General features: G+C 38.2%; 7 protein-coding genes across 14 annotated transcripts; 6 read left to right on the top strand and 1 right to left on the bottom strand.

Moving 5' to 3' along the window:
* The first annotated feature begins 7,107 nt into the window (after positions 1-7,107).
* zgc:171927 (uncharacterized protein LOC100124616 homolog) lies at positions 7,108-9,005 on the top strand. The gene is made up of 6 exons (XM_057350977.1): positions 7,108-7,121; positions 7,263-7,335; positions 8,085-8,180; positions 8,363-8,458; positions 8,547-8,678; positions 8,787-9,005. The coding sequence occupies exons 1-6, from the start codon at positions 7,108-7,110 to the stop codon at positions 9,003-9,005; spliced, it is 630 nt and encodes a 209-aa protein (XP_057206960.1).
* A 1,183-nt stretch (positions 9,006-10,188) lies between these two features.
* On the bottom strand, positions 10,189-11,557 carry LOC130564676 (gap junction delta-2 protein). Its single transcript, XM_057350974.1, has one exon. The coding sequence runs from the start codon at positions 11,527-11,529 to the stop codon at positions 10,549-10,551; it is 981 nt and encodes a 326-aa protein (XP_057206957.1). The 5' UTR covers positions 11,530-11,557; the 3' UTR covers positions 10,189-10,548.
* A 2,471-nt stretch (positions 11,558-14,028) lies between these two features.
* On the top strand, positions 14,029-31,537 carry vezf1b (vascular endothelial zinc finger 1b). Its single transcript, XM_057350973.1, has 5 exons — positions 14,029-14,191; positions 25,793-26,538; positions 26,695-26,764; positions 26,875-27,040; positions 27,146-31,537. The coding sequence occupies exons 1-5, from the start codon at positions 14,159-14,161 to the stop codon at positions 27,502-27,504; spliced, it is 1,374 nt and encodes a 457-aa protein (XP_057206956.1). The 5' UTR covers positions 14,029-14,158; the 3' UTR covers positions 27,505-31,537.
* Positions 31,538-32,264: 727 nt separating this feature from the next.
* cuedc1b (CUE domain containing 1b) lies at positions 32,265-55,577 on the top strand. Of its 5 annotated transcripts, XR_008964313.1 has the most exons (12): positions 32,265-32,492; positions 48,169-48,792; positions 50,299-50,426; positions 50,697-50,823; positions 51,139-51,355; positions 51,632-51,700; positions 52,102-52,191; positions 52,283-52,376; positions 52,624-52,682; positions 52,998-53,067; positions 53,206-54,950; positions 55,006-55,577. XR_008964313.1 is itself a non-coding variant. In XM_057351426.1 (11 exons), coding segments are annotated over exons 2-11 (1,146 nt in total). In that variant the 5' UTR covers positions 32,265-32,492; positions 48,169-48,501; the 3' UTR covers positions 53,207-55,577. The 5 variants fall into 5 exon arrangements, 4 of the variants coding, with proteins under 4 accessions (XP_057207409.1, XP_057207412.1, XP_057207410.1 ...); XM_057351426.1 differs by having other exon boundaries at positions 53,206-55,577; XM_057351429.1 differs by lacking the exon at positions 32,265-32,492 and adding an exon at positions 37,869-38,304 and having other exon boundaries at positions 53,206-55,577.
* Positions 55,578-61,072: 5,495 nt separating this feature from the next.
* Positions 61,073-74,379, top strand: wsb1 (WD repeat and SOCS box containing 1). Its single transcript, XM_057351074.1, has 9 exons — positions 61,073-61,436; positions 62,512-62,680; positions 65,120-65,391; positions 66,769-66,900; positions 68,555-68,655; positions 71,212-71,384; positions 71,468-71,581; positions 72,473-72,580; positions 72,747-74,379. The coding sequence occupies exons 1-9, from the start codon at positions 61,397-61,399 to the stop codon at positions 72,907-72,909; spliced, it is 1,272 nt and encodes a 423-aa protein (XP_057207057.1). The 5' UTR covers positions 61,073-61,396; the 3' UTR covers positions 72,910-74,379.
* A 4,127-nt stretch (positions 74,380-78,506) lies between these two features.
* ksr1b (kinase suppressor of ras 1b) lies at positions 78,507-111,565 on the top strand. 4 transcript variants are annotated; one of them, XM_057351483.1, is made up of 20 exons: positions 78,507-78,927; positions 88,524-88,664; positions 96,546-96,693; positions 96,793-97,222; positions 99,184-99,341; positions 99,436-99,505; positions 99,593-99,676; positions 99,758-99,819; positions 99,907-100,019; positions 100,167-100,335; positions 100,623-100,664; positions 101,633-101,675; positions 102,026-102,086; positions 102,419-102,828; positions 102,983-103,073; positions 103,242-103,375; positions 103,480-103,611; positions 103,777-103,918; positions 109,697-109,830; positions 110,570-111,565. In XM_057351483.1, exons 1-20 carry the CDS (start codon positions 78,712-78,714, stop codon positions 110,706-110,708), a joined length of 2,919 nt encoding a protein of 972 aa, XP_057207466.1. In that variant the 5' UTR covers positions 78,507-78,711; the 3' UTR covers positions 110,709-111,565. The 4 variants fall into 4 exon arrangements, with proteins under 4 accessions (XP_057207466.1, XP_057207467.1, XP_057207470.1 ...); XM_057351484.1 differs by lacking the exon at positions 100,623-100,664; XM_057351487.1 differs by lacking the exons at positions 78,507-78,927; positions 88,524-88,664 and adding an exon at positions 89,467-89,636.
* Positions 111,566-112,610: 1,045 nt separating this feature from the next.
* LOC130565034 (galectin-9-like) lies at positions 112,611-122,929 on the top strand. The gene is made up of 10 exons (XM_057351561.1): positions 112,611-112,746; positions 115,343-115,431; positions 117,904-118,111; positions 118,196-118,315; positions 119,272-119,301; positions 119,922-119,948; positions 120,381-120,410; positions 121,071-121,159; positions 121,478-121,634; positions 121,766-122,929. The coding sequence occupies exons 1-10, from the start codon at positions 112,714-112,716 to the stop codon at positions 121,910-121,912; spliced, it is 930 nt and encodes a 309-aa protein (XP_057207544.1). The 5' UTR covers positions 112,611-112,713; the 3' UTR covers positions 121,913-122,929.
* The last annotated feature ends 4,568 nt before the right edge of the window (positions 122,930-127,497 follow it).

Below are 127,497 nucleotides of genomic sequence, written 5' to 3'. Positions count from 1 at the left end.
GGTGTCATAATACGATATCACTCCCGATGGGAAAACAATCTGGAAAAAAGGCTTGGTATTGAAGTCAGTAGCATGTCAGGAGCAGGAGGCAGAATCAAAGCTGTGAAGAAATAAATTGCTTGGATCGGTCCATTCGTCAATTTTCACATAAAAACCATCTCAAGTATTGTTAAATGTATAAAATTATTGTATAAACAAATTAGTTTAAAAGTAATTTATTATTAGTAAATTAGTAAAAAGTATAAGACCATAATAAAAATCTGTCTTAGTTTCATCCCTTACAGAAAAGACACGAAATTCACATGTGCAAAAAACACACGTGATCACATGTGAAATGTGTGTTTTTGGAACATTTTGGTGTGAATTCCCACGTGAAACCCATGGGATAACATATGCGACATGTCTCCACATGTGATCACATGTTCTTCACGTCACCACATGTTTTTACATGTTATCCCATGGGTTTCACGTGGGAATTCACACCGAAATGTTCCAAAAACACACATTTTACATGTGATCACACGTGTTTTTTTGCACGTTAAACACATGTTGTATACATGTGATCACATGCAAAAAACATGTGAAATTCATGTGTCTTTTCTGTAAGGGATGTCTTATACAAAACTTTCGTATAAAAAGTAATTAACTAATAGGGACCACAGCACTACGCACTACGATCTTTTAAAGGTCCAGCGTATGAAATTTAGTGACATCTAGCTGTGAGGTTGCAAATTGCAACTGCTCACTCCACCCCTCCCTTTCGAAGCACTACGGTGGCTGACACAGAACTAAGATGTTGTCATGTTTTCGCTTCTTTCCCAAAGGAGATAACATTTACGAAACGCTCTGTAGAGCAGTTTGTCCGTTTAGGGCTATTGCTGTGTATGAAGATAGAACATAACGCTTCATTATGTAAGGTCTTCATACACCTCTGAAGACATAGTTATGTAAGGGATATAGGGGTGTCCTTGACTAAGGATTTGCATAGTCAAATCAGAATTGTTACGTCTTGCCAATAGTCGATTGATAGTGTGTGTGTGTGTGTGTGTGTGTGTTCATGTTTGTATATCCCGGTGGGGACCTAAACCTGAATACACACCAACACATGGGGACTCGTGTCACCGTGGGGACCAAAATTGAGGTCCCCATGGGCAAAAAAGCTAATAAATTGTACAGAACAATATTTTTTACAAATCTAAAAATGCAAAAAGTGTTCTATGATCTTTAGGTTTAGGGATAGGGTTAGGGATAGGGGATAGAATATACAGTTTGTACAGTATAAAAACATTACGCCTATGGACTGTCCCCACGGGGATAGTCAACCAAAGCCTGCGTGTGTGTGTGTGTGTGTGTGTGTGTGTGTGTGTGTGTGTGTGTGTGTGTGTGTGTGTGTGTGCGTGTGCGACACCAGGTGGTTAACGAGGGTACAGCGCAAAGTGCAGCGCAACATTGATGCACCAAATAACAATCAAACATTAATTTACAGAATTAGTTTAGAACAGAATATACCTTTATAATAAAAATAAAAAAATGAGCCAGATTCAAGTCACAATGTGCAAAATAAATGTGTTTAGGCAAAATGACTGAAATGCAGGGGAAAATATTCAAAACAAAAGCCACAAATAGTAAAATTAATGGACATTTACCTTAAACATCACGTAACAATGCTGTGCCACTTACTAGACCAGATCTCGCCTCAAAACTAAGAAGACGCGGAGAGACGCGATCCTGCGCTGGGTCATAGCCAGACCTCACGCTCACATGCGCCAGGGGTTTCGGTACCCAACCCTAAAAATGTCCCATTTCTTTACGTCATAAATAATATTTTTGGCGGTGCAGTAATAATGATCCCCATTGCATAACACCTCTGCGAAGATTCTACTGTGACATTGGTATTTGAATCAGGCTCCTCCTATCGAATCTTCGACTATTCGGGGTCACCCTTAAAGGGATAATGTACAGGCAGCCGGTTGTTATCGCAGAAATAAGCAGAAAGCCCCTTCAGTGTGAGACTGAAGGGGCTTTCTGCTTATTTCTGCGATAACAACCGGCTGCTTGTACATTATCCCGCTTATTACACAGCTACTTGCCACATGAAAAAAAAAACTGGACAAGAAATTTGAATTTTAAATACAGTATTTTATTAGCTCATTTTTACCGAAGGCAGACCTTCCGCGAGGAAAAGCCATTTACTTTCGGTTTTAAGTTCATAAACGACGTTCAAATGTCACGAACAGGCAATTTGGTTTAACCATTTGTAAATATAATGTAAAAAAAACTGTCAAAATGATTTGCTGCATCCGGTTTACCGTCTGTTATTAGTTTTGAGAGGTTGTTATCTGGGAATAACGAACCTGCAAATGTCGCCACTGGCCAATCAGAATCAAGCATTCCAACGAGCCGTGTAATAAGTATATTATGTTACATTTCTGTCAATAGATCCTCCAAAAAAATTACATATTGGCCTTCAATATGAAGGTAATCCCAGGGTGATACCTCAAGAATCTGGTTGAGAAAAATGCCAAATGCCATTTATATAAATTCTATGCTAATAGTTTGTTCTTTGAAGATGACAGTTATTATTTATTTTGAATTTTGAAAATTGCCATAGTTACATCTGTGTGCTTACATAGTTTACATCCATAGTTTCAAAGTTTACTATTATTCTAAAATGTGGGAAAAATATTCATAAGGAATAAGTAAGTGACCCTAAACTTTTGAACAACAGTACATATAATCCAGTCCACTTTTTTGTGTAAATTAAACTCGGATGGGACATTGAAGAAAAGACATTAGCATCCTTTGTATAATAAAAGAAACATGAGTAAAACACAAGAATTCCCAGGAATGATTGTGAACCACTTGGAGGACTGCATCTAAAGATAAAGCATGTTTATTCTTAATTGTGTGACCACATTTTAAGACTGACAAGTTATTTTACTAAGGTCTGAAAATTCCCAGACAGGCCTAATTAATAACAAGGCAAAATATAGTGTTTGTCAGAATAAATGCAAACAAGTCTCATTCATTAACATTTTTACAGCATTTATTAATCTTGGTTAATGTAATGTAGCCTTATATACACTTTACTAATTCTCTCCAAGGGCAATTAAGTCAAATATAGGTAAAATATATCAAAATAAAGGTCTTTATAATCTACAAAAAAAATCAATACCGGGTATGTTATGTATTTCAGTATTATAAGAAATACCAAGGAAGAGACGGGACTACATATTAATCAGGGCTTGCCATCATTATTTCATCTTGTAACGCTGAACACCCTTCTACGGCAGTTGCGTAACAACCACGTAACACCGGAGAGTGAAGGGATAACAAAAAGGTCAATTCACGTTTCGTAAATACACAACAGGGTATAAAATCAATTCGCAAGAATGCAATAGTCAATATTTTAATATATAAACTGTTTTATAATATAAAACTGTAGCTCTGGTATGTATAATGCTGCACTGAGACTTTTTTCTCACTCCAGACCATTTCATCATCATATCTTGTGAAGTCTGGTTGATGAGACCTGGGGGAAATTCTATTAATGAGTTCAATTTTTGTTTTGTCACATGTAAAACCCCTTGAAAATTAACCCCTCGAAAATTAACTCCTCTTGCTTAATGAACACTGTTGCTAATAAAACCTTGGGGATTTGTTTTAAGGATCCTACATCACACGTGTTTATTAGCATCCGTGGATCTAAAGCAAAACACATGAATCACAACAGGTATAATTTTCCCGTAGGAGCAAGATTTTTGCACTTTTGGTTTAGTGAATTACTACTGTAATAAATGTAGGGAGTTTTACACTTAGTTACTTAATGCATTTATAAAAGGACCAAAAACTATTCTTTAACTATTCTTACTGTTTTAAACTATGCGATTTTGACTTTGAAATTCTTGAAGTAGACAAGAAACAATGTCAGACTTTTTCTGCATCCCAATTTGCATAATATCCATGTTATCCATATAATATCCATCCTATTTGAAATTATAATTAGCATGTCCCAACTCATAGTATGTTGAAATTAGTTTTCTCAAAGTACCTAGATGGTCTACTATTGAAGATCGGATGTGATGCTACACTGTATTAATAAAATTAAATAAGTGATGCCTCACTGAATTAATAAATAAAAGGCTTGGAAAAAAGGGAGTCGACTCACACAAACGAGTCGTGCCCTAGTCCGATTCACGAACCGCCCCAGATTTACGTCACTACATATTATAGTCCCCGCCTACATTTTGCTAGGTCTGCCAGCGAAAACTTCACTCTTCTCCCCCAAACAATGACCACGTTTACATGGACAACAATAATCCGATATTAACACGATTAAGACAATACTCTGTTTAAGAATGGACCATGTAAACAGAGCTTTTTGATTAGCTTAATCCGTCTAAACTCATAATCATAGTAAACACAAATCGAATTAAGACGGGTGGAGTACTCCTATTTTAGTCGCATTATCGAAGTGCGGTATAGACATGTACACACCTAAATCGCACTATTACCGGCGAGTAGGAACTTTCGCGGCACTTTGCGACAGGTTACACACACGCACGGCAGTGGACAGCCGTTTCGTTTTACGGCAAACAACATGGCTTCAAGCAAGAAAGCACATTTTTGGTCCGAATGGGAAACAAGAAAGATGCCAACAATTCTAGAAAATAAATGAAACACCAAAAACTGTATGTGGTACCATGGCGAAGACGAACTGTTTGTTGATGCATGAAATTATGGAGGGAATGTCGAACGGCATCGCTTAGGGACGTAATGACGTATGCCATTAATCGAACGATGTAGTGTAACATGTAAAACGGGAACATGAAAGGTATATTCTTAAAGCAACTCATGTAAACACCTTAATCGTAATATTAGCTTACTCAGAATAAGGCAAATAATTTGATTACTGACGTCCATGTAAACGTAGTCGCTGTAGCTCGTGAGCCTCATTCGCGGTAGACCAATCACAGCAGACTAGACCATCTGACCAATCAAAATCATTTGAGTGTCAGTCAAGAAATAAGGTAAGAAAAACTGCCTATAACAAAATAATAGTGTTTTTACATCTTCTATGTACGTAAACTTGTTGTTGGACACTACATAAACCAAAATAGGACCTTAAAAATCAAGGAATATTTACTCTTTAAGGCAGAAGTATATGGTAGGCCTATATGTCGAAACAGGTCTGCTTACATCCGCTTGTCGAAGTAGTGTTAACGGCATTATGAACTAACAGCCATTTCTCTTGATTTTTACGGTAATCTGCTAACCCTGAACGTTGTTTTTTATTTTTGCCATTTTGTTTTATTTTAGTAGGAAAATGTCAGTGAGAAGAAAAAAAAGAAGCCTGTAGCCTATGTATTCGGAGTAAGTTGTTTTGTAGTAACACTACATATATCTATGAACAACTTGATTACAGGCATTAGATGCTACATATACTGTTTGCTTAAATACGTACATATACTTATCTCTGTCAGATTTCTGTTCGATTAAAAATATCCGTGACAGATCTTACATTTCAATTCATGTTTTCTTGTCTCATTGTACTGTAATCCAAAACGTGTATCCATAACTTGCAGGGCTTTCCAGTCTAATTTGTGTGTATCAGATCTGAGAAAAATCAGTTGTAGTATTCAATGGTCAAGATTGATAAACACAGTTCTATACAATAAAATCTCCAGGGAAGGATCCCCCACTTACATCATAAAGGTGCCATGATAACACTGACCCTACTGGGACTAAAGACCAAAGTGAAACAATTATGTCTTGAAACATTGGTCAAGATTCAAGGGACAGATTAATTAAAATGATTGGCTTGAATTAAGAGAACAATTAAATTAGATGTTTCAAAAGAAAGAAAGGCAACTGTGACAGCGGACAGACTTTCAAATGTTGTGATGCAGTTCTTTCCATGAGGTGATGATCTCATGTGATTTGTAGGAGAAAAACTGTATTAGAAGAAAAACAGTACGTTAACTCATTTTCTATTTCAGCAGTCCTCCTGGGTCTAGGCTATTACAGTCCAGGGAACACACTAATTGCTTCTCTTGGTCTCCGTAGCCCAGACAATGTTGTGGATTTTTTTCGTAGACAATTTGTTGTAAGCATTTAAAATATCAAAATATTTACTGATAACAATAACAACACTGAATAACATCAGCTCTTACAACATCTGCCTGCATCAAATTTAACCCAGATTTCAAATGTTTCAATACCAAATTTTAAAGTATGTGATAGTCGCTATTGCATATTGTTTATTTTCCCCACATTTTATATATATTACTTTGGATAAAAGACAAGTGCCTGCTAAACACATTTCATATGATGTACTTTAATAATACTCATAGGTCATACATTTTTCTAAGTATGATTTTTAATAACTAAATCTTCTACGGTATGTTTTAAATAGAGACTAATAAAGCCGCAGAATCCTGATGCGCAGATTAAAGACCTTTTTTAAACTGAATTAAATTTTGGACTGCTATGAGACGTGAGTGGAATCTACCTTGTTCTTCAGCGACCTCTAGTGATAGTTGTTGGCTATTACAAGGTAGGTTTATGACAACAAACAAACACTATGTTCTGTGGTTTCTTTTAATAATATGAATTACTTGTGCTGGTAATGTTTAGGATTATATTCATTTAGGTTTACAGGCTTATACACATTGCTTTAGATCAAAAGGGTTATTCTCATTGGTTTACGGGCCCATTCCCATCACATTATGTTGTCCTCGTTGATCATATTTTGAAGGAACATTTTTTTTATCACTGAGAGGATTTCAAGAAAACAAAATTCTCATTTGGTTATTTTACTTATAATATGCTACAATAACACTGTCTGACCGTTTGCTAGTTATTTATGCAATCATGTCTCTAAAACTTTCTTTACCGTTGAACACCTGTCGCTACTGATGAAAGGCTGCTTAAGAAACAGGTATTGGCCACTTTGTAACCTGATCAGGGGCTTGAATAAATGATGGAGTTGGGTTCACTATTGGCACGGTTGTTGCTGTTTGCATTTCAAAAGAAACAACCCATCTGGACACAGATAATCTGTCTGAAAAAACTACTGCACTGCATCCTGCCATCAACACGCCGAGGATGAACCCTGAGTAGTAAGTTGTTATGCTTTTAAAGACTTTACTTTATTGTGGTGTTTTCTTGTTATTTACAAAAATACTACATTGCTAGCGGTAAAAAGACATATAGTCATCAGGCATCTAAATTAATAATACATCACTTTTTTGTATTTGCAGTGACTATCTGTTCAAATTGCTGTTGATCGGGGACTCCGGAGTGGGGAAGTCATGTTTACTCTTGCGATTTGCTGTAAGCCAAATATTTTTCTCTCTTTATGTCATTGAGGCCTACTACCGCTGCTAGCATACAAGTCTCATCATGAAACCTGTTATGAGTAGCTTTTGTTAGGAGGGAAAACCTTTATATATATATGGCACCAGTCAAATGTTGGGACACGATTCTGTATATAAAATTCTCATTTTAAAAAAGGAATAGTTCACCTAAAAACTATCTTTAAAATTATATTTACTCATCCTCATGCCATCCCACATTGTCTCAAACAATTTAAAATGCCGTCATGTTATCAGACTCAAAATGTTAAAGCCCCAAAAACTCATCCATCCATCATTAAAGCAATCCACACGGTTGTTTAAAAGAAAACTATTACTATTTTAAGCTTATTTGGTGATATTAAAACCAAAACAAACACATCCGTTAAATATGTGGATAACTTAAAATCTAATTGGTTCTTGCATGTCTAGTTGTCATATGATAAATCATGCCTGAATTTTAATACAAAATGATTTGCGTCATGTACATCTGGAATCAGTAAATTAGATATTTTCTTTAATAAATGCTAAACAAATATTAAAATCTGTAAACTGTTTAGACAAATTGTGACTATGATTTTTAGGCTGAACATTTTTTGCTTCAAATGAATTTCTTGAATTTACACACATAGTTGGAAAGTAACAAGAGGAAGGGAAATAAACACAAATTGTTTTTCAATACATTGTTTTACTTTGATATTTCCGTTGATGACATAATTATTTCCACAGGATGACACCTATACAGAGAGCTACATCAGCACTATTGGAGTGGATTTCAAAATCAGAACTATTGAAATGGAAGGGAAGACTGTCAAGCTACAAATTGTGAGTAAAAGTTAGATATTTAACCTTGTATTCTGAGAAGACGACTTGTTTATTTTTAGATCAGAGCATGTGAAACAATGACCGTATTGAACATTTCAAAAGTTATGCAAAATGACCACCAGGACAATTAGTGATAAGTGGTATGCTTTAACATTTTTCTATGTGGTTTTCCTGTCCTCAAGTGGGATACAGCAGGACAGGAGCGATTTCGCACCATAACATCCAGTTATTATCGGGGAGCCCATGGGATTATAATTGTCTATGATGTCACCGACCAGGTAAGGCCAATATTTTATAAGTGTTTGTTTATTTTTTTATGCGATGGTTGTTTATGTTTTGTTTAATCAGGAACTTTACCTTATACAGGATTCTTTCAACAACGTGAAGCAATGGTTAGAAGAAATTGATCGCTATGCCTGTGAAAGCGTCTCCAAGTTGCTTGTAGGGAACAAGAGTGACCTTGTTTCAAAAAAAGTAGTGGGCTTTACCACGGCAAAGGTAAATCCCTCAGCTTGTTTACAGATGGTACCGTTTGTTTTACAGGGTTTGCAGATCAAAGGCATTATAATTTTTTATATAATATGTATTTAATTGAACTGGTTTTAGGAATTTGCTGAGTCACTCAAAAGCCCATTCCTGGAGACCAGTGCCAAGAACGCAAACAACGTAGAGAAGGCATTTTTAACGATGGCCTATGAAATCCAGAAGAGGCTCGGGACAGACAGCGTTCACAATGAAACTGTTAAAATGGGGTCCAAAATAAACAGTGCCCCCTTGTGGCCTGGAGGAGAGAAATCAGCTGAGGAGGTCAGCTCTTGCTGTTAGTGCTGAATATATTTTTAGTTCAGGGTTTTTTCATTTCTGTTTATAATTTTTTTGTGTATGCTTTTCTTTTTCATCAAAGTAAATTGAAAGTAAACCATGACTTCTTGTTTCCATGTGTTGAATGTGTTCATTTGACATTATGAACTAATTAAAATCAGATATACTACAATTAAATACATTGCCATTGTAAGAAATGAATTTGAACATTCTGATATTTTATTATTATGAGCTTACACTTGTTTATTGTTTACAAAAAATCCAGACTAAAATTACTGATACTACTATTTTCAATACCACTAGAACTTCATATATTTCATTTACAATTTCTCAGAATTAAAAACGTGCATCATAATCTTAGAGGAAACTTTAGATTATACAGGTTCTGCAGAGCCCTTTTGCAAAGAAAACTGAAACAACTGTGCCATCTTAATATGCAATGCAGAAAATATTCATTCAGTGTTAAAAGGATAGATAAACCATTGGCCTGCCATTCATTCATTTATTCATTCATTTTACCAGTGTTGGGTAAATTACTCTCAAAAAGTAATTAATTACTAGTTACTAATTACATATTCAATAGTGTAATTAGATTACTGTACAAATTACTCTCTCCAAAAAGTATTTAGTTACTTATTACTAATTACTTTCTATATCCTATATCAACCTTGATTAGTTAAGTGATTCAAGGATAGGCATGAAATGGCTCTTTTAATTAATTTAAATAAATAATATTAAACTGCATAAAGTAGTATTATTAAATGACCAAAGTATTACAAATGTGAGAATTATACATTAAAGCAGGGATTTTAAAGTTAGACTTTGAATTTTGATGTCAATTCCACTATTGCACACACATATATTACACAAAGTATTTAGTTTAATCACATCAAAAGTAACTGTAATTAAATTACAGGAAAAAAAGAGTAATCCCTTACTTTACTTTTTCAAGGGGAAAGTAATTACATTACAGTAACTAATTACTTAGTAACTAGTTACACTCAACACTGTATTTTACCCTCTTTTAATCTACAATGTGGCTCGGTTATTTTGAAAATAAAAAGGAAAACATTAACATAATGTCAATAGATCAAGTAGACACAAAATTAAGCATATACAGTATGATACAGTACATTTATATTATATATATATTGTATAATCTTACGTAATAATTATGACACTGAATCGATATAATATTTATTTTCATGGTAAATGCAAATTGCTTAAAATGATTATTAATCAAAGCTCACAATTATCATATTTTGGTTAAAAAAGCAGTAAACACAAAACAGAACTGCACTACCAACAAAACAACTATGATCAACTGACAAGAGATTAAATGTAGAATGAACTCATAATAAGAAAATAAAAAGAACATTATTACACATTACAGCCAGGACTTCTTGCCACTACATCTAGCCATGTTAGACAGTTTCAGCCGTATGTGCTCACGTTCCTCTGGGTTTCTCTTTGGCAAGCACTCCAAAGTTGAGTCAGTCTCAAAAGCAATGGCAGGAGCGTGCGAAAGCAAAGCTGTCCCTGTCTTCTAAGATGAGGCTGTCGCAGGGGTCTGCAGAAACAGTCTGCCTCGGATTGAATGTCTGAGCTTCAGCAGCAAAGGATTGTGCTGAGGGTACGGTTCCCTCTCCGTCCTGCAGCACAGAAAGCAGGCGACGCAAAGCATGCGGAACACGTAGATCCAGCCGAGGTAGTGGAGCTCCACAATGTTTAGGAGGAAACAACCCAGACCGATGCTAAACATAAAATTAAGGAAGATGGTCTTTTCAGTGGCCCGGGACACAAAACAGTCAGTCTCAGTCGGACAGGGGTATGTTTTGCAACGGAACAAATGAGGCACCTCAAATCCAAACAGGTAATACTGACCGACCAGAAAGGTGATCTCTAAAACAGAACGAATCAGCACGTGAACGATGTAGATGAGAAGAACTTGGCTGGAGAGCGTGGTTGGGTCTTTGCCAACCTCACCAAAATCTTCCTGCAGCAGGCTTTGCTCCACACTCCCCTCATCCGGGACATCCCAGTCTTCTCCCTGAGGCCTGTATGCTGACTCAGGATTGCTCCTTACTGAGCACTGGGCGTCTGCCTGCACCTTCTCCGTTTCCAACTTCTCATCTTTGGTGATCTTGTGCAAGACATATACAACGTAGAAGATGGATGGTGTTGAGACGAGCACAATTTGGAAGGCACAGAAACGCAGGTGGGAGACGGGAGCGAACGTGTCGTAGCAGACGTTGTTGCAGCCCGGCTGCAGCGTATTGCAGGTGAACTTGGATTGTTCGTCGCTGTACACGGCATCCCCAACCAGCGTCACTAACAGTATGCGAAAGATCAAGAGCACCGTCAGCCAAATCTTACCGATGACCGTCGAGTGATTCTGAACCTCTGTTAGAAAGCGGCCTAGAATAGACCAGTCCCCCATTTTTGAATCTGCAGAAGACAGTGGAAGAATAGCAAGATATTCTAACATGTTACCATCTAAAATATAATAAATATGGAAACTTTTCATTCATCATTGTGAAAATGTTATTTCGTGATATTTTGTGTTGTTATGTTTTAAAGTAAAATATCTCGCAAGTCATTTCTAAATTCCTTGCATGAAAACAGAAAACAAATAAGAAAAAAAACGCTTACCTCTGGTTGATTTGTGTCTTGATAATATTCACTATGCATTTTGCATTGCTACATATGGAGAAAAAAACTGTTTGTCACAGGGAATGGTCTTCACCGAGTGAGCTGGAGAGCAATGGGCTGACCACAGGCATACATCCAAACACCTCATTGTACTGTATTCGGACACAGAGTCCCAATGTACAATGTCACAAAGATTTAAAACACAATGGGATGCAACTTCTCTGAATGTCCCTGAATGGTCAAACAAAATGTTCAAAAGAACCTGCTGGAATGGGAAAACAATTACCCCATGCCTGCTGTAAAAGTGTGTGAAAGCCAATGAAATTATTCCCTGCGAAACAAATTGTTGAACTCGTATGCCTCAGCGACAATGTGAAAATAAATAACATCAAAGTAATGACAAATTAAATTAGACTCTCGTATTTTATAACAGCGAGGTAAATCTGTATCCCTGGTGATATATTGGAGTACAGCCCTTTTATAAACACTTTTATGTACACCAAATGGTACCCATCTAATCTAAAAAAACCAAAACTAATTGAGTCTTTGAAGGTAATATTACTGTAACTTGAACAGACCATGAACAAACATTTTTCAGGGTATTAGGGTCACATGCAAACAGGCTTTCTATTGCGATCAATATTCCTTTGTAGATCATTTATCAGTATGAGAAAAACTGCCTCACTGCTTTGATGTACAAAACAAAGAGTGAAGATCAGCTTTGTTCATTTGTCACGGTCAGAAAATCAGGGCTTTCAAATAAAACTTTTGGAATAGGTGAGGTTAGGAATATACGACTTAATGTATTAATAAATATATAATATATAAATACATACGACCTAGTATATAAATATAAAGTATCAGCCTAACTAAACTTACAATAGCTGCACTGTAAAACTTTGTAGTTTTGCAGCAGGTTTGCCAGTAACTTACTTACTGTATATGTAATGACTGAAACACATTGACTTTTGAGATTCAAATGAGCAAGAAGAGACTGGCATTAGCACAGCAACACTGCAAAAAATAATGTTCTTCCTAAGCATTTTTGTCTTGTTTTTTAGTAATAATATTTGAAACTTCTTAAATTACGACACATTTAACAAGAAAAGTGACCGAAGATATTTAGTCTTGTTTCATGAAAGAAAATATAAGAAATAGGTTTATGTTTTGATAAGTTCATGTTTAAAACGCAGTTGTAAATAAAATCTACAGTAAGTTAGGCAAACCTGCTGCAAAACTACAGCAAAGTTTTACAGTGTAACAATAGCTTACAATTGCTGTATGACAATTAGGGTAATATCTGCAAATGGAAAAACACAATCAAATATCCCTAGATATAACAATAAATAATAAAACAATTAAAAATCCATAAACAAACAGAAACTAACAGTGTTCTCACCTTAAATCAATTATTAACATTGTCCATATAAAATCTACTATGTAGATTGCAATAAAATGCAATGAAGATTGTAAAACATATCAGGCATATCTATAACCGTAAAGTAACTGTTATTGCTGTATGATAGACAGTGTTGGGTAAGTTACTCTGAAAAAGTAATTACTAGTTACTAATTACATATTCAATAGTGTAATTAGATTACTGAACAAATTACTCTCTCCAAAAAGTATTTAATTACTTATTACTAATTACTTTCTATATCCTACATCAACCTTGATTAGAAATGATTCAAGGATAGACATGAAACGACTAATTTAATTCATTCATTTAAATAAATAATAAATAACTCTTATTAACTGACCAAAGTTTAGAATGTGAGAAGGATACATTAAAGCATACATTTTAAAATTAGACTTATAATTTTGATGTCATTTCCACTATTGAATATATTACACAGTACTTAGTTCAATTACATCAGAAGTAACTGTAATTAAATTACAGAAAAAATAAGAGTAATCCCTTACTTTACTTTTTCAATGGAAAGTAATTAAATTACAGTAACTAATTACTTAGTAACTAGTTACACCCAACACTGATGATAGAGGAGGCAAATATATGCAAAGCGAAACACACAACAAACAAACTAGACAGATTGATATTGATATTGATAAAACGATAATTAAACAAACAAAATATAAAAACAAACAAACGAACACGAACAAATGCTTTTAATAGTTAGTTATTAATAATATTTTATAATTATTACATTGCACCTGAATATATAGCTATTTGTTTACTCTAATATTTATCTAATTATTTATAAATCAGGGTATCAGTTTCACTTTTTGTGTTAAAAGTCGTTTAAATGTATATATTGTGTGTAAATTAAAATAAACAAGAAGTACAATGTGTTTGTTTGTTTGTGTGTGATGTACTCCGATGAAGAGCGCTGGCAGAATCTCAGCAGCAGCAGCAGCAGCAGCAGCGGTGTATCATATGAAATGGTTTGGCCCTCGGGGTTACAGGAAGTTGTAGCAGCTGCCATGTTTAGCTGCTTTGTTGTAGATTTCTTGTAGGTTTCCTGCAGATTTTTTTAAGTGTTGCAATGGAGACGAGCTGGAGTTCATTTTTATTTCAGGTAAGACCAGCGCTTGAAATAAATCGCGAACGCGCGGGAAAACAGCGAGTCGGTCGGACTTTTAAAGCGTGCGCGAGTCGCGGGGATTTGAGGTTTGATAGTGAATTTTTAAGGCAGTAAAAACAATGGTAGCTAAGCTAGCTCGCATTAGCCGCTAATGCTGCATCTCCCAGACTTCCAGCTGTGAACTGTGAGGGAGACGTACGAGGGATTTCTTTCCCTCTTTTTCACATCCTTCCCATGCTGGCTCTTTTTATTTTATTCGCTTGTTTGGCTTAAGTTGAACACTTTTACTAAGCGTCCTTTAGCTCGGTCTTGTGTACTCATTGATTTTGTTGTGGTACAATTAGGTTGTTTTGGCCAGACTGAGCGTCTGCGTGGAAAATAATAAAGTGTTTAGACGCAATTGCGAGCATAGTTTATATGCAGTGTTTTTGCTTTCTTTCTCTATGTTGATTTGGGTGTTATTAACGCAGTTCCCTTGGCTAGTTTTATTGGAGTGAATGTGGGGATAATGGCTGTTTCTCAAAACCTAGTAAACTGCCTTCCTGGGCAGCACACCGTTGTGTCATAATGATCAAAGTTGAACGTTTACATGATGCTAAAAAATAGTCAAGATTGGGTTTGAACGGCTGAATCCTCATGTGAAAACACTAACATAGCTAAAAAGTCGAGCCTGGCGCAGTGTGCAATAGTACTCGTGAGTTAGTTTAAATTTGAGACACCTCTTAAACCTGGGATTATTTTTTCCTCCAGCTACAAAAAATTGAACTAGGTTGCATAGTGAGACTATGTTCAGGCTGGTGACATCTCAGATTTTATTCATGTCATGTTCAGTCATACAGTAAGTTTAGTGCCAATGTGCATGGGAACACACACTGATGCATGGGACTTTTGGCTTGTTTATTGTAAAATGAGAATGCATTGGTTTGGGACGAAACTGACAATAGGAATTCTACTTTTTCACTTTGAAATGCACATTATGCCGTCATCAAAAGTGTCTGGTGTATTCTGTTACTGTTACAGCTCTGATTTCTGGGACTATAAGGTAGTGATGAAGCTTTTTCTCTCTTTTGTCTTTCCCCATTGGGAGAGAAAACATCTGAAGAGCTCTAGGCTTTGCTCCAAATAAGTTTGCATTTACTTTTAAAATAGAAAGAGAGGAGCAGACAATATCAAGAAACGTTATTGGGAATGATCTGTAAACACAGAACGGGTTGTTTCTGATGATCTGTAAACACAGAACAGGTTGTGTCTGTTCATACGTGTAAATTGCAAATGTGTTGTTACATAGGGTTTTAACATCAGTTTAAGTTTGTTTACCACACTTTTCTTGTTTGGAAAACAATAATACAAAGCCTTGCATGCTTTGGTTACAATCCTTATTTGAATAGTGTACATAGTTGAGTTTAAACTCACTTATTGCTCCGAATATTCTCTGTAACAAACAGGGTTCACTGACATTTAGGAGATAAACAGCGCCAAGTTTCATTCTTAGAAGCCTGTTTCAAGTTATCTTTTCCCCAAATGTCTTATATACCCATAAGAAAAGCTTAACACCTTCATAAACTTTGATCAACTTTATACCAGAGACATCAGTGGTTTGGTTTATAGACCCAGATTTGGATTATAGACCTATTAAAGCTGGTGTAAAAAAGTGCTTAATTTGTTCTGCTTGATTCCACCCATGTGATGAGGCATCTAATGAGACGACGGTCTAGCGCGTCCCTCCTCATTGTTCTGCAGGCGTCTGAGGTTAGGTTATTCATGAGCAAAGCATTGTCCGGCTCCCAACAGGCATCTCCTAATCCGTCTGCAGCAAACGAGAAACTGATTCACTGGCCTCTCTTTGGTGAAAAGGAGTTCGGCCTGCTGTTGTTTCCTTGACAGGTTACATGATATGTTGGTTTTGTTTTATTTTGTTGTTGTTTTTGGGTTAGATTATTTTAGGGATGCACAGATGAATCGGCCACCGATATTAATCGGCCAATATTGGATTAATTTAACACCATCGGCATTAGGGCTGTCACGATTATTAAATAATCGTCTCATCACGATTATTAAATAATCGTCTCATCGCGATTGTTTGACCTCATCGCGATGGTTTCGGATCATCGCAATTATTGCACATCTCTATAGAAGACACTAGGGGGAGCTGTAGTGCATCTGCATATTGCATATTTTATTGTTTATATTGTAACTAAAGCGTGGTAATACTTGGTAATATGGTCGTTTCAAAGCTAAATAAAAAATGTATGAGAATTAAAAGTCAAAGCTCTAAAACAGACAATTAATCGTCATAATCGCAATGATTTATTAGACAATTAATCGTCAGCCAAATTTCATAATCGTGACAGCCCTAATCGGCATATCAGCAATAGCATGAAAAAGGCAGATACTGATGGTTTATTAAATAACTGCATGGAGGCAATGAGATGCATCATGTCTGAATAATCCAACATTTTTCTCTGGGCAAAATAACTAAATAGCAACAGCACAGACTTTAAGTTTATTAAAGAAATTTCAATTTTAAGTCAAATATGAGTTAATAAAAGTTGTTAATAAAAGAAATATTGGATAGCAAAAATCACCTTTGAAGATTGTCATGTTGATTTGTTGTAATTTTAATCTTGATTTGTGCCCAGGGCCGGCCCAAGCCTTTACGGGGCCCTAAGCAGAATTTTATTTGGGATGTCATAAAAACAAAAACACATAAACCTTGCATTATGTAATTACATCTTTTGCTTATAATAAGTAAATCAGATATGGGAAAAGTATACACAACTGAACTCATTAGCCTTCTCCCAAAATGTTGTGAATGTCTCCATAATTAATACACCTGGTGAGTTGATTCAGGTGTGTCATACAGGGCTCTAGACTCACTTTTTGCACTGGTGCGCCTAACTTTTTTTCTTAGGTGCACCAGCACAAAAGTTAGGTGCACCCAAATTTTCGACCGCATCACATTTAACGCCGCAGTTTTACCAGTTCACTTTTTTTTTAATGGCTGTCCATAAAGGCAAAATTGACTTGACATTGTAAATTATTAACTAACAATCTGGTCAACATAAAGTTCTTTATTTGAAGCACAATTCTACAAGAAAGGTAACTTACTGAAAAAGTGTTGGTGCATAAAGTGCTTCACTGAACTGAAACTTACTTAAAACATCTCAAGATAAATGGACCAGGGCTTGACATAACCAGGGAGGTTGATGGCTCCGTGTCAGAGCATTGCTTATGATTTTCGGACGGATCAGGCCTTAACTTAACATTATTCACAAAACAGTTGTCAATCGTTCTTTTCATCTTCTCTCATCATCCGCGGCTACATACACTCTGTTAAACTGATGGGCCTATTAGGCTCCTCACCTCTCTGTCTGACTGCAGCACACGCATTTTCACACGTACACACCGGTTGCGCTAGACATTTTTATTGTCTGCCATTTTGACTGACAGGCTCGTAAAAAATTCGTCATAATCTATTATTGCCCGTCACTATGGTGCAAGGTGGCGTTAGGTGGTAATTAGTATGTTCGTGATGTCATCACGCTGTACTTGCGTCTCGGAACTTGTTGTATTTTAATACAACTGAATGCCCAATAAAGCCGTTGTTGTTTATATTCATCTATATATTTAATGTTTTAATGTTTATGTACATATGTGATTCGATCTGGGAAAATCCAACACATGGTGCAAATTTATATATTACAGTTTTTGATACCATATTCAAGCCCTTTCCAAATCAGTTTTTATTTTGCTCATACCTTGTGTATGTAATAAGTATGATATGGGCCTATTGTGTGTCTGTTGTTGAATCACAGTGAGACTTTCAGAGTCGCAAAGACGTTTTTTTCTCCCTCGAACGGCTGATTTTTCTTAGTTGCACCATTGAGAAATAAGGTCGCATGTGGTCGCACTCTAGAGCCCTGTCATATTAGAAGCAACTGACAATAGTCTCTCCCAAACGTGGGAGCGAGGGGAGGGTCGGCCAAGGAAATAATTTTTTTGTGCCATGAAAAGTGAGATATTTGTCATTCAAATGTAGTGAAGTACAGTAAAAAGTAAACAGAAAAAGTAATACTTAAGTACAAATACTCAAAAAGTGTACTTAAGTACAGTTCTCAAGTAAATGTACTTCGTTACCCACATCTGAACTAAATAAACCACCAAATCAAGGTATTTAGCCTGTTATGTACTTTGCAAAGTGCAAATTTTAAAATTGCGCACGTCGCGCAGCACGGAGAGACACGTGTGACTTTTAAACTGCGCATCTCGCGTTGAACGAAGAGACGCATCCACGGAGAACCACATCTGACTTTAAAACTGCGCAGCTCATGCTGCACGAGAGACACATCTAAAACAGTAATTTTAAAAGGGAAGAAGACGCGCTTGATTTATAACTGCGCAGCTCGCAAGTGACGTCACAGATCAACTAATCGATAATATTGATTAGTTGTTGCAGCCCTAATTACAAGTGTATTGTCAACATTTGATAATTTCATTACTTCGAATTTTAGCTGAACTGTCCCTTTAAATTTTATACACACACCATACAGGGACAAATCATACAAAGGTAGTATCATTTATTGTTCAATTCAATGCATTTAACTATTTGCAAAGATTTTTATTTTAAAAATAATTTTTATTTCAACCACAACCTGTAAACACCCTTTTAAAGCCCTTGAGGATTTTTATTTAGTGTATTTACTTGATAACCATTAAATTGATTTAGAGTATGCACACAATTATTCTTAACCTTATCCCAAATAAAATGCTGAATTGACAGATAATTAAATGACATATTTTTCATCTAAATCAGCATTTTGTCGTTTGCATCAGTGAATACTGTCGGATGTTCAACATCTCTATCGTTAAACACTAAACACTTGTCAAATATTGAATGTTTAGTCACTTACAGTATGTTGTAGGGCTGGGCGATATGGCAAAAAACTCCATAGTTTTTTTCTATATTGATCGATAACGACAAACTCACTTCATTACATCTCTAATCTGTACAGGGCAGCGCTGGTTTGTTTCATATGCACCAGCTCATGTTAGCAAATATGTTAAGGATGGATATAAAAACATTTGTGCTTGAGTTTCAAAGTAACTCGCTTGCAATTGCGCCTCAAGTTTGTTTTGTTTAACCGGCGATTGCGGAAAAAAAATAAGACACTTGATAAACCGCGTGATGACAACTCGAGGTTAGTTTCACCTTTGTTTCCGCTTCCAGTAATGTTTTCTTCCTCATGTTGAGTTTTCTTTGCCAAGTGCAGTATGAAATGGACTTTGTACTTTGACGCGCATGATAAAAGCTGCATGCTGACTGACTGTTGTTGCGTTTATTTCTGCGTTCTGTTAGACTGTAAGATTAATCCATATCGAGTCAAAATGCCAATAGCTTATCATCGTTTTTGAAATACATTCTATCGCGATTCGATATGATATCGTTTATCGGCACAGCCCTAATATGTTGTGTGTTGCACAGCACTCTTTCAACTTTAAAGCTGATTCTGAAGCGTCTTGCTGAACTACAGCTGAAGACGTGACAATAGCTCCGTCTTCTTTGATTTGACTGGTCACTGCTCAGCTCTGTAACCAGTAGGCTTGTTGCGATAGTCGGTGTTACCGCCGTTTTTAAGTTTTATAGCAATAAAGCACTTAATTCAGTTAGTGACTGACAACAATAACGCACCAGAACGCGTCTTCTCAATTTAGCGTTAGCGGAATGAGTGTCGCAATAAAGATCAGCAGCAGGTGTCAGATTTCATTTATGGATTTCAGATTTCACGTGAGGCGAGTTAAAGGACAAAACGATGGCGGAAGATTTGGTTTTGAAGCGAAATGCAAAAGCGCCTACAGTGCATCTGGAAAATATTCACAGCGCTTCACTTTTTCCACATTTTGTTGTTACAGCCTTATTCCAAAATGGATTAAATTAATTATTTTCCTCAAAATTCTACAAACAATACCCCATAATGACAACGTGAAAGAAGTTTGTTTGAAATCTTTGCAAATTTATTAAAAAACGAAAAAAGCACTTGTACATAATTATTCACAGCCTTTTCTCAATACTTTGTTGAAGCACCTTTGGCACCAATTACAGCCTCAAGTCTTTTTGAGTATGATGCTACAAGCTTGTCACACCTATTTTTGGGCAGTTTCTCCCATTCTTCTTTGCAGGACCTCTCAAGCTCCATCAGGTTGGATGGGGAGCGTCGGTGCACAGCCATTTTCAGATCTCTCCAGAGATGTTCAATCGGGTTCAAGTCTGGGCTCTGGCTGGGCCACTCAAGGACATTAGGGCTGCAACTAACGATTATTTTAATTGTCGACTAATCTAACGATAATTTTTTCGAATAGTTGACTAATCTAACGATTATTATTTTTTATTAATCTAATAAATATTTTTTAGATTACCTTATTAATCATTTGGCAAATTTTGCAAATAAACAATAAGTTCTAGTATTTTCTTACATTATAAAGCAAATCATACTTTTTACTCCACTACATCTTATAAATAAATATTGTTGTTTTAACTTTTTAATCCGTGTTTACATTAAAATCACTATCTTCTTTTAATTAAGTAGTTTTAATTTTAAAAGTAAAAAAGACAGATTTTTTATGTACTTAACCTCCTAAGACCCGAGCTTTGGTTTGGCTTGCATTTTAGATTTCTTCTAGCTATTTGGGGTTAGGAGGAACCAATAAATATAATAACCAAATATTATATTTGAACATGAAGCACTTTTTGAAAAAAATTATGTCCACACATGTGGACAATCGGTCTGTATCCACAGAAAACAGTCAAGACACCATTGTGTAATAAAGTACAAATCTATTTTATTAACAGCCTGAGTACACTGGGGGAAGTGTGGGAAGGCTGTAGGTACACTGGGGGAAGTGTGGGCTGTGTGTGGGTACAATGGGAAAAGGGTGGGAATGCTGTGGGCACACTGTGGGAATGCTGTGGGTACACTGTGGGAATGCTGAGGGTACACTGGAGGAAGTATGGGAATGCTGTGGGTACACTGGGGGAAGTGTGGGAATGCTATGGGTACACTAGGGGAAGTGTGGGCATGATGTAGGTACACTGAGGGAAGTGTGGGCTAGGTGTGGGTACACTGGGGGAAGTGTAGGCTGTGTGTGGGAATGCTGTGGGTACACTGTGGGAATGCTGAGGGTACACTGGAGGAAGTGTGGGAATGCTGTGGGTACACTGGGGGAAGTGTGGGAATGCTATGGGTACACTAGGGGAAGTGTGGGCATGATGTAGGTACACTGAGGGAAGTGTGGGTACACTGGTGGAAGTGTGGGCACACTGGGGGAAGTGTGGGCACGCTGTGGGTACACTGGGGTAAGTGAGAGCATGCTGTAGGTACACTGAGGGAAGTGTGGGCTAGGTGTGGGTACACTGGGGGAAGTGTAGGCTGTGTGTGGGAATGCTGTGGGTACACTGGGGGAAGTGTGGGAATGCTGTGGGTACACTGGGGGAAGTGTGGGAATGCTATGGGTACACTAGGGGAAGTGTGGGCATGCTGTAGGTACACTGGGGGAAGTGTATTTGTGCATTTTGTTGATAAAAGCACCTTATTTAAAGTGAAGTTTTTTATATTTGTTCGTTTCTTATTTGATGGTTGCACAATGTGTGCAGTGGTTATTCGTTTTGTTGATAAAGGCACTTTATTTAATGTGAACGTTTTTTAAATGGTTTCTTAACAGTTTTTTTTGCATGGTATGTGTGCAGTGATTTTTCTTTTTTCAATAAATGTGTGTGTAATATAAGCGAGTGTCGTACTGTTTTGTGTATTTTTATTAAGAAAAATAATGAACCCATCATGAATTCAAGCAAATGCCGCTGAATTGCCGCTTATTTAAGTGAAAGTAAATCGAGATGTGTGCACGACCGCATTTTCGGCCGCCCCGAAATCCCCGACATGTGAGACCGGTGCTACCGGTGTTTTTATATGTCGATTAACCGGTGGGAAAAGTCACCGCAACATCCCTAGTAACCAGTAATTCCCTCCTCCTTTTATTTGATTTGCCATCTCACTTATTTTGATATTTCAATGTTGCGTTTACTCAGTAATTTCACAAATTTGAACACACATACAGAAAAAATACAGAAAAAAATGGTACGGCCCTGCGTGAGAAAATGGATGTGTGTCTGTGTCGTGAATAAATCACAAAAAAAACCTGTCATTTCATATGCTCTTGGGGGCCCCCTAGTGGCGGCGAGGCCCTAAGCAGTGCCTTAGCTCGCTTATAGGGAGGGCCGGCTCTGCTTGTGCCTCTCTTAAAATGTTAAATGGATCCAATTCACGTTCAGTAAAATTATTTTAATGCAGAAAAACGAACTAGTATTGTAAAGTACTATGCAATGGACCAATATAGGACTCGGACGATAGTTGTTTGTTAAAATCGGTATCGGCCAAAAAAATCATATCGGTGCATCCCTAGATTATTGGTATTTTTCCCCATTTAGCAGTGAGAATGCCTGTAATAGGCTGGAGATTTAACTTTGCATCTGTCATTTTAACCTATCACGGTCAAAGTTTTGTCTGTGATAAAGGTTTGTACGAAAAAAAAATTGTGCAGTGATAAAAGATTTAATTTTCCACATGCATTACATGCACAATATGGATTTGCCTATATATTTCAAAAGTAGGTTGACAATAGGATCACATTTTAAATGAATGCTTGGGTTTGCTTTAGGTTTTGTATTGTTTGTAGTCACGCTTGTCTGGTGCAAATCAACATTTTGAAGCGTCTACAGTGTTCTTTCTGTTAGTTTCTGTGTCCCATATTGGTTGGAGTGACCTCGGCTTTCATTGTGAATTTGTATCAAAGTCATCAAGGCACCGTGAAAAATCCTGGTCTGCCGCTATGCTTTGAATCTTTATCTGGTTTGGCAATCTCACATTCGTCCAGAAATGATAATATCAACAGCCATGTTAACCCATCAAATGTGTGCTCAAATCAACTATGATAATTTGCATAAACCAGCTGTGTTCAGTTTAATTGCCATTGAAAACAGCACAGGTCTAAACCACACTCATAGCTGTTGCTCACAAACTTTTTGGGTGTATAGGTCCAGATGTATGTATATTTGAATATGGCATAGCGGTTCTTCAGCCGTGTTGGAGACTGGTTCACCCCGCAGGTCTCTCGTTACTGTAGGGGCACAATTCTTGTTTTGGTGAATGCCCACCCCCAGCTCACCAACTGGATGCCATGACCAATGGGATAATGCGGCCAGCTGCAAAACGGAGCCTAATAATCGTGTAATCTTTCAGCTGCTCTTGTTTTAGGCCCTGCACTTGGAGTTGCAACACCCACCGATGCCCCCAACCCACCTGAATGAACTGAACGCCCTTCACTGAACGAACGAGTCAATTGAGTCAAAATGAGACTGAATGAAGTGCTACATGTCGTTCATGGTCTAATATTCTCTGTGTTACAACAATGCATATCCAGTAGTTACTCAACTTTTCTGAAAAATAAAGGTAATGACCTGGTTTAATTTAATTCCAAGGTAAAGTAAATTATGTTGAAACAGTTAAATATTTGTATGGAACATTTAATTACACCAATTAAATGAGTTAATCCAGATAGATTTTAGTAGACTAATATAATGTAGATTTCGTCGACTAAAAATAGACTAAAACTATGATAAATTGGGATACTAAAACTAAATTGCATTTTAGTCAAAAGACTATGACTAAAACTAAATCAAAATTTGCTGTCAAGATCGACACTGATCTTAATTCTAATTTCAGTTAAGCCTTAAAATGTTAAAATTCTTTATTAAGTTGTATGTGCAACAAAATAAGTTACTGAAATTGTTAATATTTTGAAAATAAATGTTATTTGAATTTCAGTTTCATTTTTGAATTTTGTTCAAAATATCGAGATATGTACCGAATCGTGAGCTGAGTGTATCGTTACACCCCTAGTAAACATACACACAAACGTACAGTAAACATTCTGTAAACAAACATTATTAGATGTTGGCATATTTTGGACTGCAGTATTGTATATCAAGTATTGCGTTATTATGAAACACTAATTCTTGTAGTCTAGCAAGCCAGATAACATTTTGTTTTGGCTGAAGCAGGCATTCATAGCAGTCATGTAGATAAAATATGACCGTAATCTAATTGCATTCCTTTCTTTTATAATGATACTCTGTTGTAGTTTACCCCATGTTTTTGTTTCCGTCCCTATAACACAATTTCATGTCTACTTGGCACCCTTGTCTTGCAGTGTCCAATAACATGCCGAGTTCTGTGCAGTGTTTACATTCTGCCTAACATTTTATTTTAGTTTTGATAGTTTGGAAAAGCATGAGGTTAAGTAAACAATGACATATTTGTTTTTATGTGAGATGAACCTGTTGTATTGACCATGTTATTGTGGTATATAACATGTGTAAGTTCAGGTTGTCCTGGGCATGGGCATCTTAAATTCTGTTAGGCTAGTCACATGAAGATCAAGCTCGTATCGTTTTACGTGCAGCGTATTTACGTTTGTAGGCTAGAGGAAGCTGCCAGTATCTTTTGCAAAAGGCACTGGCATATTTAATATGATATACTGCTGCAATGACATCTTGCCCTCGTGTAATCTATTTTGACACACAGGGACTAGGATTGTCAAGAATTTTCTTTAAAATAACACGTTTGCTCTTTTATCTTTCTTTCTTTTTTAGTTATTTTAAAGCATTGGTTACTTTGAGGTAACATGGCTAAAATCTGAATAATTTTTTCCAACTCTTTCACTTTGTAGCTTTCTCGCTCTCTTTATTATCTGGTTAGTCATCATGCACTTTGCCGAACAGCTGACTCGTCCCCTAATAGGTCCCCATCAGGGCTTCTCTTGTTTTCCAAGTTGCACGGATGCCCTGGAAATGAGTCAGTTTCTATTTTTCCCAAACATTCAACACCGTCTCTCAGCTGAGGTTGTGTCTACCTCATACTGTCCAATAGCAACACTGGTCCATAATATCACAGAGTGCCATTTCTCACAGCTCAGGCATCCAGTTCCCATAACATTTTCAAATGAGCAATCTTACACAACAACACGTTGCTTTTTCAAATGCAGATTATAAGCGTCTCAAACTCGCACCGCTTTTACATCGAGCAGCATTTCCTACTGATCCCAGAGCCGTGCTTCACGGACAAGCACGCATTAAAAAAAGTATTGACACATTGCATATAGCAGCCAGCTTGATTTCAATAGGATTTAGTGGTAATCGCGATAAATTATTGTGCAGCCCTAGTTTGTATTATCAGTGTAATATTTTGAGGGTGAAGTCAAAGCCTCTTGCATTAATGACATCCTGCACTCCGGATGTTTGTGCAAAATCTGATGATCCGTGTTATTCCTGCATAATTTGAGAATGCTCCAGAGAACATCTTGTGTGCTCCAGTTGAAGCAAAAAAATAGGGCTTTCTTACATTGGATTTACAGTGCATTCAAGCTGTACGTTTTTCTTTTAGTATATGTATTCCCTGGGTTTAAACACAGTCTTTGTGCTGCTAAATAAATAAAATATTTAAATATAACTTAAATAAACAAAGGTTTTTTTCCTCTCTTTTTTAGCAGGCCAATGAAGCCCTCCACCACCAGCATCAGGTCACCCAGAACAGCCTGCTGCCCCTGCTCAACTCTGGCAATGAGCCACAGGATCAAAAGCCTATTCTTCCCATCCCTCTCGACCAGAAGCCCCCGGTCATTCCTGCCGACCTCCTCAAGGACAGCATGGCAGGCGGTACGGGAGGAGGGGGCGGCGGAGGCGGGCAGGTGGTCATAAAGAAAGAGCCCAAGTCGAAAACGCCCTTCATATGCGGCTACTGCAACAAGGCCTTCCGGGACAGCTACCACCTACGGCGGCACGAGTCCTGTCACACCGGCATCAAGATGGTGTCACGGCCCAAGAAGACAACGACGGCGCCCACCATGGTGCCTCTCATCTCCACTGTGCCACGCGACAACAACGCCAACCCCTCTTACGTCTCCACTGTGGCGGGCATCCTCACCACGGCAACGACCTCAGCGTCCACTGCCACGGGCGTGATGTCGGCTCTGCCTCATCAGCCCGCCGTGCCCAAGAAGCCCCCCAAGCCTGTAAAGAAGAACCACGGCTGCGAGATGTGCGGTAAGGCCTTCCGCGACGTCTACCACCTCAACCGCCACAAACTCTCTCATTCGGACGAGAAGCCTTTCGAGTGCCCCATCTGCCATCAGCGCTTCAAGAGGAAGGACCGCATGACCTATCACGTCCGTTCGCACGACGGAGGCGTGCACAAGCCGTACATCTGCTCTGTTTGTGGGAAGGGCTTCTCTCGGTAAGTGGAACTGTTCACAGTTCTAGGTTTAGCTAGTTTGTTTATACGCTTGCTAATGCCAAGGTCAAGAATGTTTTTTTTTCATCACAAAAAATGTGAGTTTCGTATGTCTTCAGTGTACATTGAAGTTATTTATACTGTTTTTCCCTCCGTCAGGCCAGATCATCTTAGCTGTCACGTCAAGCACGTTCACTCCACAGAACGACCCTTTAAATGCCAAGTAACGGTAAGACTTCCTGTTCATTCAGCATTTTTGTTTCTAGTTACTCCATTTGACTCTGCGTGTAGTGGATGATTGTTCCTGTTTTTAGACGTGCTTTTGGTTTGTTTCTACAGGCCTGCACGTCAGCCTTCGCCACCAAAGACCGTCTGCGCTCGCACATGATAAGACACGAGGGCAAGGTCACCTGCAACATCTGCGGGAAGATGCTGAGCGCCGCCTACATCACCAGCCACCTCAAGACTCACGGGCAGGCCAGCTTCACCTCACCCTGTAACAAAGGTACGACGATCCACCTTCAACTCTTTCAAAAACAAATAAACTAGTTATTTGTGAGAACAGATCTTGGATATTCGAAACTAAAATTGATCTACTTTTTGTCCCCAGACTCTAACAACATGTGCAACTCCGTCACACCAGTCACTGTTTCTAGCGCATCCAACACTACGGCCATGAATCGCGGCATCGTCAGCAACCCCGTCACCATCGCCGCCCAGATGAACATCACCACCAACACTGTCAACATCACCTCCCCCGTCAGCCTCCATCACCCGGTCACCATAAGCGCGCCGGTCAACATTGCCTCCATCAACATCCCAGCCACTGCGCCCATGAACATCACCCATCCCATCACCATCACCTCGCCAATGTCAATGAACATCACAGGTCCCCTCAACATCGCCATGAGATCGATGGATAGCATGCCTTTCCTCTCACAGGTCCTGCCTTCCTCTCCGCCCTGGTAGAACTGAGCCCTGCCCCAAAAACTCCCCACCTCTCCTCGTAAGCCTCATGTCTCCTGTTATAGTCTTCCTCTCCAACCGTGAGGGAAAAGATCCTTGAGGAATTGGGAATGTATTTGTCTGCAGCGACAAGGAATACGGAAATCACGTGGAAGTTAGTTGGTACTTTGCACGTCCTTCCTAAAGAATAAGCAGATCCAGGTTGAGTTAGTGAGGACAGAAATGAATGAGAAATGCATGGAGTGGAAGACTGACGTGCTGTATGTTTGGTGATTTTTCACTTTTCTAATGCCAGAAAATCCTTGCCAGTTGCCTGTTAGTATTAACGGTTTGAGGACTTTGGCATATATTAACTGTGAGGATTTTATTTTTGTTACATTAGCTTGCTTATCAGTATTTCATAGTTTTATGCATTTTAATGAGTCGTGTACAACAAAAGGGACAGTGGCTTCCGTTTATGGAAGATGAGACGGTTTTATTTGTTTTGAGACAATACTCTACAAATGAGGAAAACTAAAGTTTTAGAATGAGTTTTTAAAAGGCTTTTCTTTGTGAGCCTTTTAATCTGTAGCTTTGTTTTTATTTCTATGATTATAACTATTCTTTATAGGTAATCTTTTGGAGTTGGTCATTCCTGATTGTCGAATTATTACGTTGTGGTTCTTTCGATAGCTGGGATATTCTGCTTAGTGGGGTTGGACATTACAGTAACATAAAAATCTTGCATTGAACATCTATCTATTCGGCGATATTTTAGTGGCAGTATTATTTTCAATCAAACATTTTAAGTATTGATTGTTAAACCTCATAATAGATGCCTGGTCACCAAGTGGCCTGGTCACTGAAAAGTCCATTTTTGTCCTTAATAATATTATCTCGAGAGCATTTAGTTTTCTAACTTTCTCTGCTCTTCCTCGCTGAGGGATGAGGGCTGTTTCCTAAGGACCTTTTGCTCAGGAACTTTGCTGGGGGTGTCCTAACTTACGCTGCTCTTGTAGTGGATAGAACATTCTTCCGACCTTATTTTCTACGTCATAAACACACGAAATGTTTCTTTCCCTTTATTGGCGAGAACGGAGAAGCACCTCAGGTGTCAGGGTGCCTAGCTGTCGACACGGTCCTCCATCCCAGAGTGAAAAGTTTGTGTACCCCGGTCACAGTGAAAACCAAAACTGCCTCAGATTTTCAGGGTTTGTCATGTTGGCGGTCATCATTCAGAGTAAACCTGTTAAAAAATAGTTTGACAACAAGCAATTAAAAAAAAGAATTCGAGTACTTGGACTATAATGTTTATTTACATATAAGTCATGTAAAATGAATAGTTCACTCCAAAATTAAACTTGTGTAATTTTTTTTACTCACCCTTTGTCGAAAAACGAACACTTTCTTTTTAGTCACATAAAAGTAGTCTGCACTTCTTGTGCGCTATATTGTTTAACTGAAGGTACAGACCATAATTTAAGTCCGTATTGACGGACGTTGCTCTCATTGCTTGAAATGTTTAATTCTGTTTTCAAGTCAGTTTATACATTCAACACAGCCAGTATAAGTGATTTCTTAAATTAAAATCATCTGATGACAACATATAACAACTCCAATTAATTTAATAATAATATTTAGATAATTTAAGTAAATTTTGTTCTGTTCTATCGTATAAGTTCAAATGACTGAATGTAGTGCTCAAGTTGTGTGAACTACTGTTATGGTGCATTTGTGCCCTTTTAAGAAAGAAAAAAACCCTCTTGCATTTTAATGGCATGAGGAAAGACAACCACTTCAATTTAAGAAACACTGTGTCCACACCAGACGTGTAGAAAAAGTATCTTGTTCATGTTATTTTGAGTTTTTGGCAGGCTACAATGGATTCTATATTAGAAACGTTGGGTTTTGTTGACGTTGTGCATCACGTCTGGTGTAAGTCATACGAGTTTGAAACAACATTAGGGTGAGTAAATAATGACAGTTTTCATGTTTGGATGAACTATCCCTTTATATTTGGAGACCACAACAAATATTTCTAAATTCACTTTGCTATTTGTTTTTTTGTTCTCCCTGTTGGATATATAAGCAATATATCTTTCTTTGTCCTTCTGTTGACCCAGCCAGACAGCTCTCTCACCCATTTGTTATTATATGGAAAAACTGATGCAAAGGATGCTGTCCTTTGATGCCCTCTCATCTGGGGATGCGTGTGATTCTCAAACAAAGAGTAAAACCAGCTGAATGTGATGATGTCATAGCTACCACTGTCTGTGCATAAAGTTTAGTTTGTATTAACAGGCACCCCCCACCCAAATGTTTCTCAACTTACTATGACAGTGTTGGCCTGGTAGCGAAATTACAAGCATTACATGGGCTTTTTCTTTTTTTTCTAATGTTGCCTTGTTTTGTAGAGGCAGTTCAGTTTCCAGAACTGGAATTCAAGGAATGTGATTGAGTTGACTGAAGACACTACAGAAAACAAAAAAAGGTTTAATTGTGCTTGTGATAAATGTCTGTCCCTCCGCGATGGCGTCACTTCCGTGCCTGAACTGCATGTGTGAAAATGCCACAGTGACGCATCTGTCGTCTCTGTTCGGCTTGCAGTGCTCGGCTATGGAACCTGCCTGGGCGGCCAACTGCAGTTAAACTGTTTACCAAATGTGTGTGGAGATTTAGAATCTATTTTGCATACGAAATATCAAGTTGTCCTGTTTGAGGAATTATGGATTTGTTATTTTTGTTAATCCTATAAAGTATTGCTCATGAAGTTATGCATCAGTATCTTTTAAAGAACATGGGGCAAAACCGAAAAAGGTTTCGGATTGGAGTTAAAAATGAGTCCAGTCCTTTGTTTCACATTTTGTTTTGTTGAATTGGCAAACACATGTGAAAGCCAATGAATGTATATCTTTGTACAAAACCATTTAGCTCAGAGATCGTGGTAGTTATGATAGACACATGCAAGGAAGAATACAAGTAAAATGACCTTTTATAAGACTTTTTGTATTAGAAAATTAACATCGGTAATTTTGTATATATGAAGAGTAGACTTTTTTTTGGTTAGCAGAAAGGTAAAACATTCCTACATTTTTTTTAATGTATGTCAATATGATTATGTAATCACATTGCGCAATGTTTTATGTGCCTTTTATTTGGGTTGTCTAAATAAAAGAAAACTGTACATTATGGCTTGGCTCATTCCATTTAGAAATTAATTTTTATCCCAAACGACCTACAATGCATTTAAGTACGCATTATTTCATTCACAGTGTCATTGTCCAGGGAATTTTGTGTTGCGAATGTTCTACTGTGGGAATAGTATTTATGTAGTGCCTTCTCTTTGAAAGATTTTTCCTGTTGTAAATTGATTTAATGAGAAATCTTAGTATAAACAAACCGCAATAAGCTATACTCGTCTAAAATGTTTACATTTTGTAGTGCTGATGTAATGAACTGAGATATTGCAGTTATTATTAAATTACAGTGAGCTTAACCATTTCATGTCTTTTATTAGAATAAATGAAGAGCATAATGAGACCATGGTGTAGTTTATTAAATCAATGATAACTTTAACTAAAGAAGCTTGCCACAACATTTTTTGAAATGTTAAAAAATTATGTAATTACTTGTTTATCCATATCTTACAATGTTAGAGATAGAACGGAGGATTAGAAAAAGCCTTGAATCGGTCATTAAATGCTTTATTTAACCACACATACTTATACTTTTAAAATCATGAGACAACAATATGAACAAGAATTATAAGTATACAGTAGTGGCCAAAGGTGATGTCCAACTTTGTACAGTTGACATCATTCTTAATGCAAATGTTTTAATAAAGATGCTGCATTTATGAAAAATAACCTGGATCTCAGTTTTGAGAAGAATTTAAGAAATTACAACACATGCAAAGTTTATGAAGACTTAACTGAGGAGAGTGACTTCAAAATATTATCAAAAGAAGAATCAACAAATATTAATATCAGATACTATTGTAGTCATTTTATCATATATTTGCCTCGAGCGTTTTGTTTTTTATATGCATTTTCTATTTTATTTATATATATATGTATTTTGCAATAAAACCCATTTTACGCTGCTGTGGTTTTTTGTCAATTAATTTTGTCCAATAAATACCTTTGTTTAGTGTTTTGTTTATTTTGTACCATACACCACATATTTTAATGGTTTAATCTAACCTGAGGGGGCATTAAATATTGTACAACATTGTAGAAGACATCACTTTTGGCAAGTCCTGTAGGCTATTTATTACACAGATATTACTTGCAAATTCACACATGTATTGAACAATGTTCCTGTAGGCTTGTGCTACTTATGTAATTTCCCTTTTTCTTTCGTAGAATAAATATTTTACAAAAAAAGATTTGGATTGTGGCTATAACTGTGTATGTTAAAGATAGAAAGGAGATTTGAACAAGACTTTAATCTGTCATAAAATATTTCTTATAACTGGCCATATTTTTTGTAACATTTACTAAACATTTACAATACGTTCATTATAAATATGACAAATAAATGCTTTATTTATAGATGTATATAATAGGAATATATTATTTCGATCCTATATGTGTTAATCACTACCCCTGTTCAAATTCCATTAGTTTTAAAGGGTTGTTTTCGCTTTTGTCTTGTTTGATAGGCTACGGAAAAAGGCAGCAGGCGTAGTTCCGCACTCTGTCCGCTAGGCGGCTGTGTGGCTCTTTGTTCCCTCACGCGCATATTCTGGCTGTGGCAGATTTTCCAATCTCTTTGATTCATCCCATACACAACAACACACTGCTAGTTCCCTGTCTGTGGGATTTTGGCATGAGCGCACCGACCGAGCCTGAGCCAGTGTCGACGGAGACGATGCCTGTCGATCAACACGGTCTAATAAAGCCCATGAACATGAATAAATAGTAGTTGTTATTTTTAAGGATATATAAGGGGGAATACGGGACAGATTGGGACCGTGCGCTGAGGAAGCCTGCTGCTTCTGTTCACCCACAGTAAGTAGCTTTGTTTGTATACAGTCTTGATTTTACCTCAGCGACTGTTGCGATATGAAACAGCGGTTAGTTTATTAAACGATAACATCGTTAGATTCGCGTTTTAGGGTTGTTTTGAGTGTCTTATTTAGAGCAGGAGACCTTTTTGGTTACTGTTGCATGTTGTGTCTCGTGACTTGCTGCGGCCTCGCGTCTTGTTTAACGTTAAATATGTTTAACTTATTAGCCTATTACACACAGGAAAGAATGCTTTTTGCACTTGTTGAAACAAGACATGACTGAGATGAAAAGAGTGACACTCTTTTGACGATCTGAGCTCATGTCTTTCGTCCTGCTTCTCTCTGAAGCTGTGTTAAAAATCTAGTAAGCTGTCTATGTAGACAACGTTTTTGGGGCAGTTCGTGTATTGTGTTATGTATAACTTACCAGGTTTAAACATGCAGTTCGAGGAAACCGTCTTTAATGCGTAAAAATGCTGTCTATGCAGCCTGTTCACTAGATTTTGAAACAGCCCGAGTGTATAAGCCAATCAGGACAGGAAACTTTTCCAGATACAATTTTTTGTTAATGTTTTGTCAAGTCACATTCATTTGTATGGTGCCTTATACGAGATATATTTCAAAGCACATACAGTTCTAAAGCAACTTCACAGTAAAGTTTATTAATTATGAAAGTGCCTTTAAGGGACGTTTTTGTTATAATTGTATGAATTGTGAAGTATAAATGTTGGACGCTCTAAGAACTCAGTAGTCAACGTTATGTGCATGCAAACTCTATGATGCAAATCTACTGTCACATTTAGCAATGCAAAGCATCTGTTTTGGGGATATGAAGCACATTTCTGGTCAAATCTCTTAGATCAAGGATGTGGATGTCTGGCGGCCATATTCCTGGACCTTGTGATAATGATGAGGGAGGTGGTGAGGGTCTGACAGCTGGTGCCACTCCTTTCCCTTTATAAGGGTCTTGATTTGCATACGGCAATTGGCAACTGACCCTCTTTCTGTCCTGCTTGAAAATGCCGGTGGGGTCGATGGACTTATTGTATCCATTTACACACCCTGGATTTTGTTTCGCATTATCATGTTGAAAGCCTTTGGAATTGTCCCTTGTTCCACCCCTGGACCTCTGGGGTGGGAACATGATGTAGGTTGACCCCTTCAGATCCCCTTATTGTTGGCCTTTGAGTGTTTCAGTGCTCGGGTTTCCATTACTATATTTTAGAACATTTATTAATTTACCTTTCACCAAGGTTTTAAAATGAAATGTTTAACAAATGAGCTTCAAAAATAGCCTATGTAAAGAGTTAGAAGGATACACTTGAGCCAATTGACAGGGTCTTATCATCATAGGCATTTACAGTATGGCATTTACTATAGTTTACGGTTATTTTAGTGGATACTTGAAGGTGCTACTGTACTTTCAGACAGTATCTTTGGCAAAGGTTTAGTATGCTTGGCTTACAGGGCAGCGGCAAGCTTCTGTTCCCTGTGTGCCAGATGGCCCAAAAGATCTGTAAGGATCATCATTATTGGTTTTATGACACAAACCCTTAACAGATGTACTCGGAGGAAACACCCTGAAAACAGGGCTTGACATTAAGCATTGTTATGTTTGTCCTTCGGACAAGTAAATTTGTCATTCACTTTTCCGAGTACAAATATTACTTGTCCGAAGATAAAAAATGATATTTCATTTGAAGTGACAATATAATTGTTTTGGATCCTGATTGGTCAAGTTTGCTTATAAGTGTTTTACCTAGTGTCTGCTGCGGCCACCTAAATTTGTTAATACTCTCCATGATTGCTGTAGAACAAAGGCAAAGAGTAATTATTATTAGTGTCAGGGCTGTACGTTAACTTTTTTTGCACATAGCACTGGTGCTACAGAGGTTTAAAGTTTTGTGGCACAGGCCAAACAGTTGTAGCACAAGTATGAAACGTCTGTTGTCATCATTAAAAAAAAAATGCAAGTGCAGTTCATCACATGAATACGTTACATACAGATGGATAAATTAGGGCCATATAATATTTAGTTTACCTAAATTTGTAAACTTATTATTAGCAGTGTTGGGTAAGTTACTCAGAAAAAGTAATTAATTACTAGTTACTAATTACATATTCAATAGTGTAATTAGATTACTGTACAAATTACTCTCTCCAAAAAGTATTTAGTTACTTATTACTAATTACTTTCTATATCCTATATCAACCTTGATTAGTTAAGTGATTCAAGGATAGACATGAAACGGCTCTTTTAATTCATTCAAATAAATAATATTAAACTGCATAAAGTAGTTTTAACTGCCTAAAGTATTACAAATGTGAGAATTATACATTAAAGCAGGGATTTTAAAGTTAGACTTTGAATTTTGATGTCAATTCCACCATTGCACACACACATTTTACACATTTAGTATTTAGTTTAATTACATCAAAAGTAACTGTAATTAAATTACAGAAAAAATAAGAGTAATCCCTTACTTGACTTTTCCAAGGGAAAAGTAATTAAATTACAGTAACTAATTACTTAGTAACTAGTTACACCCAACACTGAGTATTAGGGATGTAACGATTCACTCAGCTCACGATGCGATGCGATTCACGATTCTGATCTCACGATGCGATTTATTCACGATTTACTCACGATTTATTTTTACAAAATGAGTTGAAACAAATTGGAAATGAACAACTTCCCTTGCATTATTTCTTAAATGCTTCACGTTTCTTTGTATAATTTTTTTCAAATAACAAAACTAAACTGCAATTTTAAAACAAATTAATAATAGAAAAAGTATCTTTAATATAAACAAACTAATATTGTCTGTGCTTTTTTAAATTTTTTGCATTTTAGAAATATCAGCATGCCCACGTTTAGGTTTGCAGTGAACATGGCGGCCCCTGCAGTTCAAAAAATGTATTGCTATTCAGTTCACACTTCAACCGATTTGAATCGTCATACATTATAATCGATTTTCAACCGGCTCACGGTGAATCGTTACATCCCTATTAATTATACAATATAGTATACTACAGTAATTTATGTGGACAAATATACCTCTAGTGTTATTTACTATTGTAAATTGCAGTAAAATTCCTAGATACTATAGTGTTTTTGAACCTTACTATAGTATACTACAGTCAGTGTTTACTACAGTTTATCTATTTACTACACGGTTACTACAATTTCATTTAGCAAGTTCTACAGTATTTTTTCGTCTGAGTGTTCAAGTTATCGGGAACTTTATTTTGACGGGTTGTCGGGAAGACACTCGAGTTATTGTGTGTGTTGGACGATAGCTTCACTCAAACAGTAGATTAAACTCTCAGAGCAACTCTGAAGATGAAGTTTATGTGTTTATATCGAGTGCAGATGCAGACAAATCCTAGACCATCACTCGTGTAGTTTGTTAATCTGTACATTCACTCAGACACGCAGAACTGCCAGATGACATATTTAAATAACAGGATTCCACGTCCGCATCTAGTTATATGGCCATTGATTAACACAAACAAGCACAACCACGACAAATGCAATTCACACAAACACGCAGCATATTCTTATTATTCTTCGCGCAGACCAATTTTTTCATAGCACTGTTATGATTTTTTTTTTTTCAAATTACTTGTCTGGTCGGGCAAATAAAATTCTCTCACCATACAAAACATTCACCTGTCCCGGACAAGCGTTAATGTGGAGCCCTGCTGAAAACCCTCCAGAAGGTTTTTTGGACATGCTGAGGTGTAAAGGCAAGGGGTGTAATTTCAGCGCTACTAGCCTAGCCAAATTAAAACGATGTTAATCATATAATTGTATTAACTAACATGAACAAATGTTTTGCTCATCCATCGTTCATTAAAGTATTTATTAAAGGAAAAGTTCATCTCAAAATCAAAATTGTGTTATTTACTCACCCACATGACGTTCAACATGTTTTAAGACCTCCCGGCGTCTTCGGAACACAAATAAAGATATTTTAGGTGACATCCGAGAGATTTCCAGGCCTCCTCATAGACATCATGGTTATAGTTGTTGTCAAGGTCCAGAAAAGTACTAAAGACAGAATTAAATTGGTCCATCCGCTCATAGTGGCTCAATTGAATTTTTTTTGAAGCGACGACAATACTTTCGCCCTAGGTGAAGTTGTGTATTTTATATGCATTTTAGGCTCGGCCCACCTGATTTTGGTCCTGATCACCACTGGCCAGGATGCTTAAACAAAGCATTTTTTTTACAATGCCCCATTTTTACTGGGAAAATCAACCTACTACAACCTCCTTCATCGTCTGTGTATTAAAGTGTTAGTTCACCCCCAAAAAAATTTGTCATCATTTATTTACCCTCTTGTAATTTCAAACCTGTATGACTTTCTTTCTTCTGCAGAACACAAGTGAAGATATTTTGAAGAATGTTGTTACCAGCCCCCATTCACTTGCATTGGTTTTGTGTCCATACAATAGAAGTGAATTGGGCCCAGTGCTTTTCGGTTACCAACTTTCTTCAAAATATCTTCTTTTATGTTCTGCAGTAGAAAGAAAGTCATAAAGGTTTAAAATGACAAAAGGTTGAGTAAATGATGACAGAATTTTCATTTTTGGGTGAACTTTAAGCTAGGATGGGAGATCAGACAAAATGCAGACGCACCACTTTTGAGTCGGGTCGTTTTTTTTTCTCACCCTGATTCCTTTTGACTTTCTGTTTCGAAAAACCCATCTCCCCTCGTGTCGACTTGGACTGTCTCTTCTTTGAAAACAGGTCAGGGAAGAGGAGAAAATGAGGAGGAGGTGGTTGTGAAGGCCTTATGCTGTTTGGTTCAGTGCCTGTCTGACCTAGAGTCAGAAATATTTTTTTCAATATAGCAAATATGCTTCTCTGTTAAAATCCTGTTAAAATATTCTCTTCAAAATTTAATTAATCTGTTTTTGAGTTTGATTCCAAATATAATGCAAAAAATTAATCATACTCTCATGCGGTCCTGTTTGCCAATGATTGGCAACCATACTGATGCATTCAGACAGACGCTCGCGCCTGTACAGATAGTAGAGAATTACTCCCTTACAAGCATGATTTATTCTACGTTTGCAGTCTTCACATTTCTCATTCAGAATAAAAGCATATGAGTCGAAGCAGCCAGACGTCACAGGCTGTGTAATTGATTGTGCCTTTGTCTATGGTCTGTTTTGCGATTAGTTTTGCTCTTGTCTGACTGCCAATGTGTTCAAGCAGCCTGGCTCGCTCGAGAATGTATGGAGGCTTTCCAGTTTCACCCCCCCACAGGTCCGTTCTGTTCATCTGTTTACTGAACAGCCATATTTTTGCTTCCGTTTACATCGCTCATCCACAGTCGATTCAGAATATAGGACATTACCACCCGAGCTAATGTTGTTTTCCATCTGTTTTCTTCATGTTCGCTGTTTATGCCAGATTGATTTTGTTTCCAACAGAGCAAGTTGTCTTTAATCTCTTTATGACAGTTCAACATTGGGCTGTGTCAAAGGAATGTAATGGCCTAATATTTGAGCATCCCGATTTAGAAGTCTTTTGATCATGTCAAATGCTGCCTGGAAAAGATCTTCTGTCAACATGCTCGTGTTTTTTCCTTCCTCCGTTCATCAGTGGTGAAAGCGGCGTCTCCCGTGTCTTTTTTCATTTTGATTTGCTGGTCTTTTTGTGATCTTTTATTAGGTCTTGCTGATGTTGCCGAATGGTTTCCCAGTGGAAAAAGGACTTGTGGTTTTTACGTCGCTTTGGATGGCTTGGAGTCTTCTACACGTTAGATGTTTGTGTTGAAACAGTAGCTGCTCCCTCATCGGTTCGTGGATTCTTATATTAATGCATTTTGACGTTATGGGATCTTGTTTAATATTGATCACAGTGCATACTTAAGGAATCGTTGGAAGCTTGTGTGCCATTGATATTTATGTTCCTTTGAAGTCTGTTGCTGTTTTGGGGTTAGATTTGCCATAATTAATGCAAAGTGAAATCTGTTTCTGAAACAATAGCTTCTTGATAGGACCCTGGCCAAACCTGTGAAAACACAGCCTGTGGGTTATAATTGGCCTTTATCAGCTGTCAAAACAAGTTTAGTTGTGATCTCTTTAGGGGTGAGGGCTCACAGTTAGGGTGGCTAGAGCCACGTCTGTCACTTTAAACCTAACCTAACCTAAGAGGACGTTCTTGACATCTTGTGGAGTTACATTGTTCTCCAAGAGTGTCACTGCTTACTTGGTTCCTTTGTGCTGATTTCATATGTGCAAATTTGTGCAGAGTCTTATATTGTATATTGATTCTAAAATATGTATGTCATATATTGTATATGTAAGGAATAATTGACGACGGGCCGTTCAATTATGTAACGGTATGTGCATTAACTTTCGATAATTGAACGGACCGGAGTCAATTATTCCGCTTATACCACGGTCACAACACCACAAGACGTTGTTACGATGTTTTATCTCAAGACATTTGTATGGTATTTGTCCCGGAATGCACTTGCTGGTAGGACTAATTTCTTACGCATCTCATCTGAAGGCGTTGCTTGAGCTGCATATGCAGTTTTCCGAGAGCGAGAGGAAGACAGACAGTGCACGTGCACACGCGTTTGCTTCACTGAGAGTGAAAAGACAAGTATCTATATTTGATTTGTTTTCGTCGTATTTAACACCCCTGTCGTATAAGAAAAGTATTAAGAGAAAAAAGTGACATGGAGGTTTCTGCGCCAGCTGCGGTTCTCGCAGTGGCATAGAAAGCTTCCTGCGTGTTTTAAGTCCCGTTTACCCATTCCACAGACGAATTTAAGATGTTGTTGTTGTTGTTATTTTTGTGCTTCGTGTTTTATCTTTAACCCGCTGATTGTGTCATGTAGTTTGCCGTTACCTTTGATACATGCTTTAGTTTTTCGTCTGAACAGTCCTGTACAGTGCTCTCGCCATTGTTGTTCAAATGTTCATGCTGTCCATAAATATTAATAGTTATTTCTTCTCAGACAATGGAATTTGCCTGTCACTTTGTCTGTTGTTAAATACATATTCACTGGCGGACAGCAGGCTAAACTTGGCAAAGTGATATGGAACTGTAATGCGGTCAGCAGACCTGGAACACCTTCATAGGTGTGCGTTTAACTGAAAAATAATGCACACCCGTCGAACGTTCGTCAGCCAATCAGAATGAAGCATTCAACAGCCCCGTGGTATAAATTACATTATATGATATTATATTATATATTGCTTGAATTTTGAAATGAATGGAATAGAAATATGCATTAAAGCTAAGCATTCAGTTTATGCAATAGTGAACAAATTGGCTACATAAATAGAAGAAATAAGAAAAGCAGTGTTCGGTATTCAGCAAAGTGTTTCGTTTTTATTCAGCTTCGCCAAGAATTTTCAATTCGGTGCATCCCTAGTCCAAAGAGGTCATATGCTAAAGTTTGCCTGAATTTAATCATTGTGTAGGTAGGCGAATAGTGGGAGGTCAATTTACACCCGGTTGTTAAAACAACATGGTTGGAGGATAAAGAATTGGAACCATGGCTGAGGGCCGTCTCTGGTAATAACCGTGAGGTGTACTGCTCTGTGTGTCGGAAGGAGTTTAGCGTAGCCTCGTTTCTCTTTCTAATAAACCTTGCATTGGGTTAGTCACTCAATTAATTCTCTTGTGCTTCGTTCCCACCCTTATAAATGATGTTTCTTTAATAAGGAGTTATCACAAACTAAGACTGTTTAGTTGTGCTATCTTACAATCATTATACAGTAAATGTAAGTTAAAGTGTCGCCAATGTAACCGATTAAATCAAAAAAGTGGCGATGAGGTCTTAAAATGTCTTAAAAAAGGTCGATTCCTGTATACACCCTGACTGATGAATCCCCAGATGTCAGCGCTGCTTGGCGTTTAAAAGTAAAAGTACTAAATGCCACCATAAATAATACTAAAATGTTTCCAAGAAAAAATTCCGTGTACAATGCTACCCCGGTCACCCGCAGCATCCACACGCGGGCTAGCAGCCGGATCCTCTTCGTTCTGTTCGCGATTGTGACGGAATGATGCATAGAAGAAAGACACCAAATAAGGATTTCCGGAGAAACACGACCCGACAATGAAAATTACAAACAAATTGCAAGCTTTCCCTGATGAATCCAGATAGGGTAATGACACAGTTTTAAACACCGTTCTTTCATGTACTTGCTCAATAATTGGTTTGAGGTCATTTTTAATAAAAAAAAACTTACGGATTGCCAATTTAAACAGGAGTAATGAAGTAAGATTATGCCAAGATATCTGATATTGGCCCGGTTTCACAGACTCAGCTTAGTTTAAACCAGGACTATGCCTTAGTTGAATTAAGATATTTATGTCACTTTTATAAAAATGCCTTAGAAGAATACATTACTGGAGTGCATCTTGAGACAAAACGATGTCACTGATATATTTTTGGGTAAGTTATATTCATTTAAGACAGGTCACACATTCATTTTAGTCTGGGACTAGGTTTAAGCCTAGGTTTGTCTGTGAAACCGGCCATGGTGTTTTATTAAGAATTTCATAGTTTTTAAACGGTTACACCACATAGACATTTCTACAATCATTCCCCAAAACCCTCTCAAAATGAATTAAAACAGAATTTCAGCCCTGGTCCTTACTGTATGCAAGTAATTTGCAAATTTATTTTGAAATTTTAACCCTTTTAATTAAACCACAGGGACACACAAAAATGAGCGTCACGTCATTGACCCACATATAACACAATATCGATAAGACATGGTTTTAATATCACGGTTATTGCCAATACCGGTATATTTTGACACTCGAAGTCAATGTTAACACTTCGTCAATGTTAATTGCCATTTGCCATCTGTTTTGCTTTCATAATGCGATGTACTCTCAAGTAAAACGGGATATTTAGCAAAAATTGTAGGGCAGGTCTTTATCCATCTTAAATTGATTGGATTTTGAAACGACTTTGTTATGTGCTGGAGTTGAGCCGAAAATCATGTTTTTAAAACAATGTCCAAGTCACAATTTGGTTATTAGGTAACTTGATTCAGGTTGTGATTCGAAAAAGAAACATGATTTCCAGGCAGGCGTACGCAAATTTCACAAGAACACCATCAAAATGCATTTACGATCAATGTTGATTTCATGTTGACTAAACTGTAGGACTGTTTTTGATGTAAGGTAACCTTGTATCAAGCATGTTTTCCTGAAGCAAGTACAATGTTTTGCAAACATAGTACAGGACAGGGGTTTAGTTCTTTCTCGTACCCATCAAGATCTACCCACTTCCATTTCTGTCTGAAGGATGAGAAATGAATTATGCATGTGAGAGCTCCTCAGAGCAGGTGAAACATGAGAAACTTCACCATGTTGTTCGAGCTTTTCTAAATGGATTTGTTAAACCACTGCCACGTCTGGATGTTCATTGGCCTGCTGCCAGCATGCAGACAGGATATGACGTGTTTTCTCTTCCCATAATTCACATCACATGTTGATCTGGAAGCCTTCTGTGCGCCGTGTGAGTTATTGACTAACGCGCCTTGGTTTTTTAAAGCCGTGGTGTGGTAGTTCATGACTTGCTGTTGGAATTTTTTCGAACGTGTGTTTCTGCGTGAAAGCCATGCAGATTGTAGAGATGCAAACAAGAATGTCCCAAGATGCAGTTTGTGTAGAGCGTATATTGTGAACCACTGAAATTGACGGATTGAATGACAGAATGCTACCACATCAGCTAATTTTGATATTGACAATATTGATTCAATTAAATTGCGGCTTTTTTGCAATTCACATAAAGACATATCGTGCCTTATATTTAGTTGCGCCATAATTTGCAAGTATAATAAAACATAGTGGTCAAAAGATTTTCTTACTGTAGCTGTTTTTTTTAAAGTTATTCATTACCCTGCGAGAAAAAACAAAAAAACTGTCCAAAGTCATTTAGTTATTCCCAATTTAACAGCACAGATTTATGAAACACATTAAACATGTTTAACATGACCCAATACTTTTTGGCTGCACCATAGACTGTGGAGAATTATGTGGAGGAAAAAAGTCCCCTGACAAAAAATACAGGAAGCCTTCAGTAAATATATACTGTTTTCAGATACAGATTATAGTCTTGTGAAAAGTAGCTCTGTGGAATGCACAGCCTTGGCCCTGCGACGGCCTCGCAGGCCATGTCAGTTCCGAGTGTTCTTGCGTGCATGCCGCACCACGTTCACCGTCGCTTCTAAACTCTTGGATATCCAGTGTTAGTGATGGGTGGGATGTGGTAAGTGAAAACAGGAAGTGAAAGTCCCAAGAAGGGAAGGGTAAGTGGAAAGCGGGAATTTCTGGGCATTTGCATGTTGTCTTCGTTTGCATGTCAGTTCTTGAGGTAGTGCACGGGGTTACAGCCGTTCGTTGTGAACAGAGCTGTGTAGATGATTCTTTTACACTTTTTAATTGTTTAAATGAGTGTTATACACTATATTTTTTGCACTGCACATAGTACATGCCTTCTCGTGTCTTTGCTACGAAGCATCCTGTTCCCTATTTCCTGTCTCCAGAATTCAGGAATCCCTTATGGGAGTTGAGAATACTGAAAGAATTCCATAATGCAGTGTTCCATTACACAGCAAGGCGGTTAAGACTAAAAATAGGAGCCTATCAATTTTGAGGTAGAACTATTTACAGGCTAAGTAACAGAGCTATGATTCTATAGACCTTGAGATACGGCTTCAATGGAAACCTATAGTTGTTTTTTATTAAATATCTTCATTTTTTAATAGCTTGCGTCACAAAATGGGTACACCAAAATACTTCTAAAGTACTCTGTGCTAAAATATCAGCACTTTCGGATGGCTGTATTGGAGTCAACACATAACACTTTACGGCTATGTGGTTTATATATATATATATATTAAAGGGATAGTTCAACCAAAAATAAAAATTCTGTCATCATTTATTTACCCCTCATGTTGTTGAAAACCTGTACATGACACTTTTTTTTCTGTTTAACACTAAATAAGATATTTTCAGTTTTGTGTCCATACAGTTGAAGCCAATGGTGTCAATGTTGTTCGGTTACCAACATTCCTCAAAATATCTTATTTTGTATTGAAAAGAAAGTTATACAGGTTTTAAATGACATGATTTAAATGACAAATTTTTCATTTTTGGGTGAACTATACCTTTAATACAGCGCTGCCTTATAAGATGCCTTGTAAAATGTGAAACGTATTCTAGACCAGAGTATTTTAGAACTAATTTGCCTCTGCTTATTTTCCTAGGCTACTTTAGCCAAACAGGTCATAGTCTTAGGTCAAACGCTCTTGTTTCAGCTGCCTTTCTTGTTGTGTGTTGTCAAGACATCTCAGCGACTAAACCGAACGCATAAATAGATGCAAACAGGAGCTTAGGTCAGTGGGGAACTTAAACAATACCTTTTCGATCATAAAACAATACTCAAGCTGCCGTATTGGACACGAGAGGAGTTTTTCCTCGAGCATCATTCAGAGCTTCCCGCTGTCTTGCCAGCGTCCCCGCAGTCGTGCATACGCTTTCATATCACTGCATGGCAAAGCATCCTGTTTACATCACAAAATGTCTCCATGCCAACGAGAGGCTGGTAAGGGGTGCTGGGTCCTGGCAGTGCCATGCGGGCTTGGCATGGCCTCAGCCGTGTGTATTGTTTAGGCGGAGCAGGGATTTCTCTGCCCTGCACTGAGAGGAGAAAAGGGGGGTGGAAATGAGGCAGGGAAATTAGATCTTAAACCATCACAGTAAAGTTGCAGCCGTGCTCTTGCACATTTTTAGCATTCCTGTTTCTAACAGAAAGTAGAAATGCAGCGAACTTTGGTTGGCTAGATATGGTGAGGACAGGAGGCTGAGGCTGTAGCTGGGAGGTAAATTAATGCATTTGTCTACGAAATTAATGAAAATATTCAGTTTAATAGGTGGTTTTGCTGTTTGCCACTGTCTGCTTTTTGTATCATAAAAATGAATTAGTTCTGTCTGTAGTTTGAGATCATGGTGAAAATGTATGATCGATTATTATGATCTGAACCATGCTGGGATATCATCAGGTTTTGCAACTTCTGTGCAAAAAAGAAAAAAGATATGGAGCATACGGTCAAAAAAGCAGGAGACCAAATACTAAGAAAAGTATACTAAATACTAAAATGTCCCTATTTTTGTACAATATTGGTTTTATCAAACCTGAGAGAATATTAAAAGAATCGAAATATAAAATGTATTGTACTAGATTGACAAATAAATCAACTTTATAGATATAAATCAAAAAGCATACTATAGCATATGGGAATATGGGTTTATTCAAATATACAGAAAATGCATAGAATTTTTTTTATCTGTTATTAATATTTGGGACTGTATAATATGTTGTTAACAAAAATAAGACAGAAATAAGAATAATTTACAGGAGGACTCTCAGACTTTTATTTCCACTCTATATACACTCCTGAACAAAATCTTAAGACCGGGGGAAACATTACAAGTATTCGCATTTCTCGCTGGTGGATCGTAACCAGGTTATAAGTACTGCTTCAAAATGCCAAAACAAGAAACAGGAGCAAGAGACAAAAAGACAGAGAGTAGGCAATTTATTGAAAACTTCAATTAAACTCAAACAGGCTGTTCATCAGCTATCAAAAGTTTAAGACCATAGCCTTAAAAAGTTCAAATCTGCACAAAAATATGGCTTTCATGTCATTGCCATCAGGAGATCATTACAGTGTGACTGCCTGAAGAACAAAGGCAAAAAGGCTGTCTGTCTGTGAATGTGGCAGGATTGTTGAGCTGCACGAGCAAGTTCTCTCGCAACGTGCCATCGCTGCCGAGGTTGGACGCAGTAAGACAGTCATTGCAAATTTCTTAGAAGATCCTGAGAGTTTTGGGACAAAAAAGCAAGTGGTAGACCCAAAAAATTTCACCTGCACTGAGCCGGAGGATCCGACAGGCTGTCCGTGAAGACACAGGGCGATCCTCAACCCAAATTAAGGCCCTGACTGATGCTGACTGCAGCCAAATATCTATAAGACAACATCTGCGAGAGAAGGGCTTCAAGAACAAAAAACGTCTTCAAAAGCCACGTCTCCTTCTACGCTACAAACTTTCCCGTTTGGAATTTGCAAGAGTGTACCAAACATGAGACATTGAGAGCTGGAAAAAGTTTTATTCTGTGATGAGAATTTTTTTTACCTGGACGGTCCTGATGGCTTCCAACGTTACTGGCATGATAAGGAGATCCCACTGGAGATGTTTTCTACGCGGCAGTGTTGGAGGCTCCATCATGATCTGGGGTGCTTTTTCCTTCAATGGGAAAATGGAGCTTCAGGTTGTGCAGGGCCATCAAACGGCAGCTGGCTATGTGGACATGTTGCAGCGGGCATCCCTCTTGACTGAGGGCCCTTGTCTGTGCGGTAGTGACTGGGTCTTTCAACAGAACAACGCTGCAGTTCACAACGCTGCCTGACAAAGGACTTCTTCCAGGAGAATAACGTCACTCTTTTTGACCATCCTGCATGTTCCCCTGATCTAAATCCCATTGAGAACGTTTGGGGTGGATGGCAAGGGATGTTTACAAAAACGGACGTCAGTTCCAGAACGTGGATGCCATTCGTGCATTCAAGCATGCCGAAACGAGTGTTTGAAGTGATCAACAAGAACGGTGGGTATACTCACTACTGTGTCCATTTTTTACACTTTTAGTTCTGTTGTGGAGTCTTTTTGGGCTATGGTCTTAAACTTTTGATCAGATGATGATCAGGTTGTTTGAGTTTAAATGAAGTTTTCAATAAATTGCCTACTCTGTTTTTTGTCTCTTGCTTCTGTTTCTTGTTTTGCCATTTTTCACAGAAAACCACGTTTACATGGAAGTTTGAGACTTGCTGGGTTTCTCGCATGCAGTGACGTCATCGTCGATAGTCTGTGTTTAGTAATTAAAGGTGTGATGAACTGGGCTTGTTTATTGTTTTATACTGTTGTATGGGGTCTACTTATGACGTTCGCGTGGTTTTTACATTCAAAAACATCAAAATCAATAAGTAATAGGCTATTTGCTACCCGGGTTTTGAGGCTGGCTTGACAAACGATCGGTTTGAATGGGCGTTCCACCATGAAGACTTGGAAGTAAACACCCACTGCTATGATTGGATAGCAGTTTGCGTAGTAAACTTAGTTGGAGCCTTCTGTGAATTTGTTTAGAGATGTAATGTTAGGTTACACAGGGCATATCAAGCGATCTCTAACAAAGCAATAGTGACGCAATGTACAAAAATGTTGTACTCGCATAAGATTGCTTAAGCACTGCTTTTTAATTTTAGTCACTCCGCAAATCCATCGTCAACCTGTGCCTTGTTCACAAAGGAATCCGCGGTAATGTTTTACCCACATGAGCTGGAACCTCTTTAAAAATAAACTTCAACCACGCATTACTAATGTCGGAATCCGAAGGAAGGTTATGCAGCGACTGTGTTATTCCACAACCAGGCACTGACTCCACAATATTTTGCGATCTTTAACGGCATGTTTATTGCTTGCTCGCTCTATCTGGTTCTGCGCAACTTGTTACTTCAGTACTGTCATGCGCGAACCAGTGGGCGGGGCTAGAGAAGTAGTCGTTGATATTTTTCTGTGGAGGCGGTGTTCAACCTATCATAGGTGCATTCCAGGACCTGGCGTTCGCTGAGCCTCAATAACAGTTGTAATCTCAGTAACAAGGGCATTTCAGTTCTGGCACTTACAGGATGTTTGCTTGAATATGATTCCCTCTTATATAACAAAAGCTTGGGTTAAAATTGAGGTCTTAATTCATTGCCCCTTTAAAAATGCACAGTGAAAACAGTCAGAAGCTGTATTTTTATATATCTTCTCATGTCCGCAGTACCTGCATATACAGGACGTTTCTACATCAACTGCATGATTCGAGAGCAGACTTTTATGCGTTATTTTACTATTACTTCCATTTGGGACTTTTACTGGTGCGCTGTCAGACATGCGCACATAAACAAAACTGAGAGAAAACCGGTAAAGGCGTTTACATGCAGCACGAAATCTGAGTAATGGGCAAAAAACTACCTCTGCCGAGCGGGTTTTGCTTACGCCGTTTATGAGCTTTCCCCGACAAAATAAAACCGCTTTACACGTTTACATGACCTTACTTGTTATCAGCTTATTAAGCATAACCGGAGTAAGACTGTGCATGTAAACACACTCATTGTTCCTGCTAGGCTTGTTCCTTGATCCCAATCACTACACTGTCTTATGGTTTCATATACACTCAGTTTGGCCTCTCACATGTCTCAGCAAGCCATCACCATGTTTACTCACATGGTGACCATTTTAATCTTTAAGGAAGAACAGTTCCTGCAAGCTAGTTTTGCTGATCAGCTGATGTTTTGTGACAAAATTTACAGTAAACTTACTGTTCATTAGTAGTTTCATGTGTTTAGTTTTGCTTGCGTCGTTAGATCTGTGGATGTCATTATATCCGTCCCTCGGGATGACTTTGTAACAGCATGCGTGACCATACGCGACTAAATCTGGGCCTGTTGGTTTCCAGAGCGAGCCAATGAGAAGCATGAGATCAGACCATTAAACAGTTTATGTTTGGCTGGCAAAGGTTTGTTTAATGAACTGCCTCATTTCAAAGCCTTTCTCATGTCTCTATATTTGTTTTCAGCCCAAGCGGAGCTAATGGGGGAACACACTGTCATGCAACAAGTTTCAAATTAAGCGCTTTAGTCCAGACCATCTACTTCCTTGGTGCCAGCGATTCCATACTGTCGTGTTGGATGCAGCTTAACAAGCAGAGGACGAGAAAGAAACCGTTTCCCTCTCTCCAGCGGACTAGATCTCTCTCGCAATGAGAAAGTTAATTTGATTAGCCGCAGACCAAAGCAAGGCATCACGTAAAAGTGAAACAAAGTTGAGAGACGCAGGCCGGAATTGAGACCCCAACATCGACATTTTCCACGTGGCGTCGTCGGGCGGGCGGCGAACGGGCTCCCGTAGGATGACCAGCCTTTTCCGCCGCAGCAGCAGTAATGGAGGATCTCGGGGGGGCTCGACAGCGGGCGAGCTCAACAACTCCAGGCCCAACCGACAAGTTAGGCGCCTGGAGTTCAATCAGGCCATGGAGGACTTTAAAACCATGTTCCCAACCATGGATTATGAGGTCATCGAGTGTGTTCTTCGTTCCAACAATGGAGCTGTGGACGCCACCATCGACCAGCTCCTGCAGATGAGCATTGACGGGCAGGGCTCGGATGACAGCTCGGATTCAGACGACAGCATCCCGCCAGAGGTCAGCATCCTTTTACACCGTATATGTTGTACTTGCTAGACCGTTTTTCTTTTTGTGTGATATTCTAAGTCAGTTGACTCTGCAACTCTTCAACCAGCCAAGAACGAGTTGCAGGAGACAGGAGAGGAAATGATGATATGAATATGATCTTGAGATTATTAAATAATATTAAATGTCTTTGTCAAAGGTCAATTCGATTTTATCTGCTCTGTTGCATCATGCTTGAACAAAAGCAGGTCCAGCAAGGTTTATAATAAACATGGTGGATAGAATTAACAGCTTGAAGATGCTTGAAATTAAGACAACCCTGATATCTCATCAGTCACCGTATGTTAAAGGTTTGATATATTTTGAAGACATGAATTGTTAAAGGTCCAATGTATGAGATTTAGCAGCATCTAGTGGTACGGTTGCGAATTGCAACCAACGACTCACTCCACCCCTCCTTTTCGAAGCACTACGGTGGCTGACACAGAACTAAGATGTCGTCATGCTTTCGCTTCTTTGCCGAAGTAGATAACATATTTACGAAACGCGCTCTGTAGAGCAGTTTGTCTGTTTAGGGCTACTATAGAAACATGGTGAATTCCATGAAAGGGGACCCACGGTGTATGTAGATAAAATAAAAATATAACGCTTCATTATGTAAGGTCTTTATACACCTCTGAAGACATAGTTATGTATATTATATTGCATTTCTATCAATAGATACTCCTTAATCTTTCACATTGCACCTTAAATTGTTAATGCCAATATTATGAGATTTAAAAATGAGCCAGTGTTGCACTCTTCCACCCATGATCCTCTGGGAAGAAACTGTGTCATGACTGGGCTCTGAGACTGACCAGAGACATATTACGGCCTTTATTTCTCAGTACGTTAACTATCTGCTTCATGGCCCAACAGAGATACTTTGCCATTAGATTCAGTCGTATATGAAGCATAAACTGCAGTGCATTTTGTTGAAATGTTCTGCCGTGATTCTGCGTGCAGCTGGATTTAGGAATATCTCCCACTCGTGTACTTTCCCTTGCATTATTTATAGTGTTGTGTTTAGATAGGAAAGTGTTGGATCAGTATGTGCTGTATTGCATGTGTTTGTCTCTTCAAAATACAGTGAATAAAATGAAAACTGATCTCATTGGTAATAAAACGTCTGAGTACCAGAACAGACACCATTATTAAATATTTCTGTTGACAGTTTAAGTGCCCATTATGTAACATAATTAGACCATCAAAAACATTGTTGATCAGATCACTCAAACTACATTTGGGGTAGTGAGAAATGAATGTTGAAATGAATGCTATTTGAGTGTAAACGCTAATCTGTCCTTATCAGTTGTCATCTATTCCAGAAAGCTAAAGGTTTTTTTTGGTTGAATTAATTTATGCTGTATACGTACATGCATATTTACATCCCTGAGCAAAATGGAATAGCAGGTGTAATTTAGGCCATTTAAAGTGTGTATTATTTGCATCACTTGATGTTTTTTTTTCTTTTATCAGATTCTCGAGCGGACCCTCGAGCCAGACAGCTCAGATGAAGAGCCACCCCCTGTCTACTCCCCACCAACATATGACATGCACATATACGACAGGAAATATCCCGATGCTCCACCTGTTCCTCCACCCAGGTTATAAAAGACACTTTCCCTAGAAAAGTGTTCACTAGAAACCTTTCTTACCGTTTATAAAATAAAAAATAGGTTGAACAGCTTTTTATAAAGGATGACAGAAACATCAATCTTGGAAACATGTATTGAGGTCAACACAAGCCTCAGACTCATTGTGTATTTTAGTCACAGTTCTGTGTTTGATGCCCCCTGGTGTTCATAAGACAAACTGCAGTTCCCATTGAGCCTGCATGTTGTTCAACATGTGGTTCTTTTTCTGCTACCTTTCAGATTTGAGGCCCAGCCTCTGTCTGGACACACTCAAGTACGAGGTTATAAAAACTGGAACCCACCGTTACTTGGAAATTTACCAGATGACTTCCTGCGAATTCTGCCACAGCAATTAGACAGTATACAGGTGAGCAGTTGTATGTAATATATGGACCTCATGGCATGCTTGGGATATAAAACATGAGCACTAAAATGTTTATAAAATACAAAGGTAAAATGTTTATAAAATACAAATGTAAGGCTGTGAATTGTAGAAAAAAGATTGATTTTTGGGTATAATCTGATTCAGACCATTTCTGCTTAAGGCTTAAAAAAAATTGTCAACCTCAGCAATAGTCCATCTTCATATTTTCAGGAACTATTAATTTACCAAAATCTGTATTAGAGGAACTACGCTAAAACCAATCTTCTTGAATTTCTCCATCCTTTCAATATTCTGCAGGGTTCTCAGAGCAGCATCTCCGAGTCCTCCTCCTCTTCCTCAGTACCTCAGAAAGGCCCCTCTGTGGCGGTCGCATCAGGATCAGGCGGAGCTTCGGAGCAGGAATGCAAACTAAAGCAATATTTGGAAGACGAGCGCATCGCTCTCTTTCTGCAGAATGAGGAATTCATGAAGGAGCTACAGAGGAACCGAGAGTTCCTTATTGCTTTAGAAAGAGGTATGGGAGACACTCACCCACACAGTAAACGGGGCAACCGAGCTCTTTCTGACATACTGCTTCTCCTCCTCCCTTCGTTCCACCTACACAGAATTCCTGAGGAGTGAATTCTAAAACAAATTTTCCAAGGCCACTAATAGCTTTCGTTTCTCAGAGATTTTGTTACGCACATTTTGTTCATATCAGACAACTTGTCTGATATATCTTGAGCAATTCTTCCAGAGGCGTAAAAGGTCTTTATTGGATGATTTGACTCTCCTCCCTTTTCTGTTTTAGATCGATTGAAATACGAATCAAAGAAATCCAAATCCAGTCATTCATCAGCTAGCGTGGAGAACTCCACAGGTACATATCATTCACCTTAAGGTGTGTGTGTGCGAGCGTGTGCGCGCGCGTGTGTTCGTGTGTGTGCATGTTTGTCCCACTGACTGTTTACGACGTGTTAGGGTCATATTCTCTAATTTGCCTCATTTATTCATTTCAGTGTTGTTGCTTGTGTTTGGTGGGGTGTGCTCTTTTGACAGGAAGTTGCTTCCAGTCAGAATGCTGTAGCAACATTCTGACAACCACTGAGAACACCTTAATTACCTAAGAGAAACCACATGGCAATACGCCAGCACTTGCCTTACACTGCCCTTGAAACCATCCAGAATACTTTAATATCATGCCAAAAAATCTAGCTTGTGTCACAAAAAGATGTTTTTGGTCTAGACTGGGCTAAGTTTTGTCTGTTTACTCTAAAACAGGTAACCACTACGCCTCTGGATCCGCCGAGGCATGCACAGCCGTTTCTGACGACGCTTTGTTCAGAGACAAGCTAAAGCACATGGGCAAATGTAAGAGCAGCCTGCTTCACTTGAGGATATTGCTTGTTCAAGAATATACTTTCAAGACAACTTAATATTTGTGTCACATTCTGATTTGTAGCAACCAGAAAGAAGCTGTTTGAAATCGCCAGAGGCTTCTCAGAGAAGACAAAGCGCAGAAAGTCTAAAAGAAGAACACTGCTGCGGCATCATTCGTATCCTTCGGCGTGTGCCAGAAACACGTCATCTTAATCTAATATACAGATCATGACATGCATGATTTCTTGTGGAATGAAAATATTTTTAGAGAAAGTGTGAAGTACAAATATTTTTCATTGCGACTTTCCTGTAGCTATGGCGCTGTGAATTCTGCAGCGAATGTAATATATGATTCTTGGCGCAGTAATTTTGTGTTGAGTAAATGTAGTGTCTCTGCTGTCAACCTTGACTGCGCTTTCTCAGTTTGGGCACAGCCAACTCCACTGCCAACCTCCTCGATGATGTAGAAGGAAACCCATGTGGTAAAACCAATTTTTTGGAACGTTTTATTTGTCATGCCATTCAAAATCTGTATGACTTTCTTCCCTCTGTGGAGCACAAAAGAAGATATTTTGAGAAATGTCAACATTTGATGCCAACATTTCATGGTTACTAAAAGTACACAAGCAGACTAGCGGGGACAGGGAAACGTAACTCTGGTTCGGACCAAGCAATGTGTCAAAACATCCTTAAAGTGCGATTACGATTCGCTCCTAATCTCTTGGATTACATTGTTCTGTAAATGTTCTGTCACTCTGGACGAGGGTTAAAATCTAGATTTCGCTGTGCCTTTTTAGATGAAGAAAGTCAACTTAGACGATTGGCTGCTCAGGAAGAAGAGGAGCCACACAAGGAACCACTATCATGGTGAGTCTAATTCATTTATCTGGCAGATCATTTTGTGTTTTCAGAGAGGCCTTTAACATCCATACTGCTAAATGTTAACCTGCTAGTACAATCCATTACTCTGCCTTTTGTGTTTACCTCTTGCTTGTTTCATTTCAGATGATTCTGTGCTCTTGGGAAATTAGGGTTTCCATGGTGACCTCAGCATAACCCATGGCTGATGGCTTCTTATCTCAGTGGCTCTTGTGATTAGCTCAGTGCCGAGCAATCCCGGACTGGAGCAACAGCCTCCCCCAGATAGGCTGAAACAGGACTGTATGATCATTTTGTAGCAACCTTTTGCTAGCCTACGATTATCGTTACCTGCATTTGATTACTATTATAATTATTGTATTGTAACTGTTTGTTAATAATAGACTTCATATGTAAACAGAACAGAGACTGATTTGCAACTATTTTCTTTTGAAATCCCATGAATCCTAATCAGCTGGATTCCTGTTTTAGTTCAATATAATTTTCTTTAGAAGTGCACCCCCGCTCATGTATGATTTGGGGATGTGTTGACTTTGAAAATAGGCAGATATTTTATTTGCTTATTAACGTCCATTTTCTAAAAATCGAAACATTTGAGTGTTAATGGTCAGATGTTTCGGCTCATTGTTATTTCCCGACTTCCTAATGGACCATTATACTAATCTGCACATTAAACGTCAAAAGCATTTCCACATTGAATGTACCCCAGAATAGAATGTTCATTGCCAACTCTGACAAAACACTTTCTCTTCCTTATCTTTGCTTTAAGGAACACTATTGTTCAGGTCTCCATTTAGTCTAGGTTTGAATTAAGGGTGCTGAATAGTCCGTTTCCTTTTGTGTAATACTTTTTTGTACAATTTAACGATAACACATACAGCATTACATCAAATGCGACACCCTTTTGGTACCCAAAGTGTTCACCTGCCAAGTACGGCAGTACACATTGTGTACCATTTTGCGATGCCAAAAGTCAACTTCAGTCATTTTTTACACAAGGAAAGAGAGGCCTGCTCGTCATTTTTGCACTGCCATGTCTGTTTTCTAAAATATTAAAATTTCCCAGTGTGTCTTGTTTAAAGTGGGTAGAATGTTTGAGCCAGTACAGAGGTTTCATCACGTTTTTAACTTATCTTAGATATGATTAGAACATTTTGTGATGTTAAAGAACGAGCAGAGAACAATTTGAGTGATGCTGCCCTTGAACCAACCAAAAGCTGCTGTGTGGTTTGCTTTTTTGTAAATCACATCGAATGACGCTGTGCTTCCAGTAGGTCACATGACAATGTCATAAGATCAGGTGTCTAACTGTGATCCACCAATAAGAACGTGCCATCATGGTCCTTACCATGTTGCATCCCAGTATTGATTTTGTACTTGGCGCATTGGAGGACACCAGTGATGTGTCTGTTTGTTTTTGATGTAAGTCAGCGTTTGTTTGTTCAATAAGTCACAAACCTTAAAGTCACCATATTGCATGTGCCAAGGCAGAAGGATTTGATTGCGTGTTGCTTCCACCATGTTACTGTGCAAAGCCATAGTTTTGATCACACTTATAAAGAAGCGCATTGTTATGAAATCATAATGTTTTTGAAAGCGCTGTATACGTTTGTTCATGATGTGTTTGATTATATAGATAGCCATAGGCACAGTGAAGACTTGCAGCATAAATCTCATCCACATAATTTAAGTGTGCTGTGACCTTTTAATAGCCAGTATGATTTATGGTGATGAAATACGATGACGCCATACACATCTGTTTGTTTTTAAGGGATGGCACAGTAAAGCAAGTAGGATTTATTGTAACGCTCGCAGTAGTTCTCCAGAGGCCGCGTTCCCAGCGTGCACTTTGTTGCTAATGGGTCACAAAGGTTGCACCGTTCCCAGCGTGCACTTTGTTGCTAATGGTGCTAATGGGTCACAAAGGTTGCACCATAGGTTTTCTTCCATGCCGCTTGTTAACATGTTTTATCCTCTCAGGGAACTTGCTCTCATTTTCTGGTAAAAGCACAACTACAACAGAACAAACATTAGCTGCAGGGCATTCATTAAACAGACCAGGTAGCACTGTTCTATATGCATTTACAATGACAAACTAATCTTAACCATATTTTGTCACATCATGACGAATTTAGCAATGGTATGTGTAGCCAAATATTATAATTGTTTTGCTTGTATGTCCATATGTATAAGGTCCTCTTGTTTCACCCTTGATCCTTGTATGGCAGAAATGAAAGAGAAGTGAGAGTGAAGTATGTGAGCCAGATGATTTTCATAGCAATTGATGGAATGTACTATTTCTACTTTATTAACAGGAAGCAACTGTATGTTCTACGCAAAATTTGTAAGATGGTATTATTATTTTGCTGTCCACGGCGGAATAAGACTAAAAAAATCGTATCCCAAAATTGTCTGTTTCACATTCAAGACTCTTTCAAGTTACAAACTTTCGTACGATCCAAATGTTTATTAGCTATTGGAATTAATAAAATGGTTGTACTTTGGCTGTGTGTTTTTCATTTTTTTATGATGATCATTCAACAAAAACACTGTGTGGAGAGTTGTGCAACCAGTAGAGGGCAGTAGAATGCCATAACTGTTTTCAAACCTCTGAGATGTAACCTACACTTCATTATGACATGAATCAATTTGTGGTGAATCATTTACCGTCAATGGTTTATCAAATGTGGCAGACCACCAAATAGAATGTCCTTCACTTGGCCGACTTATTCCTGAAATTGGATCACAGGCACAACGCCCTACCCAGTTATCACTGAAAGACAAAATAAAACATTACTATTGTGCACCGAGTGACTGAGTCACAGACAAAGATACTTAAAATATATCAAATACACTAATGACACGTGAGTTTTTCCATTCTGTCTTCTTCAACATATACAGAGACTATTTAAAATAAATCCCTCTACCATGACCCTTACACACTGTCTTTGTGTTAGAAAGAACAGTATCAGAATGCTTGAAGAGGATAAACAAGCTGAACAGAGAGCCGTCAAAATATCAGTTGTCTACATTCCTGTCAGGTTCCGAGTTGATATTAAAGTCCTCATGCTTACATATATATACTACTACCATATCACTGCAAGGTCTGGCCCCTCAGTATCTGTCTGCACTTTTAACCTTATACACACCTAAGCGCCATTTCCCAAGCACAAGCAGGTTTCTCACAAGCAGGTTTATTGGCAGTCCCACAGACACGGTTGCGTTCTGTAGGGGACAGGGCTTTCTCATCCATACGCTCCTAGGCTTTGGAACGCACTGCCTTTTCACATCAGAGACGCACAGAATTTGAATATTTTTAAATCTTATTAAAAAAATTATTTTGTTAGGTTATCTTTTTCCTGACTTTTATGTATATATGTACACTGAACAAAATTATAAACGCAACACTTTTGTTTTTGCCCCCATTTTTCATGAGCTGAACTCAAAGAAGACTATTTCTATGTACACGAAAGGCCTATTTCTCTCAAATATTGTTCACAAATCTGTCTAAATCTGTGTTCGTGAGCACTTCTCCTTTGCCAAGATGCTGATTAAACAGCATGATCATTGCACAGGTGTGCCTTAGGCTGGCCACAATAAAAGGCCACACTAAAATGTGCAGTTTTATCACACAGCGCAATGACGCAGATGTCGCAAGTTTTGAGGAAGCGTGCAATTGGCATGCTAACTGCAGGAATCTCCACCAGAGCTGTTGCCCGTGAATTGAATGTTCATTTCTCTACCATAAGCCGTCTCCAAAGGCGTTTCAGAGAATTTGGCAGTACATCCAAATTCAATTATTCAAACAAATTTTTCGTTTCATTTCTTCCAGGTCCGGATTAAGAATTCAGGGGCCCCTGGGCACAAGTGTCTTGCAGACCCCCCCATACGCACAGGCGCACAATAAAGTTTTGTAATAGCCTACAGGGTACTAAACACCTCTATTCTTATACGTTACATTGCCAAGTTACAAACTATGATCACAACCTGAAGGACAATATTAACACCTCTGCATCATACACATTCTCCATCATACATGATTTACACCACAACAATATCAAGACATTTCCCTGCATACTGTAACTCACTGGCACTTGCAAGCACACACTGCATCACCTCTACCTATTAATTAAGTTCTATCAGATTCTTCCATAATTCACACAAAAACACGCCGGATTCACAAAACTGTTCTCAAGAGAAAATATAAGAACTTTATTAAGATAAATTATAGGACGTTCTTAAGAATATTCTCAAGTGTAATTCTCAAATATTTTCTTATAAACATATTAATTTGTCTAAGAATAAAAGGACAGACTTTGTTATTATACTATAAGAGTAATGTGTCCATTTGTTAAACGTTATTTGTGTAACAAGCACCTCGCGACTCACGTTCTTATGTAAGAGGGTAATGTGTTAAACGGCATTAACGACTATTATAGGTATACTTCTTTAGCCTACAGTATGCCTATATGTTACGAGTCTGTGTAAGTAAACATTTTGCAATGTATGTAAAAGCACTCTGGATTTTCTAATAATGAAGGCTAAAAATCGGTTAAGTAATGTAGACCTGATCAACATTATATAAAAATTAATTATTGGCTATGAAACACCACCAACATTATATAAAAATTAATTATTGGCTAATAAACACCACCAAATATATGTAAAAAAAAGATTATATTTACAACAATAAAGCCGTTTTCATTGACATTTTCAGTTTCTATTGTCAGCTCTGACGCGACATATTCTAACAAATCACCATAAAAAGCAGCGATTTTGGCTATATTCTTTCACACAGCCTCTGTCTAGGTAACCATGTGCATATTTTCAGACGAAATGTGTTCATGTTTATACATTCAAACAGTCGATAACAGTGACAGGTTGTTGGAAACGCTGTTTTGTACTCATTTAATTCAGGAGTCTGTCGAATGTGCTGCTTCTTCCTGCCGCTCACTGAGACGATCCCTGCGCGTGGAAAGAGAGACCTTGCGCTCGCGGGACAGCACTGGCAACATTTCCCCACTGAATGAAAGCTTTATCGGAAATTTCGCTTTGTGCTTCTCCTGAACAAAAGCTGCTAAAGGGCTTAAGTTACTAAATCAAGAGACAGACTTGCGTTAGAAACACTGTTTTGTGTGCGCACTTGCGTGTGTGCCGGCCAGAGAGTCACACGGCAGAATGAATATACCGAAAACATTGTTATGTGAAATTTTCTCCCCCTTTCTTGGGCCCCAAGCGCGCATGGACCGCTGGGCCGGTGCCCATAATGCCCATTGGATAATCCGGCCCTGATATCTTCATAAAATTATTTAATGAGGAAAAATGTTTGGAGTATCCTATAAGGTTTACTCAGGCAGGCTGTGGCACAGTTTGAATGCAGGATGTAAATTTTGAGACCGTTTTCAGCCATTAAAATAGTTTAGATTAGTTTTTAATGGCAAATTACATTTATTTCGTTTCGTTTCTTTTTAAAGTTAATTTAGAAAAATGTTTGGAGTATGATTGTTTGTGACTCAGGCCCGGCATGCAGATTTTTTAATTTGAACTCATGACCTTGTTTAAATTCCTCCTTAAGCTACTCTCCTTCGTGGAAAAAAACTTCCGGTACGTGTGACACGATCACATGCAGACATGTTTACGTGCGTCTCAAACTGCTTCAAATATTAGGTTGTCGGACATTATGCAGTGTCGCAGAGTTATTTGAAAAGCTCTCGTGTTACTTAAGCAGACGGGTCTCCGCAACACACGCATGAAGTCGAACACTTAATAAATCACAAACTTAACATTGTGTTGTGATGAGAGAGTGTGTGCTTTTCTTACCGTTTGCCTCAAAACAGTCGCATCATAATAATGTAAGTGTGCTTCAGTCCAGATCGTAAAGTGAGGAGTAGCGCTTGTGCACAGATGCCCGGCCCTAGGAGCGTAAATTATGGGTCTTGTCGGGCTAGGATTGAAATTCAGGATTTTGTCGTTATATTTCCAGACGCATCTCATTGAGGACAATATTTCATACACGAAAACGATCTGGTAACATTTGCTGTTTCATCGGAACTATTCATTTACCTGGTCGACAGGGACTTTGTGGCTCTTTAAAACAACTTTTGGCGTCTTTCAATTTGCGGTGAGGTGCCCGAGTGTTTGTTAGCTAGGAAAATCATTTAAAATGTTGCATGTATAGCCTATTATTGCTTTTATCCTAAAGTATGCATTGTTATTATTAGTGTCAGTATATATATATTTTTAGTTTATATTGTTTAATTTAAGATATTATTTTATCAGCATATTGTTAGAACTGTGCTTTTGTGGTTATGTTCAGCATTATTTCGCATTATTTTAATTCCTGTGTAAATGCATTTATGCCGCTTTAGAGCTGCATTAACGCTCTGTGTTTTTGTGGTTATGTTCAGCATTATTTCGCATTATTTTAATTCCTGTGTAAATGCATTTATGCCGCTTTAGAGCCGCATTAACGCTCTGTGTAAATGCTCATTTTCGTGGTTTTAAGCCACTTCAGATTCGGTTTCTGTGCCGCCTTTGCTGTGTAAAGACGACACAAGATCGCCTGAGACCAGCCACCTGGACAGCTTCTGCAACAATCGGTTTTCATAACCAAAGAATTTCTGCAGAAATCTCGTCTGCATGCTGGTCGTTCTCATTGGGGTCTTGACATGACTGCAGTTCGTCATTGTAACCGATTTGAGTGGGCAAATGCTCACATTCGATGGCGTCTGGCACTTTGGAGAGGTGTTCTCTTCATGGATGAGTTTTCACTGAACAGGGCAGATGGCAGACATCGTGTATGGCGTCGTGTGGGTGAGCCCTAACGCTAACCCAGCCATTGAAGAGGAGTGGACCAACATTCCACAGGCCACAATCAACAACCTGATCAACTCTATGCGAAGGAGATGTGCAAATGGTGGTCACACCAGATCCTGACTGGTTTTCGGACCACCCCAAAACAGTAAAACTGCACATTTTAGAGTGGACTTATATTGTGGCCAGCCTAGGGCACACCTTTGCAATAATCATGCTGTCTAATCAGCATCTTGATATGCCACACCTGTGAGGTGGATGGATTATCTCGGCAAAGGAGAAGTGCTCACTAACACAGATTTAGGCAGATTTGTGAACAATATTTGAGAGAAATAGGCCTTTTATGAAAAATGGGGGCAAAAACAAAAGTGTTGCATTTATAATTTTGTTCAGTGTATATAATCTGTTCTTTGTGTGTTGTATTATCATTTGCTTGTTTTATGTAAAGTGCCTTGAGAAGCTACTTTAAAGGCGCTATATAAAAATAAAGTTATTATTATACTGTGCAAAGATTAATGTGACTGCAGGAATGAAGTGTTGTTTTTATTGTAAGAATAAGAAAATACACAAATTAATAAAAAGAAGTTTTGGAATGTTTGTTTAATCACGTCTCTTAATACAGATTATAATGAAAATACTTTTACATGAGTGGGGAATGACTTTATTTTTTATTATTTAACTGCAACTAGGTAAATAAGTAAAGTGTTTAATATTTTCTAAAGGCGTTTGGCATGACTGCATGCATGTTTATTTCTTTTATTTTATTTATTTATTTATTTTCTCTTACAAAATAGTGATTGCAAACTTGTTTCAATATTTGTCTTTTGATAGGAAAATTTAATAATAAAATAATAATAATAGATTTTCGTTTACAGTTATATTTTCTCGTTACATCTGACAAACATTGTAACAAAACTTTCTTTGTTCTTAACAATTTGAAACACGGTAGTAAATATCTAAAACGTTTCAAACAGGTTTCTTTGTAATGATTGTCTTTTTTGCTCTCCCATATAAAATCTTCCTCCGTCACTGCCTTTAAACCCCTCATCGTCCCTCTCCTTATCAGCACGTATTCCACGATTTATTTCCATTCATGTTCTCGAATATAGAGGCGTGCTCTTCCGTCGCTGTGGCAACCCTCATGACGTTTTTGAAGTGACCCGCCCATCGGCGTGTGTGTTCGAATCGTTAGGACGCTAGCGGCCATTACGCTGTATTCAAGCAGAGAGCAACGTGTTTTGACGAGCTACATCATTTTCGCTTTTTGTCCATTAAACGCATTTGTACCTTACGTAATTACGTCTTGGGGATATTTAACAGGCGTGTTCAATTGCCACATATGTAAATATTTTGCATTGAGTCGGCGTGAGGCGGTCCGCATCTCCAGGCATCTGATTCTCAACGTCGCTCGAAGCCTTTGCACCGTCCGTTTCGCGAATTTATTTGCAGTTTTTTATTTCGTTAACCAAGGAGACGTCGGTTTAACATACCCGCTTCGATTTAGATGGCAAGCTTCCCAGATTTTGTCAACGAAAATGAAATAGGTGAGTCTTCGTGTGGGTGAGGGTTTTAATGCCTTTCTATTTGTGTTCAGTTTAACTTGGATAGGTCTTTTTTATAGTCATTGTTTACGTTTGAGCAACTTCTCAGTCCGTTCTAACAAACGCTATTTATATATGTACGTTAACGTTTGACCCCATATTTTTACTGTGTGTGTCGTCAATGCGTAACTTAAATTCCCGATATCAGTGTGATTTTATATGGTTAGATACTATAAGGATAAAATGCTTACCGTATGTTTTACATATGACACATTTTTGGATTTTTGTTTCTATGTTCGAGCTTTGGCGTCTCGCGCTCGTCCGCACCCTCCCCCACGGTCAGCCGGTTTCTCCAGACCCCTTTGAATGAGTCACCACAGCAGTGTTTCTCTGGTCAATGATTCACCATGTCAACCTTGTGTTTATATAGTCAAACATTATGGTGTTAATCAAATTAAAAAGCTAAACCTCAATTAAATGTCTTATTAGAATCAGGAGAAGTTCAACTTTCTTGTAACGGCACCTGCTCATCTCACTCATTTGATGCATAACATTGGCACAAACTACGACAATTCTATATTTAAATAAAAGGTATAGGACTATCCTTATTGTTAAAACTTGTAATCTCTGACGTGAGTTCAGAGACAATGCAAACTTAGCATACTATCCGTCCTAAATAGTATTCGAAAATAAAATTAGAAGGCCCAAATCATAGATTCCCTGGATGGTCTACTACTTACGGTAGAAATTCGAAGTGCAGAATGATACACTATTACCCACAACTTATCGGGAGTAGGCGAAGTTTAGTTAAAAAAATTAAATATCTGATGCGTCACTAAATCTATAAATATAACATTAATATGAAACAATGAATGAATAAACACTTAAATGGAAAGAAGAGCTGTATTTTGATGGTCATAAAACTTAAGTTTCCTATTAGTATGTCCCTAATTAGTACACTAAAATGTATATACTTTTCCATAACAAAAACAGTACATACTTTTAGTGCATAATATAAGTAGGCTAATTGTGACGCAGCAAAATATACTGATATCTGTCATGTTTTCTGTCACAACAGGTAAAGCTACGTTCATCGGGGAACTCCTACCTCCTGTTGCTCCCTTCGACCAGAAGTCTGGACGGGAGACATGGACTGTAGCTTTTGCACCTGATGGTTCCTACTTTGCTTGGTCTCAGGGGCATCGCATTGTCAGGCTTGTACCATGGAAGAAATGCTTAGCCAGCTTGTAAGTATTTCATCCGTTTTCTTCATGAATTGTTGCATTGTGCATTTAAGGCCTGACAAAAGGAATCCTTTATTTGTTCTGGTTGTCTGGACTGGTCCGATGGGCATTAGTTTGTGGCTGCTCCACAGTAGTGCCCAGTGTTTGCTGTGTCAGTTGCCCTGCATAGGTCGCCAGTCATGTCACCTTAGTGACCTTACGATAGAGAGGCAGCCGTCGAGTGCACATGCCTGCCAAAACGGCCATTGTCCTACTCTAAATGTGGTGTCCTCATAATGAAGTGCACATCATGGCTATTGGCTGCATGCCTCCACTAGAACAGCCTTTTTTTGTGCTTTTTATTTGCTTGATGCAAGTTGTTAAGGTCTCAGTTTTGGGCTCAGGGGTTCGAAATAAAATGAGTCGTCCATCTGCTTCAATGATATTAGCTGTGATTCTTTGTTTTTTTCCATTAATATGTACACAGTCATAAAATTGTCCGAAAATATATGCAACAAAGTGTGGTGTAATAAAGTAAAGTAAAACTTTTACAAGGTAGTTATTTAAGAGCTGGATGTTAAACTTTATGCATGTTGTGTCCATAAAAGAGAAGTATGGCATTATAAAACTGTTCAGTTTTAGATCTGAAAGTGTAGTAAGTTTAGTTTAGTAAATTTGCACAAAGGGCACCATGTGTTTATTGTACACAAAATTTGTGCAGTTTGTGTAATTCTTATTTTTTATGATATTAAACTAAACCTATGACTTTAAAAGTGATAGTTCACCCACAAATAAAAATTCTGTCATCCCGTATGACTTTCTCTCTTCTGCAGAACACAAAAGAAGATTCTTTGAAGAGTGTTGTTAACTAGCCCCCATTCACTTGCATTGGTTATTATTGGTCCATATAATAGAAGTGAATGGGGGCCAGTGCTGTTTGGTTACCAACTTTCTTCAAAATATCTTCTTTTGTCTTCTGCAAAAGAAAGAAAGCCATACAGGTTTGAAATGACAAGAGGGTGAGTAAATGATGACAGAGTGTTTATTTTTGGGTGAACTGTCACTTTAACCAAATACAATTCAGACTTTTATTTACAAGACGACATGTATTCTAACATTAAAAATATTTTAGTACGACAATCTGTTATTTTTTAAAGATTTAAGATTTTATGGAACTTGCTGTAATGCTAAAACCAAACAGCAGCTGCCGTGCCATTAAAAGCAGTAGTGGACACGTGGCAGGCATTGTTGCGTTTCAGTTCCTCTTACTTTTCCCAGGCTTGATAACTTTTATAAAGAAGACCTTGTCGCGGGCTACACTGAGGCTGGGTTTTAACACATGCCGTAGAATTGGCCAAGTGATGTTATATGGGTCAAAGTTTATGGGTAATCTCCACAGCATTTCACTTTCACAGCGTTTACAAATATACTTAAAGTGATACTTCACTCAAAAATGAAAATTCTGTCATTTACATTTATGCATTTGGCAGATGCTTCTATCCAAAGCGACTTACATTGCATTGTATTATACATGTGTTTCTGACTATGTGCAATCCCCTGGGTTCGAACCCATGACCTTGGCGTTGCTAGTGCCATGCTCTAACCACTGAGCCACAGGAAAGTCATCATTTACTCGCCTTCGAATAGAAGTGTCCAGTGTGTGTCAATATAATGAGCCGTGACCCCCAGGTAGCTATGGTTACTGAGGGAAGTCCACTAATCTCTGGTGAGCGCAACCGTGTTTGTCTGTCTTATCGCCTCCTCGACTTTCGCTTTCTCCTCTTCGTAAGAGTCGTGAATCTTGCTTGTAACAGTGGCTCTCGAAGGTAGTTCATATGTGTAATCGTTAGATGCGATGCGAATAATTTCAAGTAGACCCTCGTCCTCCACTACATTAACTGGCCTACATGCTGTAGCCACCCATTTAGCTATCGATGTGGTGAGTCTGTTGCTTGTGGAGTTGTCCATCCGTCTCTGCTGAAAACAATCTAGTGTGGTCTGCCGCGAGGAGGAGAGCTCTCTGCGTCAGTTGTATGCTTCGCGTCAAGTGATATTTTAAACTCGACGTGCTGCGGTGATAGCTTAATTCACATCAACAATAAATGCAGATCACGTTAGTCTTGTCGACAGAACCATCAGACATCGTTTTATATATGAATTTTACGTTCAGAAGACCTATTTATTTCTCCATTTCTGTTTGCTGCTGCATCGTTTACTTTCTCAAACTACGGGCAAGGCCAAGCGTCAAACAGAAAATGCGCGCTGCGTTAATCGCACGTTAATAAAATTAGTGCCGTTAAAAGGAATTTGCGTTAACGTGTTATTAACGCGTTAATTTTGACAGCCCTACTTATAACACACCAAAGACACAGAAAAACACGTATTCGTGCCATATGACCCCTTTGACGTTAAAGAGCGTAATACCAACACGGCACCATTACACTCTTGTTCTTTTTCCCTCAGTTCTGTAAGCAAGGAAGATCAGCCAAGCAGCACAGGTCCTCGCCGGTTCTCCCGGCAAAACAGCGAGGGCAGTCTGCTACCAGGCGAGCCCAGAGAACACACCATCGATTGCGGTGACATTGTGTGGGGTCTGGCCTTTGGTTCCTCCGTTCCTGAGAAGCAGAGCCGATGCGTGAACATCGAATGGCATCGCTTCAAGTTCGGCCAGGACCAGCTGCTTCTCGCCACTGGGCTCAACAATGGGCGCATCAAAATCTGGGACGTCTATACCGGTGAGTGGGTTTGTTCACACTTAGTGAAACGTCAAGGGCTAATCTAATTTGGTTGGTATTAATTCAAGTGTTTCGCAACTAAAAGTTTATCAATAGCCGTTTAATAGTCTTTGAGGAGTTTAGATTGAAGGTTACCGCAATGACATAATCTTAAGAGGTAACACCATTTATAAAACGGGCAGTTCTTTTTTGTTGTTTTAATGCCACGTCATTCAAGATTGTATGTATAAAATAGACACCGTCCGTTTCTTTCCAGAACTTTCTGTGCTATTGAGTAAATGTGCAATAAAAGTTGCAGTCATTCCCTCAACACGCCTGCCTGGTTCCTGTTTTCAGTTTGTATGCGTGTATGTGTATGTGTGAGGGAGAGAGGTGGTTATATAAGGTGTTGAAACTGATATTTTTAGCCCTACTTTTCATAGCAATGCCTGTTTATTTTTGCCCATGGAAAGATGTTGTATACATTTACTGACCGTCACCAGTAACAAACACTTTGGATGTTTTTTCATTGATTTCTTGAGTCTCTACTGGGGGTTTGTCTCCAGTATGCTTTCACTGTATTTTATTGATCACAACAGCTCAACGCCCTTTGTTTGTCTATATTGCTCTTGGTATAAAACAAAGAGGTAGTTGTTCGACTGTAGACGAAAGCAGGCAGCTCCTCCCCATTATATATTTATTTGTTTGCCAGCTGCCGAATGTATTAATAGGTGGGAAGGTCCTGTACAACCACCGTCATTGGTTGCTTCGAGGGGTAAGAGATGTTTTGCTCGATGGATAACTCCACCTCCCTTCTCACTGAACCCGCAGTGCCATAAGTTCACTCAGTTGACTCATTTCAGGGTGTGAGACTCCTCCTCCACTTCTTTTAGAAGTCATTTGAGAAATCTGATAGCAGGGTAATGTACAGTATCTTGACAGGTCTTGTCACTCACCCCAACTTAGCGAACACTTGAATAAGCCATGTTACTAAAGGCTCAATTACATTTCTATAAATGGGTGTAAAGAATGTGACTAGAAAAACAAATTATGGGGATTTAAAGCGGATTATCTTAGCAGGTGGAAGTCATTGTATTTCTGGATACCTCGAAGCTATCATTTCATTCATGAAGAAGTGATGGCTCGTGTGACTGTAATGCAAAGCTCCCTTTTGATATCTACCTAAGCTTTCCTGAAGAAGCTACAAATGTTGTTTATACAAGAAAACAAAATAGTAGTTGAAAATGAAATGGTGCAATTGTTTTGCCAGGTCTTTATGTAGTCCCAAGATACAATGGTGGGATGTTGATCTAGATGCAAGGTTGACGCAGTTTGAATCGATTAACATGGACTTTGTACCATAAACAGTGAGTGATCTTGTTGTTTTCTCATGCACAGGAAAGCTTTTGTTGAACCTGATGGACCACACAGACATTGTGCGGGACTTGACATTTGCCCCAGATGGGAGTTTAATGCTGGTTTCTGCCTCAAGAGACAAGACTCTACGTGTTTGGGACCTTAAAGATGATGGTGAGGGCCACATTTAGCTTTTGCATTTTGTAAAGACAAGTATTTTCTTATATCAACACATTAAGGCAAAGTATCTAATTGCAGCTGAAACTCTATAACCTTCCTGCAAATTGAGTTTTCTTTCTCTCCAACAGATAAAGTCGAGCATGTGCACTAGGGCTGCAGCTATCGATTCGGTTACACTTTATTTTAGTGTCCGTCTTACAGTGTAATTACACATTTAAGTACTGAGTAATGATAATTAACTACATGTACTTACTATAGGGTCAGGGTTAGGATTAGGGTGTGGTTTAGGGGCAGTTACTTGTAATTATGCATAATGTTTAGTAAATACTATAGTAAAAACATGTAACGTGTGTAACAAGGGCACCGTAAAATAGTGTTACCATCGATTCTTTTACTAATCGAGTTGTCTACAGATTTTCCATCGATTAATCGGGTATTCGGATAATAAGTACTTTTTCTTTATTAAAAAGCAATACTAGATATACAAGAGAAAATAAGACGGGTCTCTTAAAATGAGTAAAACAACTAATTTGTTTCCTTTTTAGAACAATTAAAGTTTTTATTGCTGAAATTGCATACATTAATATGTGTGAAAACTAAACCCATTTAGTACATTCCATTGCCATATTAAATTCAAAATGCAATATAATACAAATAAGAAACATGAATAAAAATAGAAATAGAAAGAATAATTTCAAAGGTAAACAACTAACTTCAGCTTATGCATGAGGCATTTAGTTTATATAAATTAGTTTGTTTCTTTTTTTACTATTAAATAGTAATATATAGCCTATGACTTTTATTTTGGCAGGTTGTTGGAAGACGCTTATTTTTTAGTATGTCTGTTTCTTCACTCAAACAATAACATGTTCGTGAAATAAACTCTCAGAGCAACTCTGGAGGTGAAGTTCATGTGTTCATGTCCTCATTCAGCGCAGACGCAGACAAATTCATGAGCATCACGCGTGTAGCACGTTAAACTGTGCAGTTCATTCACTCAGACGTGCAGAACAGACAGATGACATGTGTAAATAACAGGATTCGGCATCCACAAGTCCGCATCTAGTTTGATGGACTCAATGCAGCCGCAAAACAAGTTTCACTCGCAAAATAGACTAAAACTAAGTAAAATAGCAGTTCACCATTTCAATAAGCTATCAGTTATTTATCAGCATGAGAAATACGTGTGAGCGTGTGAACAGACTAAAATGCGCATGACTCACGGTGAATGCGTGAGACTTGAGAGCCCTGTAACATGAATAGAGTTTATCGTTTCAGCCCTAATGTGCACGCCCACTCAAGCATTCCAGTACTCCGGAAAAGGGTTGAAAAACAATTTGATGCCACATCCAGTAGAATGTTTGCTGATATTCCCTCCTCCTCTTGCAAAATTCTAGCACAAACTTACTACTAAAAACCACACAAGACTCATTTTATGCAAGCCATTTTGAACTCCATGTATTCGCAATCTTTTATTTGCTTGCTTGTTTTAATAAAGCGATGAGGAATGTTGGCCAGAGTCCACTTTCAGGCCATGATATGAAAGTATATTTTTTTTGTTCTCATTGTAGACACACGATAACAGTACATAATCAAATTATTTAAAGGTTTCACTGTGGCTTATGATCTATTTTTGTGCTCTTAATAGGTAACATGGTGAAAGTACTACGAGGCCATCAAAACTGGGTCTACTGCAGTGCGTTTTCGCCCGATTCGTCTGTCCTTTGTTCCGTGGGCGCAGGCAAATCGGTACGTGTTCAGTTCTCGTTTATTACTGTTCCTGTTTGTTACCTTTGCTCTGTTTTTGTTAGGACCAATCAAAGAGTAATAAGTCTATATATCATAATGCTCGGTGTCATAATCTACTTGTACAAACTCTGCCTGTAGCTTTAGTTTTTTATTTTTATTTGAATAGATGTGTGAATATGCAAATGTAGATGGTAGAAACGCGAACATCTTGTGACCTTTGCAAAGCTGTGAAGCCACTAACAGCAGCTTCTAGATTCAAAACAGTATTAAACAGATTACCAAGTGAAGAGTTTGGTTCCAAAATGAGATAGCCCGTTTAAAAAAAAATCAAAAATCATGTTTTTTTTATTGTGCATTCCAATTAATAGCATTCAAACTTCAGGTGGTTTGTTTTGATTTAAGCCATAGTAACTAAAAAAATGCAGCTAACTAACACAATAAAACACAATAAAAACATAATAAACATGATTTTTGAACAGTTATCTCATTTTGGAGCCAAAAGTGTTTTTAATAGGTTTCTTCTAAACCTACATGCATAAGCCCTTATGGCATCACACCAAGAAAAGCATTCCAGAAGTACCAAAGTTCCAAAGACCAGCTCCCGAGTGCTTCCAGCTCCTAGTTAACTCTCGTCCCATGAGCAGGCTGCAGTGGTTGAAGTGTACAGTTGTTTGTGTCCATAAGTGTCTTGCTTTCCCTGTCCCAGGTGGTGGCAAGCTCTGTGTTTGAGTGATTTTGAGGGAAGCGCCGCGCTGACATTTAGAGTAGCCGGTGCGGACCGCGCGGGGAACGGCTGCCATCGCAGCCCCCGTTGGACGCTCATGTGCCCACGCCCCAGGGGCTTCCATGCCTCCTGCTCGAACGGGCTTCCTGTACGTAGGTTCTGCTCCATGTCTGTCTACCTCTGCTGTCGCAGTCCTCACTTCCTGTCTCTAAACCGTTGACTTATCTGGCAGTGAGACCCCCCCACTTCATTCTCTTATCCATCTTTATGTTCAGTAGAATTCCCTTCACATTTATCCTCTCTTCCCTCTAACGCTATCCAGTTTATAAAGGCTCTAGGCATTGTGTCTGCTGTATGTTTACACGAGCCAGCCAGTAGAAACAGAGCCCCCCCACTCATTTAGCGCCTTAGTTAGCCGAACTCACGGCACCCATGTGTTTTTGAGCTGCAGCGCTCGAACGCTGTTCAGTTCGACTTGCACAAAAGCTCTGCTCAGAGTCTTTTGTAATTGGGTTAGTAGTTAGGGGGGAGTGGATTAGGAGCATTGTTGGGATGTGTGAGCAATGAAAGGGCTCGTTGTGTCTCTGTAGACTGCCTACAGTACGATAACGCCAGTCTGATTTTACTCTGCAGCCAATGTGAAATTTGTGTCAGTTTTGTAATTTGACAGTTCCTTGTTGCGTCATTGGCACAACCACAGAGGCACCAAAAGCAATCTTTCCAATGCAAATTACATTTAACCGTTGAAAGATTTTTATTTTATGTTTCTAATGGCATAATATGTGAGCCTGTTTCTTTGCCTCGGCATATGCCTGAGAGCTTTAGCGAACCGTTCAATGATGTTTCGTATTTGCATTCGCACTAACAACACCGTGGCTAAAATATAAAGAACTTTTTCATACAAAATATCTGACGTTGCTTAACTCTGTTTGCCGGCAGTTCTCTTATACACTGAAGCCCTTTCCTCCCACTTTGCCATGTTAGAAAAAAACAGGAAGATTATCTTTGTAAACTTAGCATTGTAGTTACTCTACCAACAGCAGAATGTTTAATCAGCAAATATTTATTGAAATGTACTTTTGCTCAAGTGCAATGTCTATAGCTAAAACCAACGCGTGGAGGGTAAACCAGGATGTTTGCTAAATATAAACCTTCACTAAACATCGTCCATTGAATTTCTTGAACATCTTAAACTTTCTGAAAATGTGCGAAGCATTGTGCTGGAGCAAAATAAGCCGTAGGAAATCTCAATGCTGATTTTCATTGAGTTTGCAGTTGTCACATGTTTCTGTATTCTGTGCTTGCCGAAGGCGTCAACCTTTTGGCCATCAAATGTTCTCTTCTCTTGCAGCATCTGTGTCTCTTCGTAGGCCTCCACCGACGCGGTGCACGCCTATTGTAAACTCAAGTGAACTAAAACTGAAAGGGGATACCAGTGGATTAACATTATGTTACCTTAAGTTACTACTTGTTTGTATTTATTTTTACCACATTTTGTAGTAGTTTATGGAAATGTATTATTGATGTACTGTTAATGTAATTTATGTACACTGTAGTATTTACATGCAAGCTGCTCTGTAGAGATTCATGCATTGATTTGGCATTTTGAACCAAGCCTTGCTGTCTTAACGGCATGCGCTACTTGCAGTTATTCTGGGTTTGGTTGTAGCGCTTTAAAGATTGTTCTAGAAATGACACTGAGCACATAGTGATCTTGCTATTTAATTTGAGCTAAATTCTCTGTCTGACTTGTTAAACATGATGGCTTTGACATTTTGATTGTATTTCCGCAATGGTGCACTAGGTTATAACAGGTGTTTCTTGCATTACAGGTGTTCCTGTGGAACATGGATAAGTACACGCTGATCCGTAAGATGGAAGGTCATCATAATGACGTGGTTTCTTGCGAGTTCTCGCCCGACGGGGCCCTGCTGGCCACGGCGTCCTACGACACTCGAGTCATAGTGTGGGACCCTCACACGGCCACCGTTCTGCTCGAGCTGGGGTAAAACACTTTTTTGCCTTGGTCTTTTTCTTTGTTTGCTGTACTAGGTCTTTTTGAAGCTCATGTTGTTTTTCCACCTACAGGCATCTCTTCCCTCCCCCCTCTCCCATATTCGCGGGTGGAGCAAATGATCGATGGGTTCGCTCCGTTGCCTTTTGTCATGATGGTCGGCACATTGCCAGCGTCACCGATGACAGGTGAGATAACAACCTGCCCGCTCGGCTGCCCTATAAAGATCTCGCTCCCGATCTTAGATCGTGTGCTAACAGTTGCTCATTTGCTTTTGAAAACGTTTTGGGTGCAGGGAGCTAGCGGAGAGCGATAAGGAGTGTGATTCTTTACAGAGCCTCTTTCTGGGAAAGATCACATGCCTCTCATATGACACCCATTAATCACTATGAGGCGCCCATTTTCTGCTCACTTTGACACGCCTCCTGCCGATTCGGGACTCAGTGGAAACTCTTAAGAAAAATGAAGCCATTTGTGCTCTACAAAATGGCGGACTGCCCCGAAAAAAGTTACATTCCTTAGCATGTGAGATGTTTTGCATATTACACTTTCATTCCACCTCGTAAGAAGTTTGGTTGAACTTTATTTTACAGTATGTGTACTTACCTAAGAACGTACTGGGTAGTATAAGGTAACTACATGGTATAAGTTTAGTTTTAGGGGTAGGTTCAGGGTTAGTACCTAGTTATTATATTTACAGTATGTACATGGGAAACAGTACTGTAAAATAAAGCGCTACCAGAGGTTTTCTGATCGAATGTCAAGAACACATTTTTGTAAGTTCAGCATAGTGACAGCATAGTTCCCGTAATTCAGTTTGTGTTATTCCAGTTTTGACAAGAATGAGTAAGCAATCCCAAACCTTTCAAAAGTATGTAAAATGGAGTTTGTAAATATTTATGAATTCATCTTAGACTGGTTTTAGTCTAATTCTTTGGCATGAACTGAAAGACTGTCATTTCAAAATGTTTCACATTTTTAAACATGACCCTTGAACTTTGTATGTTTTTTAAAATGACATTTGTAAGACATCAGAATGATGTGTGAATACTGAAGTCCACAACTGTGTTTTTCTTCAGGCTGGTGCGGTTCTGGAGCATAAGCGAGAAGAGTCCTCAAGCAGTCGCCCCTCTTACTAATGGCCTCTGTTGTGCCTTTTCTACTGACGGGAGTGTCTTATCTGCTGGGTGAGAATATTTCTTTGTTTCTTGTTTTGAGAGAACGTCACTTGTACATGATGTTCAGCGGTTGAGATTATGCTGGATGACAAAAGGTCCCCATTTTTTAATGCTTTAAATTTGGCGTCACAGTTTTACTGACTGCTTAACGTGTTTTGTATCTATTACCTCACAGGTCTCGTGATGGCAGCGTGCACTTCTGGGCATGCCCGCGTAGCGTGGCGAGCCTCCAGCACCTGTGCCGCATGACCCTGCGGCGAGTCATGCCCACCCAGCAGGTGTACACGCTGCCCATTCCCTTCTCCATGCAGGACTACCTGGCTTACAAGATGCTGTAGCTTCAAATGCACACCACGGCCCTCTGCGAAACCAATAAAAATATTGTTTTCTGTAGAAAAAAGAAAAATAAGGACAAAACATTTTAAGAAGCCTTAAAAATGCATGTTTATGCAGACCTTAATTTAGTGTGTAGGCAGTGTTTTGTGTTTATTTATTTTTTCCAAAGTTTACTTCTCCCAGTTTTGTTAATGTTGGGGTTATTTTCACAAGCTTTTGGGCGTCCCACATCAGTTAGCGGCCTTTAAACAGCTTTAACATATCAATGGACCACATTTTTGTTATCATTATTATTATACTATTTTTGTGAGATTTCACTTTTCCTGGCACAACTACTTGTATTAGCTCCTTAGAGTTTGTGTATGATTGTGCTTTCTCAAGAGTTCAGGAAACACCTGAGCTGAAGTGTCATGTGATGGGGGGTTATCTCCCGAAAATTTGCAGTGTTTTTATTTTCTATGCCGGCTGTGAGAAGGTTTGAAGGGAAGATGAAATAATGTGAATATGTACGTGTGTGTGTGTGTGTGTGAGAGAGAGGGAGTAAGAGGATTGTGTGGTGTGGTTCCTGCAGTAGGGCTGAGTTTGGTAGTTCAGGGACACAGGCAGTGCCTCCCCTTTACGTGCCTCTTAAGAAGTCTAACTTCCATTGCATCAAGTACGTAGTACAGACGCAAATGCTGCCTCAATAACATCCTTCTGTTCATCTCCACAGCTCCTGAAAACAACAGTAACACATGGGCTGATTTGTTTTCTCCGTAAATTGTATATTTTTTACCTGTACAAAGATTTGTAAAGGCACGTTTTGTTGAATGTATATATACGCATATATTTGTATAAATATGTTTGTAACTTCAGTTTTATTCCTCCATGCTTTTCATCGATCACTTAAAAGTGCGTGCTGTTTATTGATTGTTTATGCATGTGGCCCTACCTGGCGAAACTAGGTTAGAAATGGTTATTTTTAAGGATGTGGGAATCAGAATGTGGCATATTCATCTGGTCATGCAGTCAAACTCGGCAATAAAATGTGTACAAAGCTGATGCCAAAGATCCTCTTGGGTTCTTATTGATGTTAATGGTCTCTTTTTTCTTCCCTTTCCCACATTTATGGCCGAAACGTGAAAGTCTTATGGATGTCTGTTATTCTCCTTGGGTGTATGAAAAATGCTGATGTTACACAGATTGGCTTGTCTTCACAGGCCTTTTCTTCTTAAGTAGATGTAGAAAGGCTACGTAGATGCACTTCTGTGTTCCAAACAAAACGTTAGCGTTGCAGTTATTTGAGTATGGTGGTATTCGACTTCAATCGTTAAGGTATATTATAGAGAAAATGCTTGGACATTAGTTAATATCTTTAGATAGAATGGCTCAACTGTGCTCACCAGAAGCATTTGAATTTGTTTAGCAAGAAGGCGCTTCTTTTTGCTCTGGTTTTTTGTTTATGATTATGAAAATAAAAATATTTTGCATCATTTTTGAGTCGAACCGTAGTGCTTTGTAATTGAATTGTTTGCTTTTGATGTGCACAGATGTTATATATATTTTTTAACCTCGCATCTGTTGTCCAAATGAGGATAAAACAGCACGGGTAGCACTGTTGTTCTGTGGAATATTGACCCAGTCTTTGACTGTACAAACAAAGTCACTGTGAGATTTCACAGCTGTGCTTGGCTTACCAGGCCTTCTACAACAACTTAGTGAAGAGTATTCCAGCCTTCAGCCCAAGGCACTTAGTTGACCGAGTTAAATATTTACAGCAATGTTTGATGATATGTTTTTTGAAAATTCTTTCAAAAACACTTCTTGAGGCCAAAGTGTGGAAATTTACTGAACGGCTCGATTGTTTTTAGACCAAAAGCCACATGAGGTCATCATTATCAGGTTTATTATTGACCAGCGCTGGTAATGTTAAGCATCGGTTAAATAATAAGAGCTGCTTTAAATAAAATTGTTGCTTCAGATACACAATAATATTAGGAAAGGTGATGTCACTAGCTTAATTTTACTGCTTTGAATTTGCAGAACAATCTGGAACTTTCCTTGTGTTTCTTCATATTTTGCAACCTCTTCAGAGTGACTCAACTTTCACATTTGAAAATCATTCAGTAACTATAAGAATTACAAAGACAAAAAGCTGTTTGAGAAAGATCTGTGAGACACCAGTTCGGAGCCAAATGTGACCATTTCACACGCAGGTGTTAACAGTTCAAAACAGCATATGACTGCATGTATCAGACATGTTCCTGTCATTTCCACGGAATGGGTTATGACAGTTGTGTCCTTACAAAGTAAAATATTACCAAATACGAAAACTGTATTATGAAGCCAGTTCACTAAAAGACCAAAACAGTCATACAAATAAATTTCTTTGCTTCTTGAATATAGAAAAAAATGAATTTTGTCATGCTTATGTGACCATTTCAATTTAGGAATAAACCTAATAAAAGACCATCATAAAATGTGCTGCTCTAACTGGATTTTTTACTACAACACTCGTAATACAATATATGGCACTAAAAGCACTAAAATAGTCACCATTAAGTGTTACACTTTGTACATAAACAAGTGTTTTATCTCCTCCCCTCCCACCATATCCGCCAGTTATAGGCTATAAGAGAAAAGTTGTGTAACAGATATAAATCATTCAGACAGCCTGTGGTTCTGCCCCCCTCTCTATGATCTCATGACAGTAAAAGTAAATTAACAATATATACTTGGAAAAGCCTATCAGTATTTGTTCATCCAGGTTGGAAGCTTGTTAGGTATTTTTTCCCCAATAGAAAGCCTGGTTATTTGTTAGGCTTCAAAAAGAGACTTAAATTATTGCACTGCAGCTGCCAAATTATTTGTGTATGTCCCATATAAGAGACGTAATGGCGAATAGGTCATCACCAAAATTCCGAAAACATTTACATTTTAGTCATTCTGCAGACGGTTTTATCCAAAGCGACTTACAAATGAGGTAAACAATAGAAGCAATAGGATGAATAGGATCAATAAAGACCACTGTCACATTTCATACTGTTTTAAAAACACAAAATTTAAAAGGACGAATTCTTTACAAATATTTTTTTAATAAATAAACTTTTCTGGAAAAACAATAGCCTTTGAATCTGCCTTTTGAGTTGATCGGTACAATATGAGAGCGCCATCTAGCGGCTTCTGTCTGTGAGCATTATGACCTTAAATAGATTAAATATATTCAAGAAGACACACAGCTTGCAGTAAATGCTCTCTCTGGAGCATATTTTACACAGTGAACAAAATTTCTGCATGTATTTAAAACGAACACAATATAAGGATCCAGGAAACAAAATCAACAATCGGAAAAATGTGAACAGCTAGACTTAAATGTCAATACTAAAATTTTCTATGATTTTTATTTCTCCATTACTTTAGTCACCATTTAAAAAAAGAAAAACCATTAGGCCTATAATATTTAATTTGAGATGAATTTACATATTAATTTTTCAGACACTATCCGAACCGACGCATTGCGCATTTTCTTTTAGCTTTTACTTTATCAGTATGTGTGTTTCCACAATTCTCTGTCAGAAAAGCTACAGGAACACGATTCATGTGGCAAATAGAAATACTTTATGTGTACACAAGTGTTTAATATGCACAGTAGGTGTTTTAGATTTTTATAAACTACTGCCGGTCACCATTGTATTTTCCCATGTAGTGCTGCAATAACATGCTGTGAAATAAATTGGTCAAATTGCTCGAAATTATTAACAAGGAATTCACTGAAAGAAAAATCTAAAATGGTTTCAGTGATGCCCTACACTCTTAAAAATAAAGGTGCTTAAAAGGTTCTTCACAGTGATGCCATAGAAGAACCATGTTTGGTTCCACAAAGACCGTTTAGTCAAAGGTTCTTTGAAGAACCATCTCTTACTTACTTTTTATAATCTGAAGAACCTTTTTCGTCACAAAGAACCTTTTGTGAAACAGAATGTTAAAAGTTAATTCTGTTCAAACGTTCAAAAAAATTCAAACAAGATGTTAAAAGTCCTTTATGGAACCAAAAGGTTTTTTTATGTCATCGAAGAACATTTTGAAGCACCTTTTTTAAGAGTGTGTAGGCCTACTGCTTTTTGTCAGTTTATTTAAAGTTTCAAAGATCCTTCTAGTAGTGAGTGAAGTTGATAAATGTATTGTGCACTTTTCAGCCTTCCTTCGATTGTCCCAACTTCCTGTCAACCAAATTCTTTTGTAATTATGATTCACTTCCTGCCCTACTGTGGCATCAAACACTATATCACACCAGCACGTGTCCATATTGTACAGTCATGTGAAATGCCTGAAGCGAGCAAAATCAACCGTGACGTTAACAGAGTTATAAAATATTACAGTCGTCTGGGAAAAATAATGGAACGTTAGTTTGTTACCTTCCTTTATTTTCCAGCAGGGGGCGCTATGTTCCTACTCAAATTTTAATTGACGCGCCCTTAGTAGAGGATTATCATTTATATGATAGTGAATGCGATAAACAAATGGTGTTTGTACATTTTTCATATAACTTAATTTTGAATGTATGCATTTTTGGAAATATATTGACTGATAATACAATGATAATGGTGATAAAACTTAAGCAGAGGGTCTCTCTCTCTCTGTCCATGTGGAGATTGTGTCTCCCACTGCCCTCTTGGCAAACTTGGAGGAGAGGAAATTTTCCCATGGGAAACTGTGAGCCTGGAGCTCGGCTATGCATGAGCTTTACTGTACCAAAACATACCATGTTAAAATTCCTGATCTCATTCTCATGTCATGTGTTACAGTAGTATTATGTAACACATAGCAAATACTTTCATCAATTCTGAACCGCCAAGGTCTTGTTTTTGTGCATGACCATATGTTGACTTAACAGCAACAATGCAGTGACACTTTGGTTCTTAACATGTCACAACTCAATGGAAAGTCAACAGCTTTTCTTCTCTCATCTGAGTGGGAAGAGAACAGCAGGCTACCTGTAAACAGTCACAATGCGTTTTTTATTTTCTATGAGAAGCTGAATGATATAAACATGGTTGCTCTGGGATGTTAAGATAATGCTTTAAATGTTATTGAATATTCTAAATGAAATCAAATATTTATAGATATTTAAGGCTAAACACGTCCTAACATATAAAACGCACTTTTTATCTGAGGACCAGTTACGCAGGCACCCACACACTTACTCACTCATGTTTTCCCAGGCCTTCCACAAATTGCATTTATGACATAATGGAAACATTGTATCTCTGAGTAAACACGAGAGAGTAGAACAAAAGATTTGAAGAACTAAACAACTTCCAATACAAAGTGTTGTAAACTGATGTATTATTAAACATGCGTAGCCTATTTATCTTCGTTACCAGGTAAAATTACTTTTATTTAACTTTCAGTGGGCCAATGCTCATAAACTTTGGGCTATCTTCACCAAAAGTAAGGGTACATTTCTCTCATCTGGAAAAATAAAGAACAAAACCCATGACGCAAGTCATCTTCCAACGCTCCGATGCGCATATACAGAACTCCATTTCCCACAATGCAACGCGTCAAACGACGCTTCGAACAGCTGACGGAGCCTGAAAGCACTCTGCGCTTCTTCTACAGGGGAGAGAGGGTGAGACAACGTTTGAGGCGGAACAAGCTGACAACGCGCTCCCTCTGGCTGTCAAACAAGTTGACGTTGTTGAAGGAGTATGCGTGCTCTCTGAACTAACACACAACTGCGCAAAGTAGGAGCGTCACCTCCGTTTAGTCCACATGCGTTTGCAAACATGTCTGTGGACTAGTGTTTGTTGTGGTTAGAGTCCATGCCCCTCAAACCGAGCCAATGCCGAGTAATGGATACTAGCGTCCCTGGCAAAGATGGAAACATGGTCACGAGTGATGAGGAGCGTTTGGACGCGCTTCACCAGTGCGAACTGATCCAGAACCTGATCGAGATCTCCATCTCCAGCCTGAAAGGGCTCCGGACCAAGTGCGCGGCATCCAACGACCTGACCCAACATGAGATACGCGCTTTAGAGGTAATGCACAGTCAGGTGCAAAACTTCATAAGTGGGAAATATGATGTTGGCAAAAAATGCATATGCTAGGAATTTTTCAGTAAGATATTAATAATATCATTTTGCATTGCCCTGTTCTTTACGTGTTGACTTGTTTATTTTAAATAATAGGGTCATGGAAACCCCCTCTTACTTCCTGGTTCTTGAAGTGACTATCTAGGGTGCATCTGCCTACCCCCTCCCTCCTAATGTAAATATTTTGTCAAGTTGTACAGTGTGCCTTAAAATATGGTAATATACTCTAAAAGGCATCATCTCATGTTTTGCAACATACGAAAAATGTAAATAATTTAGTATTGAGCAATGTTCAACAGTCAGTTGCAGATAAGGAAACCCGTAAAAGTTGTATAGCTGTTTTGAAGCTATACGTCCTATGTTGAACAGCCTGTTATCCGCAGTCTAGCTTTGCAAACAAGAGGCGCATATGTCACAGGAGTGTTTGTGCTATTTTTAACCAAACCAGATGCAGGTATTGAAACACTTGTTAACCCCTCCCACAGAAGTGAACTGAAATCTCAAGTGTGTCCAGACATTATTTGCTTTATTTCAGGATTTATGAACCAAACAGCGTTTTGTGTGAAGTTGAGGTTAATCGAGCTTCTTTGAATCAATAAATGCCCTAGAGTTTGATCGTAGAAATCTTTATTTTAAATCATCGTGAAACTATTCGCCTTGGACAGTTTGATGCTGGTTCCCACAGACACAGGTAATTGTACCCACAATGCAATGGCTCTGCTGCTTGTTTAGGAACGGGATGAGATGCTGTTCTATTTTCTCAATATCATTTTAGGATGGGCTTTCCTTTGTGTATTTCTCACGATTAAGTTCAGAAATAGCTTTCCCTCATGTCAGGACATGTCAAGTTTTTTTGTTGCTCATTATCAACCAAGTGCTAGAGGAATGAAATACCGTATCTCTGAAACCACAGCCTAAAATATGTGACATGGAATAAGATGCAGTGGCCCCGGGCCACACAGTGAACTGCAACTACAAGCAATAAACTAAAATGCTAAATAGTAAACAAATATGAAATAAATAGGTACAAAATATAATCCTCTGTTCTTTTCTGTAAATCAATGGGTAGATCATTGTGTTAGCTGATCAGCTGCAAATTAAGAGACCATTCCAAATTTTCATTTAATCAATATTTTTAGATGTATTGTCGTCATTCCAGTCCAGTGTCGGTTGAATTTCAACAAAATCAAACCTCAGGAGTGTGAAAGACTGACGGCATGACAAGACACATGAAAACTGTGATAAAATCGAGATTGTTAAAAGTGAACGTGAACTTGTTTTCTTTGCAGTATTAGAGGTCTGAAAAAATACAGAGCATCTTTTCTGTTATTTTGACCTGTTTCTCCAGTTTTCGTTTTCGGTCCAGCAGGTGAGGTTACTTTTTCATGACACACCTGCAGAAGCCAAAGTCGATTTGTGTTTTCAATGGACAGCTTAAGTGCTCAAACAAGGAGGTGGTTGAGGTCCATGACCACAGAAGACTCACTTTTTGCTCAACCTTCCGATCTTGTCAGTTAACGATTGTTGCTTTGCGTTTCCTCACCGTTTCCCCATACGGTGTCTTGTTATTTTTGAGGAGTGCCTCAGCTGTGATGTCATCATGTAGTTATGTAATCGCTTTTATGCCTTACGAAGCGGTCTTGACTCTTATCAGCAGGGTGGAGACTGGGAACCGGCTCATCCTGGCTGTGGTGCGGAATTCCCTTCCCTCTCCCATTCTGGACCTGTAACATAACACAGTGAACCTCAGCGTTCATCCATGGCCTTCCATGGGTTGGGTAGTGTTGTTGTGATAATCATAACACCATTTACACACTGATGTAACCATTGACAGGCTAATGCAAATTTGTCATTTGCTGTCTCTGGTCACACTTTGTTATCCTTTGTAATCTTTATTTTCGCAGATCTCAAGACAAAGCATAGAGAGATGATTCTCCTATGGAGACATTGAGTGAATGTGGTGGGCAGCTGAGAATTTCTGGTTAGTGGCTCGTCTTCCCCGGCCTTTTGGAAAGATTGCGGCGTGCTGGTGATGTACTATTGTGGCTGGTGCTATACTTAGCCATTCACATACGCATGGGAGCTGTCTTGTAAACAAAAATAATCTGACAATTTGTGATTGGTGAGCTAGATTGGGGGACGGATTGAGAAAGTGAATCTGACCCCGCGTAATACAATCCCGTTATGCCGCAACTCCGCTAAGCATTTTGTACAGACGGAGGACATCCAATAAAGGCTCGAAGAACAAAGGTGGTGGAAAGTCCAGGCAATGCGTTTCAGCCTCTCCTGGCTTCAACAATAAGCTTGCAAGCAGCGGGCCGTATTGCATCGGGGTAGAGTTACATCAGGCGCTCTGAATAAAGTGTGTAGAGCGTGTGTTTGGGGAAATTGGAGAAGACAGGCGGTTTGCATTATGACGTCTCCTTTATCTGTCTCGCTGGTGGAACAAAAGAAGATACTTAAGTTCTTGTTTGATCTAGACAGGGGAACAGATGCAGACTTGGCCACTAGCAGATGTCCTACAACCACACGTTACACAATTACTAGAGAGTGTTCTGTTTCTGTCTGGATGCAGTTCTTGTTAAGATGTCAAGACTGATAGCTGGTTGCTAGTTGGTGTCTGTAGTCTGCACTCCTATTGGACTTTCATTGCCAATTAATGACTTTTGGTCACGCTGTATTTGCAAACCACTGTATGTGAACGCTTTACCCTGAAATGAGTGGTTCACCCCAATTTTTTTATTTATTAATTACTCATCATGTCAATTCAAACCCGTATGTCTCTTTCTTCTGCAGCAAACAAAATAATTTTTGCAGAATGTTGGTAACCAAACAACACTGGCCCCCATTCACTTTCATTGCATGAACACAAAAACATTCTGGGACATTTACACTAAAATATGCCACACTAGTTTATAGATATTCAATCTTAAGCATAACATATTCATCCTAACAGCCAAAAATTGTGATTTAATCAGGATTTTAAAAAGTGAGCGTGTAATTTTGGAGTGCTGCAGTATTGCCCACTGTTTGAGATACTTTTCTACAAAGCATAAACTTAAAGGGATAGTTCACCCAAAAATGAAAATTCAGTCATCATTTACTCACTCGCCCTTATGTTATTTCAAACATATATGTCTTTCTTTTTTCTTCAGAACTCAAAAGAAGATATTTTGAAGAATGTCGGTAACCAAACAACAGCGGTACCCATTGGTTTTGTGTCTATACAATAGAAGTGAATGGGTACCGGCCGCCATTGTTCAGTTACCAACATTCTTGTTTGAAATGACAAGATGGTAAGTATATGATGACATAATTTTCATTTTTGGGGAACTATCACTTTAAACTCTTCATTTCGATGCCACCCAGCACTAAATGACCTTTACAGGATTACTACAGATCTAACCACATACATTCTGTGTCTGGAGTTTTAAATGTGTAGGTACAAAACTGAAGAAAACTCCGTAAGAAAACTGTATTTTAGAATCACCTGTAAACAGGTATAGCTGCCTGGTCTAACAAAAATGCACAAAAGCGCAGTGTCTGACAGACCATGCATGCCTCACCACCAATCATCATGCCGTGCTTTTGATGATGTGCATTCAAGTTCACATTTACGCCCAGGTTGCACATTTCTGTGAAATTTATCTGTTCATCTGTAGTCTGAGAACCTTCAGTCTGGTGAGGAGGTCACTAGACTAACTTATTTTTGTCTGATCATTTCTCAGGACTTGAGTAATATGGCGGTTAGAAATCTTTAAATATGTGATCTGCGATAACACAGTTTAGCGACAGTGACGCGTTTGTGCTGCTGGGTATTTGGTGCTGTCCCTGCCTGCAACAGTGAGGTTACGTTTGAAGGGTCTTCCCCATCTGAAGACCTGGCGGAAAATGGCCACTGCAGGTTATGTTTAACGCGACACCCTACAGTATGCATGCATCTCAAACTCTGGTGGGTTTTTATCTTTATGGATCCTGCGGCCTGCTTAACTAATTTGAAACCTGGACGGTTGCTCGCAAAACATTTTTTCTGTAACCCAATTTCCTCTTCTTGCTTTGTTGCCTATTACTAATTTCAAGATCATTAAATCCGCTGTGGATCGGTGATTTATGGCCACACTGCTCATAAACCCGTTGTTGACACAAACTCAGCTTCTTTGGATAAGCAATGGCAATCCTAAATAGCAAAATTTCCTGGTTTATGCCTTTCCAGATTATCGATCGCCGTCTAATATCCTAATCGAGTGAAGAGATCATGGGAAAACACGCGGCTCAGTTTTGGTTTCTGGGAAATGCGAGTCTTTGCTCGACAGCGTGAGTGCTCATCAAAGGCTATTTAAGGCGCATTTGCACTTCGCTTCTGTGGATGGAAAGTTAACGCATTACCAGGAGGCCCATTAGATGCGATGGAGCGTAGACCTTGCAGCGCACGAGTGTTGGTTGATATCAGGAAATCCCCAATGCGGTTTCACAGCAGTCTTGTCTTGTGTTTTTTTTCTCATGGTTTGTGTTCCACGCACTTATTCATTGCGTTTTTTTCTTTGCCTTGTGTTATTCACGCTTGCTCTTATTTTTGTAGCAACCATTTTTGATTCTATTTAAAGTAATGTTTTTATGTGACCTAGAGTGTTTTATTCCTATCTGACCCTCCTCACCTGGATTATCCCATATGCCTTTATGTTGTCAGAAACAACGAACCGGGTTTACTTGTATTGGTAACACAGTGTGTAACAGGATCACTCCAACACAGTCTATGGTTACTTCATCATCTGCTACAACTGTGACTCCTTTTATGCAGCGGTAATCTGCTTTAAGTCAGTAGTAATTGATTAATCTTATATGAATCTAAATGATTTTTGAGTAAGGCTGTGTGCATCTGAGGTTGGTTTCACATTTAGTTCGATTGACTGGTCCGAAAACTAGTTTAATTTCTCCCCCCCCCGTCCCCACTGGACTGCGTTCATATTGTTATTTTTTGGTCATCAAGCCTGCAGCTGTTTACCCTGTCGCTTGTAACAACGACGCAGGAGAAGGCGTTCACATGAACCACACCCCAGACCTACCTTTTTAAGCGGACAGTTCGTGGGTGCGCACCCGGGTTCAGGAGACAGCGTTCACACCATCCAAACAAACCGAACTAATGTGAAACCGCCCTAAGAAACTAGTTTGCATCACCAAATGACATGTCTACCTCCAGACACCCGTATGCCAGGAACACTTGTCTTTTTAAAGTTCCAGTGTTTGAAATTTAGCGGCATCTAGCGGTGAGGCTACGAATTGCAACCAACGGCTCACTCCAACCCTCCCCACTTCTTTTCGAAGCACTACGGTGGCTGACACAGGGCTAACATGTCATCACGTTTTCGCTTCGTTACTTCAGATCTGAAGCGTGTGTACAGACCAAACTTCCCTTGCATTTACAACAAGTCAACTGAAAGTGTCATGTGCACTAATAGATGAAACAACAAAAAAATGTGTCAAGTTTGTTTGTGACAACCTATGTCTTTAGAACAAGGTCAAAATATTTATTAGCTTAATGCAGCGACGCTTTATCATAGCGGACTTACAAACGCAGCACCTCAGTGACACAGCAGCCAATATGAGAAACATTTTTCATGTTCTTTCACAAAAATATAATATTAAAAGATCTGCGTGTAGAAGCACAGCGCACTGAAATCTATTTAACGGCTTTAACGTTACCTGCGAGCTTTTGCAGCGTCAGAACAAATCGTGAATTCTGCGGACGAAAACAGAACACATTGTGAATGATGCGTGCGGAAGCAGGACATGATAACATATATTGGACAGAATCCCGCTGAAGCGGGTATAAATGACATCCGTCCCACGCGCAGATCTCTTGAAACAGTCAACCTCTTTTTAAAGGTACAGTGTCAAAATCACATGACCCGCGACTAGACGGCATCAAGCTTTAAATGTCGCGTCAGAGCATTTATGTCGACTAGTCGACTAGTTCGTGCAACCCCTAGTATGTAGATAGAAATAGTTCATTCTAAGCTAATAAAAACGTAACGCTTCATTACGTAAGGTCTTTATACACATCTGAAGACATAGACAATAGATTCTCCACAAAATTGTAGTTGTAACTAAACCTTGTATAGTTTTTATCTCTCTATCTATAATGAAGTAAGTGGCTCATTTTGCATATACAAGCCTCTCTTGCGAGCCTCAAATGCTTTCAAAAGATTCTTCTATCCAGGCACTTTAGTTAAACAGGTGGGGATGAATACCGGTCTCCCCTGCCCCATACTCCAACCCCTTGAGAAGTGTAACAGAGACGGCAGATGAGAGGAGAGATAGTCATTGAATACAGCATGTTGTGCCAGGCTGTGTCTGGTGCAAGGTAACACTCTCTTGTCTTGGAGGTATGCTCGTGGCCGGCCGATGCATCAAATCAGCTCGGGGGCATTCTCAGATAGAACCTGGAGAAATGAGCCAGCGGACCTTCTCAGACTACTATAGAGCTGCTGAAACATTAATGATATGCTGCTCTTGTCCTCTTTTGAAGACCACACTATCTCTGAGAAGTGTGGTTTTGTCTGGGCGAGGTGAAGCTAAAGTTCAAATGACTTGATTGGGGAGGTATTAAACTTGCGGTCTGGTCTCATATTGAACACTCAGTTGAATTACGGGCGTGGAGGGTGTTGTAATATTGCAGCTGCGCTCTTGTGCAGTGACCTTATATTGAGATAGAAATGGCAGGAGATAATCTACTGCACAGGTGGCTGGTTGCTGGGCTACAGGTGCAAGATTATTTGCCACAGTGACCTACCACGGCTCTTTTAGTCAACAGAGTATCTCTTGCAGAGTGCTTGTGATTCTGTGAAATCAAATTTTTGTGGTCAATGCATCCTATGGAAATGATGCGTTATGCTGTTCACAGTATTGGAACTTTTCTTGTGTACCAGGGTCTTTTTTTAAAGCATTGTAATTTCTTCTTTCTCTCCTTTTCACAAGCAAGCAAATATTCCGAAAATAATTTAAAAATAACTAGGGCTGTCAAACGATTAATCGTGAGTAATCGCATTCAGAATAAAAGTTTGTGTTAACATAGTATATGTCTGTGTACTGTGCATACACGTATACATATTTAGGAAATATTTACCAATAATGTAAACATTTTTTAAATTAATTTTCATATTTTAGATTTTTCTTAAATATATACATGTATGTTTGTTTTTATAAATTCAAAATGAATATGCACAGTACACAGACATATGTTATGTAAACACAATCGTTTATTCTGGATGCGATTAATTGCGATTAATCATTTGACAGCCCTAAAATAAAGGTCTGCACAGGATATTACATCATATTGTCAGGGAATGTGTTTTTACATAAATGTATTAATATTTACTGTGTCTGCTTATAGTGAGTTTTATGCTACAAAACGAAAATCCAAAATATATCCTTTAAAGATAAATATTTTTACTGGAAAACAATACAGAAATAAATAAAAGTTAAGAAAGTGAATCATTAAAGATTCAAAAAGAAAATGTATCCGAAAAGTTTCACCCTCATGCCATTGTATGACTTTCTTTCTTCTGCAGATAACAAAAGAAGGTATTTTGAAGATACCCCATTGACTTCCATTGTATGGACACAAAACCACTTTCAAAACCATTTTCTCAAAATAGGTTTTGAATGACATGAGATTATTTATTCAATGACAGAATTTTCATATTTGGGTGAATTATCCCTTTAAGGTAAACCTGAAACAAAAATAGTCCGGAATGCATTAATTTGGTGCAAATGTGCATTTTGTATACCAATAAATGTTACCTGATATTTCTGTTTTGAGCACTGCATGTTTTAGTCAGCAAGTTTAGTCATTTAGTAAATAAACTTTAGCACTTCAACTCAACTCACTGTTATTGTCACATCACCACGTGTGGTGAGTGAAAGTCTTGGGTGTGTACTCCATACAAAGTAGAATGCAGTTGGACAGACAACTCTATGACTTTACAGACCTAAGTGACAGTATGTAGTGCAGACGAACAGTGCAAAATAGACAGACTGTAAAAAAAAGACAATATACACATATGGACAGTATATGCACGAGATATACACAAGATAAACACAATATACACGAGATATACACATTAGACTTATAATAATGTTTTTTCTTATTGATATAACGGCTGAAACGGCCTCTCGCAGCTGTGGCTGTGTCAAACCGTTTGATCTTGAACCTTATAAAGCAGGTGTGTGTGTGGTGGTTTCTGTTAACCTGCTCCATGATGTCACATCGGGGCCGGCTGCAGTCAGGGTTACCATAGCGGCGGAGCAGACTCCCCCATGAGAAAGAGTCCGGACCTTACCACGATAACCGGTGTCTATTTATAGTCAGTCCTGTTTATTGCTGAGGGACCGCTAGACCCACAAAGGGAAGCACTGTATGAAAGGTCTTTGTCTTCAAAGCTTTGAATGCATTTGGCTTGTTCTATCAGTCTAGTAATGGAAAGAAATAATAGGATGCATGAAACTGGCGTGTATTTAAGGTGAAATACGTGTGTGTGGTGTGTTTACAGTGTTGGCACTGTGGTTGCTTGGTTGTTGCTGACACCACACGCACATTTTCATTGAAGTCACACGTCGTGGGGATTTCCTCTGTGCATTCTGCATGCAAAGCTCACTTGCAGACATGAAAGCTGAGAGAAACTGTTCGTTTTGCTCGCCTGTCCTTTGTTATTAGCATCTCCGCTTAGATCTTGTACGGTATCTGTCTACTCGCATTGAAAAGCTTATTTTTTAATGTTCTCAGAAGCGCTGTGAAACACATGGCGTGACATTTGAATCCTATTGTTTTATTGACGTCATTGTCATGTGTCACAAGTATGCAGTGTCAGGCCTTTCACGGTTTGTTACTTTTAAAGATCTCATTTCTTCTAAATGTGTTTATTTTGTTGTTATTGTATCATGTTTGATATGTGAATGATTTGTTTTTGTTTGTACTTACATATTTTGCAAGTTAGTTTATTCCCCATAGAAAAAGAAATGTGATGTTTTGTTAACATTTGTAAAAAGTGATAAGTGAAAAAGTAATTAACATATCATGTTAAAAATATGGTACTCTTTAAAATAAGGTTGTATTTCTTAACATTAGTTAATGCATTAGCTAACATAAACTAACAATGAACAATATCTACAGCGTGGTGTCATAGTAATTTCATCATTTACAAATGTATCTTTACAATCAAAAGGTGTAACTGTACAATAAATTGAAACGAATAATTGTATTTGCATGAACAAAGATTATTATATGATGAAAAACTATAATGCTCATTGTAAATTCATGTTAGCTAATCCATGTTAGGTAATGATAACATACAACCTTAAAGTGTTTTGTTGGTATTTTTTCTTTTACTTTCTTCTTTAGTTAACCTTTTAACACCGCTTTGAGATATACAAAATTACCAAGCAGTGTTTATTTTGAAGGAAAACTATTTGTTCCTCTGATTATAAACCAAATGGTTGGTAATGACTTATGTAAGTCTGAATGTGTGTGTGATCACTCTCTACAGGTGAAGCTGGTGAAGTACATCAGTAAACAGTTGGAGTGGAAGCACAGCGTTCCAGAGTGTGACAGACCGCTGGCCTTGGACTCTTACCCGTACCTCAAAGACTGGCTCTATACCATCAACCTCAGGCCAGACCTCATAGAGGTACTGTGTATGCATTTGTACCGAATGTATTTGCTTCTTTATTGCCTTTAACTTGTGCTGTCATGTCCCTCATAATGCCATGCATCAATTAACCTCTGAGTTATTATTTCTTATAGTTATTATTACTTAATCACAACAACCCAACTGCCGTTTGATTGATATTATTTTTATAATGCACAATAAAAAAAAAGAATTTTTAACAACAGAGTTATCTGTTTTTGCAAATGAACTCTTCTTTTATTAAACAGGGTTGTAACGGTTCTGCATATTAAGATGACAACGTTATTGTAAAACACATGGTTATGATCGCTGATGTTTATTATCAAAGTTATTAAAGTCATGCTAAAATGCACAAAGGTAATAGTAAGTTAATAAGCAAAACAATTGTTTACTTAGTGTATATCTCTGCCTAGCAATGCTATTTAGCAATTCTGTACTTGCAATATAGTTTGCCCAGTGTTTTGCCAAATAAAATTTAAAAAAAGTTAAAAGCATGCAAGTCAAACTAGACCCATTCTAAATCTTAAAAAATGCTTAATAAAAGAATGATACAATTTTATTTGGCTGTTCGGATAGGAGTGGGAAGATGTTTTGCAAGCTCAGTGCTTTGGCTCTCTGTGGAATTTTAGCCCTCTGTGGATCCACACACCTGATCCCACTCCAAAGCTCAGAATGTGCAGCGTCAGCCACTGTGTCAAAACTCTCCCGCCAGTCTATTTTTACCCTTCCAAAGCGAGTCTGCCTCGGTCTCCTCGCTGTCATACACACAAAGCTGATCCGAACAGAACCGCATTCATGACCACCCGGCAGACACGGAGACTTGCTTGGCTTAATTAGACACGGAAACAGGGAAATAAACGGAACACACAAGACTGAAGAACAAAAAGGGTAAAAAAAGAGGCAGTTTATCGAGAGGGGGGTCATTTTGCGTCATGTCCCCGGTTAGACGTCTGCTTCACTTCGGTCATTGTGGTAGGACAGCATGACCCCTGAGAGATGTGTTTGTTATTATGTGTCCTCCAGCTTTCTTCTTTTTTGAATCGAATGTCTGGAAATACTCGCCTGTTGTTGTATTCTCACAACGGTTGGTTTCTGTTTGTCTTTGTGAGCCTGTGGTCTTGCATGGTTGGTTTTGCTTGAGAATTTACTTTGATGACCCAACACAGTACAAAAACTGTAAAATAATAAAAAGTAAATAATGTAAAATAATTTGGAATAATAAATATAAAAAAGTGAGAAAAAGCAATGTTACTTCAAACAATTCAGTGATTAATAATAACTTATTCTTAGGTTTCTTTTCCCCTGGACAGTTTTTGGTTTTAATGACGTCATCACCTCTCAATGTTTGCTAGCTTCTATGGTGACCGAAGATTTTGTTTGATTGGCATGTCAACAACATTGATCTCAAAATGTATGTTTTCGCTTTTATGCAATTCACGACCCCTTCAGAGCATTAGGTTGCGACCCAGCATTAACTGGGAAACTCAGTAAGGTCGTTCTTTAACTTGTCACACCAGGCTGCCACCGTGTGATTCACAGGGCAGGAATGCGTGCATGCATGCATGTGGCAGGACACACACATGGCGGGCCGACCCCTCTCTGAGAGGACAGCAGGGAGTCTAATGGCCCTGGCATATCACACTGTGATGGGATAGGGTCGACCCTGATAGTGTTTTCTCAGGAAGAGCCGAGGAATGCTGTTCCTCCTGTGGGCCGGCATAATCAGACTGAGTCGGTGTGTTTAGATTTGCATTACTGCACGGTTTCCTCAGCTGGTATCTTACATAGGCGTGACTAGAGATTCCTGATGTATAGAACTACCTGGAAACCATATTGGAAGCAGCGTTTCGTGCGTATTTTTTGCATAGTTATAGTTAACAGAAATGCAAAACGTAACCACACAGGATATGATTATGATCTGATTTTAAAATCGTATCGGTCAGATCTGATGTCATACTTCTAACTATACTGTATCCAAATTGTACTTTGTATGAAATTATATACATATATGAAGAGTAACAGATAACAATTTTTTAAGTTGTCAAAAATCATGTTTTTTTATCGTTCACTCCAAGTAATATCAATCAAACTTGAATTGTGTTGTTTTGATTAAGTAGTAATAACGCAAAAAATACAGCTAACTAAAACAATAAAAACATAAGATAATAAAAAACATGATTTTCGAAGATTTTTGTTCTGTTTTTGCAAATAAACTCTTCATATATCATTTTCACTTTTTTTTAAAGTTATCCAACCATATCTGATCATATTTGTTATCATATCTAAAATATCTGTCAGACCATATTCTATAAATACCGGCCTAATAATATTTAGCTATAATTTTGCTTAATCATAATTCTTGATAATTACTATGACTCACCCGCTTGTCGTGTCCAGCTGGCACAGTCTGATGGGTTTTCCCAAGGCTCATTGGGAGTTTAGTGTTGTTACAATCATAAACCACCAGCCATTATTGTTTGTAATTCAATTGATTATGTTGTTTCATTTTATAGCTGACAATGAATATGAGTGGAATATAATGCTTTTATAAAGTGAAGCCCAAAAACATGCCGGCATGGGTTAGCTATCGGTAAGTCTAAAGGTCATAGGGAGGAGTAGTTGCTTGAGTCATTTTTTTGTTGGTCACACATCCTGTAAATCTAATGGAACGAGGTCTTCCTTATGGTGGCGAGAAAGAGATGGAAAGAAAAAACTGACAATCTCACCCAGAGCTCTGTTTCCTGTGCTCTGCCCCGATCTTGCTGTGCTTTGTTCTTCTGATGTGGCCTGTCGCATTACCCAGGACAATCACTCATGCACAAAACGCATGTTGACAGGTCACAGAAAAAGACTAGGCTGGAAAAAAGACAAAGCTCACCCTCATTAATCTCACCCTCATTAACCCTCATCATAAAGTCTCATAAAACATCTGACGTTTGTTCTCGTGTAGATAATAGTCTTAAAGAGACAGTTATGTTGCATTGTTCATGAGGAGATCAACAAAAAAAATAAAAAATGATGAAAGTTAAATGATAGTAGAACTTTTAAACTGGCCCTCTTTGAAGACCCTGATGATGTCATTTCCTCTTCGTGGTGTCATTTAAAGTGACAGTTGATCATTGCTTTAAGGCAAATATGGGTATTCATGGACACATACAGGTAAATTCAAATGAATTCAAATGAATATTTATATATAAAGGACACACATTTTTAAGATTGCAAATAGATTTTAAACGTATTCCTAAATGCACGCGGTTCTATGTAAATATGCAAATTTTTCTACCTAAAATTCTTCATGTGATTCCTGAATCATGTGTGCCTTCAGGAGGAGGGTCCAGAGGCGCACCGAGACTTCCCAGGCATGTTCACAGGAAGGAAAGAGAGATAGAGGGAGGAACAGCGGGGAAAGGGAGGAGGGACGTGGTGGGTTGGAGAGGGGAAGTTTGGTTTGGAAGGGTGCAGCACTGCTGCTCCCACAGTGTGTTTGACTTCTGAGGGGAGATTCAACATTTTTTCTTTCTGTGATATGAGATTTAGGACAACTTCAGCGTTCAGTCTGTCATGGTATGGTCTTCTTGACTGCTTCTCCCTTATAAACTTTGTGTCAACTGTTTTGTCTTTTTTTGGTGTTTGTTGGTTTCCTGCCTGCATGCAAGTAGGGCTGAATGCTTCTGTGGTCATAGAGTCGCTAGAAGTCAATTAAACAACGGCACGAACACTATGTTTAAACATAGACATAGAGCAGGAAATTCCTCTAATGTTGCTTTTTAGAGATATCGTATCTAAATTCCACAGATGAGGTTTGTGGGTCAGTAGGTTTTGTATTTTCTGCGTCTCTGCTTTATTTATTTGATACGAGGCATTTGGTTGCAGTTTCATGTGAAACTGTGTTAACAGACAGGGGGGAACCGCAGCTCATCGCTGGTAACAGTCGTTTCTGATTAATGATTTGTCAAAGGAACTCGTATTGGTGCTTGTATTGCAGTGGGTGGGAGTGTGTGTGTGTGTGTTTGTTTGGTTGTATGGAAGCCGTGTACACAAGCTGTGTGTTGTTGGGTATATGTTTGAAGCATCACTCCCTGTGTTACATCAGCTAATAAACTCAGGTAGGAGGCATGTCCAGACATCACCTTGGTATCGGTATGTGTCATTTCACCTGCTCTTGCCCTGGCTTGCCTGTTTTAACGGCGTAATTCACATACTGTACTAATTAACTCAGATGTATAAAAACCATATAGAAAAAAGCAACAGGTGTGTTAAACTCCCTTGTTATGCAGGTGTAGTTCTTTTATCGTTTAGTGCTTGTGGTTCCTGAATTATTAAATAAAAAAACAAAAAAATGTATTGGACAAATGGCTTTTAAGGATTTTATGGTTTATGTTGATATTTCCTTGTTCTTCTCCCAGTTGTACATTTGCATTGGACAGTAAGTTGGTAATGTTTGTAGAGAAGTGATAGTTTGAGAAAGCCTCTGTGTTTCTAAAGCCGATCTCAGTGGCGTTTTTCCAGAAAGGAAGCGTTCACAAGGATGCTGGGAGATTTCCATTCCCCCGAGCGCCATGCAAGCCTTTTAAAAGGCTGTTTGACTTGTTTGTGATGGGCATTGTTGTGGTTTTCCTTGTTTCCCACAGACGCACACATGTTTACCTAAATGTGGATACCATAGACCTCTGCCATCGATTTGACATGATCATTTAGTGACTGATTACTTTTTATTGATGAACTAATTAATAATTCCCAAACCTATACTGTTTTTACATTCATTACATTTTAACTTTTTATTTTAATTTGTTTTACATTTCTTTGTTCTGATGAACACAGAGAAAGGTATTTGGAAGAATGCTTGTAACCAAACAGTTCTTGGCCTCCATTGACTACCATAGTGGGAAAAATTACAATGGTAGTCAAAAGTGCACCAGAACTGTTTGCTTTCCTACATTCTTCAAAATATCACCTTTTGTGTTCAACAGATCAAAGAAATGTATAAAGCAATTTTCCTACTATGGTAGTCAATGGTGGCCAAGAACTGCTGACCCACTCCACTACTATAGCTACAGCCAGTGTATGATCAGAAACAGATACATAAGCGTCATGTCATGCTTCAGTGTAAATAAATAAAACACCTCACGGCAAGGACACGGCAGTTTGATAAACTGGGTGGTCGGCTGTGAAGCGTCAAGTTCAAGATGCCCTGCTTTCTTATACAATAGGGTACATACAAGCACAACGTCTGTGATTAAACGTGAATAGACCGACATCCTGAGAAGAGGAAAGTTGTTTCAGCGGCACCGGTATCTATTCTGGGCGCCCTTTCTGAATTGTGGTCCGGTCTGTTCTACGGGAATCTCGAACAGGCGCACCTCAGCCGTCGGTGCTGCCGCGAACAGCCCGGAACACTACCGAGTAAGACCCCCGGAAACGCAATTGCCTACCGGGGCCGTTCATGGCGGCGTTGACGGTGTTGTACCGAATTTCGACTCCCCGTGACATTTTGACTCCCCTACTTCTGATTGGTTCATTCACATAGGATGCTGCTTTGTGATTGGTACCTAACTCTAAGGCCCGCCCCCACACCTAATCCTAACCCTAAACTTCGTGGGGGAAAACAGGGGAGTCATAATCTCACGGGGAGTCAGATTTTGATACGACAACGGCAGAGGTTCCTGTTCCCGTACTACGCTCTTCTCTCTTATGTCTGCTCCAGTCGCGAGCTGCAGGATAATGATGCGGCTCAACTGTCATATCCACACGCTGTCATATCCTTCAAGGCTTGTGAAGTGTTTATGGGTGATCAGCCTGATCAACAAATTATCCAGAGGGGGTTTTAAATAGCAAAAACGTTAGACAAAGAGAAGTTAAGTGACAGCAAGCATCATTTGCTTTTTTAATTTTAAAGTGTTAAATAGGCTAGGTATTTACCTTTAAGGGGACGACGACTGTGAAAACATAAGCACTATTAAGCAGCTGTATGCAGAAATTGTAAGATCTAAAGCGCATGCAGTTTACCATTAACGCGACCGGAGATGACAGAAAAACATACTGAAAGCAGCGGTTTTTATTTCTGCTTTGACAGCCACGAGGCCACGCCGAACACTAAGTGTGTGTTAGAAGTCTGTAAGGGTGAGAAAACATTGTGCTTTGTAAGGTTTTTTTGTCGTTAAACCAACCTTTTAGGTCTTTAGCCAGTGAAATTAAAATCCTGTCTGGCTAGAGCGAGGAGTGTAGGCGGTCTTTTGCGGCTGCTCGAACTCCTTCAACCACATGGCGTCTACACCACAAACACAATCCGGTCGAATGCGTTTTCGACCTCTTCTGGAAGTCTCTTCAGGAAGTTTCACACCCCGTTTACACCTGTATTTAGCGTCGTGCACTTGTGATCGATCGACCAAAACGCATCAGTTGTAGACTAGGACAGGGGCACTTCAGGGGCCAAAAAGATTTCAACTGGGGCCAGCGCCCCTCTGGCCCCACCCCTAGATCCGCCAGTGGCTACAGCCCTCACAAAGCCCCTTTACCTTCACATCACACTTTTACCCTCAATACCCTGAAGACCCTGCAAATGGATCACATTCACCCCAAATAGATTCTCATTTCCTCATCTGATCTTGTCAATGATGAGTCTCATGTGTCCGGTTATCTAACCACTTATGGAGACTACAATGACCACAACCACACCTGTTGCCAGGCAGTTTCTCAGTCATGCGTGTGAGGATGTGTGTGTGTGTGTGTGTGTGTGTGTGTGTGTGTTTGGAGGGAGAATTGGAAAACTGCAGGGAGACGCCAAAGAGTGGAGGAATGTTGTTGGGTGGAGGAATCAAACAGAGGGGTGGACAGGGAGGGATAATCTGGACCTTTCTCTGATACCATGAGATGCCAGCAGTCTTACTGGCGGTAGGGGGATTCCAGGAAAGCAAGAAGGTGCTTTCGTCTGCCTCATTTACATTCATGCATTTGGCAGATGCTTTTATTCAAAGTGACTTATTCAAGCTATACTTTTTTTTCCGAACCCATAACCTTTGTGGTGCTAACTCAATGCTCTTCTGAACTAAAGGAGCTCGAGTTCATTCTGTGATTACAAAACAAACTCCACACTAAGCTACTTGAAGTGGCATGTGCAAAAAAAAGCATGTGTCAACTGCATACGTGTATGGGAGTTCCACACAGGTACAGGTGTACAGGTTTGCTTTGTGCTCATGTGTATGAAACAATGTGTTTTTCTATCACTCTGTTCTATATTTAAGCTTGTCAAAAGAACATTTCACTAGTTTGTCAGATTGAATTCCCACCCAGTCCATATATAATCTATTCTGTTGATATGGGGCGTCAACAAACTGTCTTTTTATAATGGATTTGTAAAGTATAATATGTCATTGATGGCTGATGTCTCTCTTTTGTTTGGATCATGGTTTTGTAGTTACCGATCTGCAAATTTGAGGCTAATACTGATAATCTGTATCTTATCAATGTGACCTGAAGCTTTTGCTTATTTTATATTGAGGCATTAAAGGGATAGTTTACCCAAAAGATGAAAAATTTGTCATCATTTACTCACCTTGTTTGTTACAAACCTGTATAAATGTCTCTGTTCTGTTGAACACAAAGGAAGATATTTGGAAGAATGTCAGTAAGTAAGTAAGTAAGTAAGTAAGTAGTAGTAAGTGCGAAAGTAAGTGCGAAAGTACGTTCGAAAGTACCTTCTTCATTTCACGATAAGGCTGACATTTGCATGAAATTGTCCTTATATAGATCTGTAGATAACAATGTGCGTTATATGGCCCAACTAAAGCTGTCAATGCACAAAATTTTGGAAACATCCATGCACCTTTTACTTGTTAGGTCATAAACCGTTCTTGTTTCATAAACTTTTTTCTGTTTTCTCAGGCGGTCCCTGTGAAACTTTCTCTGGATGCTCTCCTCCAGATGTCCACTGCTAAGGTTGAAGAGACCATGAAGCGTCTAGGTTCCAACAGTGAGGAGTGCTCTCGTATCACCACTGCCCTCTCCTGTCTGAAGAGCGCTACTGACACAGGTCACAATTGACCCCCTCTCTGTCTGCTCTTCAAGTGTTCTCAGCTAAACTGTAGGCTTATTGCTCATTTAAAATAAACTGTCCATGTTTCTCTTCCAGGAGGAAGGCTTAAGAAAGAAGGTATCCCATGGATAGCAGAACCCGCTCAACGTGACAACAGTGCCGATCGGGCCCGACCTTACAGTCCCAAGCCAATCAGTCGACCCCCTCTCACCCCTTATGCCTTGCCCATCCCTCGTTCCTGCGTCTCGGTGTCCTCCCTTCCCTCTTCGGACTTCCCTGTGGTTGTCCACACCCGCTGCGATGGGCTGACGGACGCTTTTCCATCCTCCCAGACACTCAGCTACTCAGGGCTGCTGGCCACCCCTCCGGCCACCCCGCCGCAGAAAAGGTACGGCAAGCTAAAGACCCCACGAACCCCACCACCACCCTCCCGCAAGCTGCTCAACCTTCTGCCCAACATCACCCTCACCCGGAGCAAGAGCCAGAGCCAGCTGGCAAACCGGATAGACGACCCTACACCCAACAAGTAAGTGCAGTATTTCCTCCACGAGTGTGAATTTTGGCGTGATACTTCAGTGGAAAATAGGTGTTGTATATAGAATAAAAAAGTCTCAGCTTTGGTCAGAGTACTTGATGGAGCAGGTCATGTGTTGTTGTTTTGGATTTTTGGAGGTACCTGAAGATTTGCACATAAAATTCAGTACATGAAAGATTTTCACATGAACCGATTTCTTCTTTTAAAGTGATAGTTCACCCAAAAATGTCATTTCCACCATCATTTACTCGCCCTCTTGTCATTTCAAACATGTGTGACTTTCTTTCTTCCACAGACCACGAAAGAAAATATTTTGAAGAATGTTGGTAACCGGCACCCATTGACTTGCATTGGTTTTGTGTCCATACAATAGAAGTGAATGGGTGCCAGCGCTGTTCGGTTACCAACTTTCTCCAAAATATCTTCTTTTGTGTTCTGCAGAAGAAAGAAAGGCATAAAGGTTTGAAATGACAAGAGGCTGAGTAAATGATGACCGAATTTTCATTCCCTTTAAATGAGATGTTCATCCATTTGGACATTAGCCTGCTTTCTGTCTCAAGTTTCCTTCCTGACACAACCTAATACTGTGAAGATGATGTCAGATTCTTCGAAACACTCTGTATGGCATTGTTCAGTCATGCAGTTATGCACTGCTGTGATGGGAATGGAACGTTTCCATCTGGAGGGTGTGACTTTTAAGAGATGATATCTGAAAATGAAGAAACTCCTTTTCTAACAGCGGTACAGGCTTCACCATTTGGCAGACAATGAACAATTGAAATTTTTATATTAACTGTAATGAATTTTACTGTAGACTTTATTTTTACATTTCATTGATGTTCTGTTGCATGAGTCTGGAAAGCCATCAAATTGTCAGTAGCAGATTGGACAATATTAGCTTTGTGTAATAATATGTTGCTTAACTCAAAAACAGTTTCCAAAGCTTTATGCCCTAAAGGTACAGAAGATTATAAATGTGGCTTCTTTGAGAAACCTATCTTAAACATAATGTTCATAAGGTTTTGGAGGGGGGCAGAGTGGTTCTCACTCACTCCCTCAGTGCCTTGTGTTCCCTGTTTTTCCCGTCAGCATGAAGCTGAGGTCAGGTCTCAGACTCGCTGGCTTCCGGTACTTCATCTTTCCCGCTCATCCTGTCCTTCTCTGATCCAGTAATGTACTTGATAAAATGTCTAGAACTGCACAAACTCTTTGCCTATGAAAGTGCATGTCTGCATTTTTCTACCAAATTTTGGGGATTATACGTCACATAAAAAAATGTGGTCAGGAAATGAAGGCGATGTTGATGCGTGTTTATTGACTTCTTCATGTTGCGATACGAAGAGGAATTTTTCCTGGGAATTATGGACTGTAGGTTGTAGATTTTATATTCTGTATGTGTATACGAAGTTGAGGTGTATAGGCTGTTTTAGATTCTGTAAATGAGTAGTTTACAGACTAATATGCAAATTTGTCCTATGGTGTGACTGCAAAAATGTAGAAAAAAAAACAAAGATAATCTAAGAGAGATAATAATCTCTTACACTTTTTTATATGATAAATATTAATCATATAAAACAATTTGATATTAACAAATCTATGTCTATGTCACATCATAGGACACATGTGCGATTTATTCGTTCGATTTATTAAGGTGTATATTTTAGATTATGTAAACAAAAATGTTTTTAAAAGATTGACTATGTATTTTGTACATTACATGTATTCTCTTATTAATATGAGGTCATTGTTTCATGCCAGACAGTTAAGATGTTTTCTATTGAGTTTCGCATGTCACACTGCAACACACCTACTCATGAAAAATGTATATCTTGAATGCGGAAATTGCTTTGGATAAAAGTGTGTGCCAGATGTGTACACGTCACCGCAAATTCCACAGTATTTCATTTAGTATTCAAGATGTCACATGCAGCCTTGTCTCGTGTGCCCTGCAGGAGCGGGAAGAAAAACAAGCCGCTGCTGAACGTGCAGGTGAACGGTGGTGTAAATGGCTGGGACGACTCGCTGTCACGATCACCACTGCTGTCAGCACGGTCCCCCTACATCCTACCAAACACCCCCGCTCACCTGGGAGACCCAGCGGGTCGAGGAAGTTAGTGTTATCTCGAAATGCACTGCAGAATAGAGTTTAATCACATCATTAATGGACAATTTTTTATAGCTTCTTATTTGTGTTGTGTTTTTAGACAACATTGCAACACACGGAAACTCTCCAGTAACTTTGAGGAAGGGCATCCGTCTTGAAGTCACACACAGGTATGAACTTTCTTCTGTTTTCATCCTTACATATGGACTTCTTCGTCTGCTTTTGTTGACATTTTCTTCGGCATTTCCCCCTCAAAGGTTTTCCACCAAGTCCTGGTTGTCTCAGGTGTGCCAGGTGTGCAAGAAAAACATGATCTTCGGTGTTAAATGCAAACATTGCAAGTAAGAAAACGCAAGGATCCTTCTGGAAAATTACATCCGACAACCCAGTATCTCACAATTGTTTTTATCTTTTTTTTTTAGATTAAAGTGCCACAACAAATGTACCAAAGAAGCCCTAAAGTGTGGAATATCATTTGATTCATGTAAGATGGTACAAACCGTAATACATTTGCATGGTTTTGTGCTTAAGCTGTAGATGATCTAAAATGTCTTTTTGTTTGTTCTTTTAGTACCAAACAAGATCAGAAGAACAGAATCAGTCCCGTCAGGTATAAACAACCAGATAGAGAGACTCACCGAGTCTCAACAGTTTGGAACGCTACCAAAGGCAATAAACAAAAAGGTATGAACAAACCACACACAAACCAGGAAAGAACATTTTATATCTTATAAATAATATATCTTCATGTTGATGTTTTAAATTATATTGTATTATATTTCATATTATATATCGTTTTTCAAACCACCTCCTATGTGCACCTTCCATCAGGACCACCCTGCATCACTCAGTCACCTGGACTCCAGTAGTAACCCCTCCTCTACCACGTCCTCCACCCCCTCTTCACCCGCCCCCTTTGGTCAGAGCAACCCCTCAAGCGCCACCCCACCCTCCAACCCCTCCCCTAAGGGTCACGTTGACAGTCGCTTTAACTTCCCAGGTCAGTCTTGTTCACCCCAGTAAATTGGGATGTTATTTAAAAGCTGACTTGTGACATCCCAGAATGCCGAAACATTTTAGCTCTCCTGTTTGTCCTTCTGTGCTTGTTATGAATGTCTACTAACCTAACTGACCCTAACGTATTATGCTAACATCTTCATCTTATTTGCTGTAGTTTAGGTTAGTTGCTGATGCTTAACTAGCAGGATAAACTAGGGCCGCTTGTGTAACCAAGTCTTTCTTTTCTCGTTATGTGTGTGTGTGTTGTGGATGATTTGTACTTGTTAGCTGCCTGCTACTTTCAGCATAGACAACAGTTTGTCTTCCCCGGTGAGTTAACAAGCCTCCACCCCACAAAACTCTTTATTTACTCATCAGGTGTGGTCGTGTATACATTCCTTGTTGTCACTGGGACAACTCAGTTGTCGCATTGCTACAATTTGTGTTTGTTGTTTATTCTGCAGTGTTTCTCAACCAGGGGGGACGGGGGCCACTGCAAAAAAGTGAATTTCTTGATATTTTTGTCTTGTACTAATAAGAATTTTTTTTGTACTGGAAAACAGGACAAAAGTAGTTATATAATTATTTTTTTTGCAGCGTCCTAATCCTCAACAAACTTCCAAGGCAGCCTTGCGTTAGCAATAAAATAAGAGAAAAATCGATATATTTCTTGGAGTTTAGTTATTATTAAAACAAATATAAATATTTTTTAGTTCATGCCATGCTCTAAAATATTTTATTGGGTAGAAATCAAGCTTCAAATATTGTTATTGGAGCTGAACTCGGCCAGGTTGAGATGCACTGTCAAGACTGTGTTCGTTCGCCCTCTGCTGGTCATCTGTAGGGATAGCACCTAATACTTTTCTCTCTTTGTTTGCTTTTTGTGTTGCGCTTCTGCCTACAGATGTTACATGAAAATGAACACAGGCATTTTCCATTTTTATATAGTTTTAATGGTGCATTAAGTAATGGTATGGTTTGTTTCATCGCAGTATGATTGGTTTGATCATGGTGGGTTTATCACGATAAAGTGAGGGGGATTCTGCTGGACCACTGTTTGTAGAATGAAATTGCTTTTTATCATAACCACTTTGAATATATATTTATATATAAAACATCTTATTTTTATTTGTGCAGGTGTACATGTTGTGTAAATTACTTGGTGCACCTTTAAATGAGTCTTAACTGTTTGTATCACATTGAAGATTCTGTACACTTCTTACAGGTTTTTTTACATGTTCAATTTCATGTTCTCACTTTATTTGATCACAAACGGATGAAATCTTTTTTTCTGACAGAGGTATCCAGTTCCACACATCCAGATGGATCTAATAACACAGGGTAAGATGAAACCTCCTAATACTTGTATGTGATCAGTATTTCTAATGTTTCCACCCAGAACAATTAAAACGCAATTCTCAGTAGTTTTGGTTCCGCATACCGCTGCGTTTTCTGTTCTTGTTCATGAACTATTGTCGTAACCTCACACATTTTTGGTCATCGTTTCATCATGAGTTAGTCATTTACTCGAAGTCATGTGGAAATAATGTTGTGACATACTGACCTTGGAAGCGATTTCAAAATCAGTACACACATCAAACAAGCTTGAAGTTTTTGAGATATAGATAATATTGTACTGCTAGGTGGGATCTTAGACAACAGAGTGTTATATTGTTCTTTTTTCAATGTAGAGACACGGAGCAGGTGGACGGACACATCAGTCAGCTGTCAACAGGCCAAAGGGAAGCTGTGGTAAGAAACATTTTGTTCCCAGAGAGTTGCTGTGAATTAAAAAATGCTTAGTGGGTATTTTCACAATGTGTAGTCTTAGTCACATGCTTGTGGTTTAGAGGCGGTGACCTTTGCAAGTCAAGCAAAAAAGGATTCTGGTGAAAAATGGTTCTAAAAATTTTTAAAAAGGTTCTAAAAATGATTTTGGAAAGGCTGCTTTCATACATGTATTCCGCAATAACATCTTTTATGCGATATTTTGTACAATAATACACTTTGAGAACAAGTCGCAATAATGTAATGAATAGATATTTTGGTAACAGTCACAAATTAGTATTGCATTTCGCTTTAAGGATGAGGAATGTGATGAAGAGCAAACAGAGGAGGACGGTCAGGACCACGAGGAATCGGGTGATGAAAGCGAAGGCGACGAGTTAGACGATCTGCCTAGCTCTAGACGCTACTTGAAGGATTACATAAGCCGTAAGGCTAGCCAGACCAGCGTATACCTGCAGGAATGGGACGTACCCTTCGAGCAGCTGGAGCTGGGAGAGCTCATCGGTAAAGGCCGATGGGGGAAGGTGTGCCGAGGCCGGTGGCACGGAGAGGTGGCGGTTCGCCTGTTAGAGATCGACGGAAACAACCAGGAGCACCTGAAGCTCTTCAAGAAGGAGGTGATGAACTATCGGCAGACGCGACATGAGAACGTGGTGCTGTTTATGGGGGCCTGCATGAACCCGCCAGATCTGGCCATCATCACAAGGTACACTTTTTTTCATTTTTAAAACGACTTTAATGTTGTGTTTATGTGTGAAATTAACCGTGACAACAGTCTATTTTTACTGTCTAAATACTTTATTTAAAAACGATTGTGTATTTTTTATTGTTTTTGATCTGTTTATGTTATTCTGTCGTAGTTTTTGTAAAGGACGGACGCTGTACTCTGTTGTCAGAGACTCAAAACTTGACATCAACAAGATAAGACAAATCGCTCAGGAAATCGTAAAGGTAAGGAAGCGTGTCTGTTGATCAAAGTGGGCTATAGTTTTCGTTCCCTCGCCTCCAAACCACCTCCAATAAACACTTTTCATTCTCCAATCAGTTTTATTACATATCCACATGTGTAAAATGGATTGAGTACAATGTATTTATTTTCATTTGTTTTGTTTTGAACAGGGAATGGGCTACCTCCACGCAAAGGGAATCGTGCACAAGGACTTGAAGTCGAAAAACGTGTTTTACGATTCAAACAAAGTGGTCATCACCGATTTTGGTCTGTTTGGGATGTCGGGTGTGGTGCAAGAGGACAGGTGGAGCACACGCATTTATTTATTTATCACAACAATGCGCTGTATTCAATTTCTCTCACGTTTAATGCAAATCTACATTAATGTGTGTGTGTGTGTGTGTGCAGGCGAGAGAATGAACTGAAACTTCCACGAGGATGGATCTATTATCTGGCGCCTGAGATTGTGCAGAAGATGAGACCAGGACAACATGAAGACTGTTTGCCATTTTCAAATGCTGCTGATGTTTATGCCTTTGGGTAAAAAAAACACCTCTCTATGTTCTTTTTGATGTGGTGTTATTTGCTTTTTGTTATAAATATAACTGAAGAACTGGTTTGTTGTACGCTCTAAAATGTCTTTAGTTGTGTACTTGTATTGGTTTCAAATTGGGTTGATTCATTGAAAATGTATATCTGTTTCAGCACTATCTGGTATGAACTTCAAGCCAAAGACTGGCCCATCACCAACCAGCCGGCTGAAGCTTTGATTTGGTTGCTAGGAAGTGGAGAAGGCATTAAAAGGTTACTGGCCCAGAAGGGCACCAGCCTGGGCAAGGAGGTCACGGTGAGTCCTGTTCAGATGCTCTGGAGCGATTCAACAAATATGTTTTCAAACATTTTTGACTAAACGTTCAATGACACATTGATTTATGTTAGGGATGCACCGAAATGAAAATTCTTGGCCGAAGCCGAATAAAAATGAAACACTTGGCCGAATACCAAACACTGAACATGGCTTTTTGCATTGCTTCTATTTATTTAGCCAATCGTTTCACTATTGCGCAAACTGAATTGTCAAAATGTGCTTTTTATATTTTGTCTTGCTTTTCAATATAATACAATATAACTTAAAATCAAAATGAGCAAAACAAGTAGGCTAAGTTAAAACAAAAAATTGAGCCCCCTCCCTTCTTGAACAGCCTATATTAGGCCTATAACTGACTGCTGAAAGAATGTACTGTAGCTACTCGGTACCCCTACATCAAAACACTTCATTAAAAAGTGTCATTCAACATTATAAGCTAAAAATATGAATAAACAAAAACTGTTGGATTATTATAGGCTACACTGCAAAATGATTTAAAGAAAGAAACATCCACGCAAGCAATTCTGACTGACAACCATTTCAGTTCACGTCTCTCCTCCAATCTCCGCCCACAAACGCTGACTGTTCTCTCAGAAGGTGCACTCGTGGCCGGGATGCACAGAACATACTTTGACAAGTTGTTTAGGACAGGGAACTGTGTGCACGCACGTGTCCACTGTATGATGTCAAGTGATGTCGTGTATGTGGGGTGGATAGTGCCGTTTCTAAGCCTAACCAGGAGAAGGAGCAGCCTACCCTTTCGTCGCCGTCAGTCCGTATGTAGTTTTGAATGGATTTGATAGGGAATGCAGACGAAAGACCGGCGGCCTTTGGTAAATTTGGTAAATTAAATGGTAAATTTCACATACACAAACAAAATGGGCAAATAATAAACCCAACATCATACTATTCAAAACTGAATGAAAGCATTATTTCGAGGAGGCTCTTAAAGGTACGATAAATAAAAAAGCAAAACAATGATATTGAATTATTGCAAGCTGTTCCTTTATTGATTTATTGTAGGATATATATCATTTTGTTTGCACATACAGGTTAAAAAAGTGACATGGCACAGGTAACAAAACGTAAAAAATAAGTATGTGAGAGACAATACACATTTGACAGAAAGGACAATATTAGACAAAAGGACAATAGGCAGTATATTGGATGTACAGATGTGATAAATACAAATTATACTGTGTTATATACAAGTTATGCAGGGGAATGTGGATAGCTGAACAACAACATGTGTATAATAAATATGAGTATATAGTTGTGTATTGCACGTGTTTTTATTGCACAGTAGAACATTTAACTGTTCAAGAGGTAGATGGCCTGAGGGAAGAAACTTTTTTTGACTGTTTTGGTGCTCAGTGCTCTGTAGTAATTAGCAGTAATTGTTACTGACAGCCCTAGTTAAAGCATTTCAAAATGCTTTGACTCTGACCATTTTTCTTTCGTTCACGCTTGTAAACAGTACAGACATTACATTAATAACAAATCATTACATAAATAATCAAGAAATTATTTAATGGCATCAGCACACATAGGTAAGTAAAAGAAAAAGTTAACTACAATTGTTAAGAAAGATACAATATAAGAAAAGTAAAGCTAGAAAAATCATGCAGGAAATATGTATATTAATTGTGGCAGCACTTATGCGCGACGTTAGAGTACGACGTACTTTTCCATGACGTTAGAGCCACGTGTCTGTTGTGGCGACATACACCTCCGCTTACGTCAAAGTACACGACTGTGGCATTATCCACCCTGCATAGTCGCGAGCGGCGGGGCTACTGTCAGACCGCCCGCTCCAGTCTGAAGTACAGAAGTTATGAACCGGTAAAGACGCTTTTATTCAGAAATCATGTTTTAAAATGCTCCACACACTGCCGACATGTTTGCTGCATTAATAAAGCGCGAGTAGTAAATATGATACACCGAATGTCAAAAACGTGATTTATTACCCCTTATTTATTACCCCCTGCTGGGTTTATGATTATGACCTTTGACCGTACAGCCTGTGTACATTTGTTGTTTGTTCAGGAAAACAGGTTATAATGTCCAGGCCTCGTTGTTTCACACACCCCCCTTCTTTGCTGTAGAGATAAGGATTTGGTTTGAGAATGCTTGGTCTTTGACCTCCTGTGAATGAAAGCAACAAAAGATGCGTTAAAGAAAATAAGAAGCACTGATGTTAAATAAAATAGCTAAATAGTGATTAAATGAAATAAGATAAAAGATTCAGGTTTTAAGTTTAAAAAGAATGTGTCTGAGTTGGTTTTCAGAATGCTTGGTTTTTGACCTCCTGTGAATGATGCAATACAAGATGAGTTAAAGAAATAATTAGCACTGATGTTAAATAAAATAAATAGTGATTCAATGAAGTATGATAAAATAGACAGATCCAGCTTTTAAGTTTTAAAAAGAACTTGCCTGTGTTGTAGGGTGATGCATGCAGTCAGTTGTTAAAATGAAAATGTGGTACCAGCTAATGTTGGGAGACCCCCTGTCCCCTGCCTACACACACACATCCACCCCCAAACCAAGACGATGTTTGCAGTCATGTCTTTTTACATGGTGTGAAAACAGTTTGATGTGGATGTATATCAGAGATCAGAGAGATAAATTAAATGTTAATGCGTGTGATGTTTCTTGAAAGATCAAGTTAAAACGTTTATAAAAGTCTTGCTCTGGTTCCTGGGGTCATGTCCTGCCTATCTAACCCCACACCACCTGGCAAAATGTTGGACCCATCCTGCCGGACTGACAGCGGGTCTCATAACACAACATGAAACCTAGGGGTCTGTCTTTCTTATCAACATGTCCCAAACAAAGTTTGTAATTGTGTGTTTTATGACTTGGTAATCAAAGGTTTAGTTAAGTTTTAAAAATAACTTGCCTGTGTTGAAGGGTGATGCATGTAGTCAGTTGCATCCTATGTGCATTTATGACACCCTTTGTTGTTGTTCAGGAAATTGTTTTTGTGTTTTGTCATTTCCAGATCTTGTTGTTTCACACCTCACAGGGTTTGTAGAAGAGATAAGGATTTGGCTTCAGAATGGATGGTTTTTGACCGTAATGTCTGTGAATGAAGCAATACAAGATGAGTTAAAGAAATAAGAAGCACTGATGTAAAATAAAATAGATAAATAGCGATTAAATTAAATTCGATGAAATGATATTTCGAAGTCAGGTTTTAAGTGTTAAAAGAACTTGCCTGAGTTGAAGTGTGATGCATGCAGTCAGTTGTTAAAATAAAATTGAAGTTCCAGCTATCCAACCCACACACCCCTCCCAGCTCCAAACCAAGACGGTGCTTTCACCCTGGCTGTCTTTTTACCTGGCAACAGGATGTGCTGTGAAGGATTTTTAAATTTAATCATTATGCTTGTGACGTTTTTTCTAAGAGCGAGTTGGTTTTGACTTTTATCTGACAAATGATGAAAAGTGTTTGAGATATTTTTTGTATGTCTTCTTATCAGCGTGTTCCAAAACAAAGTTTATGTTTGTGTGTGTGTTTTTTTTATGACCTGGTTATTAATGTTTAGGTTTGTGTTTTTTATGACCTGTTGTGGCCCCCCACGGTCAATGCCTAGTATCTACCCCTCCCCTCCACTTGGCAAAGGTGGTTCCAGCCTGCCAGCCGGGGTGCCTGTCTCCAAAGACAGTGTGAAACCTGTCTGCTGGGGTTGTGTTTATAATTTAGAGAGATAAACGAAATGTTTATGTGTGTGACGTTTTCATTTAAGAATGACTTGGTTCCAGGTTTAAGACTTTTACCTGCCAAATGATGAAAGTGTTTGAGACTTTGGGGGTCTGGCTTCTTATCAATGTGCCATAAACTACCTTTTAATTAAAGGAAATGCCCCGACATGTTCTTCCTGGTCATGGAAGAGTCGGTCCGAATGTGAGTTTTTGTTAGACTAAACAAGGCAATGTGCTCTGACAAAGGTTTAGTGTGCAAGGGTTAAGTCAAAGATTCATTTAAAAATATGTGTTTTCATCCTGTCTGATTTTATTCTGCCTGTGGAAGATGTCTGGGGTGTCTGCTAGGCATGTAGTGCAAGTATATTACTGGTCCACATTCTTAACAACGGTCGTCAATTAGCTTTTGATTAATGCACATGCCATACATGTTCTCTCTGCCTGTGCGAAGAAGGCAATCCACATGTGTTAGCACCTCTAAACGGTCAGTTTAACACAACTATAGACTTTAGGAGTTAAGTTGAGGACTTAACAATGTTATGAGTTCTGTCCTGGCTGACTTTCTTCTGCCTGGGAAGGTGCCAGTGTGCCTACCAACCACGGGGGTGGAAGAAATTCTAGCAACTTAGGCATCTGCCTTTATCTAAAGGACCTTCTTGGCTGATTCTTTTGATCCTCACGTTGTTAAAAACCAAACATGTCAAAATCTGGTTTAGGGTTAAACTTTTAAACCTGAAATTAGGAAAAAACGTATAGCTTCATCTCCATTTTGTTTGATTTATTTAATAAATGTTTAGTTTGAGATGATATTTCAAGATCTAAAATAAGAATAGTCCCCTAGTTTAGTTCTAACCCTAGGTTAAAATACGATTGTTTAGCATTCTTTTCAAAATTCAAGAATGATAACCTTATTATTTAAAAAATAAAAACAGAATTAGTCTAATAACTTCTTAGCATCCTGTTGAGTACAGACCATGTCACAATGTTTTTTTTATGTATATAGCTTCTGTTAAATAAGTTGTAGCTAAGGATGTGTTTATGTTAATAGGTAAAGAGTTTTTGAGGGGGGCACCGCCTCAAAACCCCCACATCCACTTTTTAACAGCTTAACTCCTGAGACTGCGATAGACTGCCGTCAGACTGTTTCTTTTTAGTACCAAACCTCTGCATAGCCAAATTTTGTGTTGTACATCTGATCTAGCAAGGAAATCCAAGAAAGTCCAAACAGTAAGTGTTTCTGTTTTACATTATTTACATTTAATTTATCTCTCTGATCTCTGATATACATCCACATCAAACTGTTTTCACACCATGTAAAAAGACATGACTGCAAACATCGTCTTGGTTTGGGGGTGGAGGGGATGTGTGTGTGTAGGCAGGGGACAGGGGTCTCCCAACATTAGCTGGTACTACATTTTCATTTTAACAACTGACTGCATGCATCACCCTACAACACAGGCAAGTTCTTTTTAAAACTTAAAAGCTGGATCTGTCTATTTTATCATACTTCATTGAATCACTATTTATTTTATTTAACATCAGTGCTAATTGTTTCTTTAACTCATCTTGTATTGCATCATTCACAGGAGGTCAAAAACCAAGCATTCTGAAAACCAACTCAGACACATTCTTTTTAAACTTAAAACCTGAATCTTTTATCTTATTTCATTTAATCACTATTTAGCTATTTTATTTAACATCAGTGCTTATTTTCTTTAACGCATCTTTTGTTGCTTTCATTCACAGGAGGTCAAAGACCAAGCATTCACCAAATCCTTAGCTCTCTCTCTCTCTCTCTCTCTCTCTCTCTCTCTCTCTCTCTCTCTCTCTCTCTCTCTCTCTCTCTCTGCGCTGGTTGCTGCTTGATCATATCACATGTCATGAACATGCTGTTTTTGCTATTTTCGGCCGAGTATTTTCAGTTGCCGAACATTTGGTGCATCCCTAATTTATCGTTTATTTGTACATTATTATATGGTTGAATGGATGCTCTTAATAGTGTCATTTACACACATGGTTTAATGTGATCATTGTCTTCACATCGTGTAGGAGATCCTGTCAGCCTGCTGGTCGTACGAGGTGGAGGACAGACCTACATTCACTCAGTTGTCAGATTTACTAGAGAGACTTCCCAAACTCAACCGTAGGCTCTCACACCCCGGACACTTCTGGAAGTCTGAGGAGTATGTATCCTAGTTAGGGACGCTGGCATGGTGCAGAGAGAAGAAAACTAGCTAGAGGAGACTATCCGATTGCTTTGGTTTGAGCTGATATTCGCCTTTTTTAATTCTGAGCCGTTTAATCTTGAATCTTAAAATTTACACGATTAGATGTTTATTTTCAGAACGGGTGCTGTGTCATTTATTGAGTCAAATGTTATTGCTTACTTTAGAGTAAGTGGCATGTGAAAGCATTGATGCGTGTTGATGATCTGAATGTTTTTGCCTGAATGTGAATGAGTGAACACATATGTGTGATATGATCTGTAGAGAATGGTCTTATTTATCATTTAAAAATGAAAGGACCAGGTCATGGTCTACTGTTACACTTTCAGGAGGTTCATAATGCATAGACTGTGAAATGATTTTAAGCAAGTAAATAGAAACATATTTATTATATGCCTCTTTGGGTAATGTAATATAATTATTATATAAAAGAAAAGTGTAAATTAGATGCAGAACTTTTAGAATAATGTCTATGTTTTGTCCCTGTTTGTGTGTCTGTCTCTGCTGGGATTGGTCAAAACTGGTGAAACATCTCCTGTTCCTGTTTCTACCCTGATGTCACAACCTCTGTCATCTTCACTCCAAACCTTTCCACATCTTCAACACTCCATCTCTCTATTGTCCATGCCGCTTTATCTTTTCCTCTGGACATGCTGTCTTCTCTTTTTCTGTTTGCTGGTTGTGGCTGAATGGGCAGCGCTTGGCATCATCACTGTTTGCGTGAACACTGCAGTCAGGGGCTGCGCTCTCGCTGTCCCTACACGTACAAATATGACGGACTGAACACGCCTGCTGTTAACAATAACTTGGCTGCTTCATTCAAAGAAAGCAACTGAGTCTCTTTTTCATTTTCTCTTTTTCTTCTGAGCCGATGATGTTTTACAGATTTCATTCATGTTGGTGTCCGTTCTCAGCATTACATGGAATTGGAGTGAACTGTGTTTGTAAATGAAACGTTTGCTGTTGACTTTGGATTTCAGCACTTTAGTTCAGTTTGCAGACTTTGGCATGACCTGTTTTTTCAAATTCTCATTTTGTGAATGAAATGAGATCTCCCCTGATGTCCACTTATAAGGGATAAATTCACATTTTATCTGGCCACTGTCAATCTGTTCATTTTAGTTCATAATCAGGATTAAATTAAAACTAATAACCATTTACAAGATACAAACCCTTGACTAGATCAGCAGGACAACGTTCAGGAACTTTTAATGTATTACCTCTCTTTTGAGTTTGTGTGTGTGTGTGTCAGAGTAAGTGTACGTGTGTGAGTGTTCGCATGCAGTCTTGGGTGATTTACTTCTGCTGTTGTGGTGATTGTGTGGTTGTGAAAAACGAGAGGCCTTTTGTGAAAGGTTGCTTTAACAGTTTCCATAACAGACAACTTCAAAGACGTTTAAATAAAGAACTTGTTTTATTTATTGTACAGCTAAATTTCTTATATGATTTGTACAAAATTTTATATGTTTCACTGCAATTTTTGGGAAGGTACTTTACTCCTGTTGTACAGCTCTTTGTATACAAAGTATCGCAAACGCGAAATGTACATTTCTAGAATGAGATTGTGGTCGTATTGTATGAATTCATATTTTTGTAAAGCTCGTGACTACTCGTCTGTAAACAATGTTGTTTTAACTTTTAAAAACAATAAACAAAACAAATATTTATTTTTCACTTTTATGGTATCACAGAACAGGTGTAATCGGTTGGTGTGCATGCTACTCACCTTCTTCCATTTGTTTCCTTCAATATTTTTGTAAAAAAAAACAGATTATAAGGACAACTATTTTTGCCTCGTGTCCAAAAAAAATGTGTTAAAGGGATGCTTCACCCAAATATAAAAATTCTGTCATCATTTACTCACCCTCGAGTTGTTCCAAATCTGTATCAATTTCTTTGTACTGATGAACACAGAGAAATTTGGAAGAATGCTTATAGCCAAACAGTTCTTGAACCACATTAACTAGTAGGGAAAATAAAAAATATTTTGAATTCACATTTTGAAGAATGTAGGAAGGCAAACAGTTCTGGGGCACTTTTGACCACCATTGTCATTTTTTCTACTATGGTATAGTCAATGGTGTCCAAGACCTGTTATTTGGTTACAAGCATTCTTCCAAATATCTTTCTCTGTGTACAACCAAACAAAGAAATGTATACAGATTTGGAACAACTAGAGAGTGGGTAATTCATGACAGAATTTTCATTTTTGGGTGAACTGTCCCTTTAATAGACCTCACACTCAACAGACCACATACAAACAGGAAGTGGGTTTTTGTTGCTCCAGAACTACTTTTTTTTACTTGGTTTTGTTGTTTATGGATCTGGATGATATCACAGATTCCTGAGGTCACATGACTGTCATAAATGGCTACTGTTATTTACCCCCTTTATAACGCAGTAAAAGATCAAAGGGAGTAAATGAAAATGCATTTTGGAAGTATCTTAAACGTATGAATTAAAAGTAGGCTACAGAAATGCCTTATTCCTTTAAAAAGATTGACAACAGCAAGTTTACCAGGCTCCTTTTTTCCTCTTTAGTTTTAAACATCTTTTCAATTAACTTTGTAAAGTTCCCATCCAGATCTATTGAATATGTGTATATTTATTATAGCAAACGTGTTTCCCTCAGACAACCATTGTTGGTTGTTTGTTCCTCCTAAAGCAGTTTGCATAGTTTGAATAACAGCTTTCAGAGGAAACGAAACATCTGTGGGCGGTGCTTCTTCTTTAACCATTAGGCTACCATCATGTCATCATACCCTCTCGGCATCATATCAGCTAAAAGCTTGGTGATCGATCTCGAATACATAGCTACAGGTCCACCTAATAACTGTCAGAATGGCATTTTATCAACAGCCGTTTTACAACCCGGTAAGAATCCTGTATTTATTTACTTATGTAGTTTTTGTATTTTAAGTTGGAAGATATCTTGTGGTTTCATTATTACTATATTGACAGATGTCTTCTTGTATCTTTATTTGTCTTGTTTGGGGTGTTATAAGATCAAATGATGCAACATTTTCATACCAAAGTAAATCTTATCTTTGCCAACTTGAGGACGGAAGCAATGGAAGTGCATTGTTGAGCTGAACAAATATGTCTTCCTCTAGGGCATATTTCAAAAGTCTTGACAGGGGCGTCGCTAGACCCTTTTTAAATCTTTATAAATCTGCTGTGTAAATTTCAAGTAAAAGTTTTTAACAATTTTGTTTAATTTTCAGTGTAATCATTTACATTGATAATAGCGTCAAAAAACGGATCTATGCAACGTAGTAACCCAATTCACGCTTGAGCGACGCGGTCGCGCATTTTAACCGGTCCGAAAACACACACTCGTGCCGTACTTTCAAGCAGAAATTCATGTCCCTGCACATCTGTGTTTCCTTGCAACAACTGCAGCTGCGCAGTGCGCACGCAGGCGCGCAAGGGTGACGACACGCGACTGAGGTAGGCTATGAAAACATGACGAAACTACCCTTATAGGTCTGTTAGAACTGATTTGGATATTTTCTTGGACAAAAAAATACTTAAACATATTAGAACCACTTATTTAAAGTTCCCAGTTCATCCTAAAATTAAAAAAAATAATTTTAAGATTTTAAATGATTATACCCATCTGGAGAGTTTCTAAGGATTAGATTTAATTTTGAAACGATACATTGTAATTTTTGTAATTTATTTCCAGAAAATACAGAACATATTTTCTTTAATTGCAAATATTCTAATGCATTCTGGGAAATTTTTCAATTATGGTTAAAGGAGAAAAAGGTGGTTGAAGTGAGTTTTTCTTTTATAGATATTAAGTATGGAAACTATGAAGAAGATGGTCAAAAATGTTTTTTGATTAACAATTTACTTTTGCTAGCAAAAAAATGTATTCACAAATGTAGGTTTTTTAAATCCCCCCCCTGTTTGTTGTATTTAAAAATTATTTAAGACAATACATAAAAACTGCCAAAAACAAACGTTAAAAAATCCTATTAGATCTATTTGATAAATGTAATTTATGATAATATTTTCCCCTTTGTATGATCTATATTGAATAATATGGTGTTTATTTAAAGTGTTTAATTTTTCTTAGTTTTTTTTTCATTATTATTACTTTTTTTGTATTTTTGTGTTGTTGTTGTCTTATTCGTCTGTGCCAATGCCCCTTAAATAATTGTTAAATTTATATTGTATGCCATTTTGTTATGTAAATCTATAAATCCGTCTGGGGGCCCTATGCAAGCGGGGCCCTTGTCATAATAGTTAAAATTAGATAAGCAAAACTGTAAACTATAAGAAATAAAATAAAAAATCAATTAACACACTTAAATGAATTAAAACTGAAAGACAAAAAACCTTAAACTGACAGTAAGAACATAGTATAAAATTAAATTCACATTTTGATTCACATGTAAATAATCCTTTACCTAAAGTAACACATCTAGCTTTTTACTAATCAAATGAATGATTAACAAAAATAAAACATGATAAATATAGTTTACTCAAGAAAGCTAAGCATACGAAAACAAAACACATCAATTATTCTCTAAATGGGATGAAACAAAAATTACATATTATCATGGGCAAACGAAATACAGTGGTGTGCATTATAGCCGAGACTCACATGAACATTGTACAGCTGGTTTTGTCATTCCCTGTAAATGTTATTGAAGTTAGAATATTCATGTGTATGTAACTTTGGAGACGGTCCCTCGATTCACGACCATCGAAAGTCCATAGTCAAACCAATTGTATGCCAGTGGACAAATACTAAATTTGTAAATATGTGCTTGCATAATTTGACTAAACTAAATAAGACTTTAAAGTAGTACAAAAACACATGCCTCCTAGTTCTTGTTCTTTAGCTTCGTTTTGAAGCCATAAGACGCATCTTCACATTATGCGCATGTCATCACCTGCGCGCACTGCATGATGTCCGAGTATGTCACAGTAATTAAATAAATTAAGTATTAAAAAGGAAATTTCCAAATGATTCCTGTAAAGTTTGTAACAGAACGGGACTCCGAAGGCAGAAAGTTGAATCCGCGTCTTGTTTACATTATAGTGTTTTTGATTTGGTACTCAAGGAGGCCCCCTGGTGGTGCTGGGGCCCTATGCAAATTGCGTAGTTTGCGTATAGGAAGAATCGGCTCTGAGTTTGAGGGAGGTAAGACTTGATAAAAAAAACTACTGTACATCCCCAGCCAGTCAGGTCTTAGACATTAACGTTAGAGAAAAATGTCTCAAGAAAACCTTTGTCAAGTCTGTAAAATTGCATTGTTGCTTAGAAAAACATATGTGTTCTGTACTTTCAGAAATGAAATTAATATTTAATTAGCAGAAAAAATTCCCTCTGCTTTCATTATTTCCATACAGTGCATGCAACCATGTTAATAATAAAGTTTATGTTAAGTATGTTGAAGATAATTAAATATATAAATGTTTACCATCCCCTGTGATTTTTGCACCTCCGATACAGAAAACTCCATTCAAAGGTTCGATTCATGAAGGCTTACAGGATGGGAAGAGTATTATCATAAGTGGGCGGGTTTTGCCACATGCTCAAAGGTGAGTAACAATCTTTTGTTGGCTATTTTTAAGGACAAATTTCCAGTGGTGTAAAGTATTGGAGTAAATGTACTTGGTTACTTTACTTAAGTATCTTTTTGGCTACTTTGTAGTTGTACTGAGTATTAAAGATATTAGCAACTTTTACTCTCTACTTAACTACATTTTTGAACAAGTATATGTACTCTTTACTCCACTACATTTGTAATGACTAATGCAATTACACATTACATTTTGCATGACACCTATCTTATAATTAATATTGCCATTTACAGGGTAATGAAGGTACTACAATCTTGTGGATTTTGCCCTAACTTACAAAAACTTGTCAACATGGCTTCTTTATACGAATATGAGTGCAGTATCAGGTAGATGTCAATCGCTGGCGGTTTACACACGGTTAGCCCTTACCCGCTATTTCTACAGTAATATATTGGCAACACTGTTGCCAGCTAGTTACTGTAGGTCACACATCTACAAAAGCTCTTGTTTTTAAAACTAACTCTTCCTAAATGTGCTCTAAACATGTTTGCTCAAAATTTGACCATATGGTGGGACTATTGCCATGAAGTGATGTAAACCAGTAAAGAGAATGTGTAGTATTTCAATTTTCAAAAGTGCTCTCACACTATATAGACAAAATATTAACCTATAGAATGAGTCGGACACAGAGAAATGAACAATACACATATGAATCTCAACAATGGTGACAATCAACTGAACAGCATCATGCTGCAATGCATGCTGGGTACATAGTACAAAACTCATTCATGATTGTATGTCACCATTGAAGAGGTTTGTATGTCAAGTGTCTAACTGTGTCTCAATTGCAAAGAAAGATTTTCTGACAGAGATCTTTCCATTGTAACATGTGATCACTTTACCAAACATATCTTAATAAATCTTAAATGCTATATTATTATTATTTAATGATTGAATTCTTTCAGATGTATCTTCAGTTACTAAGCAAACATAAAGTTGCGGTTCCTGTAAAGTCCCTTTCAGTGTTATTGTATAAGTGTACATTTTAAAGCTACAAGAAAGTCAAAGAGTCCAACCAAAGCAAACACTGATCGCCATAATGGTGACTTAAAACACAATTGAACCACTATGAACTAGAGTTAAATCTCAATAAGATCTTACACAGATGACAGAAATAAAGTGAAAGTGGTGTCTGTAATATGTGAAGATGTTATTGATGTTTGTGTTTAATTCTCCTCTGGTGAAATCTTGACAGATTTATTGTGTTCATCTGTTATTTACATCTGTATGTTCAAACAGCCATTGCAGTAGTTTACTGTAAAACACCTACAGTAACTAGCAGGCAACAGTGTTGCCAATATATTACTGTAGAAATGGCAGGTAAGGGCTAACAGTGTATGTGAAATGAGGACATGACTGCAGCTGGCCATGAGGCCCAAACCAGCATGTCCAGTGCAAAAAGGATTTGACTTTTTAATTCTACTTAATATTATTTTATTTATCTGTTATATTGAAGACACCTTTTTGAAGAATGTTGGCTTACTTATCAGCACTTGAGCTTAAATGAGACTTAGGGTGTTTGTAATGACGTAGGTTATGGTGTCGACCATGATTTGTTGCAATTTTGAGGTGTTCAGTCTTATTATGATTTAAGAAAATAAATGCGATTGCTCTCCTCACAAATCAACTGTTTCTAGTTTTTCACTGACGTGTCTCTTAAGTGTTGAGGACTATAGTGCTGCTTTGAGCCTACATTCAGTATGAGTAAAATACTCAAGTACTGTTCAAATCAGATACTCTAAGACTTTTACTGAAGTCGTTTTGGAATTGGTGACTTGTAACTTGTAATGGAGTCATTTTCACTGCACGGTATCTGTACTTTTACTTAAGTATGGTTTTCAGGTACTCTTTACACCTCTGCAAATTTCTCAAATTCATGTAGTTTGAGATTCAATGAATGGAAAATGTTATATATTTCTATGTGTAGCTCTTTGGTGTAACAAAGGTGTAAAATATGCGCAGGGCTGAAAAAACTGTTAGTGTCAAATCATTATGGAACACCAGAGAAACATATTTGTTTTATTATTTAATACATTGTTGGTCAAATCCTCTTCTGTGAAAAACAAAAGAAGATATTTTCAGAAAGTTCTCAGTGGCTTTGTGTCTATAAAAGGGAGGTCAATGGGGTCCAGTGCTGTTTTGTTGCATGTTCTTCAAAATGTCTTCTTTTGTGTTCTGCAAGTCATGAAAGACACGAAGGTTTCATTCGAGTGAACTATCCCTTTAACATAATTATTTATTTATGTATTTATTCATATTTATTTATTTAATTATTAACATTATATAAATATTTGCCTGCTCTATATAAATCTGAAATAATGCTTAGATAATATTACATAGTCATTAACATAACAAATTTTTGCACCAATACTTGTTACAACATCTGTTTCCTATTTTTTAATATCTCATAGCTCAGTTTCTGTTCTGCAGATTCGATGTGAACCTCCAGTGTGGTTCTCATTCCCAGGCAGACATTGCTCTGCATTTTAACCCCCGTTATGACAGTGGTTCTGGGTATGTAGTGCACAACACCTTCCAGAAAGGTAACTGGTGTTCAGAGGAACGCAAGTATGAAATGCCCTTCCCCTCAGGCCACCCGTTTACCCTCCAGATCCTTGTCACCCAGGACACATACAAGGTCATTATCTTACTCTGTAATGTGTCGATCAATTATTTGAGAGCCATTTCGTCACTTTTTTTGGATTTTGTTTGTTCTCTCTAGATAAGCACTAATGGGAGACACTTCACGGACTTCAGACACCGTTTTGCATTCACTCAGGTTGACACTATCTCAGTGAACGGGATGGTGGAGCTGAACTCCATTGGCTTCCAGAATCCTGCTGTAAGGACAAAAATATACTATATAGATATGTATGACATCATTAAAATGCATTTAAGATTAGAAAAAAATAAGTCACGGACTAAACATTGTGGCTTTAGTCATTGTTGGACACTGTAAAAATTGCATTGCATTAGCAAAACAAAGTATCAAGATGCAACCACAAACAAATAGTGCTAGAGCTTTTTTGAAACTACATTTATTTTTTCTGACCATTACAAGTGGTCTCAAAGTTAGGGTTACAGTTTTGTTTTACAGTGACTGGGAACAGAATCTGTTGTTTGAAACTTAAAAAAAAAAAACTTTTAAAAACATTTGCCTTAGAAATATATTTTTGTAAGTTTATAGATAGTTGGCAAATAAATGTGTCCTATGGTGTGACGTAGCAAAATTTTGGAAACAAATTGTTAATATTACATTGGTTTATATTATTAATATTTACATTTATCATATAAAACAGCATTCTTTTTTTTATTATTTATTTATTTATGTCCCATAAGGGCAATTGGATTTACAACAAGACCAGCATACAAAAAAGACAAATACAGAACAAAATTTGATGTATAAATATTGAAGTAAAAAGACAACAACAGGTCCAAACAAACTACCTACTTCCACATACTCCAGTTACTCCTAACAGATGGAAATCTTAGAGATCCTGAGGGCAACAACTGAAACTCAGAATAGAGAAGCTGGGAAGTATCCATCAAGATAGAATGGGCTTTCCTAACTACCTGACCTATATAACATAGCATAAGAGAGATTTATCTTCATTATTGTTATTTTTTTCTACATTTTTGCTGTCACACCATAGGACAAATTTGCATATTAGTCATATTATACATCACTGGTATTTTGTTGGAAATATATTCGTGCATTTTCAGGTGCCACAGTGGGGCCATGTTTTTGAATCAATATTTACTGCACTTCAGTAATCTGAACAACTTTTTTCTTGGCAGCCCTTCTTACCTCCACAAACAGGTTTTCTGGTAAGTACTGTCACCTGTACCTGTGAAACAGAGGTGCAAGATTAACAGATCACTTGTAGCCCTTTCTGCGTATGCTTTGAAGCCACATGTCATCCATTTAACCTCCTTAAGCTCTCGTGGATATTTTGCGTTTTTAACCTAAATTTAAAAGAGTGCCCTACCCCCATAGATTTGAGTAAATTGATAAAAATGGTCTTATGTTACAGAAAGGATATATAGTATATATATGTTTTATATATGGTTAGGTATATATGTTTTTGTTTTATGTGATATAAATATAAAATTGAATATCATACGTATGATTTTACAGGGAAGAAGGGGTTGGGTATGGGAAGATGAATTCAGACCTTTTTATGTTCTTGTACATAACATAAATGCGAAAATGGGACAAGTAAGAAAGCTGAGGATCTAAGCTTTCAAAAGATACCATACAGTATATGTCTAGCTTTGTACTTCACAACTTGAAGATTTGATGATGCAATATTGGACCCGCCGAAGCGTCCGCTGGTTATTTGCCAGGTGTTGATGTCAGTCTCTTACAACAGGCTTATCATTAAAAAATATTATACTATATTAAATTTTAATTTTCCTCTCAAACATCAAGTTTTATTTATTTACAGCCTCAGTTTGCCACACCTGGATATGGGGTAAGTCATTTGAAATGTTGACTTTGAAACACAAGTCATGTGACAACCTTTTGGTAATCTACACTATAGAAATCAAAGATTTCTGCTTATAAGATTCTACAACAAAGTTCTACAATCCTTAAGTGCAGGTCATGTTGTTGTTAATGAAAACAAACTAGAAACTAATATTTATTTAGTAAATTATATATTCTTATGTCATTGCGTATTTGGTGTTGCAAGAACAGATTTGTCTCGTGACACAGATAACTTTAACACATTATTATAATACATAGTTTCCTGTTTTAATCGTTTACTTGCACGTGCCAGCTCATAAGAACTTTATTGTCAGATGGCGTTACATAACATTTTTCAGTCTGTGTTGTGAGATCACATGTTTATCTTAAAGTGTTTAAACAGGAGTGATCACTGATCATATTTTTTATCACCCCACAGTATCCTGCATATCCACCTGCAGTCTCCTATGTAAGAACATTTCCCACCACAGACAGTGACATCATGTTCACATCTATCAACATGAATATAACAGAAAGTTTTTTATAAAAACTTGTACCTTACATAAATGCTTACTTCAGCAGTTTCTCAGTTCTAACATTTTGCAGACAATAAAGAACAATACCAGCAGATCTTTTTAGTGAGACGCTAGTTTAATGCTTCTACATGTTTGTGGTTTTCATAGGTTTTCTTAACTTTAATTTTTTTTTTCATTAATTGCACAATGTTTTGCTATATAATGTTTTATTAACTTCTTGCCAACTATGTTTTTTTTTAGGTTGTTGATTTTTATTTCTAAAATGGAGGTTATGACCCCAACTGTAAATATCTCTGCAAAGCCAATTTCCCCTTCTGTGTTATCAGAATGTGAAACTTCCCTTTTCCCATTTTTTATGCCCTGAAACAAGTTCCTTAACTTTGCAACACTGAATGAGCATGAACAAGCATACTAAAGCTTAAGAAATAAATATCACACAGAAATCAGTTTTATTTAATCCTTTGTAAGACAATTAGTTCAATTACTTTGTACCTGTACTATGCAAAAAGTTTACATACTTCACAAACTATGCACTTTAGTGTATTTTACACTGTATTATACATATCTTCAACTGTTTTTATTCACTTGTATAGACTGTCCCATACAAAACGGTAATCAACGGTGGATTATACCCTGGCAAAAACATTCTCATCCAAGGAATTATCAACCCTAATGCTAACAGGTTTGACAACATCTGACACAGAAGAGTATAGCTCTTTAGTATTATATGAAGCGTTTGGTTCCAAAATGAGATATCAAAAATCGTGTTTTTTTATTGTGCATTCCAATTAATATCAATCAATCTGCAGTTGCTTTGTTTTGATTTAAGCCATAATAACTAAAAAAATACAACTAACACAATAAAAACATGATAACAGAATAAAAAACATGATTTTTGATTTTTTTTAAAACGGAGTTATCTCATTTTGGAACCAAACTCTTCATATGTAGGTGTGTTAATGAGACAAAAATTGCTGAAGCTATGGCTTCTCTCTCTCAGAATAGCGTTTAACCTGCGCCACAGAAGCGGCATTGCATTTCACTACAATCCTCGTTTTGATGAGAACTTGGTTGTGCGCAACTCCCATCACATGGAGAACTGGGCTGCAGAGGAACGGTTTGGAGGCATGCCATTTCAAAAAGGACAACCTTTTCAGGTAGACCAACACAAATCTTTATGATCTTTATTTTAAGTAGCCTAAACTGTTTTTGGACCTGTGTCATATTGCATGTATGATAATACTATTGATCTTTATCATTAAGATGTGATGTATACTGTATGTTTCAGGTCACCATCTCTTGCAATCCCCATCATTACAATGTGTTTGTTGGTGGCCAGCAAGCACACACCTTCAACCACCGTTTCACGACACTGAACGAAATCGACATTTTGGAGGTTTCTGGGGATCTACAGTTGACTTTAGTGCAGGCCTAAGGATTTAATATCTGATACTGTAAATCACCATACAAATATATAACTGAAGAAGAGTCAAGATAGAATTTTTGCAGTAAAATGCCCAAAAAATGTGAACTACTATAGACTTTGTGTAATATGCCACCATGTTACTATATTATATAGTTGCATGTCCTCTCATTGTGTATGAAAATGTGTGCTTCAACGTGTATGAAATAGCTTACATGTACCTTTATATTATCAAAATGTTTACTCCTGCCAACAGCCTCAGAATGGCAGTAAAGATTCATTCAGCTGCATCCATGTGCCCTTTTACTGTGAACTTTAATATCATCTATAAAAATAAAAAGTTATTTTAGACAAATTGCTGCTATAGCTTTCTTATTGCATGCTAGGGTAACAATGTGTTGGATATTAAATCTTTAAACCAAGAAGGAGACATTTCATCAAATACGTTGTAATTCAACATTCATAACCTTGAATGTGTAAAGACATTTTAAAAAAAGGATCATGAAAAACTAAACTGTATTCTCACTGAATTTGACTGATAGACAATGTTTGTTTGCATTTTAGGAAAGAGGCTAATTTATAAGTTTTTGACATACTTTCATTTTCTTGTAGATTTGGAAGATTTGTGTATGAATCCTGTAAATTTCAATGTGAAACACCCATGGGATCATATGTAAAATATCATGTTATCCACGTGAGGACACATGCTCATGTGAAATTCATGTTTTTTTTTTTCTGTAAGGGTGGTACATTTCAATACTGTAAATAACAAAGACATCATTTTGATAACTAACATTTCAGACACATCATTTTGTGAAACCATTTTCGAAAGTTTTTTGGAGTTGAGGTGTACAGCTCATTCCATAAGAGAGAAACAGAACGGCTGAAGATTTTGAAGACAGATATTAGTATTATCTGTGCAAGAGAAACAATGAATGGTTTACTAATCTTGCATTACAAGCATCCACTTCCGAGCATTTTTGTGGATGCTTCTATTCCTGTGAATTATTCGGTCACACTTTATTTTAAGGTCCAATTCTCGGGATTAATAAACCATTAACTAATTCTTTTGCCTCAGTAAACTCCTAATTTGTTTCTTATTAATAGTTAGCAAGGTTTGTTAGGTTTAGGTATTGGGTAGGATTAGGGAAGTAGAATATGGACATGTAGAATAGGTGCTTCTTACAGTTAGTCCTAATAAACAGCCAATAAACTAATAATAGGCATGCTAATTAGCAACTAGTTAATAATTGGTCCCTAATCAGTGTTATCGATTATTCAAACACACTATTCATTTGCATTTTTATTCATTCCGCACACGAAATGACAAAACTATACTTTATAGAAATGTGTAGGGCATCATAAAACGCATTTAGGATTACAAAAATTAAGTCACAGACTAAACATTGTGGCTTTAATAACTTTTGGACACTGTATGTAAAAATGTCATTGCTTTAGCAAAACAAAATATTAAGATGCAACTACAATGTTAGGGCTTTTTTGAAACTACATTTATTTTTTATTGTTACATTTTGCAATTACTTTGAAACAAATGCTTTGTTAGCAGTCTTCAAATGAGTAGCTGTCTTTACCCTTTTGATAACTGACAATGACTAATGACAAATAGAAAGATTTTTTTTCGTTTAGTATAACATATTGTAACGAGTGGTGTAAGGTGTGGCCCCGTTAAGAGCAATTTGCTTATGCTTCCTTTTTACCTTTTGTGTATGTGCGCATGCGCCAGTTTTTACGTGCGCTTCGACTGCACCCCGCATGTATGCCAGTGTGTTCCATTTTCCTTTTATTTGTGTTTTATAACTTAATCTAAGTGTTTTGTTAAGTGACACGTTTCCCACGGAGGTTTTCCATGTGCACGGAACAATAAATCCATTTTTGAGGGACACATTTGTGAGTTTTCCTGTTATTTGCAACTAAGTTACTTTAAGTCAGGGTTCGAATTGAGGGGGAATTGAGTCTTTTTAATGCAACTGAAGAGAAGACTGAAGAAACATAAGAACTGGCAGAATGGAAAGTGTCAGGGATTGCGTGGCTGAAGAACCCAAATGCAGGCAGGCAGTGATTAAGGGGTTAACAAAGATTTTATTAAACACAAAACGCAAAACAAACACCCTCAATGGGGAAAACGGAACTAAGAAATATATATAAAACAAAAGACTTCCCACGTGGGGGCAAAACGAAAACAAGAACAGCAAAACTAAACTAAAGGACACGACCAAACGTCTACATGACAACACGACAGGGTAGAACACAAAACTCACAGAACACGGGCAAGGCTGGGAACAGGAACACTAGACGAGGTACATAGCACATAACAGTACACGGTACAAACGTAATACACGAGCAACAAGACAATGAAACAAGAGGGCATTTCAAAGGAGAGACAAATGAGGGATAATTACACAGGGCAGGTGGGAAACATTAGACACGGCAGGGAAGCAATACATGAAACGAGAGGGGCGGGGCCAATGACAAGACACGAGAAAACACGAGATGTCAAAAACATAAACATCTCATGGCTTTCTCACATATAACCTAAGGGCTCTGTCCCAATCCTGCCACACAACTAGAAATTCATAAGCAAGAAGGTAGGACCGTGACAGGAAAGCTCACAACAGATCGTAAATTACAAATTATTATTTATTTATTCCCTTTAAAAAAATCAAACGCTGTTTGTTATAAATGAATATTTACTTCATTGACAAGATGTTTATTTCTGCAGTGCTGTATTTTCTTAGATCTTAAATAATTCTTTTGATTTTTTCCCATACTGTATGTATAGAAGGTACCATACAAAAGCCTTATCAACGGTGGAGTGACACCTGGCAAAAGCTTTATTATCCGAGGAGTGGTCAACCCCAGCGCTTTTGGGTAAACCAACATCAGACACAAAGAATACATCTTGAAAGGTTTAAATATATTTATCTTGTATCATGTTTCTTCTTTTTTTATTTTATCATCTCCCTTAGGATTCAATTCAACTTGCGCCACTGTTTTGGGATCGCATTTCACTACAATCCTCGTTTTGATCAGAATAGGGTATTGTGCAACACTTGTCCAGAAGCACACCCTAATGGCATGCCGTTTAAAGAAGGTCAACCCTTTGAGGTAGTCTCATATCTTTATGATCCCTCAACATAACCTCTTGTTTGCATTGTAAATTTGACAAGATTATAATCTTGATTGGGATTAGTCACAGAATTGTATAGTATAGTGTTTAATGAACAGAGGATATGTAGTATTTGCTTTATTAGAGATGTGAAAATAAATAATACCACATTTTATTTTTGTTGCAGGTTAAAATTTATTGTACTGGCCATCGCTACGATGTTTATGTGAATGGTGAACAAATACACAGTTACAAACATCGCTTCCTCAACTTTGGTGAAATTGATGTTCTTGACATTCGTGGAGATCTGCAGTTGACTTATGTGGAGGTTTCACCTTAATAGATCAAATCAAGACCAAGGCAATAAGAGCTGTATTTCTTGTTATTCAACTAAAGATTGTTTCATATACCATTTTGCCTCTTGGTTGGTAGAAGAACCTGTAAACTGCTTTAAAATAGACTAACAATAAACAAAAACAAATAAAAACCTTATTTAACATAACTTATATGTGCCTGTATCGAAATTATTTTGATAATGTGGTATCACAGTATTTTGTGATGTTTTTACATGGGGGTGAAATAACACAAGTTTAGGCCTACTCAACCAAGGCTTATCAAATCCACCCACATCAGTTTTTAAAGAGCATTCTTATCACTTATTTCACTGAGTTATTTTTCAACTTAAACCAACAAAACTTAAAATTCTAATGTAAAAATCTGATGCAAACTCATTGTGTTGACTAATATTTTTAAGTTGCATTAACTAAAAATTTAAGGCAACCAGGTAACTTATTTTTTAAAGTTGAACCAACGTTTTTTTTCTACTTAAAGTCAGCATGAAATTAAAAATGATCATTCTAATAGTTTACACAGTGGTGAAGTATTTATTATTCATTATTTATCCGTGCACATCATTATTTTTTTTATTCATTTGCACTTGTAATCTTTAATCAAAAACGTTAACCTCCTCCCCCTCTCAAAACGACCTCTCTTCACTTCTGGTCATGAGGACTGGCGCGAGGGCGGGGCTGCAATGACTGACAGATTGCAAACTGGCGTTCAAATCTTTCACTTTTTAACGATCCTATCAGTTGTCGGTGGATTCTCATTTCAGAAGTCGCTTTACTTGGGTATACGTCATGATACGGAAAAAAAGACAATCGCTACATCCGTTTCATGTCGACTTTAAAGGAGACCATAACATCAACTGTTTAAAGCCTCATGTCATGGTCCTGCCTTCTTGTTCAGGATTTTCTAGTCTTCGGGCAGGATCGTGACAGATCCCTTATGTTTAGTGTGAGAAAGTCATGGGGTGTTTACCTTTGACAGCCCATGTGCTTTCTCGTGTCTCGTCATTGGCCCCGCCCCTCTCGTTTCCCGTATCACTTCCCGGCCGTGTTTCATTACCCTCACCTGCCCTCTGTTATTATCCCTCATTTGTGTTCCCTTTAAATAGTCCTCATGTTTCATTGTCTTGTTGCTCGTGCATTGCGTTCTATGTACCTTTGTATCCAGTGTGCCACCGTTGTGTTTCCCAAGCCTGTCTAGTCAATGTACCTTGTTCCTACTGTGAGTAAATGTTTATCTAGTTCATGTCAGTTTAGATTAAGTGTTCTGTTCGTCTAGTTAGTAGTTTATTGTTCCTGTTAAGTCTGTTATTCTTATTCCCCTTGTCTTTGTTATTTTACCCCCACGTGGGTTTTTGTTTTGTGTTTACTGTTTAAATAAAGTCTCTGTTAACCCCTTCAACCCCGCCTGCCTGCAATTGGGTTCTTCCTGTAGATTCGTGACACCTCAACACTGACTGAATGCACAATTAGAAAAAATCTTGAAACACAGCACCCTATAGGAATGAGATTATTTTTTGCAAATTATTAAACAAAGTTGCATCTTTGTCTCATTTAAACCTCATGTTTTTGCTCATATTTGTTGACCATCTCATATTACACTGAGGCAGGAATGAGAGAGAAAGAATCCATCTGCAGCACAATAATTTATTAAAAGAACAAAACTAAAGTAATCTATACAATGACAAGACCAGGACCAATGAACACAATGGGTATCCAGGACCAAACAATGACTGACAAATAACAAGCAAAACACAAGGACTTATATAGACAGAGCTTATGAGGATAACAAGTACGTAGACAAGAAATATGGGCAGACAATCACATGGAACCAATGAACAAAGAGACAACAAAGAACTACAAAATAAAACAGGAGTAACAAAAGTCCAAAACAAACAGGGGAACACAGACACGGACTGTAAGATACATAATATATGCTTCTCAGCTCTTTCAGTTACTTAAAAGATTATTTTTTCCTTGTGAGGAAGTTCTGGGTTTTATGTTTTGTGCTGTAAGTTCCCTGGAATGATCTGATACTGATAGTATATCTTCATTTAATGGCATCAATCTAAAAGTTCACATCTGTGATAAAACAACACACAAGTAGCCGATAGCTAACTCAT

Source organism: Triplophysa rosa, linkage group LG14, assembly GCF_024868665.1.
Source record: "Triplophysa rosa linkage group LG14, Trosa_1v2, whole genome shotgun sequence".
Lineage (NCBI taxonomy): Eukaryota > Metazoa > Chordata > Actinopteri > Cypriniformes > Nemacheilidae > Triplophysa > Triplophysa rosa.
Note: the sequence above shows the minus strand (reverse complement) of the source record. Positions and strands in the feature narration are given on the sequence as shown.

Bases quoted from the DNA above. Each gene is read 5' to 3' on its own strand.
- LOC130565034 (XM_057351561.1), top strand. From the start codon at position 112,714: ATGGCATTTTATCAACAGCCGTTTTACAACCCG. The intron at 119,302-119,921 runs GTAAGTACTGTC...ATTTATTTACAG, and splicing joins CTCCACAAACAGGTTTTCTG to CCTCAGTTTGCCACACCTGG. The intron at 121,635-121,765 runs GTAGACCAACAC...TGTATGTTTCAG, and splicing joins AAAAAGGACAACCTTTTCAG to GTCACCATCTCTTGCAATCC.
- zgc:171927 (XM_057350977.1), top strand. The intron at 7,336-8,084 runs GTAAGCCAAATA...TTATTTCCACAG, and splicing joins GTTTACTCTTGCGATTTGCT to GATGACACCTATACAGAGAG. The intron at 8,459-8,546 runs GTAAGGCCAATA...TACCTTATACAG, and splicing joins TCTATGATGTCACCGACCAG to GATTCTTTCAACAACGTGAA.
- vezf1b (XM_057350973.1), top strand. From the start codon at position 14,159: ATGGAGACGAGCTGGAGTTCATTTTTATTTCAG. The intron at 26,539-26,694 runs GTAAGTGGAACT...TCCCTCCGTCAG, and splicing joins TGTGGGAAGGGCTTCTCTCG to GCCAGATCATCTTAGCTGTC. The intron at 26,765-26,874 runs GTAAGACTTCCT...TTGTTTCTACAG, and splicing joins CCTTTAAATGCCAAGTAACG to GCCTGCACGTCAGCCTTCGC.
- cuedc1b (XM_057351426.1), top strand. From the start codon at position 48,502: ATGACCAGCCTTTTCCGCCGCAGCAGCAGTAATGGAGGATCTCGGGGG. The intron at 51,701-52,101 runs GTACATATCATT...ACTCTAAAACAG, and splicing joins TAGCGTGGAGAACTCCACAG to GTAACCACTACGCCTCTGGA. The intron at 52,377-52,623 runs GTATCCTTCGGC...GCGCTTTCTCAG, and splicing joins ACACTGCTGCGGCATCATTC to TTTGGGCACAGCCAACTCCA.
- LOC130564676 (XM_057350974.1), bottom strand. From the start codon at position 11,529: ATGAAAAGTTTCCATATTTATTATATTTTAGATGGTAACATGTTAGAA.
- ksr1b (XM_057351483.1), top strand. From the start codon at position 78,712: ATGCCCCTCAAACCGAGCCAATGCCGAGTAATGGATACTAGCGTCCCT. The intron at 103,919-109,696 runs GTGAGTCCTGTT...CACATCGTGTAG, and splicing joins GCCTGGGCAAGGAGGTCACG to GAGATCCTGTCAGCCTGCTG. The intron at 109,831-110,569 runs GTATGTATCCTA...CTGAATGGGCAG, and splicing joins CACTTCTGGAAGTCTGAGGA to CGCTTGGCATCATCACTGTT.
- wsb1 (XM_057351074.1), top strand. From the start codon at position 61,397: ATGGCAAGCTTCCCAGATTTTGTCAACGAAAATGAAATAG. The intron at 65,392-66,768 runs GTGAGTGGGTTT...TCTCATGCACAG, and splicing joins AATCTGGGACGTCTATACCG to GAAAGCTTTTGTTGAACCTG. The intron at 66,901-68,554 runs GTGAGGGCCACA...TGCTCTTAATAG, and splicing joins TTGGGACCTTAAAGATGATG to GTAACATGGTGAAAGTACTA.